Below are 128,295 nucleotides of genomic sequence, written 5' to 3'. Positions count from 1 at the left end.
ACCCATTTATCTTAAAACATATCTGGTTCAGTTTTGGCAAAGATATGGCTCAGTGAGCACTATCTCATCTGGATGTGAGGCAAAAGTGGCCCACATATGACATGGCAAATATTGCCCAAATAATTAATTACATTTTGGGCCACGTTTGGGAAATATATACGGCATATCAACGTGGCAAATATTCTTTGTGTTTCCCAAAAATTAAAACCTACTTGGTAAGTCCATTTCTGGATTGGATGCAACACTTCTGAAAATGGCTAATTTAGCTTAAAAGGGACAAAGTTTGAAACTGTAATGGCCTGAACATTTTTTTTTTTAATTTAACAACATTTAACAATACTTTTTTGGTATGGATGGAGCAGACACTTATGCCCCGTCCACACTACTGCATTTTCGTTTAAAAACGGAGAATTAAAACGAATACGATCTCCGTCCACACCAGCGTTTTAGCTGCGTATTTTAGAATTGGTCTCCGTCCACATTAAAACGACTGAAAACGCGGATCACGTGACCATTCACCAACACTGGGCATGCGCGTGCCGGTGTAAACACAACTTCATTGATAAAATGATCCCACCATACCAAGCGTTCTTCCCGGGTTAACCCAAAACCGACGCTCCATGTACGGTCGATGCCGCCGCTGCACAAGGGAATTGTCACAGATCGCTCGAATAATAGCTTGCCTCCGGCGCATGTAGGCAGTTATATCATTGTAAAATGCAGGATTTACTTGGACAACAGCTGCTAGCAAAGATATACGCCATGACTGACGACACCCAATCATAGAGCCGAGCATGAGCATCTACTACGTCATCGTTTCTAAAGTCCTCCGTTTTGACCCGTCCACACTAAAACACACTCCGGAGATTCAAAACGAAAAACGGGTCGGCAGCGTTTCTAAACTTCTCCGTTTTGGGTCTCCGTTTTTGCCGTTTTAGTGTGGACGGGAGGTGCAAACGGAGCAAAAGGTCTCCGTTTTTAAACGAAAACGCAGTAGTGTGGACGGGGCCTTAGGCTGGATGTGAGGCTACATGTACTTACATCTATGACATATATGCTATTGCTAACATATGTATTGTAGGTAGAGTGTCTAGAAAAGTTCAAGTGTCTAGGTTCAAAGTTATGAAGACTTTTTATGGTTTTGGGATGTGCAAGAAGATACTTTAGTTGCTGTTTGTGCAAAGCTTGGGGCACAATGATTTTGCCAAGTACATGCTCCTGTATCAATATATTTTGTTGTAACATACATGTAACATGTAACATTTTGTAGCAATAACATTCCTGTCCATAAAAATTGTCCTAACCCTAACCCTAAACCTACAATCAGAGGGTAATGATAATAACATTGATCTAAAAGCATGGTTGTAAGCCTAAACTTGACATAACTGCAAACTTCAAATCTAATTGGTCGAATGCTGTTCCAGGATCAACAAAGATGTTGAGCCAGGAACATGTTGTAGCCTACTCGGTGTAACCTTGCTTATCTTGCTAGCAGTGTCATCTAACTTCTAGAGCAGACCTGGACAAACTTCCACTGGGGCCTCAAGATGACTTAAAATTATGACAAAACTATTATTTGGCTATTTTTATAACAAATGTACAGGATTTGTTGTGGAGAATATAAGGGGACATTGAGGTTGTGATTCACTGTTCCTAGGTGTGTCAAAGTGACCCCACAAAGGGTAATATTTTAAACTCCCTTAAAATACTTAAATATGTAAAATATTTTATATATATCTTAATCTTCATTTAATTGTATTTCATTTTATATATATATATATATATATATATATATATATATATATATATATATATATAATATATATATCTTCATTTAATTGTATTTCATCACTTATAGTGTCAATTAGTATTATAATTTTTTAATATATATATATATATATATATATATATATATATATATATATATATATATAATATTTTATTCTAAATAAACCTTACATTTTTCTTACATTTCTGGCTAAATATAAATTTACATTTATACAACTGTCATCTTTAGGCTATAAACAATCTTTATTAAATATTAAAAAATGATAATACTAATTGACACTATAAGTGATGAAATACAATTAAATGAAGATGACAAATCAGCAGAACCTGCTATGAGAAAATATTATTTTGATATTTTTTCTTGAATACTTTTTCAAAGCCCTGTATTCATGACAAAATGTTCCCACTTTTTTGCTGATTAGAGATCTATTATGTTTAAATATAATATTTACTGCATTTGCAGTTGTCTGTGAAGAAAAAAAATCTAACGGACGATTTTCCAGTTCACGGCCCTTTAAATTTAAACGATGCCGGAAAGCGCGAAAAAGGCGCTCAAAACCAAAACGTCAGAGGATTGTCAGGAGGACGGATACCGGTACTGCAAAAAGTCAAGGTAAGACATAATAGATAAATGTTTCTTTTTGTTAGCGATTGCTTCGTTATATCAAGTTGGAGTCTGCATGTTGTGTTATATAGAGTCGATGGAATCATTTCTATTCGAAGTTACATTATTTTGGCAGTTCAACTCTAAGCTAGATTGGTTGTCACGAATGCGAAATGAACAAGTATCGATTGCTCGGCGCGCCATTAACGTTACATTTAGATTTGCTTATGTTGCTCCCTATCACTCTCCCAACCTTTAGTCAGTTCTGCACGGTTAAAGTATTATCTCGTGTCTTATTTTGGCACAACAATGACAAGATAAATATATATTATAGTGTAATTTGACATTCATGTTTATATACATTGGACATAATACTGCACTAGTTGTATTACTTTGTGACAGCAATGTTTCATTAACCCTAGGAATAATGCACAAATTAAAAAAAAACTACATGCTTTTTCTTACAATAAAAGCTTTTATGAGATGATTACAAAGTAACAATAATAGATGTTTTGGGTTCAGGTAGACTATTTAAAAGTTGGTTCAGGTATTAGGCTATTCCTCTATGTATTTCACATTTTTATTATACCCTAGTAGACTAATTATAAAATTAACGTTAGGTGGCTGCTTTATGTTTTTTTTTTTTTTTTTTTTTGTCATTTACTGTTTTGAGTCAGGATGTTTTCACCTTAATAACATGTGTCAATGTGATTTGCTACAGAAAACTGCTGGTGGGAATAAAATAGCCTACAGTTTAAAACACATCTAGTGCATTTGCTGCCAAAAAGCCCCTTTTTTTGTTTCATCTGACCATAGAATACGGTCCCTTTTGAAGTTCCAGTCATGTCTGACAACTGAATATGCTGGAGTTTAATTTTAGCGGAGCGAGGAGGATTTTTCTTGAAACCCTCCCAAACAACATGTGGGATGTAGGGGTTGTTTAATTTTTTTTTTTTTAGGCTTTCTGACCCCAAGACTCAACTAATCTCTGCAATTCTCCATCTGTGATCCTTGAAGAGTCTTTGGCCACTCAAACTCTCCTCCTCACCGTCCATTAAGACAATATAGACACACGTCCTCTTCCAGGCAGATTCGTAACATCATTAGTTGATTATAACTTCTTAATTATTGCCCTGATGGTAAAAATGGGGATTTTCAATTCTTTAGCTATTTTCTTAGAGGCACTTCTAGTCACCCTGGTGTGCTAAAAAAGATCAATATTAATGGGAATATACTTCTGAGATATTTTACTCGTAAACAAAATCTAGAGGTGCCAATAATTGTGGCCAATGTGTTTTGGAGATAAACATTTATTTCATAATGTGATTTCCATTTTTTGACGCAGTCCGATCTTCCTAGCAGGCATCAAACTTGTTCCTTTTGGACATCTGGAAGCAAAGAGTGTCCTTGGCCATGGCCAAAATGTTCTTTACATTGGCGCTGGCTAACTATGCATTAACTATGCGCTAATGCTTGTGTTACCTAATTGGTCCTAAGATTTTAAAAGTTGTGTAGTCCATCCTTGCATTTACAATGTTATATTTTTTTAGGAACTGTCAGAAACAACAGACTGACAGCTGCGGCCACCGATCAAGAGATCGAATCATTTATTAAAAAATGGCTTCATCTTGCAAGTGACCGAGACGGAGGGAGAAGAGAAAGAAAAACGGAGGAGGGTCCAAGACACCAGTAAGTCAGTTACATTGTGTTTTTGCTATTGTGTATAATACCATGGTCTGTCTGAATACTTTATTCTGATTGGCTGCAAGGTGTAGCCATTTGTAACACTTTACAAGTTAACATTAGTTAACTACTTTAGTTAACATGTGGCATGAACAATTCTTGTTCTATTTATTAGGGGTGGAACGGTACATGTATTCGTATTGAACCGAAACGGTACGGGCGTCATGGTTCGGTGCATGAATATACACGGAAAATACACGGTATTAAAAAAAAAAAAACTTGCGTGCAAATTAATTAATGTAATGCGGAACTACTGTTAGATACGCGGGTTCTTTAGGGACACCTAATCTGTAGCTCCGCCTTAGCTCTGAAGCTCTGTGTCTATAATGAACAGGCTGCGATGTCAAGATTGCAATGCTGGAATATGTTGTGTGCGTGCGTGTGTGAGAGAGAGATCGAGGTGTGGGCGCGATCGAACAGTGGAAACATAAAAACATACTCCATCATTTTGTTCATACAGGACATCATTCAAACTGCAAAGTGTTTACTTATATTTGTGTACACTCGCAATAAAACACAACATTGTGCTTTTGTCAAACTGTAAACTCTTGTCAAACTGTAACCTACAACTGTCACCCAACCAAAATCTCTCTCTCTCTCTCTCTCTCTCTCTCACACGCACACACACACTGTTTAAAAGCAAAAAATATTTATCCAACCCCATTTAAAAACAGTCTGTGGGTGCCATCTTTTGGACATTCATCATATTGCATTGGTTTTCATTTCTTGTCCTAAAAATAAACAGAGCAGTAATCTGTTTATTTTTAAGTTACACATTCTACATTGATTAAAAAAAGAAAATCAAATGTGTTTTTAATGGTAGTATTATTTTATACAGAAATAAATTATGTATAATTAACATGAGAATAAAGTTAGTGTTCATTAAAATTTTAAGGAAAACAAATATATTGATCTGAAATGTAGCAAATTTATTTTAAATTCATTCAGGTACAATTACAAAACACATCTCAAGTTCTTTTTGTCTTTTTATTAATTTAATTAATAAACTAATTATATAAAACTATTGTCAATGCACTACAAATAAACTGGTTCTATGCCTTTACTTTATTAATAAAACATTTTTAAAAAAATACAAGGCTTAAAGGAGAACTCCGGTAAATTTTAACATTGAGCTAATTTTTTTGTAAATTTGGAGTGCTGTCAGTACAGAGAACAACGACAAAAATCGGTGTTGCCTTCACCGTGTTATCCTCTTTAAAATTTGCACCCTGTTGACTTCAATGGGGCAAGTATTAAACCTGCTTTTAGCCTCTTAACATCCTTGATGTGTCATTACAAGTGCACAGAAAATGTGAGTGATTCCTTCAGAGTGAACGCGGTGAATCTGACTGCAGTAGATGAGAAAGATATGAATAAAAGTGATGTTAATTCAGCCAGCGCACATACCTGTATTTACATCCTGTTTTCGGTCGAAGTCCACAGTAGTCGATTGTCGAGTTCACACGCGTGATCATAGGTAACTAATAGGGCTGTCACTTTTGTGAAAAAATCCTGTTCGATTTTTGAGACATATGTGTTCATTGAATCGATTGTAAAATCGATTTTCCATGTCTAAAGACATTTCCATTTTAAACGCCAAATATGGGCAAATCCACGGACAACTAACAGGCATTAGGACGAACGTAAAGAGGGCGCTTGAGACGCACACAAGTCAGCAATATTCCTGTTGATTTATTGGCGTGAAGTTTCGTGCACAATGACAAACAGGAGTGCTACATTCTCGAAAAGCAATAAGCACAGTGGACTGCCATAACATCAATGAAAAACATTACTGTCTTCAACATGGCTGTGTTTACGGTTAGAAAAGTCAAACAAATGTTGCCTACGTGGCGATTGTTGACCGTAGCCTGAATCTGTATCTGTATGCATGAGACTGTCTGAATACCGGCAGAATTCACATTTTTGTAGTAAAAATAGAAACATTATGCAGAAGTATAATGTGTGTTTGTCAGAGTTGCTGTGTGACGCGCGTTCGCTGCGGGCGTATCGTGACGAGCTGGACGCGTTCCGAGAAAAGACCGTTAAAATCGATTCCCTATTCGTTTTCGAAACTTGTGTTGGTTGGTCCGATCGATTGTGCAATCGATTTTCGAACGTAAAGTGACAGCCCTAGTAACTAAGCAACAGTGGAGAATAAATTCACTCTGAATAAAATCACTCACATGGCTGGTGCACTTGTAATGACACATCAAGGATGTTAAGAGGCTAAAAGCAGGTTTAAAACTTGCCCCATTGAAGTCAACAGGGTGCAAATTTTAAAGAGGATAACACGGTGTAGGCAACACCGATTTTTGTCGTTGTTCTCTGTACTGACAGCACTCCAAATTTACAAAAAAATGAGCTCAATGTTAAAATTGACCGGAGTTCTCCTTTAAGACACTTATTTTCCTTTGGTGGTACAGCCTACAGACATGCACAAGAAAAAAAAATTGCTCTCTACATTTTTGTTTTGCTTTTCCCTCCATTGTACAGAACTCGTACCGAACCGTGATGTCCGAACCGAGGTATGAACCGAACCATGACTTCTGTGTACCGTTCCACCCCTAGTATTTATTAATCGTAATTAATGCTAATTGTGATGCTTACTAATGCATTACTAAAATCAAAAGTTGTATTTGTTAACATTAGTTAATGCACTGTGAACTAACATGATCAAACAATGATTGACTGTAACTTTAAGAAAGCTTAATACATAATGTAGCCTAGTTAATGTTAGTTAATACTAGTTAATACATTAACTAATGTTAACAAATAAGACCTTACAGTGTTACCAAACCGTTTAATGCACTGGTAGTTCCAGTCCATTTATTCACCATTCAGTATTAATGTGCTGCTTTGATTAAAGCACAGAGACAGACGTTTTTAAAGTTTTTAAAACTTGCAGCTTCACTATTAGTAAATAGACGGTGTATAGATGCAGGTAATTCCTGAACGCATCTCTCACTACAGTGCCTGCTTTTTTTGTTTTGTATTTATTTATTTTATTTTTTAATTATATTTTGTTTAGGGCTTTTTTATTTAATTTGGCTTCTAAGTAGTTGTGTGTGTGTTTGTTTTGTACTTCAACACTATTGTATTATCAGCGTTCTGTTACTGATTCAACAGTTTTTTTTTTTTTTCATTTGTGTATCCAATAAAGGCTTGCAAGATTGCCATGATGCAGATGGGCCCAGTCAAGGAGGTCAAATTCTATAATTTTGGATGGATCAATTTGCTAAATTTTTGTAGTGTGTTAACTTGTGTTGTCTGTTTTTTTTTTTTTTTTTTTTTTGGATGACCAAGGCTACTGGAAACATGTTTTGTTTTTATTTAGTTTTTACTATGCTTTCTATGCATATATTGTGTTTATTTATTGTTGGTGTTTTTTTTGTTTAGATTGCTTTCCAGTTTTGAAAATGTGGGTTGGGTTGTTCTTTGGCAATATTAATAAATGATGCAAATGTTTTCAGAAATGTGTTTGAATCATCTGTTGTAACTTATCTTAACATAAAGAGGGACCATTTTTACATTTCTCTTTTCTGTATGTTGGATATTGTTGATGCAGAGTTCACTTAGTGTCAGTGATATTCAGTCACTGAGTTTCCCAAAGTTTTAATGGCACAGCATGCACACACAAAAACACACATTTAAGGCTTATTTAGTTAATTCTTGGCTAATATGTGGCTGAACAAATGGCCTGCTTGTGGCCCAGATCTGTTAAACAGGAGTGGACCACCCAAGTGCTATCATTTCAGGTATACATACAAGGTGTCGAATCTGGGCCCGAATTAAAATGAACTGTGGCTCAGATTTGTGCCAGTTCTGCTTCATTTGTTTTGTTTATGGCTGACATGTGGCATTGCTATGGCTTAATTGTGGCCCAAATCTGGCAAACAGGAGCGGACCGCCCAAGTGCCATCATTTTCATCTGGCCCACATACCGCGTGGAATGATGGTACATGGGTGGTCCGCTCTTGTTTGCCAGATTTGGGCCACAATTAAGCCATAGCAATGCCACATGTCAGCCATAAACAAAACAAATGAAGCAGAACTGGCCCATATCTGGCCCAGACACCAAAGTTGCTGTGGCCCAGATCCGGCCCACACTTGACACTTTCATCTGGCCCACATACCGCGTGGAATGATGGCACTTGGGCGGTCCGCTCCTGTTTGCCAGATGTGGGCCACAATTAAGCCAAAGCAATGCCGCATGTCAGCCGTAAACAAAACAAATGAAGCAGAACTGGCCCATATCTGGCCCAGACACCAAAGTTGCTGTGGCCCAGATCCGGCCCACACTTGACACTTTCATCTGGCCCACATACCGCGTGGAATGATGGCACTTGGGCGGTCCGCTCCTGTTTGCCAGATGTGGGCCACAATTAAGCCATAGCAATGCCGCATGTCAGCCGTAAACAAAACAAATGAAGCAGAACTGGCCCATATCTGGCCCAGACACCAAAGTTGCTGTGGCCCAGATCCGGCCCACACTTGACACTTTCATCTGGCCCACATACCGCATGGAATGATGGCACTTGGGCGGTCCGCTCCTGTTTGCCAGATGTGGGCCACAATTAAGCCATAGCAATGCCGCATGTCAGCCGTAAACAAAACATATGAAGCAGAACTGGCCCATATCTGGCCCAGACACCAAAGTTGCTGTGGCCCAGATCTGGCCCACACTTGACACTTTCATCTGGCCCACATACCGCGTGGAATGATGGCACTTGGGCGGTCCGCTCCTGTTTGCCGGATCTGGGCCACAGCAACTTTGGTGTCTGGGCCAGATGTGGGCCAATTTGGCTTCATTTATTTTGTTTATGGCTGACATGCGGCATTGCTATGGCTTAATTGTGGCCCACATCTGGCAAACAGGAGCGGACCGCCCAAGTGCCATCATTCCACGCGGTATGTGGGCCAGATGAAAGTGTCAAGTGTGGGCCGGATCTGGGCCACAGCAACTGTAGTGTCTGGGCCAGATATGGGCCAGTTCTGCTTCATTTGTTTTGTTTATGGCTGACATGCGGCATTGTTATGGCTTAATTGTGGCCCAAATTTGGCAAACAGGAGCGGACCGCCCAAGTGCCATCATTCCACGCGGTATGTGGGCCAGATGAAAGTGTCAAGTGTGGGCCGGATCTGGGCCACACCAATTTTGCTATCTGGGAATGATTTGCTCTTATCATTCGATCGTGGTTGTTTCTCTCTATTAGTCTTACTGGATCTTAGTGCTGCATTTGACACCATTGACCACAACATTATTTTGAATAGACTCGAAAATTATGTTATATTAGTAAAATTGCATTAGCATGGTTCAAATCATACTTATCTGACAGTTAGCAGTTAGCAGTAAATTAAGAGATGTCATATCGATCAAAAGTTCATTATGGCGTACCACAAGGCTCAGTACTAGGACCGTTGCTGTTCACTCTGTACATGCTACCCTTGGGAGATAACATTAGGAAGCATGGGATTAGTTTTCACTGTTATGCCGATGATACTCAGCTCTATATTTCTTCACAACCTAACGAAACTTACCAATTCACAAAATTAACGGAATGCATAGCTGATATAAAAAATTGGATGACCCGTAATTTCCTACTACTTAAAAAACTACAGAGTTTCTAATTATTGGGCGAAAAACCTCTGCACCTATTGACCTAGAATTCTATCCAAAACTTGATGGCTGCTCTGTCAAGTTTTCGTCATCAGTTAGGAACCTGGGTGTGCCCTTTGATACCACTCTTTCATTTGAAAGTCACGTGTCTAGTATCTGTAAAACCGCATTCTTCCATCTTAAAAATATATCTAAATTACGACATATGTTTTCATTGACAAATGCGGAACAATTAGTTCATGCGTTCATGACCTCAAGGCTAGATTATTGTAATGCTCTACTGGGTGGTTGCCCTGCACGCTTAATAAACAAAGTCCAGTTGGTCCAAAACGCAGCAGCTCGAGTTCTTACTAGAACCAGGAAGTATGACCATATTAGCCCGGTTCTGTCAACACTGCACTGGCTCCCTATTAAACATCATACAAATTATAAAATATTACTGATTACTTACAAAGCACTAAATGGTTTAGCTCCGCAGTACTTGAGCGAGCTCTTAACGCATTATAGTCCTTCACGTCTATTGCGATCACAAAATTCTGGCCAGTTGATAAAACCTAGAATATCATAATCTACTGCAGGTTGTAGATCCTTTTTCTATTTGAAAACATCATCCTGCACTAACATAAATTAGAACGCCTTTTAAAGGTCCCATATTGTACAACTTTCTGAAGTTTTATTTTAGGTTTTGATGTCCTTGAGAATATATATTTGCGATATATGTACCAAAAACCATCTCAATATTTTTACAGCTCCTTTCTCAGGAGCTCTACCAAGAACAGGTAGATTTTGGCCTGTCTACTTAATATGCATGAGCCTTTCTTCTGATTGGCCTGTTGTTTTCTGAGTGACCCACCATTGGGGGATGGTGACTGAAGGCGGTGACTGAGTAGTTCTGACATCACATTATGGAAGTCACAACAGCTTGTGAAAAGGCACAGCTACTTTATGCAGGCTGTGTGGATTTGTCTGTGGATCGACTGTTTTGAAACGTATATGGTAGTTTCATAGCCCCTAGACCTCTGTTATCATGAAAAAGACAATATGGGACCTTTAAACTAGCTACGCATGACCACATTATAGAATTTATCACGCTCCATTGTATTTATTGTGGTAAATTTAGACTAACTTATTGTAGAATTTATAATATGTTATCAACCAACTTTGCATGTGTCATGGACCATTTTGCAAAAGACCATTTTGTAAAAATAAATAAATAAATAAATAAATAAATAAATAAACCTCACGAGGGAACTGTCAAAATAGATGGTTTGAAATTGCAACGATTGTTTTGAAAAAGTTCCAATTATTCATATAATTTCATAACTTGTGATAGGATATGAAGTAGGAATGAGAGTAGTGTCTGTCGTCTCAGCAACTAGTTGTACATCGTCCTCAGAAATGAGTAGGGTCTTTCTTGTGTCCTTCCTTCAGTTTTACAGAACACATACAAGCAAAGAAAAATTGGGTGTCGTAAACCGATCTGGCGCAACACCTGCCAATGTACACTAGGTGGCGGTCATGTTCCAAAGGAGTGAGCGGCCATTAAACACGAAGAAGAAGAAGAACCCAATCAGCGACTCTTCTCAGTTTGAATGCGAGCGGTTTATTATCATGGTGATTGGTACTGTTCATTGTTTCTGTAATCGAAGACTTTTTATTTTTTAACTATAAAGTTAAGTAGTCTCGAGAAGGGATCTGCATGTCGATAACACATCACGGTAAATTCATTTGTCAAAATAACGCTTTTCATTTTTAAAATATGCGCATTGGTTTCCTGTAAGTTATAACGTTAACTTACTGGTTTGTCCGTGTAAGTTAACGTTATTCAGTCGATTTCGTGTTACTTTTAGTGTTTTCGAGAATCGAGAACAGTGACAGTTTTCATGTTTATTGTCTAACGTTACTTGTTTTGGTTGTTAGCGTTTTTAATTTTTGTTTAATTTTTAAATATTAGTATACATGTCTATGTCAGGAGAATTTTGGAATAATAAGCAGATTCATATACATTTATCTAGGAAATGTACAATACAAATAAATCTAAAACATCTCTTGTAGTCAGTCAAATAATGCTACTTAGCCTACATTTTTATGAGATGTTAAATCATCTCCATCTGTAAAGTTTATTGTCCAGTAACATAAAAAATACAAGATGCAAATACAGATTTTTTTAGAGGTTGTGGACTGGGAAACTTAAACATTATTAATGAAGTGTTACAAATGAAACACTTTGTTGTCTTCACAAGAATACGTTCATTAGCATAGCAAAGGGGTTTCATTTAAAACCATGACCTTGCCGTTGCTATCATTTGCTCTACTGTTTGAGTTACAGGTTCAAAAAAGAGTTATGTTGCTTCTACATTCTTATATAATAATAATATTTGAATTCTACACTGTAGTAAAGATCCAAGATGAATGCAAGAGGAAAAAATGGGCCGGTGTTTATCAAGACATACAGTAAACGAATGCGAAAGGTGGAGCCTTGGTTTTCCCCTGACCTGAAGAAAGCAGCTTTCTCTTTTTCAAGCACTCCTTCATCAGATCAGTCCATACCAGAGGCCACACAGCCTAAAAAACGGTAAAACATGCTCACCCACTTTTCATTGCCATTTTATCGTAGGTTTGACTTTTTTTTTATAGTCAAGCTTTTATATTCCATGCCAGTTTCTCATTCCTTTCTCTGTTCTAAGGAAAAGAAGAGAAACAGCCTCTCGCCCTGCTAAGAGCAAAGGCATGACTGCCATAAAGGAGAACATGAGTGATGAGGAAAACTATGCACCAACCTCACCATTCAGGTCAGGACTGTGACAAAATGCCACACCAGAACACATTTTTCTCGCGTTGCGCGGAACATATTAAATGTCCTCACAGAGAATGTTATTTGACTGCAAAGTTTTGTCAACTTCCAATGATGTTTAATGAATCAGGCTAACATTAAAGAACTGCAAAATTCCATTATTTATTTATTTGTACCTTTCATTGAAACGTAGTTAATGTTCATTGAATTTTACCCCTAATCTTATTTGACTTATTTTGAAGATTCTAAAACCCATTAAAAATGGACCGAACAGTAATCTTTTCCTTCGCTGTTCTGTATGGCTGTGTTTCTGCAGAAAGAAGACAAATGCAAAACCAGTAAGGACTACAGCTGTGAGAAAAACTCGAACAAAAAACAAGGCTAAAATATATAAACAATTAATGCTCAGCAACAGCAGTGAAAATGATGATGAGTCCTTTACGATGAAGAAAGTCCATGCAAAAACGTCTGCTGATGAATGTGCTGGGTAAGTTTTATTATACATTTTGTAAAAAAATCTGAACGTCGTAACTGTTGCTTGAGTCCGTATGAGTGAAATGCTTTGTATCTCTGTAGTTCCAAGAAAGTGTTAGACCCTCCCCATTTGGGCAGGTTTGTCACACGTCGCAAAAGACCAGCACCACCCATCCAAACTAAGAAAATTGTAAGTAACAGTATTTATTGTTATTGTTGTTTTTTGTGTGTGTAACATGAGAAAATGTTGATGGATTGTCATTGTCAAAATCAGTGTTCTTACTTCTCCCCTTCTTCTCTTTTCACCTAGTCTGTTGTTCTTCACCGCACGCTAAATTCCTCAGATGACTTCCTCCCTTTGCTTTCCCAAAAGAAGCGCAAGAAGCCGTTCTACATGGAACACCATGACTCAAATAACCGTGCTGCTAACAAGAACCGTGCGGCTCTGGTTGAGGTCTCTTTCAATGATAGCGATGACCAGCAGCTTCCAAGTAAACGTCCCCTGCTGTCCAGCACCCCATCACTGGTCTGCAGAAAGCTCCAAAACTTACCAGAGCCCTCCATCAGTGAGATCTCCTCCCTCAGCTTTGATGAACTTCACCAACCTACTGAAAACAACAACAGCGCTCCTAGTTTGAGGAATGTTAAAGAGTGTGACCACACCCCACGAGAGAAGACAAGTCAGCAGCTCCCAAACCCAGACATCTCTTCTGGAGCGAGAGCGGAGGGTGAAGAGGATGCAGTTGTGGAAGAGAGAGCTGGGTATGGAGAGAGGGATCAGAGAAAAGAAGGATCTGAAGCGGAGGCCATGTCTGCACAGGCAAGCAGAGGTTTTGGATGCGTGTTAACACCGTCACCCCTAGAATCCTTAGCAGAGGACCTAAAGGAGAGGTGAGTAATGGCTGCTAATTTACAGAGAGAGAAAAGAAAAACCTATTGGTGATTTATGAATGTTTTTAGAGAGATCAAATTTTTTCATTACTAGTCAAAAGTTTTGAAACAATTTTTGAGTTTGTTTCTCAGCAATTTGTTATGTAACATTAAGCTGTCCCTAGTAGTAGTAATAATAACCTAATAATAAAGAATGAGTTGGTGTGTTCAAACCTTCGACTGCTAGTGTATGTAAAAATTGACACGTTTTTATTCGGATTAATTCAATTCATTTCTGTCTGTTTATGTTGATATAGATGTCGCACAGGGGATGTAGCCTTAGCACTCAAAAGAATAGATGTCTCAGACCAGCTGTCGGCGCAAAGCTGCAGCAGGAAACAGGAAGAGAAGGTTGCCTCAAACTGTTTGGAGTCCTCCGTGGCAACTAGACAGAACAGCCAAAACTATGTAACTGCATCATCCAGCTGCTCTTCACTATCCAAACTGTCCCTCTATATCTCCTCCTCTAAGTCCCTTAACACTTCTTCTTCAACTGAAGCAATTTGCTCAAATCTGTCCCTACTTGAGCGTCTTAAAGCTGAATGTCTGTTATCTTCCCTCACTGTCTGCATTCCCCGTCTTGACTTGGTTGCGGATCCTTTTGTCCACCAGAGGGCAACAAAAGCTTCCTGCGCTGACTCGCCATACACACTCCCCATCATTCGCAGGGAAATTGCCACCTCTCCACCTTTTAAGGGGACAGGGAATGATATCCAAAACAGTCCAATAAATCACAGGACTCCCAGTAATGCTGAAGCGGTTGTTCGACACTTGTCTGCATCATTCCAACCACCACCAGTCTCTCCACCTGCCTCTGCATCTCGTAGCAAAACACGACCGCCTGCTGTGCCTAAAGAACGCACAGGTGCTGGTACTGGGACCGGTCGTAAAGTTTGTGTGAGTGGACTGAATGTCAGCCGCTGGTCAAAGAGGGGTACTGGAGAGTTTAATGAAAAACGGAGGAAAAAGGAAGGACGAACAAAGACTGTGTCTGGAGACTACAGTTCTGGGTGCAGCATGTTATCTACTGGAGCAGATACTTATGCAGCGGTCAGTTATCATGGTCAAGAATACATTCATGCGCTTATTATTTTGCTATAATATTTACTTACAATATTAATTTTCTCACATTCTTTGAGAAGTAATTAAAACGGTTTGTTTATGTATCATTGTCTTTCACTGGAATGTAGTTCACACACAGCAATCCACTTTACAATTGAGTTATTTTTTCGTTTACTCAATATATTCTTGCGTCCCATCTGTAATTCAATTTGGAATTGCTTAATTAAAATCTTTATTACAAAATGTATGCATGATCAAGAGGAATGTATTTTTGGTATTCATTTTTTATTTATTCATAATGATTTAGTTATTTCATAAATATATTAATCACACTAAATTAACATGCTAAGCCTACAGACCCATATTCATTTTGTAACCGTATTTTTATCTTATCTTATGTTTATGAATATTTATATGGGCATTATTATTATTATTATTATAATACAATAAGCAAAATTTATTTATTTATCCCAGACCAACATCTGACTACCCAGAAAAATGCTCTACCTCTTTGAGATTCAGTGTTTTTATTAGTATGTAGAATGTAAAGTCACCCCTACACCACGGGGTGTGTGTTTACGGCCTCCTTTGGATATCTTCAGTTTGTATTTAGTAAATGAAATCTAAAGGTATTTTGACTTTCAATTCTGCAGGGTGTTATTTTTCAGGGGGAAGGAAACTACCATTGTTTTGCAGAAACAATTAATTGTAACCAAAAGTTTCAGCTCCTTGTCTTTTTTCTGTGCGTTCATGCAGGAAACAACATGTGGCTGGCTGCAGGGCACCAGTGGGATTGGTCTGGCTGTGACGCCTATCAGAATGTCGCAAATGAATCTCTCCTCCATCCTGGCCAACTTCACTCCTGACACACTCACGACACACTCCTGGGGACGACTAAAGGCAGCACTGTCCCTACATAAGAAGAAAACTGGTATGTGTTTACAGCAGACCAGATAAAGCCAGTAGACACAAACAAAATGTCTTTGATTCATATTCCAAACTGCCCAAAATTTGCATAATTGAGAATGGTACATGATGGTTGACTTTTAGTGCCAAATTTGTTCTGTTACCTCTCCCTTTAAAAAAACTTGAAAGCCTGTAAAATGGCCTTAAGTTCTTGTCACCTTTCCTAAAATGTTATGTATAAATGTGTGTACTGCAGCATTTCCGACCCCACGGCGCTTGGTACAGTCTCATCTGAAGTCCCCAGGCTCTGGTTTTCCAGCTGACACCACCAGTCTAGACCTGTTTGCTTCCCCTCTCTTCACACCATCCAGAGTCACACCTTTACGCATGCTCCGGTCCACCATGAACTCCCCCATGGTAAAGACACTCCTTAATAACTCTAGTGAACAGTTAGGCTATGTAAATAAAGGTCTCCTTTAATTCAAGAAACTGTATCCCTAATAAATACACAGTTTGCGTGGTTTATTCATATTTCAGAAATGCTGAAATAATTCGATTTCTTTTAGATTTGCATTTGTCTCAAAAGAGAATTGTGTTTGGTTCATAATGCATAGTTTTCCACTGTGGAAGCTTGTTTCCACCATGGAATAAAAAAAAGAATTACGAGATATAATCTTGCAATTCTAACAAAAAGTCAGTCACCTTTTTAATTTTTTTATTCTGTGGCAGAAACAAGCTTCCATACTCAACCTCTTTGAACCAATTTTTCTGTCTACGATGTATATACATTTACACACACAGAATGCATTTTGTTAATGTAATTGCGTGCTTGTGTATGTTAAAGGATTAGTTCACTTCAAAATGAAAATTGTCGTCATTTACTCACCCTCAAGTTGTTTCAAACCTGTATGAATTTCTTTCTTCTGTTGAACGCAAAAGAAGATATTTTTAAGAATGTCGGTAACCAAACATTGACCTCCATAGTATTTTTTTTTCCTATGGAAGTCAATGGGGTCCATCAACTGTCTGGTTACCGACATTCTTCAAAATATCTTCTTTTGTGTCCAGCAGAAGAAAGAAATTCATACAGCTTTGAAACAACTTGAGGGTGAGTGTTACAAGTCCTTTAAGTGTTACAAGTATAATAGAATAATGTATGGTCTACAATATAATATAATTGTTAATGCTTTTTTTTTTCAGTTACTTTCTCAGATAATTTATGTCTCTTTATTCCAGTTATCTCTCTGTTACAGCTAATCTCTATGATTACTATAATCTCTGTGTCTCTTTTCTCCCATTTTTTTTACTCTGCCTTTGTGTTCCAGACTTCATATGATGAGGATATCAGCGATGCAGAAAAAGTGTATCAGGAATGTCAGCAGAGCGGCCCAATTTCCTTTAGTGACTGTATCCCTCCAGCTCGCATGAAGCACTGTAACAAAATTGGCGAAGGGACATTTGGAGAGGTCTTCTCAACTATAAACGATTCCAATGAGACCGTCGCTCTCAAAGTATGTGCTCAATTTATCCATATACAATTTCATTGTAGAAGCATACTATTTACTGTCTTACACATCACAGGGTGACTTAAAGCAAACACATGATATTTAAAATACATTTTGAATTTATATGTATATCTATATATGTAAATATACGTTTAGTCACTGATTTGTAAGCAGAATTATTTCTTAAACATACAAAAATGACTGAAGAGATGTTTAAATGTTATTTCTATAGATCATCCCAGTAGAAGGCAGTCAGCAGGTCAACGGTGAACACCAGAAAACATTTTGTGAAATCCTCCATGAAATCATTATTTCCAAGTAGGATCTCTGGCATATCTCAACAAATATGTTATACATTTGAATGAATGGTGTGTAAATATTCAACACATCTTCAATGTTCCTACAGAGAGCTAAGCAGCCTTAACCTAAAGGAGATTAACAAGACAGATGGTTTCATTGGGCTCAACAAGTATGCTTCTATTTTTTTAAATATTTTTATAGCTTATGTAAGTGTAAAATGAGGTGATTGGAAGTTTGCATGTTATATTTCTAAGAATGCACACATAAAGAAGAATTTTTGTTGAAAGAAATAGTTTTTCTATAATTTTGCCTTTTTTGGTGAACGATTTGTTTACTTTTTAGTTTGCATTGTGTCCGTGGACGTTATCCTGAGTCTCTACTGAAAGCCTGGGACAAGTTTGACCGTCAGAAGGGATCAGAGAATGACAGACCTGGTAAGCTAAATGTGTAAACAATTTATGTCTTTAAGTAGTTTTATATTTAATGATCATTAATGTATTGCTTCTGTTGGCACAGATTTCTTTGATGACGAGCAGCTGTTTTTAATCCTGGAGTTTGAGTTTGGAGGGAGTGATCTAGAGAACATTAATGGAAAGGTACTCGCGCACAGGTTTCCATATTTATACAGGTTTGTCTATTCCAGGTATACTATAAAGCCTGAAGTCCACTGTACACCTTTGGGGTGAATTCAGGCTCCTTCACTTGTGACTGACCTCGCTGATTGCTTTTTTCATTATATGGTTTAACATGAATTGATTTGAGTTATTTCACCAAAAAAAATTACATTCTGTTACTCCTATAACTTGCTTTAATTTTCGAAAACACAAATGAAGATATTTTTTATGAAACCACTGAAAGTCCATTCCACCAAAAGTTCAAAAAGGATAATAAAAGTGAATAGTTTAATTTAATTTAAAACAAATCTTTGAAGAGACACAATAACTTTTGATCAACGCACATATGCAGAGCACATCAAATATGGTAAACTGAATCTTAACCTTATTTGCTTAAGATACAAGAACAAACCTCATTGGATCTTGCATAAACTTAAATGAGCTTGAGTGAGGCATGAAAACAAACCTCATTGGTTCTCGCACATCAGTAAAGCATAGTTCCTTTTGCCATATTTGATGTGTAAAGTCTTCATGTCTTTTCAGAGGACTTGCATTAAACCATTTGTTTAATTTGGATTTAGCTTACAATATCTTTATGAACTTTGTGTTCAAAAAAAAGTTTTGGTGGACTGGCATACAGTGCTGGGAAAGTTCACTTTCTGCATGAACTATTTCAAAGTTCGGTTCACAAATTTTAAAATGAACTAGTTCAGTTCATAGTTCATACTAAGTTCACAGTTCCAAAAATGAACCAGTTCATGTTCTTTTTTTCCATATGTTGCTGCGAGCTATTATTTTTCAAAATTATTGCCACAGCCCATATAGAACCACAGACAGCAATTATTTTATCAGTTTTAACACTGAAGCTATGCGTCAGATTTCATCCTCATATCCAATTTTGAATCCTTATCCAACCAGGGTTTACATTAGCGTTGAAGGGGACAGCATTTCCCCATTGTTGCTTTGATGCTTTGTTGCTGTCCGTTCAGTCCACACTAGTAGCAGCTGCAGCTTTCACCCCTACAGTATATTCTCAAAAACATGAGGAAAAACGTGCTGCTTGAATGGTCTTTATAAATGAGGATTTATTAAAAGAAAAACAGGACAGCCTTAGGGTGCAAATGTTTTTCAATTTGAATAATTTTCCATTTCAAATTCCATTTCAGTACATACTAAAAAGGAATACTGGAATCCTGGAAAAATAGACCAGGCAGCGGTTCAACAAGTGCGGATTTTCTTTTTGAAAGCCGGCGGGCAAAGTTTGCACAGATATGTAAGATTTTTCCCATCCTCACCGACCTTGTCATAAAACTCGTTTAAATGATCATACGACGCCTCCTTGTTGCTTTGCCGCGATGTCGCCTACATGCTGCTTTTTGTTTTGATTACGCATGCGGCGGTGCGACACTGGTGGCTGGTGTTGCCAGATTGGGTGTTTTTTTCCGCTACATTTTAAGGCCTGTTTACGGTGTGTTTTAGCCGGGTTTTCGCCTCGAAGGCTCTACAGAAATCTGGCATCCTATTGAACGAAGTTAAACTAAGAGAGCGTGCCGTTCACAGACACCAGAATGAACAAGTTCACAGTAACGTTAATCAGGCAGTAATACAGTACGGTCAGTTCACGTTCGCCCAAAATATGAACGAGTTCATGAACGCGTTCTTCAGGCACAACAGTGCTGGCATAAATCTCAGGTTTCATTTAAAAAAAAAAAATCTTAATTTGTGTTTTGAAGAACAACAAAAATCTTACGGTTTGGAATGACACAAGGATGAGTAAACGATAACAATTTTCATTTTTGGGTGAACTATCCCTTTAAGAATTCCTGTAATATTTAAACCTGTTAATTAGAAGTGATTGTCCATATACTTTAAGCTATATTGTATCATTATGACAACTTAAAAGTTTGTTTGTGTGTACCATTGCAGCTAACTTCCATGGCCCAGGCCAAGAGTGTTCTTCATCAAGTCACCGCAGCTTTGGCTGTAGCTGAGCAAGCCCTGTGCTTTGAACACAGGTAACAAGTTTGAAGCTGAAATTTAAATGTAGATGCATACACATTTCTGTGCTGTCAGTGTAAGCTGATGTAAGTGGTGTGTGCTGATGTTTCAGAGATCTTCATTGGGGGAACATCCTGGTCAAGAATGTTAAGCACAAGCACAATGAGTTCATTCTGAATGGAACAGCGCATTCCATAGAGACTCGAGGGGTTCATGTCAATATTATTGACTACTCACTCTCACGCCTGGAGATCGGTCAGTCCAATGCAGAACTTTCTCTAACTCCTTTTGGCACACATATTTTTCAGTCTCATAAATGTAGTTTTTAAGGTGATAGAGTTGCAAATCCCATGTTTATTAACTATTATCCAACCTTCAATTAATTTAGCATGTATCCCCCCTAGCCTTACTCTTAAAATGGTGACTTCAGAGGCCTTCCTTGATCTTCTCAACTGCAACTCATCAAACAATTAAAATCATACATTATTTTGAGATTCAATGAACAGTTTGAATCTTAAATGAGTCTTTAACTTTAAAAAAAAATTTTTTATAAATGTTGTTGATTTGCATTTGTAAAGCTAAACCATCCCAACCATTCCAAGAAAAATGATCAAAATAAACTTTCATTTCCCATAAATTAACTACAAATCAATATTTGTCCCAAACTAGCTAGCCGTTAGTAAAGGACAAATTCGACAATTTCATAACCAGCTTTGTACTGTTACAATGTTGGTACTGGTAGTATATTTAAATGAACAAAATGTACTTTTTCTTCATGTTACCTGCATGCCGGACTTTTGCCGACAAATAAACAATGTCTTGGTGACTGTAACATGGAGAGAGAGTACACATTTGTAGGATTATCCGTGAACGTACTACGGTCATTGTAACAATACAAAGCTGGTTGAAGATGTATGATTGTATCCTTTAAGAGAAAGTTTCATTTAGTCAAAATTAGCAACTTTTACTCTTGGTACAAGAGTTGAAAATGTTGTAAAACTGATACACATGAATTGGAAAATGTTCTAAATGCTTAAACACTTTTCTCTCGCTCAGATGGACTGACGGTGTCATGCGATATCTCTTCTGATGAAGAGTTGTTTATGGGACAGGGAGATTACCAGTTTGAAGTCTACCGCCTAATGAAGAAAGAAAACAAGTGTGTGCTTCAGCCTCAGACAGAAAGATATTTAAAATTCTTTCATTCTAAGTGAAGGATTGATTATTCTCATTGTTCTTTTTTCATTCTCTGTTTCTCAGTAACTGCTGGTCCATGTATAATCCCCATTCCAATGTGTTGTGGCTGCACTATCTGGTCGATAAGCTTTTGAGTATGAACTACAAGAACAAAGCCAAGTCCAACCAGCAGAGGACACTGAAGAGCGCCCTCAAATCTCTCCAGTCGGAGATCCTGAATTATCCATCAGCTACAGAAGCTCTTATGAACTGCACATTCTTTCAGTGAAACTTTTTTGTTTTAATTAACACAATATATAGACCTGTATATTTAGATTTACCAGTCCAGGGCAAGTAAAATGTTCTATAAAAAGGATATTAAAAATCAAATAAAGAAAATGGGCTATCATGCAATGTAAAAAATAAAAATATGTAATTTATTGATACTCATTAATTATCTTGAGATGGTTAGAGTTTTGGCATAGTATGGCGAAACCAGTAATACTTGCATTCTCTTTTTTGTTTAAGAAAAGTCTCAACATTCCACACCATATTTCCAGTAATCCAAACTTGGCAGTTCATTTTATTAATTAATAGAGGTCCATGTAGAATTTGGTGCAGAACTGTTCAGTTCTTTTTTTTTTTTTTTTAGACCTTGTATAATCATCCTTATGCTGGGAGAGACCACACGTGAAGCATCAATGGAGGAAGCCTCTATATAGGAACATTCTCTTCTTTCAGCTCTTTGATATGTCCACTCACTCTATGACCTTAGTGTCCTGTTGTCCTTCTTCGTTTATGACCGAATGCATAAATCTCTTTATTTTTGTAACAATTTAAGACATTGGGTCTGTGTGCTGCATTGAAAAGCTTATTTGGTGTTAGCTTGCAGTTGAGTGTAATTATGCAGAAAAGGAGACTTTGGTGATCCTGTTCTCAATATGTTGGGACAGATACAGCCAAATGTTCAGTAGGACCTCAAAAAGAGAAATATTTGGTGAACCACTCCTGTTTTTGAGGGTCTTGTCCATCAGGCCCTGTTTCAATAACTCTCTGCTCAGCAGGAGTCCTGAAACACAAGCACAAGATTAGAACCAGAAATGTAGATATAACATCTTCGGAGACAAAAAAAGACTTTTTAATACTGAACCAGGAAAAGGTTGTTTATGTCCATGGACTTTTTTATTTTTTTTATTTTATCATTAAGACTAGATTATAATGTATGCACCTAATTTTTTAACTTAGAGTATTTGGTAACACTTTACAATAAGGTTAATGTATTAACTAACAATGCAACAGATTTGTTACGGTTTATTATTCTAAAAATACAACAGTTGATGTCAGCTCAGGTCCATTAAATAACTGGATTTTAATTATAAATTTGTAAATGTTGAAATTAACATGATCTGGGATTAATAATTTCTTTACTAGCATTTTTTAATGTAAGTTCATGTTAACTAATGGAACCTTATTGTAACGTGTCACCAAGTATTCTTAGTGTCTGCTGTTGTGTACTGCACGTTTGCCAATATACTGTAATTAGCAATTCCATACTTTTGTTTTTTAATGGTTGGTAAGTTCACTTTTTTACCGTAGAAAAGTTCAATGCTGCTACTTGCACTGTACAAAAGGCATACAAATTAAATAATAGAGACTCTAAAATAGAAAGTGTTTGATTATTTTAGCATTATTTATATGTATAGTCTTATAGAGTATATTTATCTTACAAGTTTTAATTTTAGTGTACGGTTTGGTTACACTATTTTAGGTAATGTCACATTGTAAGTACTGAGTAATATTAATTAACTACATGTACTTACTAAAGAGTTACGCATAGGGTTTGTTTTAGTTACTTGAAATGATGCATAATCTACTATTACTACTATAGTAGTACATTACTACTATAGTACATTAAGTAACGTGTAACTACATCACCATTAAATAAAGTGTTACCCAAGTTTTAGTAACATTATGTGATTAGCTTTATTTTAATTGACAAAAATGATTTTTATAGTTTTAGTTTGAGTGGCAACCAGTCAGACCTGGCAACCCTGAATTACACCTAAAAAAAATATTTTTAATAATTATTACTTTGGATAAATGAGTCTACATAATTGCATATTATTCATCACATTTACGCATTTGGCATTTTCATGAAACGAAATAACCATTAATAATTCTCAATAAGAACAAACTTCATATGTTGAGATTTCTATTAATCTACCTAAAAAAGACAAAAGGTTTTTAAAAAGCAAAGGAGATTACGTTCAGGATTGGCTGGTTAGATCTAGGACTGCGGGTATGCGGGAGCTTACCTGATGTGCTGGTTGTAGTTCATTTTAATCTGGGGCTGATGCCGCACCTCTTGTGAAGGTGGGCGGTTGTGTCTGATAGAGGCTCTGTGTTCAGCATGAGGGGAGGTGGGGGTGTGTGTCCTTGTTAGGGGGGTCCCTCGCCCGCTCTGTTCCACACTGGGTAATCCACGCTCAATAACTGGTGAGCATTTGGGCTTGGGTGACCCCCCATCGTATGAGCAGAAGTTCGGGATGCTAGTTTCCTCAACCCCCTTTTTCTATATACAGAAGACAGATTGAATCCTGAGCTTCAATAAACACCCTCTCTCAGTTATTATATGATACTTGAATTGTTTTTGGAAATTCAGTGTTGTGTGGGGTTTGGAGCAGTGTGTATGTGTGCTACCTTCATAGTAGGTGTGAGGGTTCCTGCTTGTGTCCTGGAGTCATAAGGCTTCAATATTTCATCACTGCAGAGAGTTGGATGCTGGGATAGCTGGTGGAGATCCTCCTGAAATAGAAAGAGAAATTAATTCAAGAGAGATGAAGAGACACAAGAGTATGAGTAGTACCCTGTGTCTCCCATGTGTGCATGCGTCTCTAACCACTAGACTTTTGATGAGTTGGTCTCTCTCGCTTAGCTTGTCCTGTAGTTTAGCAATGGTGTGCAGGTCTTCTACTCTTCTCTTTCCTCTTTCTTCCCTTTCTCTCAACCTACAAACAGAAAATACAAGCACACAAAACAGACATACAAAGATTAAATAAATGCAACATTACTAAATGAAATATATGGCTTGAATACAATTGTGTTTTAGTAAAAAATATCAAAGAAAAAAAAAGATTTTGAGAAAAAAAATCTAAATGTTACAAGAATAATCTCAAAATAGGATTTACACAAGAATTATTCTACTTTATTCATGCAATATTACATATTTATTCCTCTCATTTTAAGAATATTCACAAAAATTATGTCTTTATTCTCATGTTAAGTTTATACTTAAAATCCTATTTTAGATTTTAATCTGGCAGTAAAACAGTCGTACTTACATAAAGACATAATATGACATTCTAATACAGATAATATTAATAATTTGAACAGAACCTTGTATTTGTATTAGTACTGTATTTGTACAAGTTATAGCAGCACTTTGTCACATCAGCAATAATGAGTATGTAATGTGATACAGTGTTAGGCGTGGTAAAATATAGTAAAATGTGTTAAATTGACAGGAACTACAATTTTATAGCTAAAATTATTATCAAATTAGCCATTATATTTAATAAATTAGCATTAAAGGGGCAGAGGACGTGTGAAACTTTGACAAACACTCCAATTCTGTAGAAATCTGTAGAAAATCCTAGTCGTGAGCCATCGTCATATATGGTCTTGCTTGGGGTAATTCTGTATGTAAGTGTGGTTTGCGTTTTGCATTATTGATGTGGGAGGAGTAGGTACTCTGTTTCCAGGGCAACTATGCGGGCCTGTAGTCGTGTTTGGGCAGTGCTGAAGTCTGATATTATGGTCTGGATCTCCATTCTGTGCTCTCTCTTCACACTCTCCATGTTATTCCTGTGATCTGACCCATCCGCTTCACCAGCTGCATCTCGTTCCTCTGGGAAACTGCAAGTCAGATACAAATACATCAACATCACACATTTTCTGCTTTGCACGCAGAGCTATATCAGATATTAGATTTACGCGCCCCTAAATATCACGAAAAAATGAAGTTGGTCATTTACGTTCAGGCATCTTTGTTCTATTTAAAAATCACTGTTCCACCAAAAACGTGCAGGTGTTTGTGGGTAGAGCAGGTGCTCAGCTGGCAGATCTGCAAACTCTCATAACTGGCTGAGCGAACAATGATGTAAGCGTTACTACAGTACATACCCTGCCAACAAACTTTATTTACAAGTCCTTCGAGTTCTGAAAACAGGTTTAAATCCAGGTAATTTAATTCAGCTTCTTTATGCCATCACAAGATGCTTTTGATGCAACAGCCAGTAGTTATTGAATATATTTCAAATGAAATTAATTTAAATCAATTCAACATGGCATTTAATTAAATAAAATCATGTTATTTTAGAACGCATATATAAGATAACGCATTGAAACTGCCCGGAGCCACTGTGCAAAGCGACGTACACATCAACAAGATCTACGGAATGCGCATCTTATCTATGCCAGTCTTGCCAGGCCAAGTTGTTATTGTTCAGAAAACATTACTTGATGAGGGCATTCATGTTAGTGTTTCCAGGTTTGACACCAGAAGGTTCAAAGGGATAGTTTACCCAACAATGAAAATTCTGTCATTATTTTGTTACATCATATAGTTAAAAACCCATAAAACTTTTGTTCATCTTTGAAACACAAGTTAAGATACTTTTAACAAAACCTGAGTGATTTCTGTCCCTCCATTTAATGTTTCAAAAATACATTGTTAAAGAAATCCATATGAATCGATAGTTTTAATCCAAGTCTTCTGAAGAGACTCAATCGCTTTATATGATGATCAGATTTAATGACGTCAGAACGTAGGCTCACTATTGGCCGACGCTGGTCATGTGTGTGATGACCCAGGAGCAAGCCAATAATGAGCCGTAGTACCCAGAAGCACTGCACTGTTTACAATGCATCAACAGACATGGAATGGAAGTGGAAGGAAGTGACATGGAAGTGAAGAGATTGTTGAATAAAGTCACTATTTTAAGGGTTTTTTTTAGCACAAAAAGTATTCTCATCACTTCATAACATTAAGGTTGAACTACTGTAGTCACATGGAGTATTTTAACTATGTCTTTAACACCTTTCTGGGCCTTGAAAGTTGCAATGACTGCTGTCTATGGAGGGACAGAAAGCTCTCAGATTTCATCAAAAAATATCTTCATTTGTGTTCCGAAGATGAAAGAAGGTCTTACGGGTTTGGAACGACATGAGGGTGAGGAATTAATGACAGAATTTAAATATTCGGGTGAACTATCCCTTTAAGGCTTTTATTCATATATGAACATTGATCAACGCACATACATGGTCAACGGAAGATGAACGGAAGTCTTATGAGTTTTTGAAGGACATGAGGGTGAGTAATTGATGACAGAATTTTTATCTTTAGCTGAACTTTGTGAAGAGCTGACTTTCCGTAGTGTAAAATGTATGGAATAGTTCCAAATCCATTTTCAGTGGAAATGGGAATAAATAAGCAGTTCTTCACCCGAATAAGTAGCAATGTGGACAAGATTTTTTGCAGAGAGGCAACAATCAGTTCTCATCACTGACTGCGGTGTGAGTATGCTTGTGGTCATCTTGTTATTGACCTCACGTCTGTGTGCGTGTTTGAGGTCATCTTTTTACTGACCTTCTGTGTGTGATTTTGCTTGTTGTCATCTTGGTACTGACCTCTTGTGTTTATGATTGTGGTCATCTTGTTCCTCTCTTTGTGCACTCATTGCACTTATCCGTTCTTTCAGATCTTCGTTCTCTCTCTTTAGCTCCTGAACCTCGCTGCTCTTCTCATCCAGCTGTCTCTCTAGTGACTGTAAGCGGTTTTGTTGCTTCAGATCCTGAGAAGGAGACAGGGAGAGAGAGAAGTGATTCACCCCTTGAGACAGTGTAATGGTATGTGTGTGTTTGTGTCTGTTTGGATTGTGTGTGTACCTGCTGCAGGGCCATCATTTGTGTGTGTGTGTGTATTTCGTTCTGAAGGTCTTCGATCTGCTGCATGTGTCTCTGGGTGACCTGTCTCACCCACTCTGTGTGCTGCTGGGTCAGCTCTGCCTTCTGCTTGTCTACACACACACACACACACACACACACACACACACACACACACACACACACACACACACACACACACACACACACACACACACACACACACACACACACACACACACACACACACACACACACACACACACACACACAGTCAATAGATACATTAGATCTGACATGCTTACAAAGGTGACCGTATGCGCTGTCTTAAAGGAGAACTCCGGTCAATTTTAACATTGAGCTCATTTTTTTGTACATTTGGAGTGCTGTCAATACAGAGAACAATGACAAAAATCGGTGTTGCCTACACCGTGTTATCCTCTTTTTAAAATTTGCACCCTGTTGACTTCAATGGGGCAAGTTTTAAACCTGCTTTTAGCCTCTTAACATCCTTGATGTGTCATTACAAGTGCACAGGTCATGTGAGTGATTCCTTCGGAGTGAACGCGGGTCAATCTGACTGCAGTAGATGTGAAAGATATGAATAAAAATGATATTTATTTAGCCAGCGCTCATACCTGTATTTACATCCTGTTTTCGGTCGAAGTCCATAGTAATCGATTGTCGAGTTCACGCGCATTGGTTTAGTACCTATGATCATGCGCGTGAACTCGACAATCGATTACTATGGACTTCGACCGACTTTCACACAACTTGTTTTATAAACCTTTCACATTATCATAGCAGTTTTGTTGTTGTTGTTTACAGGCACATCATTTTCTAATTAACATTCACATATACTCTGGTAAAGTGAGAGTGTAGAGCTATGGGAATATTCAGCATAATATGAATAAACCTTTTAACCGACCAAGATATCCTGCTTTTCTTTTCTGCCTGCACTTTCCATTTATCATGCTCCATTTTAGTCCTTTAATTAACATTCATTTTAATTTCATGTCCCTAATGATAGCAGATAAGGGTAAAGGATGAGTTAGATAATATCCATATAAAAAAGCCCCCAAAAAACCCTTTGATACAACAAAAATGTAAATTAAATGACACAAGTCAAAAGATTTGCCCTTGCCAAGCATTCAGATTTCAAGTTTATCATGGACTGACAAATCTTGACAAAAACTACACTGACAAAATTTACACATATGATAAATGATTGCACATATGTGCTTTTCTACATTGGTGAGCCATGCTAATTTAATTCTAATATGTTTCTGATCAGCTGTATGAAGTGGAAAATATTCAGTATCAGTCATTTTGTTCATGTGAGTTGTGTTAGACAATATGCTTTGCCTTAGGAGGCCAGTGGTCCTCAACCTTTTTGACTCCAAGGCCCCACAGTGTCAAAGATATTCAATATTTGAAGGCCCACAAAGATATTTCTGGTATTTCTGCTATAAAAACAGAGCTGCTCTCATTTTCATACTCCTATTCCACCACATCCCAAAGGTGCTCTATGGGATTGAGATCTGGTGACTGTGGAGGCCATTTGAGTATAGTGAATTCAGTGTCATGCTCAAAAAACCAGTTTGAGATGATTTGAGCTTTGTGACATGGCACAATATCCTGCTGGAAGTAGCCATCAGAAGATGGTACACTGTGGTCATACAGGGCTGGACATAGTCAGCAACAATACTCAGGTAGGCTGTGGCGTTTAAACGATGCTCAATTAATTCATTCAAATGAAAGCTTAACACTAAGGGGCCCAAAGTGTGGCAAAAACGTATCCCCTACATCATTACACCAGCAGCCTGAACCATTGATACAAGGCAGGATGGATCCCTACCATCTGAATGTTGCAGCAGGGATCAAGGCCCATCAGACCAGGCAACGTTTTTCCAATCTTCTCTTATCCAGTTTAGGGGAGTCAGTGCAAACTGTAGCATCAGTTTCCTGTTCTTAACTGACACGAGTGTCACCCGGTTTGGTCTTCTGCTACTGTAGCCCATCTGCTTCAAGGTTCGACATGTTCAGAGATACTGTTCTGCATTCCTCGGTTGTAATCGAGTGATTAAGTTACTGTTGCCTTTCTATCAGCTCAAACCAGTCTGGCCATTCTACTCTTGATCTCTGGCATCAACAAGGCATCTTCACCCACAGAACTGCCGCTCACTGGATATTTTCTCTTTTTCAGAACATTCTCTGTAAACTCTAGATATGGTTGTGCGTGAAGTTTCTGTAATACTGCCTGTACCAGCCTGTTTGGCACCAACAACCATGCCACAATCAAAGTCACATAGGCTATGTTCAGACTGTCAGTCCAAATATATATATATATATATATATATATATATATATATATATATATATATATATATATTCATACGTATCCGATTGAAATCAGATTTAGCTAGTGTGAACAGCAACAAAACAAGTAATAAAAACTCAGTGAGTGTTTTAGCGCAATTTTCTGACGTCATGGGATCACAACACTAAGAGATAGTAAATCTTTTCCTGGATTTTTTTTGTGCGTTCCCGAGATTAGACCTTCCTTAACATAATGCCGAAAACCCGAAGTCTCTAGGTGGTCTGGTTGAGGAGTAGATAGAAGTGCAAGATTGGTGCGCACAGACAGAACAGAAATCATGAGTTAACAATCGCAATTTTGTCCGGTGGAAAATTGCGCTAAAAAAAAGAAATGATTTTTTACAAATCCGTTTCAAGCTTTCAATCCATAATGTGGTTTGAAATCCTATTCAAATCGCATTTCTGGAAATCCGCTTCAGTCTGACTGATCTGATCGGATTTTGCGTGGTTTATGTGACTTTCTCACGCCACGTAAAATGTAAACGTCAGACGTTGTTATAGGAAACATGCTGAAATTCGCTGCCAAAACAATGCTGTGTTGTTGCAAAGTGCCGGACGAACATATAATGACAATATAATGGAGACATTAGCGGCGGTTACACATTGGCTGCGTCCAAAAACTGATAAATGCTGCCTTAGGAAGACGCATTCCAAGGTCTGAAGGCATCAAGGCTCCTGAGAAACCTTCATCTGATTGGTTTTTGAAGGCAGCATAGATGTATCCTTCACTGCCTTTGATATCCCACAATCCTGTGCTTTCCATTCTCATTCAGTCATTGCATGATAGGGTAGCGAGGCAACAAGTCAGCTGCCCAAGTTTTCGGACGCAGCCATTGTCATGTTTCCTACCAACGCAACGTCATTGCCACAGAAACCAATGCAGATATTCCAGAAAACAAAAAGGGCGGCATAGACACACAAATCGGATCTGAACAGTTGCGATACACCGTGTGAACGTCAATAATTTTAGATGAAATTCCAATCGGATATACAAATAATCGGATTTGGATGAACAGTCTGAACGTAGCCTGAACGTAGCCTTCATGTCTACTGAGATCGATCTGATCGAAGGCAGCATAGATGTATCCTTTACTGCCTTTTATATGCCATAATCGTGTGTTTTCCATTCTCTATTTTGCTGTAGATCATTAAACGGTTACGCTGCCTCAGAAATCTGTCCAAAATCAAATTTAGTGAGGCACCTTCATGCGCAAACGCTGCCTTACAAAGTTATTGCCTGATAAGGCAGAGAGGCAACAAATCCCTGCCAAAGTTTTCGGAATAAAACATTTAAATAAATAAAACATTTAAATGACTTAAGATTTAAAAAATTTTCAAGACTTTTCTACATCTAGAAATCAAAGTTCTTTTAAAAATCTCTCATACAGTATATCCAAGTTGTCCAAGATAATGAGAACCCTGGTTCTTAAATAAAAATGTCAGGTGTTAAGAGAACATTAAAATAAGAAATACGATTTCAGCTTACATCTAGATTTTTAGCTGTTTTTGCTTATTTTAAACTTTGTTTTGTCTTATTTTAAAGGGGTGATGAACTGAGAAATCAAATTTTCCTTGAGCTTTTGACATATAAGAGATCATCATACTATAATAATATCCTGTAAGTTTCAGAACTGAAAACTACCTTGTTAGTCCAATAAAAGCTTTTATAGACATCAGGCTCAGCAAACGACTCGTTTTTCAAAGTGGGGAACTATGACGTCAAAGAGGATAAAACACCTCCTCCACAAAAGAAGATCAACGCCTACTTCAACACGGCCTGTTTAGCCCCGCCCACCGATTCGCCCAAACATGCTAAATAACATAGGACGACATGATGATTGCTAAACCGGATCGAGCTACTTCCAAGCAATAAACATGCTGTTGACTAAATATTGTGCAGTGCCTGTTTGTGGAAGAAGACAGTCATAAGCTTCGGATTCCAGCATGGTTAAACTTTATTAAATCAGTCGATCACAATTTCCCGACACGGATCTGCCAGCAACATGTAAGTAACCATGTGTATTCTAATGCCTGATGTGCGATCAGTGATTTCTGATGTGTAATTATTCAAGTTCAGATATTTCTCTTAAAATCGTTCAATACTGTTTATGCATCAGTGACTAAACGATCAACTTCACATAATTTCTCGTAGTATTATGAAAATAATCTTTTTTAAACTGTTATTAAATTAACGTACAGAAAGCGATCAAAGAACGATCCCTTTCCATTCGCCCAAGCTGTCAATCAAACAGCACAGCGCGAGCCGCGAGAGCTTATCTGGACACCTACCAAACTCGTGATGAAATAATGACAGTGTTACACTACACAACGAAGCTCTTACTGTGTATTCACATCGTGTTTGCATTGTGATTTGGTGTAAGCATTTGTGAGAGTGCAAAAATTGCGTTGCAATGATAAGATCTTTATTCACGCGATCAACAGACTGTCTGTCATCCGCTCAGTCAGTGCTCATCATGCTGCAACCTTTCATGTGATGGAATAGATTTAAATATAATGCTCTAAACGATACTTTTCACGATTTGTTATCTCGATAGCTGTAATAGTAAAAACGAAGTAAAAGTTTTCGAGAGAGTTCATGTAATACTAGCTATTTCATATGCAAGCATGTCAGCCAATCACAGCAGTGGGCGATTGCACTGCAGTCTCACAGCAGACACGCCCCTTAAAACGGAGCGTTCAAACCTGAGGCTGAAATCAGGCTTGGAAAAATGGCTTTTATTTATAAATTATGACAATTTTTGATGTAAAAATCATACTAACATTATAAGGGCACCCCAGGCAACATTATAAAATAATAAAACAATCCAGTTCATGACCCCTTTAAATAATTTCAAGCCATCTTGCGGCCCCCTCTGTAGTGTGATAAGTGGGTACCAGCTCCCTGAATGAGAACCAGAACCAGAGCTTTAGGCCAATAGGCACTCGATATAAAAAAGATTGTTCTTGTCCCTTTGGTGTAATAGACTCTCTCTTAGTAAGTTTTATATCTAATTTTTACTTTGAGGTTTGCAAAACACATTCTGTATGAGGTGTGATGGTTACCCAGCTGTAGTTTGTGCTGAGTGAGTAAGCGTTGTCTCTCTGACTGAAGTTCTTCATTGGCTTGTGTTTCCAGGGCCTGAAGAGCACGCTGGTGATTTAACTTCTCCACACGCAACAACTCCTCCTCTCGTTCACGCCACCTCCACTTTTCCCTCTCCTCTTCCCTCTCTTCTGTAGCCTTTCCATCCTCCTCATCCTCATCTTCCTCTTTTACCACCTACAGTACACAGATACAAAGACAACACAAAATTAACAACATGAAGAGTTCTTTCCACAGTTGTGTGTGTGTTCTGTCATAATTCCAACTGTTTTTGTCCACACAATATCAGTCAATGGGGTCCAAAACATCATTGGACCCCATTTACTTTGATTATACAGAAGAAGAAAAAAAACCTAGGCATTTTTCAAAACATCATCTTTCGTGTTCCAATGAACGGAAACCCCTTTAACGTAAATCTCTGTTATAATAATGATGATAATTATATTATTACGGTAATCATGATAAATATTTAAATATCCTGACATCACTAGTGAATACGCACCTGTAACTGCTGCCTTATCAGTCTCTCTTTCTCCTGAATGGTGGAGTGAAGCTGAGATCTGAGTGAACTGTTCATATCTCTTGTCTTTTGGATCTCCTGCTTCATTCTTTCCATCTCTCCATTGGCGTAACGTCTCTCTCTCTCTCCTTCCAACTTCTCAGAGAGTGCTCTCCTCTCCTCCAACTACACACAGAGATGGAAAAAAATAATGTGTGTCTGACCGTCTGAGGAAACTAACATTGTGTGTTACCTGTGTCTGCAGTTCTTCTACTCTGTGTTGCCACTGTTGGTTCAGCTTTCTGATCTCTTCTTCTCTTTCTCTCTTCAGTTCCACGATCTGATCAGAGAACTGCTTCTCAAACTGTAGCCTACACACACACACACATTCTAGTAAATAAAACTACACCCTCTACCAGTGGTGTAGTCCTAACAAAAAAGTGGTTTCCTATATTTTGGAGGTCCTTGGCATCAAACAGTTTTAAAAACCACTGATCTGTAGACCGCGCGCTCTGTCTTTTTCTCCTGCTCTCTCTCCCACACACACCGAGACATTGAAGTCATTTTTACCTGGCATTGCTTAAGCGTGAGTGTCTCCACTCACTGACAAGCTTCCCTGACGCCTGTTAACTATGGTAAGTTGTTAAGGGTGGGGAAAGGTAGAATGATAGAAGTGATAATGCACCGATTACAACAAAGAATCGCGAGTTTCACAAAACATCATGGGATACAGTTAAAGGGGAAGCTACACAACCATAGACTATGGACTTCTGGAGCAGCTAAACAAGAGGGTATAGAGATACGTGCATATGGCTTCGACTACACCACTGCCCTTTTTACACAGTGATTTACACACAACGATACAGCCTTTCAAAAGTTTGGGGTCAGTAAGATTTTTTTTTTTTATGAAATTAATCTTTTATTTAGCAAATATGCATTAAATCGATCAAAAGTGAGAGTAAAGACTTTTTTGAAATTGTTACAAAAGATTTCTATTTCAAATAAATTCTGAAAAATGTATCACGGTTTTCATAAAAAATATAATCACACCGATGTGATGAGAACATTCTGTGTGTCACGTCATCGACCGCTAAATTCAAAGCTGCATTTGCTCTTTAGCAGGCGCTGAGCATGAGACAAATGCGTTTAGCGCTTGTCATACATCACAGCTGTTCAGTGTTTTCAACCATGTTTATTTTATGTTTCTGACATTTAAATACAAATAAGTACTAGCAAAAATATTCAGTTTCATTTGTAAAATAGGCCTATACACTGATGTCTGGAAGCGGCAATAATCCTTTCAAATAGCTATAATTTGACGAGGTGTTTTATTGATATCCGATATTCCGCACATTGCATAGGTAACTATAAAGTTTACTTAGAATATTGTTACAAAGTTGCAGAATTTCTTAGCTTTGATGCTATACGTCACATAGCCTAGGCAATTCGTGCAGAACGATCGATTTTTTGTGTGCAGGTGGTTGGGGGAATCCGTCCAAAATGTTACAAAATATAAACTTTTAGCCTTCTATTAAATTGACTTTTACTGATTGATAGACTTAAAGTGCTGTACAACACTGAGATGCAGTTGCAGAGGTGCAGTTTGCCTTGCGGTGTCAGTGCTTACACGCTTCAAATTCGTTTGTTTCACATAATAAAAATGTATCAATTAAATATTTGAATCGACTGAAATGATCTTGTCTCATTGTCGTTCAGACACACCTGATTCTCTCCTCTATACCATGATTGGACTGTTGTAGAATGTCTCTCTCTTGCTGTAGAGCAGAAATCTCGGCCTGTAACACGTCCTTCTGTGCAGCAAACTCCTCCTGTGGGACACATAAAAAGAAAGGAGGACAAGGATAGATGGATTCATGGATGGAAGGATTTAAGGGAGAAAAAGAAGTAGGCTGGTTGCTAGGTGAATGTTGATGTCTTTCTTTCCTTTGGGCGGCACAGATCTGCTGAGATCAGCAGAACCTAGTGCTGCCATAGGGGATTTGCAGATCTGTGTGTGCTTGTGAGAATGTGTGATAGAGCTGTGCAGTAATGGAAAGGGACATCACTGACACTCTGTCCTCATGTCAGATGGAAGTGTGTGTTAAGCAAACTGGAGCGAGAACCTGTATTTGCTGCATACTCCTGTGCATGTTTTCCAGTTCTTCTTTCACTCGTACACACTCCAGGCCATATGCCGACTGCCGCTCCACCTCGGCGCACTCCTTCTCTCTCTCTTTTGCCCTTTCCTCCTCATCTTCTTTTTCTTTCTCCAGCGTTTGAATCACCCCCTCCAATTTCGCCATCTGCAAGCCAAGAAAACTCAGATAAGGAAACATCCGTAAGAACCATATTAGCATGTGGAAACCACTCAGGGGTGAAATAAAATTCATGGGAGCCATACAAAGAAAAGTTAGAATAGAATAATACAATATTTATCTAGAGCAACATGAGGTTAGGAGTCTTTTACAAGAGAATAAAATGGGGATTGTTATAGGGTGTATTTCAATCTGACTTCTAGTTCAGTAGTTAGAGTAAATTGGTTTCCCACTACACTCAATTACCAGGAATGTTGTCACAAAAATACATTTATAAAGACATCTTTTTTTTCTGTGATTTGTAATTATCTTATTGGGGTCCATAAGATTTTCTCTCTTTTTTTTTTTTTAAGAAATATTTTTCTTATTCAGCAAGGATGTATGTAATTAATTGATGTTATAATGTATTTTTATATCAAATAAATGCTGTTCTTTTGACCTTGAAAGGACCCTGAAAACAGTTTCTGTGATAATAAAAAAAATAAAGTTTACTGAGCAGCAAATCAGCATATTAGAATGATTTCTGAAGGATCATGTGACACTGAAGACTGGCGTAATGATGCTAAAAATTCAGCTTTGCCATCTCTGGAATAAATTACATTTTAAAATAAATTTAAATAGAAAAGAGTTCATTTAAACTGTAAACATATTACACAATATTATTGTTTTTAGTGTATTTTGAACAAATAAACTTGTGGAAATAAGAGACTTCTTTCAAACATAAAACATAAAAAAATGTATTGACCCCAAACTTTTGAACGGTAGTGTACAAAACTAGTGTATTACAGTGAAAAAATCCTACAAATGTATTATATATGAATTGCAGTAGTAGTGTCTAAATGCCTAAGTGTGTAGTAAAAAAATGCAGGGCAAGCACATATTTCACTGTACAATGTAAAAGCTACAGCGAAGAAGCCCGTTCAGGGATGTTGTTGATAAATACCATTACCAACAAAATTTTTCTAAGCTCAATAAGGTGTCACAGGAAATTGAGTCATCTGTGTGTAGCAGTGATTCTCAGTTAGTGGGTCATGTCCCATTCTTGTCTCCATAGGGTTGTGGATTGCAGGTCCAACAAAAGAGAACCGCCAGTTAAACAAGCAATGTTGAAGCGATTAAAACAGGAGGACATAAATTGTTTGAATCACAGCAATGATAAATGCTAGTTCATTTCTAATAAAACAATTGCTCATGAGGATAATTTATTATCACATTAATGTCAGCAATTCAGCAGTACTGTCACACTGTGTGTTCTTCATTCTCAAAGTTTTGCCAAAGTGACAGCATGGTGCACAGCGTGAATCAGATTACCCGCTTTTCAGTCCTGTTAATTTGCTCACAAAGTTACCATTTGTGAAATTGCTTTCAGGATTCATAAATCACTTTGCAGGTGCTATTTAATCTGCATTGGTGCCAATGAAGTCTATGGCAGCCGTTGAACCATATGGTAAAATGTTTGGCACACAGATAGAGGACAGTCTGAACATTAACCAAAGCAATTTTGGAGTCTCTAACTCAATCCATCTAGCACCACCAACTGTCCAAATTTGCACTCGTGTATCTTTTGAACCGTAAGGGCTAGAAACAAAATGATTGTTTTCCTGATGATTTAATTGACCCTTCGCAGGGAGTTTTGATTGACAGGCGATCTGACCAATCATAATCCGCCATCCGCCGAATCCGCCATTTTTGTCCGACAAAGCAGTCAGGAGAGTTACTAGAGGATTTGAACTTGAAAAAGACTGACGTCTTTCCGCGGTTAAAACAACATTCCTTCTTATGTTCATTCATGACTATTTGATGCTATAAATTAACTAGAAGGAAGAGATGATCGGTTCACGAGCAGCTTTAACTGAGGTGCTACAGCGATCTGTCATGACACATTCAAGGGCCACAAAACGGTATTTATTGTTTCAATTTCTTTAAAAAATTACCAAATTTGAAAGATGAGACTTGAATTCCTTGAAAGATGAGACTTGAATTCCTTGAAAGATGAGACTTGAATTCTTGAATGAGACTTGAATTCCTGAATTCCAAACATGGAATTCTAGTTGATTAGGTCAAACTGTGTTTAAATAATTTGCAAACGAATTTTAGGAAGAGCACGCCAAAGTGAATGTGAGGCTATTTCTCTGAAACTTTGGCGTGCTCTTCCTAAAATTCAATTGCAAGTTATTGACAAATGGTTTTCTGATATATAGTAGAAACTTTGATGAGGCTTGCTTCTCTGCGACACAGCACTGAAACAACAGTATCATTCCCAAGCTATCACTTATTAAGCATACTACTTCGTTATCATAACCCAGTTCCAAGCCTGCTGGCAGAGTAGATGAAGCATTAGATGAAGCCCTCTGCCTTGGGCACTACAAATGTTCTTTTTGTTTTCTCATTTATCATGGTCATGTGGAGTGCTCTGGGCATCTTAGTCTGTCTCTGTGTATTTAAGCAGAAGGACTGAGCCTGTTCCCTTTGCCTGAGCCTCAAACCACTTTGAAAGAGCTTGAAATGTATATAGTTCAAGTTATTTGCGGTGACCTGATTCATTAGTAGGTCAGCAATGTTATGCAAACATATCTAAGACTGTTTTGGTTTTTGAGAGGATAAGAAAAGGACAAAAAAATGTTCTGTGTTATTCTTTGTAATAATTTACCTCTGTTTTGGACAGCTGTAGTTGGTTGCGTAGCTCTTCCCTCTCCGTCTCTAAACCCTTTCTCTCTTCTTCTTCGGTTTGCATCTGCTCCTCAGCCTGCACAAACCAACACAATAAAAAACTATTATCTCATTATTTCATAATTAACAAAAATATCAGATCATGCATCAGATATTTTAAATACTGCTTTTAGTAGTAACATGTTCTGTTTTAAAGGGGGCAAATAGTCCACATCTTTGTCTTCATCAAATTCTTTCCTTCCCTGAAGTCCACTTACCATGTTAGTCATTTACATTTATGCATTTGGTAGAAGCTTTCATCCAAAATGACTTCCAAGTTATACATTTTTCTCAGTTCATGCAATCCTTGGGAGCTGAACCCATGAACTTGGTGTTGCAACATTCATGCACTACTGCTTCGGCTAAAGAAACAAAACTTTATAGAACTTTATAGAAACACTTTCTTGTAACAAAACAAAATCATAATATAGAATTAATGAAATATTACATAACCATTTTCCACTTTCTCTAACTCTTAGAATTAGTTCTCCCAAAATGAACATTTATTTTATGTCATTTTAAACCTTCTTTCTTTCTTCGGTGGAACACATACGGAGATGTTTCTCTTTTCCAGAAAGTTGAATGTTGCGAAAGTTGCTCTTTTCCAAAAAATAAAAGTCAACTCTATGGCTTCAGATAGCTCAGAATATAGTGCATGAGTTTTATGGACTTTTGCCGTTTTTATTGTGCTATTTTTCTTTTCTTTTTGGAGCTTGAAAGTTACTTTTACATGAAACAGAGTAATGCGTTTCATGGAAGAAAATCAGTCATGTGGGAATGACATGATAGGGAATAAATGAAAGAAGTTTTATTTACGAGTCAACTAAACCTTTAAATATAAGCGTTTTTTATTTTCTGTACCTTTAAGAGTTTTTATGCAACTGACTTGTTGTGATATGATGGCTAATCTCTGTTCATAAGGATGGGCCAAGTTTTTGAATGCTGAATATGCGTCATATGTTAATGTGGTTCTGATTTTGAAATGACCCATTTTTGCAGCTTAGTTTACACAATTTGTCTAAATGGACTGGGTTTGGAGCTTTGCATTATGAATAATGATTTATGTCTTTATACACAGCAACAAAGGAAATTCTTTTTATGTCCCCTGTAACAGTAAAGACACTAGTATAGATGAGTAAAAAAACAGATTATGTTGGTTCTTAAGACATTCTTAAAATCCTATAGTCAATCTTTTAATCGCCTTTTTTATTGGAAAAATGAACGTAAATGGCCATTTAAATATAGCAAACAATATAATTGGCATTATAATGCCAATCAATATAAAATCAACATCAAATTGAGAATCAAATCAAGAGAGGAATCAAATCAGAAAGTCAGTACTGAAAGCCAGGCCTTCACACTAGCAGCAACAGGAGCAAATGGGAAGGTATGAAATTATTCGCAAAGCTAATGCATCAAGATTTCTGTCATGAAAAGTTTCCATGATAACAGCAGCTGAAACCTGTTGTTGTACCTGCTGTGTCTTCTTCTTCTCTGCATCCAGCATCGCGTGCGCATGCCGCAGCTCACTGGCATGTTTGCGTATCACTTCTTCCAGTGCTTTCCGAAGCTGTTCTTTAAGCCTTACTTTCTCTTCTTCCATCTTCTGCTGCACCTGTTTCTTCTCTTCCTCCAGCTCCTGTCTGTCATTCTTTCTTTCACTCTCCACCTCCTGCTGAAGGCGTCTGATCTCCTCAGTGTGAGCACGCTGCAGCTCCAGACGCATAGAGGATAGAGCATCTGCATGCTGAAACCCACACACAACGCTTAATGATATAAAACTGTAATCCTGTAGTTTCAAAAGAATGACAAAAAAAGAGGTGTCAGTTTTGATATTTTAAGATGTTCTGAGGGTTTGGATGTTTCTGTGCATACTAACTAATGCTTTTAAAACAACATTTTAAAGTGTGTTTGATGGAGAGCCAGTGGAGTAGTTTTCCAGTGTTTATACTGTTTTTATGTAATGTTTTAAATATAAGGTGGGGTTCTCTGTTTTATTTCCTATAAGGAAAGGCCTGTAAGGTAGCGCAAAACTGAAGGGGACTGCTCATTTGAACAATTTATGGAAATGTTTGTGTAAATTTATTTAATTCTTAAATAAATTTAAATTCTTTAAAGGTAAATGAATTTTTAAAGGGTTAGTTAACCCAAAAATGAAAATGATCCCATAATTTACTCACCCTCAAGCCATCCTAGGTGTATATGACTTTCTTCTTTCAGCCAAACACAATCAGAGTTACATTAAACATATATTTAAAAATATCCTGGCTCTTCAAGCTTTATAATGGGAGTGAATAGAGTTTTTGAAGCTCCAAAAAGTGCATCCATTCATCATAAAAGTAATCCATACGGCTCCAGGGGGTTAATAAAGGCCTTCTGAAATGAAGCGATATGTTTTCGTTAAGAAAAATGTCCATATTTATAACTTTATAAACTATATCCACTGGCTTCTAGTAACAGCTGTACGCGAGTCAAGTTTCGGCCGAAGAGTGACCGCTGACCCGACATATGACGTAGGATGTAAGAGTAGCGTAAGCTTAGGTGAGAGTAGATGCCTCTCGCGGTTCAAACAAATAAGGCAGGACAACAAACTCAAGCTTAAAGACTTCTAATTTGTGACCGGTGCTTTGTTTTGCTCTATCCTCTGTGCTTCCACATTCGTAAATACGCCATGCGTCGGGTCAGAGGTCACTCTTCCGCCGGAACTAGACTCACGTACGGCGGTTACCAAAATCCAGTGATTATAGTTTATAAAGTTACAAATATGGATACTCGCTTCGTTTCAGAAGGCCTTTATTAACCCCATGGAGCCATGTGGAGCACTTTTATGATGGATGGATGAGCTTTTTTGGGCTTCAAAAACTCAGGCACTACTCACTCCCATTATAAAACTTGGAAAAGCCAGGATATTTTTTAATATAACTCCGATTGTGTTTGGCTGAAAGAAGAAAGTAATTTACACCTAGGATGGCTAGGTGAAATCTCCTTTGTAAAAGCTTTACCTGGCACAAATAATCCTCCCTTTAGATGAGCTCACAAAAATAGTTAAAGGACAACTACTAAATGTTTTAGAACTACATGATGAATCACAGTAGGAATATGTGTTGATAAAGCATTAACACAATGCGTAGCTATTACTATATGTCTAAATAATAAGATGTATAAATGTACATTTAAATAGTTTATTAATCATTTACTTGCACTTTCTAAATGATCTTATGAACCACTGACAACTCCTAAATAACTGGTTTGTAAATAATGTAATAATTTATAAATGATAAATTGATCATTAATAAAGTATGAAAATACAATTATTAAACACTTTATAGATATGCTTATAAATCAAGAATAAAACATTTATAGCTGTATTTATAAACTGCTCATTAATGTCTACTAATGCTTTATAAATTATGAATTAACTATTGACTACTAATCCTTAACTAGTGATTCATAGCATGCAGTTAGTATAAAGTATTACCCTTTTAACTTTTTTATAAAACAATTTAGTTAGTATTTTTTTATATTTCTAATAAGCTTTAATTAATTTTTTATTTCAGTTTTAGTCATTTTAGTACTTCATCTTATTTAATTTAGTTTCCCAGGCAATATTTCAAATTTTTGCTAAAGTTTTTCATCTAATATTTATATATATTTTTTTCTATTACTGAAAATGATTAAGTCAAGTCAAGTCAAGTCACCTTCATTTATATAGAGCTTTTAACAATATGAATTGTTTCAAAGCAGCTTTACAGTGATAATAGGAATTTACAGTAACAGAGATTGTTTTGGCTTTACAACAGCTCTAGGATAAAGTTATTGTCCAGCTAAAAGTTAGTTCTGATTGATTGATTCACTTCCATTGCGAAGATCATTAGTTATTAACTTAGGGCAAACCTACGCAACCTCTGCGCAAACCTCTGTTTTGCAGTAACCTCTGCAAACCTTAAACAGTTTTAGTTTTAGTTAACATTATCAACATTGTGACACGCCCCCAAACTCAAAGAAAATCCTGAGTTTCCCCACTTGCAATTATGACACTTGGTGCCGTTCATGTGCATTCAACTCATAAATACAATCTTTCCAACGTGACTTGAATGCAACATTAAAAGCGTGTGGGCATGGCTTGCCTGTTTGAGCATGCGAGCGTGGTCATTAGATCGGCCACTGTTCTGGAGCTCCAGCTCTTTGTTTCGAATCTTGAGACGACTGAGTTGAGACCTCATCTCTTCCACTTCAGCAGAGACCCTCACCTGAGATGAACTCTGACTCATTAACTCCTCTGCAGAAATGAGAAAGATGATGATTAGATCAAAGGAAGCAGAACAATCAGTGAACAAGCTTGTAATCACAACAGTCATGTGACAAAGACAATAATTTCAACAGAGCTGAAAAAAAAAAAAATTCCACAATAGAACAATTAACATCAAACAGACTATAAACGATGAGTGCTGACAGTAGACTATCAGCTTATTTAATACTGAAATGCAGTATTTTTAGTACTTTAAATGCATTAGTGATTTTTACGATAATTAAGGCGGTTAAATTAATTAATTATATATAAAATAATGCATTAAACATTATGCATTTAATCATGCCATGTAATCCCATGTTTAATTTCTGTAAAAATGGATTACCCTACACTCAGAACAATTCAAGCTTGAAGTAGCACAATTATGCTTTTGCTTTGATTCGTGAGATGCAGACAGACGGAATGCATTGCAAATGGAATGGAACAGAATTCTCAGAACTAGAGACACATTTTTCATATTTGAACTTGACAGCGAAAACCACTGAAAAAAGGGATGTGACACAAACATGCAAAGAGGCCATCTGATACAAGTCTATAAAAACCAACATTTATAAAACAATAGCACTGACAAAACACTGAAAATGCTTCTTGTGTGAAGGTCACATAAGTTTACCTTAGACAGACTGACAAACTCGATTTCAAAATGAACGTCTGTGGACTGTAAACTTCTGTTTAATTATATGGAAATAAAACAAACCTATAGATATACTAACTTTGTAAAGCAACTTTTTATATACGGTAGACTATTTAATGATTTACTAGGCTGTCTTTAAAATATCTTTATTTAGCGGCAGTAAATACTGATTTAAGTAATTCATTTGATAATAATTCTTCAGCATATGCAAATAATTTGATCAATAATGATAAGAAAATAGATACACAACATGCCTTGCACTGTGCATGTGTACCTGACTTGCTCTGTAGCTCATTCTCTTGCAGTAATAAGCGTTCTTTGGCGACAGCTAACTCCTCCTCTGCTTTCTTTGCCACAACCTCAGCCTCAGCCACCCGGCGTCGCCCATCCTCCAACTGCTCCTCCATGTCCTGGAAGAGAAATGAATAACTATTACAATTGCTTATAATTAAGTTTAGAGAATGGGTTAGGGGAAATCCCTAACCCGAAGTATTAACTTTCAATGTATTACTTGTACTGTTTGTGATATGGACATGAATGACACTTCAAATCATGAGGCTCATTGAGGAAAAAATATATAACTTGCACTGAAGGAAGCACCAAAGCCATATGTAAGGGCCAGATTTAATAAACATTCTTAAGAATAAAATTATTATTAACTGCTATTTTCTCGTTTTTAACTTAAGAATAAAGTTAAGAATATTTTGTGCACCCAATTTCTTTAGAGTGTTCTTATCTTTATTCTTAAGATTTTCTTACACCCCAATGACACTTTGCAAGAATTATAGGAATAACAATCAGCGAAAGGTTCACTCTATGAATGCAACAAGCATTTTCAAAAACTAGGTACACTGAGATGACATTATTCTACTCACCCTTCAACCATCGAACATTAAAAGGAAATATTTAAAAGTGATTTCTGTCATTTTGACAGGTTTACCTGCCTAAGAAACATTCCAGTAAACACTGATAGGGATTAGAAGTGACAGGAGGAGACAATTATTTTTTCTTTGTTGTTTATGTACTGTATTTTATGTACCCTTATAGGGCTCGTTTCTGAAGTATGTTATTTTAGGGGTTTTGAGATATTTTGTAATAAACTTGATTCAGTCATACACATTTATATATTTGTTATTGTAATTTCATAATTAGTTTCTATTTCTTTCTTTGTTTAGTTGGAGGCTTTAAATAAGCCCTTTTGGGTTTTCTGCCTCTCCCTGCACAGTATATGGATTGTACTTTCTTGTTTTTATTGTATATATTTTATATTTGTGCAAAATAAATAAACTAAAAACTTCAGGATTTGGGGAGATTCTTAGTGCATGCCAGTGAATTATTGATGGGATATCGTAATTAAATCGGGAGAGCACACCACAAATGCGGAGTATATGTTGTCTTCATCCTGTTACAGCAGAATACAAATGGAAAAAAAGAAAATAATCATATGAAATACGATAATGAGCGTATGAAAAGAGCTTGCCATAGATATTCTCGTTTTACCATGTCACATTAATACCAAGTGTTACGTTATTCTCCTGACGTCTGAAAATAGAACATGAAGGAAATTTTACAGCTAATTCAGTCAAACTGACAGATAAGGATTATTTATAGAAATGTATAATTATTTATTATAAATCATAATTATTTATTATCTTAGAAATTTCTTAATTTTTTTCTTACTTCAGAAGAAATTTTTGTGAATCTGATCTCAGAATATCACTTCTGGGCAGGATCTTTTAACTAGGAGCAGTACTGATCCACAATCTGATTTCTGACTTGATGCAGCCTGAATCATAATAACACCATGTTCATTTGCTGGCCAGAGGAGAATTGGCCCCCTGACTGAGCCTGGTTTCTCCCAAGGTTTTTTTCTCCATTCTGTCACCTGATGGAGTTTTGGTTTCTTGCCACTGTCGCCTCTGGCTTGCTTAGTTGGGGACACTTAATATTCAACAGTATTATTGATCTGACTGTACTGACGCTGTTGTATGAGACCTGAACTGAGCTGGACGATGACATCACTGCTTTCCGCAAAGCTGCTTTATAGATTAAATGAACTAATTTAACAGTTGGTGATCTTTACAATGGAACTGAATGACACTATTTTCTTTTAGAGCTGCAGAACAGCCGAAATGAACTCTGTTTGCATCAGTGAATCATTTTTCTGTTATCACTGTAAAGCTGCTTTGAAACAATCTGTACTGTATAAAGCGCTTTATAAATAAAGGTGACTAGACTTGAGCAGTAAGCAACTACCCAGAACACCCTAGCAACCACAAAGCAACACATTAAAAACCATTCTGAACACCCTAACAACCACATGACAACCACCAAAACGCCACTCACATCTTCTTGATAAACTAAAGAAGTCTAGTTGTCCGTTATCCTGCTGGATCCTCTTATTGGATCACCTCATAGCAGAGATGAACAACCGAAACTGCATCATCTGTCAGGCCCATGAAGTCCAAGATGATTTTAAATTTGGCCAATTCTGACCACCTCATGAACACTTTGGCCAAATTCCAAACGGAAGTGAGCATCCCTATGCCCTACTCCCTTCGAAGGACAGAGCACTTGAAGTGGGGACTTTGGAGGGATCACAGCTCTTGCGTGCCATTATGTAGCCGTTTGGAACGCACTTGGTGAAGGGAGCAACGAAAGACAACGTACTGGTAATTTCCTCATTATCTTCACCTGGGATGTTCCCATGACAACGCAGCACGGTGTTCATCAGCTGAGTAGCTGTTTCTTACGACAGAAATGTCTTATTATTGCTGTTAACATAACTGTTACTCTCAACTTTAAACCTTGCCGTCTCATCTTTGGACCCTGCATTACCTAACACATTTCTTATCTATGAAACTTTAAAGGGCACCTATTATGCAAAATTCACTTTTACATGGTGTTTGAACATAAATGTGTGTTGGCAGTGTGTGAGCAAAACCACCCTAGAATGATAAAAATCCACCCAGTGTTTTTTTTACAATCTCAATAAATCATAAGCACTGTCTCAGAATGAGCTGTTCTCAGATTCGGCGCAATGTGACATAGAATTGAGCAGGCCCCTCCCACGACTGTTGAGTGACACTTCAGTTTGAGCCTAGACCCGCCCTGAGTGAGCTGGACACAGAGTCCGCCATTGTTCGACGCTTGAGCAGCTGTAGACAAGAATGTCTCCTAAGCGATTGAGGTGTGTTGTTGATGGATGTAAGAATGAACATAGCAGTCTTCATTTACTCCCGTTGTTACTCAAGGATGGATCTGTACTGTTTGTGATCAAGCTTACACTCTTCGGAGCAACAGGCCTAACGTGACTGGACACGGAAGAAATGAAAGTGCGAGCGCGCTCTTTATGACAGCTCTTCATTCCTCATCATTCGGACGGGTTTTGCTACAGCAGGCTTGTATTAGTGGATAAAAGCAGATGACAAATAAGTTATAACCATAATTAAACTAAACTATACCTGTTCTATGTCCATACAGCATATATTCTCTGGCTCTGTGGGCATTATTGTCCGACTCCGAGTCGAAATGAACACCGCAACTGAGAGTTTCTGTTCTGATATTATCAGATGAGATTGTCCTGACTCTGAGCGCGAGCTTGTGAGGCTCCGCCCCCTGTGCCGTGCAGCAGCAGTTAATTTGCATTTAAAGGGCACACACTAAAACAGCGCGTTTTTCTGAGCCCCAAAAAATTACAATTTAAACATGCTGTAAAAAATGATCTGAGCTAAAGATCACATACATACTCTGGGGACATCAGAGACTTATTTTACATCTTGTGAAAAGAGTCATAATAGGTGCCCTTTAAACATAACATAACAAAAATGTGTGAAAAACCACAAACAAAACAAAACAACTTGAATTGCTGTGTTTGTGAATTAACTCGAACTCTCCCGCCACCTAGGTTTAAAATGAACCACGAGTATTCGCTGGGTCACATGACCATAAATGATCAAATTACTTCCTTGTAGGGACCACCGCATGTACCCTTCGCTAACGGCCTTGTGGAAGGACCCTTCATGAAGGGGTCTCACTTTAGTTTGGAACACCCCCACAAATGCCGTCCCCTTCCCAAAGGGCCCTTTAAGGATGCAAAAATGCTGTGTGGAATTTGCCCTTTGAGCCTACGAATCTTTGATTTCATCAGCAGCTGCTCTGAGTTTGCAGATCTGAGGTTCCTCTGATTAATTTTCTCTGAAGGACGTCAAGCCAAAGCAGAGAAGAGAGGGTGTTACTCATCTCACTCTGGCATTTTTAGTCACGTCTAATGCGCATTAGCCGCAGTGTAAAAAGCTGCGTCAGAGATGGTGGTGTCAATGTTGCATGCCTGGCAACTCTTACTTATTTAATCACTTGGGTTTATCCTGCTCTAAATACAAAGTGTAATGACTTACTTTTGTGTCCCACATAAAAAAGCCTATGTTATTTTTATTTTCGCAGACTTCGCTGTAGAAAAACTGGCTGCAGATCTGTGGGGTATTGTCACAGACTGTTTAAGTCGGGTATGCCATCTGTTTCTGCACAGCTGTGTGTGTCTGAGTGACGGTAATTGTGGGTGTTTGTCTGATCCCTCTAATCTCTGTCTCAATTAGATTCGGAAGTGTCAGTCACAGCGGTAATTACTGCCCCCTTACAATGAGACGAACACCCCGCTGAAAGGTCAGTTACACATGGCCACTCAACTAAATTTATGCGAACTGGCTTGTAAAGCAATACTGATTTGTTTGTACACAATGATTTTTTTTTCCACTATGCATAAATAGGAAAATGTATATCCACCATATAAATATCCATGAATTACCAATTTCCAGTTTTTGATAAGGCTTGTTTTTGAAATATAAAAAGAAAACATGAAAATCTCACTAGACAGCAATAATACTCGACAGCCCTGATAAATTTAACAAACATAAAATACCATAACTAAAATTACTCTCAATTTCGGCTGGTCCCATCAGGGATCTCCACAGGTCGCAGCTCCATCACCGACATTTATTTGGCATATGTTTTACGCAGGAAAACTAAATAAAAAACCTAACTAAACCTATTTAAAAAACTAACACCCAAAAAAAACTGCAATACAAACTAATGGTCATATATTAAAAAATAACCAAAACTAAATTGGTTAAATTGGTTTTAAATTCATTAAAATAATCAATTAATTTTATTGAAAATTTTGATTATTGAAAACTATAATAACTGTGGCCAGCATTAGTACTTCAAAATAAAAGTTGACTAAAGAAAATAACTGTTATTCTTTAGTCTATTATGGGAGTAAAACACTTCCAATCTTAAGTAAAAAAACAATTTCTTGAAAAAAATACAATAAATAAAAATAATGCTTAATACCCCAAAATGAACACAAAGAAAGTAGAAAGGAAAACCATTCAAGATAAGAAATATTTAAGGGTGTTAGATTGTCTCAATTCACCTGGCATGGGCAGATGTGTCAAAAATTGAATTATGGACTCTGTGTTTGGGTATTCATGTGTACCTCTACTCTCTCCTGAAGTTTGCTGCAGTGTCTGTTGCTCTCATTCAACCTCTGTTCTCGAACCTCCAAGTCTGTCTCTGCTTTTCTCAGCCTCTGCTGAAGTGTTGCATTCTGGGACTTGCGGTTTTCTTGCTCTCTCTGGTGCCACTGGTTGATGTGTTCATTAAGGCTCTGTTGTAGTGTCTTCTTGGCTGCCTCCTGCTCCTCCCTCCTCTCTTCCTCCACGTCCTTCACTCTCTTCTTCCACTCCTCCAAATCTCTCTTCCATTCCTTCTCCGCTCTCTCCTTCTCCTCCCTCAGAACCTGTAGCTCCTTTCTCGCTGTTTTCAACCTTTCTTCACACTCATCCTCTACTCTTTTTCTCTCCCGTGACTCTCTATTCCGCTCTTCCGTTTCTCTGTTCCTCTCCTCGATCTCTCTCTTCCTCTCCTCCTCCACTCTATGCATCTTCTCCTCCTCCTCTCTCTTTTTCTCTTCATCTCTGGCTCTGCGTAGCTCTTGGCACTCGTTCTCTAAGCACTTGTTTTCTTCTTGAATTTGTTGCAGTAATTTGTGTTGGTTGTCTCTATCTGTCTGCAGATTCTGGTAGTCTCTGCGCAGATCAGATGTCTCTTGGGTTAGCACAGCTATGCGCTCCGCAAACTCTATTTCAGTCCTCTGTCCACGCTCCTCCACCTGAAATGGACACACATTCACACATCCTAAGATAATGAAGTGATTCAATCCAAGTTCTATTTAATATACTTATAACGAATCCATATACAGAAGATATGTGTATGTTTGACCACTTATGTTTTTACTTCCTCTACGGTGGCCTGAAGCTCTAGAAGGCGTGTCCTCAGGATAGATGCTGACTCCTCCTCTTCCTCATCCTGACCTGTGGTTGGCTGGAGGCTGCCCTGTGTCTCCGTGGCAACACGGCGTAACGATTGCAGAGTTGCCTCTTGTTCCTCATTCTTAGTGTTTAAAGAATATATGACCTATACAAAAACAAACACCCATAAATATAATTAAGATACAGTTATAATGGCAGGACAGCACAGAAAAAAATTTATCCACACTGTGGATTGCAGTGCCTGTATTCCAGCCAGGTGTACAGCACTAAGCTAACATTGTTCTTGCTGATGAAATCCTCCATCTCTCTGATCCAATCAGTTGTACACCCACAGTCTGCAGTTACTGAGCTGCAGTTTATCTAGTACATGAGTGTCTGTCAGGCACGGAGCCAGGATTCCAGTTTTGGATGGGCCAGACCAATTGTGGGTGGGCCTTAAATTAAAAACGTTATCAAATCACTGTTTAACCTAATAAAAATGCCTGACTAATATACTGTTATATTATCTGTGCTTACATAATAGAGATTTTAATAGCTTGCTTGATGCTCTTTAAATATTTTATTGCATTGTAAAAAGTTTCGGTGCACGGACCTATTCGCGATCGCTCTCCTTGGTTCTGACCAATGAAGAGCGCTTTGGCATCTCCATTAGCCATCATACCTGGCTGTGCTTTAGCGCATCTCTCTATAGACCTAAGGCCTATAGACTGTAAAAGTGGTCAGGAATCTAATATTTCCCCAAAACATAGTTTAGTTCTGCTCGTATAACTCGAATATTTCACAATTCTGTTTTCAACAATACAGATCAACAGCACTGCCCGACAGTTTCAATCAAATCCGGTCATAAGTGGCAATAGACGATTTCATACAACATTCATTTCTTTCGATTTCATTAACAACAGACTGAGCTTGGCTTATTATACAGAGAAGATGCATTAAAATGTAGCCTATAGGCTACTACAAGATAATAACTAATACAATAGGCTACCGCTAATTCATTTTTAAAATTGTTTTGAAAACTCGACTGGAGCTAGGTGACGTCACCTCGCCCCATTGGATCCACAACAAGCTGTATTTAGAGCTTGATTAAATAAATGCTTTGTTTATAATAGGGAGGACGTCTTAAGCTATGAAACTTTGAAAACTAAACATTTAGACTATTTTAGCACAAATTATGAGCTTATTTGCCGATTTTTAATAATTCTTGACAAAATTCAAATAATGTTAAATGTTTTTTTAGTTTGTTTTTAAGAAAAGTTTTGGGTGGGCCTGTTGAAAAGTGGGTGGTCCTAGACCCATAACGCCGTGCCTGGTGTCTGTTATAATGCGCATACGTCTGTTTTAACCTTGGTTGTGCTCAGCTGTTCGAATGTGTTTGGCACTTTGACATTGGTGTCCCATGGCATTTCCCAAGCATTATGAGGCACTAATCCCAAGTTTTTGTTGTGAGAATGTCTAGATATGTTAGATAAACTATTTTCATAATATAAAATTAAAACAACATGAAAAGTAGTAAGTTTTAAACACACAAGATCTCTGCATCACTCCCTTAAATTGAGGATTTTAAGATTTGATGAAATGATATTTAATCTATTGTAGTAAGAAACTACAATTCCCAATCCCACCCAGTCTCAAACTAACTCCCATATTTTGTGCACAACCACATGATTTTTTCTTCATTACAAAATTTCAACATTCCATTAAGTTGTGACACCCAAGAAGAAGCATCATTTGAACCCTTTCTACACTATGCTAATTTAATTACATTTACTATGTTTTTACAAATACAGTGTGATGACTTTATTCTTGAATCTAAATCGTTCAATCCGTTATTGTAAGAAAAACTATTCTTAAATATTTTTCTTTCATTTATGGAAAATAGAATTTTATCAATTACTACAAACAAAACAACATTTGGTCCCCAAACAGCTACTGAGTGGTCATTTCATTTAGACTAAATTTATAACCCTGTTTTCCATTCTGCATAGTTTTATTTTAGTTCAATTTAACTCTATTTAATGATTATTGTTGTAAAAACACAAAAAGTACACAAAATGTTTTGAATGGCATTATTTTTTATTCACGTTTGAAAAAACACCTCTTATAAAAATAAGCAGAAAAAAGTTAGTATTTAGTTACTCAGATACATTTTCTGAGGGTTAATCACCTCCTTTCACTGACTATTTATTTTTGACCAAAAAAAAACAACAAAAACTATTTTGTACCCTATTTGTGGAAAGTGCATTTGTATATTTGAGTCTGAATGTGTATGCAGCATATGAGAGAGGCCTAATATTATGTGTCACTTTGGCTCTTCATCAATGTGTCCTACCCACAAGTCCCCATGCCTGGGGTGTCAACAGATTCCAAACGTCTCACTCATCCCTCCAGCGGGTCGTGTGTTACCATGACGCCTCACTGTCTGTCATTAATCGCCACTGCAGCAGAGCTGGACATTCCGTATGATAAACTGCCAGGAAGTCACTCTCTCCTTTTCACTCGCCCGTCTGGCCGTCTCTCTCTCAATATCTCTTTTCCTGGCCCCCACAGTGTTTCTGTAAGCCAACCACCTTCTCTCTCGCTCTCTCTCTCTCCTGACTCCACTTTATAACTTCACCCTCTGTCTATTTCCTCCCTCTCTTTCTCTCTCAGTCCTTGAATATGAACTCTCATGTTTTACGGTGCACAGAATTAAAGGGAAATGTCATATATCTGTACGACTGAAATGTCTGCTAGCTTTATATATAGAGTGACAGCACTCATAACTTAACTTGCAGACTGGAATGGACTAGGAAAGAGGAAATTAGGATAAAGGGCAGATTGAAGGAGGAGAGTGAATGATTTTTGTGTACATAAATGACAATTTTACATAGAAAATGCTGAAATACCTGTCTCTCTCTATATATATTTGTCCCTGTTTTCATCCTCTGCAAATATGGCACCTTGCCAAACTAAGGTCCATGCTAATGAAACCTGATACACGCGGTCTTAATTTCCTTCTCCCTCCTTAACAGACACAAATGACAGAAGCACATGTGTTTCTCTATCCATTTGTCAGCATTTCAAAAACTTTATATTACAGCCATTTCTGGCCCAGCAAGTGAAATTAATGAGTCTATGCATGTGTGTGTCTGTGTGAGTGTAAAGGCCCGTTAACATCAAAACTGATAACTATAAAGAAAACTATAATAGCGTCCACCCTAATATTTTGTTTATTATAAGCGTGTGCTGCAGTTATGTCATCTGTTGTTTTAAATCCTCAAGCTCTTTAATGCAGAGTGGATTCTGATTGGCTATTAATGGTTTTATCAATCATCAGCCAGAAAAAAATTATGTTATCATTATATCTGTGGTGTGGACTTCCCTATTCTCATATAATTATTGTTATAGGCAAGTTATCATCATCATTGATGTGAATGAGTCTTAATGCTACTGAAAAGTCAAATAAACATGGCTGTGTACTGTTGCTAATATGTGACCCTGGATCACAAAACCAGTCACAAGTCGCATGGGTAAATATATGGCAATAGCCAAAAATACATTGTGGGTCAAAATTATAGATTTTTCTTTTATGCCAAAAATCATGAGGATATTAAGTAAAGATCATGTTCCATGAAGATATTTTGTAAATTTCCTACCGTAAATATATAAAACATTTATTTTTGTGAGTGAATGCAGCACAATCGCGAACATAAATGGACAACTTTAAAGGCGATTTTCTCAATGTTTCGATTTTTTTGCACCCTCAGATTCCAGAATAGTTGTCTCTCGGCCAAATATGCCCTATCCTAACAAACCATGCATCAATGGAAAGCTTATTTATTCAGCTTTCATATGATGTGTAAATCTCAATTTAGAAAAATTGAAGCATGTCTGCTGGTTTTGTGGTCCAGGGTCACATATGAGTAACCAGATTTTCTATGTCTAAGGTTTTCAGCTATCTTTGTTTGATTATGAGTGTGAGTTGCCTTGCCTAGCTAGACATGGGACAAATGGGGCCAAGAACTCTCCAAGAGGCTGTCTAATATGTAAAGTGACCAACCACAGTTTGTTTTAGTTCAGTTTATTTGATACAAATAATACCTATGAAATATTGTTTCCAGTCTTTTTTTCCTGAGGAAAAAAAGTCAGAATTACGAGATATAAACTCAGAATTGCGAGAAAAAAGTCTGAATTTCTTGAATTTTCAAGTTTAGAATGGCCGATTTAGAATTAACTTGCAATTGCGAGTTATAATGTCAGAATTGCGGGATATAAACTTGAATTTCTGACTTTTTTACTCGCAATTGTTTATATCTCGCAATTCTAAAATTGAAAATTCAAGAATTGTGAGATAAAAAGTCACAATTATCTTTTAAATTATTTTATTCCGTGGCGGAAACAAGTTTCAATAAATACCAAAATAACAGGCAAAACGGTGCGCAAAAAAGTCCCCAACCAATTCTAAATGTCTTTTAAAGATCTGAAGTAATATCACGGTTTTTGATCGTGGACGATTAAAGGTGCTCTTAGCGATGTCACGCGTTTTTTAGGCTGAAATTTTTAGCGCAATTTTCCACCGGACAAAATTGCGATTGTTAACTCATGATTTCTGTTCTGTCTGTGCGCACCAAACTTGTACTTCTATCTACTCCTCAACCAGACCACGTAGAGACTTCGGGTTTTCTGCATTATGTTAAGGAAGGTCTAATCTCGGGAACGCACAAAAAAAAATCCAGGAAAAGATTTACTATCTCTTACGCCGCCTTCACACTGGCAGTTGAAATCAGCTCCGTAATACGCAATACGCCCCCAGCGGACGTCGTACACAACGGTGAAAAGCGTCGGAAGCACTGATCTATATAGAATGACATATATATATATATATATATGTCATTATATAGATCAGTGGTCGGAAGCCTCGGAAGCGAGTATATTTAAATATTGAATTATTTAATTGTATTAACTGCCCTAATAACATTAAAACATCATGAAAATAAAAAAATGACATGACAACTACTCGTTATAAAATCATTATTTATTTTATTAAAAGTTAAGAATCCAGGTTTGTTTATCAGTACCATAGCAACGCTAACTTCCGTTGGGATTTTCGGATAGAAACCGTCCGTAGCCTTTCGCAAGAGTTCAATTTTTTGAACGCATCCGGATGGCCAACGGACACAATTTTTTTCGCACCGCACTCGTTCGGACCCGGATCGGACCCATTCGCATGCGGTCTGCGAATCTCCATAGGAAATTAATGACTTCCGGTCGTTTCGCTGCCGTATCGGAGCTGATTTCAACTGCCAGTGTGAAGGCGGCGTTTGTGTTGTGATCCCATGACGTCAGAAAATTGCGCTAAAACACTCACTGAGTTTTTATTACTTGTTTTTGTCACATACAGCAAACATCTCCTCACTATCCGCTAGCTGCCTGTCCCCTGAACACACTGTAAAAAAACACGGTCTCTGTAGATAGCCCAGGCTCCACAAACAGCAACAAAAACAAACTGGGCCAACCTGCACCACAAAACATAACAAACAGTGTTCCAGCCAATAACCAACAAGAATGATTTGGGGGTGGGGGTTGGGGGGTTAGTGCGGTGCACATGAATGGGGGTGTGGGGAGTGGAGGAGAAAAGCATGAAGAGGGAAGTTAGCTAGATGAGAGATGTCCAGTTCAAGTTTATTGTCATATGTATATTAGTACAGAGTACCACAGCAATGAGATACAATGTGCCTTGGCACTCTCTCAGCACCAGTCAAAAAATAACAAATATAATAACATTAAAATATCCAAGCACAGTAAATATAGTAACTACATTCAAACCGCAACCCACCTTCCTGTTGTACTATCATTCAGTAGCCTTATTACCTGAGGGTAAAAACTATTCCTGAAACGTGATGTGCGCGTTGGGATGCTCTGCAAACGTCTCCCTGATGGAAGGTGGGAGAAGAGATTATGTGCAGGATGACTAGAATCCTGCATAATACCTAGTGCCTTCTTAGTGCTGCGTTTCCAGTAAATGTTTTGGAGTGGTTCAAGTGGAACTCCAATAATTTTAGATGCAGTTTTGACCACCTTTGTCAGAAGATTAAGATGTCTTTGACAACGTCAACGACTAACGTTAGAATTAGGAGGAGAGAGGGTCGAGCTAGCCTCCGTTTTGATTGACAATACTTTGAACGTCAACAAGAAGTGACGTCACCCAACAGCGCTTAGAGCACCTTTAAAATGCCTCCACGACCTGCTTTTGAAGAAATATCGTAGTATCGTGCTACAGTGCATTCTATCAGTGCAGTTCTGGCGCCTCCATCTCAACATACTCAACGCGACGTACATTCACACATCATCACATGTTAACGCAGTGGTTACACTCACGGGACGGGACATTGCAGTTCATAAAAGTTCATTATTTGCCTGTGCATTAAAGCTTTGCCATTCATTTCATTCACGTGCTGTTGTGTGGTTCTAATTAACATGCGCTTAACACCCGAAGCACACACTAAAACGTCAAACAGTGCCTGGTTACTGGACTATGTTATTATTGCGCTAAAGTCAAACACACAAACACAGTTGGTTAACTTATGTCTAAAGTGAAAGCACAAATTTGAGAGAAACTAGGGTGCGTGTCATATGGGTGTCCATTAGATGCACCTGGAAAAAGTTTTTTAGAAAAATCCTGCCTACCCTGCCTTTAAAGTCATAGTAGCCCAATAGTAAACATGCTGCAGCTTGTCCTTGAAGGGATAGTTCACCCAAATATGAAAATTCTGTCATTATTTACTCTAATTTTGTTCCAAACCATTATTCATTTATTTTTTGTGCTGAAAAAAAGAAAAGAAAAAAAAAAGAATATATTTTGAAGAATATGGCTATCCAAACAGTTGCTGGTCCCCATTGACTTACATAGAAAAGAATATAGCCTACTATAGAAGTCACAGGGGACCAGCAACTGTTTGGTTACCCACATTCTTCAAAATAACTTTTATTTTCAACAGAAGAAAGAAACTTATTCAGGTTTAAAACAATAAATGTGTAAAAGAGTGTAAATGATGACAATTTTCATTTTACTTATTAATAAAACAACAAAACACAAAGAGAAAATCACTCATTGCTCTTGACTGAGAACTTTACAAGTAGCTTTAATAAGAATCAATGTATAATATATGTGTTGTCTTTAATTTCTTTCTTGAATGCTACTGTTAAATACACCTGCTGTAGCTGAAAAAATAAAGAACTATTTATTTCATCTGTATATTATGTTGTGTATATAGCCTATTTGAATTTGTGCCACTTTGGCCTAATTGTCTGATATTCTTTTTTTATTTCATATTTTGTTACCTTATAAGGCTTTGTTTTTAAAATAGGGAAACTAGTTTGGCTGTAATGCTCAGTCACTTGCAAAATAGTAAAACCAACATGAAAGAGAATCGTGATAAAATCGTGAATTGTGATTTTCCTGAAAAAAATCGTGATATGATAATTTTGCCATATCGCCCACCCCTAATATGAAGCAACAAACATCACAAACATTTTACAAATTAAGTGATTAGTTATTCCTCACAAATGTTCGTAATGTCAACCTGATACTTTTTAAACAATTTTGTTTCCTGGAAGAATTATAAAAAGCGACTAAATGTTAGGTTGCAGTCACTCAAAGCAAACAATGCTGTCACAATGCAGCATTGTTAACCAACTATGGTCGCAAATTCCAACATTACCAACATTGTTAAACGATTCTTGGTTTCCCAAAACCATAGTTCCAACACAACACAAACAGAAATGCAAATGTAGTTGAAGTTACAGCTCTCACCCTGTTAGAAGCATAATTTCTTGTTAGTATGACACATGAACTTAAACAGATCATATTCTTGAGCAAAATAAGCAATCTAACATGCAGTAAATTCCACATTTTTCAATTTAAATATACTTTTCAATTTATATTTTTTAACCCACAAACAATTAGCGGCCTTTTGAAGAGTGCGCAAGGGAATGCCATGATAAATTAAACATTAAAGAAGGCAAAATGACAGGAAACATGTTCTTCACAGCAGTGACTCGAAGAACTTATGTTGAGGAGAAAAACAGCTGTCTATTGTTCATCTCAATTAACAATAATAATCTCACATTAACAGCGACCTCGATTCAATTACTTAGCAATAGTTATTACTCCACCTCCTGCATGTGATGTCATTAATGACAGTCCCATTTAAACCAACATGGTTGAAATGATTGAGGTGTGATCATGCTGTTTTGGGAAACAGATGTGACTAGCTAGTTAATTTCTCCAACGATGCATCATAGTGTTTAAGCAGCAAGTTATGTCATTGTACAGGAAACGCACCCCATTCCCATCATGCTCATATATCCATATCAGACCAAAGTAGATCAAATCTCCTACACTCCTGATCGGTAAAAATAGTGTGCCTTGTTGTGTAGCATTACTAAGCGTCACAAATCTGAGCTGAATGTAGAGAGGGGTATGACTCAAACATCTGTTCTTATAGACAGACACACATGCACACACACAAAGCTAAAGATAACTAGTAGGAGTATGTTTACATGATGATAGCAAGCGGGATTCCACAGCTCACAGGCATACTCTCACATACACATGCATACATACACACTCACAACGTGGCAGGTTTGAATTTCGAGTCCTGGCCTATTTTGTTCAGTAACAGTGCTGCCATTCCGAGGTCTCTAACCTCAATGGACCTTAGTCACGGCAGACACCATTTTTTTTATTTGATAAGAATGAAAACAAGGCTTGAAGGACAGTCCGTTCAATAACTTGCACTGTTGTATACCTGGGTATAAAATATTACAAAAACTGCTTTCCAAAATCAATTCCAGAGGAAAACAGCCCATAGAATCGGCTTACATCCCTCACAGCCTTGTTTTCATTCTCAGTAAATATGGCATCTTTCCTGACTAAGGTCCATATTAATAAAACCTGATACACACTCTCTCACTTTCTTTCTCCCGCCTCAACAGACCCAAATGACTGTGTATGCATTAGCCATTAATAGTGTGTTGATATTACAGCCTTTAACCTGTATGTTTTCAAAGTTACACTTTATAATTGTCCAAGGGGATTCATTTTTCACACAATGACATATAGTTATGGCCATTGATTTTATCATACATCATCAAGGTGCAGTCTATACAAAAACGCATAATTCAAACTGAAACTCCAGTGTCGACAATAAAGTGTGTAAATGTGTTTGCTTCTATTAGGGAGTTTTGCTGATAAAATTAAATTTTGTGCTGATTTATATTTAATTTCATGTGTTGTGGATTGTGAAAAGCGGAGGCTAAACTTTAGGCTGTTTGGTCACTGGTATTGTAACATATGGTTTTAATCCACAGTGACAAACAGTATCATAAATATGTGCTTTATTCCAAGAGCATATAGAATATGAGCTTTTTAAGCCTTATTTTAAGAAATATTTCTTTTTCTTTTATAGTCCTATAGTTTAACCTCCTTATCATTATGGTTTCATAGTTATATACTTCATAGTTGGCCTTGTCATTTTTTACAGTGTCAGACATACAAAAAAAAGAAAGAAAAAGATTTGATTTTAATAGGCATATGCTAAAGAGTCTATGATTGGATCATTATTGCAATGCTTATTATGTTTCTAGCATGTTATATTTTAACCCTAATTGATGGAGCGTGTAGCTTTTCATTTCTTAAACAACCATATAGGAAGACACATCATGGCCATATTCCAGGATGACAATGTTAAGATTCATCAGGCTTAAATTGTGAAAGAATGGTTGGGAGGGGGGATAAAGAATAATTTTCACACATAAATTGGCACCTCTGAGCATTTTCACTGGCCCACAATCGATACCGTGGGGAAAAACAGCCATATATATTTTTTTATATTATCTCATAATTTGGCAGCAGGTATATTAGGCTGCTGTAACTTTAAGACCTGACACACGGATCCATTATACTGCCACACATGCGTTTTCTCTCTCAATCTCAACTGTTTACGTTCACTTAAAACATAACTGAATGTGTTTACGTGAATATTCACCAAGATCAGCATTTTGACATTTTGTGTGTATTTGACTGTTTAAGGTCAATAAGCACCAAAAAATAACTCAATTGAGCACAAAATCTGCAGGAATTAATACAATTATGCGCAATACGCGCATCCCACAACAAAATTTAAGCCCTTTAACACCAACAACATTCATCCAGAGCATATGAAACGAGTGAGTGAAGGGAGGTGGGTTTGTGTGTCAACTCGCTGATGGAGAGATAAGAGAATGAGAAAGATATTTTTCAGTTTATCGTTTCAGATATTTCAGTATCAATATGTATCGAAAAATGTTTGACAACACTACATTGCACTTAGTTTATTATTTCAGCTTCCTTTTTAAAAGACTACAATTGAAAAATGTATATACTACAGTATATACAAAATTCAACCAGCCAAAGTTGGACAGTATGACTGCGTTACACGCCACTGCTGAAATCCACCCGCATTTGGCGAGGTGGCGGGTGTTAAATGTCAAACCCTGGCCATGATGTGTCTTCCTACATGGTTGGTTAAGAAATGAAAAGCTACACACTTTATCAATTAGGGTTAGAAGAACTGTTGCCAAACATTCAACATGCTAGAAACATAATAATCACTGCAATAATGATTCAATCACTTAAGCATTTGCCTAAAATCCAAACAGCGACTTCTTTTGATCGTGTTTTTTTTTTTATTGATTTTATCATACATAACCTAGTTGCAGTTTAATCAAAAAATGCATAAATCACTGAAACTCCAGAGTTCGACAACCTGGCAAAGTATGTAGTTGTAATTTATTAATGTTCTTTTTTTTTTTTTTTTTTGGCTCATATATATTTAATTTCATGTGTTGTGAAAAGTGTTGCGTGGTCACTTGTTACGAGATGCATTTTATCCAAAGTGACAAACAGTGTTGCAATTGTATTTGTAAGAGCTTTATTTCAATGGCACAATGTGTAGGGCAGGAGGGGTATCCCAACAACTGTTCAGATTTTCCATATCAAGATTCAAACTAGCAACATGTGTTCACTTCACATTCACAACACCTTGGCTACCCTGCCACTAGAATGCATTTCTGGCCTGTCTAATAGAAACGTAATAAGCCTACATCAAAAAAAAATCTAATATTAACAACACTATTAACAGGATTAGTTCACCCAAATATTTAATTCTGTCAATTACTTAAAATAACTCATCAATTACCCTCATGCCATTTCATGCCATTTCAAACCTGTAGCCTATGACTTTCTTTCTTCTGAAGAACACAAAAGAAGACATTTAAAAAAAATGTTGGTAAACAAACTATTTTGGTACATTAAAATCAATTGTAAGGACCACTGAGACATTTCTCAAAGTATCTTCTTTTACATTCCCTCTACGACCTATTTATTAATCTAAATACATTTCCATAATGCATTCAGGTCCAATTGATATGAGTTATTTAAGCCTAAATGGTTCTATTACAGTCTTAGTAAAGATGGCCAAAAAGTACATCAAATTAAAAAAAAAGTACTTAGGTGCCACCAGATATATATTAACATCATAGGCAATTACAAAATATAGGCCTATATACAGTACTGAATGATTACAATATTAATGTAGGCTACTGTAAATTTTGATTATTTACTTGGCATATATGGTATAACAAACATTACCACTGTACGTCCTAACAAACATAATAATTCCAGCGTGCTTCTTTGCTTGTGGAACAAACAAAACTAACAAATGTGACTAAACTGAACCAGCCTACAAATCTGTATCAGAGAACTGTCTTTTGCCAGGCTGAACAAGTCTGTTACGTTTGCCTCAACCATATTACAAGCTTCTACGGGTCATAACAACTGGATGCTGCTTGTGAAGGGGTGGTTCCTAGTACACACACACACACACACACACACACACACACACACACAACCCTGATAATAGATAACCGCACATTTCTGTTGCCAGTGATCACCCACGGGTCAGATTATTTTAGATGAGCCATTCGTAGTGTGAACTTCAGTAGCCCCCTCTGAACTATATAAACTCAATGAAAGCGCGTTTGCTACCGTACAACATCTCAAACGTGATGTGTCTTATTATACCTTCTGCCTGGTTCTTCTGCATCACCTGTGATGGAAAGACAGTGATGCGACGCTGAGAGCATTAAAACCCTGTTGCATTCCAGTGCCAGTGGGTTAGGGAACATAAAATACTGATATGTGTCAATAATGTAGGCCTATATTTACACAATGTCGTCTGTCACGTAAAGGATGTAATGGTTAGCGTACAATTTGCGCAGTAGCAGAAAGGTGTATTAGCATACATATAAATACAATCATACAAACACACACCTCTGCGGCACGTTAAGTGAATGGATATCCAGGAAACAGTTTAGTAAATGAGTCCCGTTAGTTGAGTAGTAAAATTACGCGCTTACCTTTGTCAGCTGCGCTATTTTCTTGCACATTTTCGTGTGCATTTGATAATCATACATTTCCTTCTCTACAATCACATTGGGGATGTCCGCAATAGAGGTCCCGTTACATGCACAGCTGCCGCCGCCGGGGGACTGGTTCATTTTCCCAGAGCTGGAAGCCATAATAACCAGTTAGATCAAGCTGATCAATCACAAACTGGGCTGCGCAACACACTGGTCGCCTGTACGTGATCCTGAAGGTAGAGTTCTTACGACAGCCGAAAGCATTCTGCATGCTGCAACAGCGACCGGCGAACACCCTCCCGCTCCGCCGTGAAGCTGCCCCCGGTGAGAGCACTGCTCACGAGATAATGCCATCGGTACACGACTCACTGACAGTGTCACTGACACTGACGGCATGCGCCCCCAGCCCGCCCGGACACCTGTCTCTCACCCGGGGCGTGACTACAGTCTTACATTACAAGTCACGGGTACTGCAGTGTAATCTTGGCCCCTCCCATGAACACCAACACGCCCAAACAGCACCACAACATATGACAACAAGCATCAATTTCCTTGATAACTCGGTTACTCCCTTTTGATATGTTAGTGTTTAAAGATTTAAATCGTTTTGTATGAACAATTCTAAACAACAAACAAAACTGCAGGCAGGCTAAATAAATATAATTGATTTTTGTCCCCAAAATATAGAGAGCGTTAGAGGGCCAGGTAAATTCTAAAGGTACAAGTATTATATTATTAAAGGTGAAATCCCCTGAACCATATTTCGAAGTCTGAACCATGTTTCGTTATTATGTATGTCAATATTCATATGTCAATATTCTTAACGTTACTCGTCGTGCTAAATGCCGTTTTTGTACAAGACTTGAGATGAAATGTGGATAAAGGAGCTGATCTGACCTACTTGCTCAGGATGATCGGTCAGAAGTAACCAAGAAGAATAAAACCTAACCTACAACCCTAAAACAAAGCAAATATAGCGTGGGATCCTGAGAGGTTTTTTTTTTTTTTTTTTTTTTTTTTTCAGGACACTGGAAACGTGTGATCACGTCTCGGATTTGTCATTCATTCGAACCGCAAGAAATAGCATATATAAATATATATATATATATATATATATATATATATATATATATATATATATATATATATATATATATATGCTATTTCTTGCTATATATATATATATAGCTTAATCAATATCTGTATTTTTCACAGAGCTTAAATTTGGACCAATCAGAGCTGTTCGTGATTAATTAAAGCGTTTTATTGAATTATTGCAGGCCTATAGATATTTAAACGTATATGTCAGACTCCAAAACTTAAAATTAATAAAGTTAAACTAAACACGTCTTGAGATTTAAACTAAGGAGGTCCATATTCAAAACTGTAGTTACTAAGCCTCTCAGCGCCCCCTGACGGAAACCCCATAGTATTGTCCATAACAAGCATGATTGACAGCAAGGGACGGAAGGAGGCGGTTCTACGTTACTCTCGCGAGAGCAGAGAGTTTTGAAAAGTGGCGCTTTCACCGTTGTTCAAGAGATAGAAGCCTTCTCTAAAGGTACGTCGCGGATTAAAGTGTTTGTTTGTTTGTTGTTGTTTTTTTAAATCAAAAAATGAACATTTAAGCATATACACTCGCAAGGAAGAATGTTCTGGCAAATTTTTATTTGTTAAAATGATAATTATGAGTTCGTTCGTCATGTTTTGTGTTGTTGGTAACTGTCGGGGCTAACGTTAGCAGTTTATCGAGGCGGTGTCGTTCATTTTATACGTACAAACAAATAACGTTACCTGTTTTATTTAGGGAATTTGAATTGTAATCCAACCATTTAATCAGTGCTCTTCTTTCATGTGTTTGATTTGTTGTGGGATAACATACATCGTGCTGTGTCGTATATACTAGCTTATTTAACGAATAACTTTTTATTTAGATCGTTAAAAGTGTCCAATGGGTGGAGGAAAGATCAGGTAACTTAACGATTCTGTCGTGCTGGGTTAACGTTACCCGACATTTGTTGTGACTAATTATCTTTAACCTGTGAAGTGTGTTATTAACAGCTAACACTAAAACAACTAAAAAACAAAATACATGTTTAAGCGGATGTCCTCAAGACGCCGTGTTCCATGGGTCTTTTGGATTTGTAAACGTATATCAAATATCATTCATTGTTTTTGTTTTTTGTGTAATTTGTTTTTGTGTCTCAGCAACATCAACATGGCTGGAGACGCTGATCTGGAGATTGAAGAGGCTTTCCGTCGCGCACAGAAAGCTCATAATAATAAGGCGAAACTTGTTGCCAGTTTGAAGACTAGATATGATAAGGTGCAGCATAATTAGGCTACGTGAATTTTATAATGTACACTATCGTTCAAAAGTTTGGGGGCAGTATTTGACAAATGAATATTTTTATTCAGGAAAAAAACATTCATTTTATTAAAATAAGGTATATTTCAAATAAATGCTATTGTTTTTTTAACGTTACATTCATCAAAGAAACCTGAAAAAAAGGTATAGCTAATGGTTTCCTCATAAATATTGAGCAGCATAACGGTTTTCATCATGGTAATAATGTTTGACACCAAATCAGAATATTAGAATGTTTTCTGAAGGATCATGTGACACTGAAAACTGGAGTAATGGCTGCTAAAAAAAATCCACTTTCCCAGGAATAAATTACATTTTAAAATATACGAAAACAGAAAATTTTATTTTAAATTATAATAATGGTTCACATTACAACAGTTTTTACAGAATTTTTGGTCAAATAAATGCAATCTTGGTGGTTATAATTGACCTTTCAATAAAGGGATAGTTGCCCCAAACCCTCACCCTCATGTCGCTGCAAACCTGTAAGACTTTCGTTCATCTTCACAACAAAATTAAGATCTTTTTGATGAAATCTGAGAGCTTTCTGTCCCTTCATAGACGGCTACTCAACTGAAACTGACACTTCGAAGAGATCCATAAAACTAATCCATATGGATTGAGCGCTTTAGTCCAAATTTTCTGGTGAGACTTGTCTTGGTCGCTTTATATGATGAACAGATTGAATTTAGGCTTTTATTCACATATAAACATTGATCGGCAAACAATAGACAGAAGCTGAACCAAACCTGCTTGACCCGCGTGAACAAACCTTATGCAGAAGCTCAAATGTGCTGTGTAACACACGAGAATAAACCTCTTTGATTCTTGCACGTCAAGCAAACATGCTTAAGCTTCTGTTTACCACAACTTATGTGTGAGATGATGAATGTTTATTTGTGAATAAAAGTCTAAATTCAATCTGTTCATATAAAGCTATTGTGTCTTCTCAGCAAATTTTAACTAAACCGCTCAATTCATATGGATTAGTTTTATGACCTCTTTATGAACTTTTTGAAGCTTCAAAGTTTGTTGTGTACCTGTCAATGGAGGGACAGAAATGTCTGATTTTATTAAAAGTATCTTCATTTGTGTTCTGAAGATGAGCAAAAGTCTTCACATTTGGAACGGCATGAGGGTGAGTAATAATTAATGACAGAATTTTCATTTTTGAGAGAACAAATCCTATAACATTATAAAATCTTACCAACCCCAAACTTTTGAAAGGTAGTGTAGGTGCATGGGAATTTTTTCTAACATGTCTGACACATCAAACAATCTTCTAAATGAGGTCATTTTTAATTCTGTGTAGTTGGAAGATAAGTCCGAATTCCACGAGGAGTTCGTCCGATGCCTGAAGTATGTGATGATCATTTACACCCGAGAGCCTGCAGTGGAGAATGTCATTGATTTTGTCACTAAGTTTGCTGCGAGTTTCGAAACGCCTGTTAATGAGGAGACTGAAGAGGAGGAAGATGATGACACTGAGTTTTTGAACTTTCTGTTCAACTTCCTGTTGGAGGTAGTGTCACTCATGCAGACATTTGGGTTGGGGAAAAAGTCATACCTCAAAGTGTACCTTTGATTTCTTATCCATCTCTTTACCATCTTTTTCCCTCCCACAGTCTCACGGTGCAAGCAGCCATGCTGTGCGGTTTCGTGTTTGTCAGCTGGCGAATAAGTTGCTGGGCAGTCTGAGTGAGAATGCTCAGATAGATGATGATCTGTGTGATAGGATCCATGAAGCCATGCTGGTCAGAGTAACAGACAAATACCCTAATGTCAGGATTCAGGCAGCACTGGCCTTGGCCAGACTTCAGGACCCCAATGACTCAGACTGCCCCACTATTAAAGGTACTCTGAATGCTCATACTTTCACTCACAGACGTTGAGCTACAATCCCTTCTTAACATGTTAACAATCAAAATTGATCCATGAATTTCCAAGGAATGTAAATTTAATTAAGGTAAATGTGATTAATTCTGTGTGTTTGTAGCTTATATTCTGATTTTGGAAAATGACTCGAACCCGGAGGTTCGACGTGCTGTGCTGTCTTGCATCGCTCCCTCGGCTGCTACACTCACTAAAATCTACAAGCGCACCCGAGACGTCAAAGAGAAAGTCAGGAAACTTGCTTATCAGGTAAAAATGTCTAAGAAAATACCAAATTGACTAACCTGCAATGAAAGTTAAAGTCGGCATGAAATCAAATTTGACAAATCTTCTTTTTATATGTAATATTGTAGTGTTTATTATAAATGATTTATCTGTGCACTTCATTATTTTTTTAAAATTCATGTACCCTTATAATCTTTAATCAAATACATTACCCTTCCATCCCCCCTCGAAACGACCTCTCTTCTCTTTCGGTCACGTGCCATGGCGAAAGGGTACGGCCAGAGTCGATGAGGGTGCGGCTATCGAGATGCTCTCGAGGGTGAACTTGACTGATAACAGAGAATGTCTAATAAGGCTGATAACTTGATTTGACTCATCTTGGTTCGCGGGAATAATAAAATAAAATAAAAAATCCTTCATGGAAGGGTAACGGTGGGGAGTCCGGTGGAGAGAAATCCTCCACAACTGAATGTAAACTGGCATTCAAATCTGCCTTTATTTTGTTTGCAACGCCCAACCTCCAACGATCCAATCAATTCCCGAAGGACGAAATCAAGCCCCGCCCTACATTTTTTTCTAATTTCAGAAGCCGTTTCACTCGGATATACGTCACAACAAGGAAAAAATTACAATCTCAACTTCCGTTTCATGCCGACTTTAACAATTTGTAAATAGTGGTGTTTTTTATTTATTTATGTGAAAGTCTTTACTGTCAGTTTTGATCAATTTAATGAATCCTTGCTGAATAATAAAGGTATTAACTTTAGTTAATTAAGTTTTTAACGGTAGTGTATGCAATAAATATGATGCGCTTATGTATGTGCCTCAGGTACTGGCAGAGAAAGTGCATATTCGAGCTCTGAGCATCGCTCAGAGAGTGAGTCTATTGCATGAAGGCCTCAGTGACTCTGCAGGTAAGGACATTGTCATGTTTGTTGATCAAACTCTCCAACGCATGTATTAGAGTTCATGTGCATTGTCTCCTAATAAGGCTGCACGATTTGGGGAAAATGTCATATTGGGATTATTGAGGTCAATATTGCGATATAGGCTAATAAACAAATGGTTTCATGAGTCAGCTTGCTTGGTTCTCAAGGAAAATGCACAGACAGATTAGTGATAATGCTGAAATGTGTATTTCTCAACTCAAACTAGCAACAACTACTAAATGCACAGTGTTTTCAAATTAAAATATTTTTTACAAAATTAAATAATGATATCTTTGCATTACTGCAAACCTGTTATTGTCTCAATAGTACAATAGTTAAAATAAATAGATCAATAAATAAGAACATTTGTATGCTCATGAAAATAAGATATTTTGAACGTTCTGTCCAGACAAGCAGGGACATTTAAGTAGGATGTAACATATGCTTTGTCTAAACTCAGTTTGTGGATCATTTTTGGTGTAAGTGTATTGTGATTGTCAAAACATTTGGTAACTAAACAGAATTTTGTTAAGTTTAGTGATTACATGGTACAATGACTTACAAACAAACTACTGTTTTTATCATTTCTTGACAAGCTTCACGATTTCAATTCAAATCATCTATTTGGATAAATATTAGGTACAGTAATTTTTCTCAAGAAAAAAAAAATCTCGCCTAATGCTGTAAACATACTGAGAGCCCTGTCAGCTGATATTATTATTAAAGGTTAAAAATAACAATTTAAAAAATAAATTTAATGTGGTTTTTACTAGGCTATAATAACATTACAATATTTTAATAAGTAAAAATATAATATTTAATATAGTGCACATATTTAGCTAAATACTCCTCTCTATATAATTTGTCTACCCAGCTAACGTGCCATCATCAAATGGCTTTCCTGAGGTAAATGTAACGTTATGTGACTGTTCTCCAGCTGTTTTATTGACCTCTTTCCACGGTTGAAAAAAACCCCACTGATTGATCAATATTATGTATGAGGCCTAAACATTTTGGTAAGTTGTACTGTATCTTTCAACACACCATCTTTCTAGTAAAGAGTAGGCTAAGAGATGTTCGGTTCACGATCACGATCTGTCACTTCACATTTACAAGCGCCAAAACGCTATTGTTTGAATTTCTTAATAAAATCGACAGAATCTGAGAGCTGAGAATTAGTTTCATATCAAAAGTAACCTGCTCTGTCTAGTCTGTCGGTGTCAAGTGTCCTCTTTGCTTTGCGATTTTTCACTGCGTGAGAAAATGGATGTGGCGTGAGAGCATGTGAAAAGTGACAGTTGCGTGAGTCTCACGTTGAATGAGTGAGAGTTGGCAGCCCTGTTCTCTCTGCTCAGTGTCGGTTATCTTATAGCCAAAATATCGTCATATAACAGAGGTATAATTTTTTCTGGCCACCAGTTCAATGTCCGTCTGCTCGGCATCCATCTTCACCTGTTCTCCACGCTGCATACCGGAAAAAGTCATGACGTGACCATACGCGCCACACGTGCCACTGCCTAAACTGAAACTGACTGGTCTTCTTTTTATTAGCAGTGTAGAAAATGGGCAAACAGCTCTCAGAGAGAATGGGTTGTCATGTCCGCACATGCATTTATTTATTTCATAAAATCGCAGCATTTTGCGTCATATAATCGCATAGGCTTGACATCGCGATTGCGATATGATTAATTGTGCAGCCCTATCTCCTAACAACAAAGTCCTAGGCACAAACAAGTTGTTTTTTAGGTGACAACGGGGTCATTAAAGACTCAAACACAGGTTTCTACTATTAAGGAAAACACCTCATTCTGTTTGCCCTTTCAAATTATTTTTACTATCAAACATATCTTACTGAACTACATTGCCTAGATGATAATATCAGACAACAAACATGTTTATTAGAAATATTTGACAAAAAACATGTTTATTGGAAATATGTGGCAAAGTATCGCCTGAATGCATCTTATAATTTTTGTCTTGTATTAAGCTTATACTTGATTATCTTATAATTTTGTACATTGTATATATTATATTTACTGCTGACAGGGCAGTATAAGTCAATTAACAAATCATGTCCATTTCCCTTAGACTCAGTGAAGGAGGTCATCAAGACCCATTTGCTGCCTGCTTGGCTTCGCTTGCTGCAGGGAGATGTTTTGCAGTTGCTGCACAAACTGGATGTAGAGAACTGTGCAGAAACTGCAGTGACTACCTTACATGCCATCTTTTCCATGGCAACAGACCCTGATGAACTCCTGCAGAACGGTATCAGGCTGGATGAGAGGTCAGTTACTTGAATCTAAACACCAGAACAAGCATACTTCAGTCACTGCAGTTTTGCGGCTTAATTCAATTCACCAAAATTTAAAAACATGTACACATGCCCTGCCCTTTGTATGTCCATTTGACATCTTGGAAAAGGTTTATTGCAATTTTTTTATTATTATTATTTTCATTGTGCTTTGCTTTCAGCTATTAGTAGAAGCATAGTACTTTCAGCTACATTCTAGCAACAAGGTTTCCACGGAGCATTAAAAGTCATTAAATGGATTTTGCGAAAATTAAGGCCTTAAATTGCATTACATTTTAATCCTACAGGCATTAAAAATGTTGATATAGTTTTAAAGAACATTTTACTTTATCAATTTGAATATAGCCTTCATAATTAATGTACGTTAGTGTGATAAACGCAGAACCAGTTTGGCTTCCAGCCTGACTAAAATTGCCGTGATGCGGACATTTTGTACATTAGGAATAACAGGAATAAAACTAGACCAGAAAAATGGGAGTGCAAATTCCAGCAGAAGTGGCTGGAAGACAGTTTAATGCATTAAAATATTTAATGCAATTAACGCAGCATCCGTTAATTTTTGTCATCCTTTGGCTAGTTTTACATTATGATCCCGCTCTTATTCATGCAATTTCTTTTCAACCATTGAAGCGCGACAAGAGAAAATGTGAATGTCCTGTCTAAGTAACACACACAACGTACAGAAAGACGCGTGCTAGTATCCTGTACACAGACAGCTTGCCAGAATAGTTCTCTTTCGTGCTTGAACCTGGCTTGAACGAACAGTAACACACAATTATTTGAAGATACCTGCAGAAACCCTGAATCAAATGTTACCATAAATATTCTGCTAGTTTTTCCCATATTTGGCATAAGAAATTTGAAAAGTGTGAAGATCCATTGTGGGCCTGCCAGTAACTAATGGCAGAAGTAGTGGTAAACTGTACTGGAAATTAAAAACCCATATCAGATAAGCTTTTAGATATGTATTTTACTCTCTCTCTCTCTCTCTCTCTCTCTCTCTCTCTCTCTCTCTCTATATATATATATATATATATATATATATACTCATTTAACATTTATTAAAGGAAAAGTATAACCAAACAAAATATCCAAATAAATATTTACTATTTATTGACTAAAATGTCTGTAAACTTTGATTATTACATTTAATAATGTAATGTGCAGTTATTACATGCTTTATGCTTTATTATTTATGCCGTTATTTATGCTTTAAGTTACGAGTTACTACACACTGCCTGCTAGTATTTGTTTGGGCAATTTTCAACATTAATCTCATTTCTTAAATGTGTATGTGCCTCTGTTTAGGAAACTAATTACTGTGGACTCCCTAACATGTGAAAACGTCTTGTACTGGAGAGCATTGTGTGAGTTTGTCAAGAGTAAAGGAAATGAGGGTGAAGAATTACTGGAGAAGTTACTCCCTGAGGCGGCCATCTTTGCAGAGTATCTATACAGGTGAATATGCTCTACACTTTTGTTTCTTGTAACCCTTTTAATTGGGTTAATTATTCTTCCATGTTTAATTTTCTTTTTGAATTCAGTTAAACACTTAACATTTGCAAATGATAACCCAGCTAAAAAAAGATGTCTTTTTGTTTCAGTTATCTAAAGAGCATTACTCCGCTGTCTGAGGAGCAAAAAGCTGATATGACACAGCTTGAGATGGTGATGACCAAAGAGTTTGTTGGACAGCAGCTGATTCTTCTAGTCGGGTGTCTTGACACTTCTGAAGAAGGCGGCAGGTCTGAGTTCTCAGTACTCTGATCTCTTAATGATCAAATTAGATGAAACATATTAGACTATTATTATCTCAGTTTTTGCTAGTCCTTTTCCTCCCTTTATATCTGTATAACTTGTATAACACCCATAAAAGTCTGTTGTATTTATTAACTGCAAATGTAGATATTAAAGTTTTAATCTTCCTATGAACTTTTCTAGGAAACGCATGGTAGCAGTGCTCCAGGAGATACTTGTGATGCCCAACACACCCACTTCTCTGATTGGTTTGCTGGTGGAGAAACTGATTGGCATTCTACGAGATGAGGCACAGAAAATTCAGATGGTCAGTCCTTGTGAGAACATCATACTCATATTTAAAAAAAAAAAAAGAAAAATCTTGTGTTTGTGGCAGCCAGAGATTGTTTCAGTGTTAGATTTGTAACGTTATGAGACTTTCATGGTTTGAAAACTGTCTCAGAAAATTGTTAAACAATCAATTCTTAATTATCATCAGTTAAAAGGACAGTTGAATGAAAACAGGGGTTTTGGTAAAAAAAAAAAGCTTTACTATAACAAACTTGAAACCATTTGTTTGTTTTGTTTATTCATATTTGAATCATCAAAAACATGTATAATCTCAATTTAGTAATTGATTATTGACTGGAACAACTTTTTAAGAATGAAATGTATTTTATTCAGAAAATGTAATTCAAAAATATTACAAAAAACGGCGGTAATCAATTAGTGCGTAAAACTAAAAATTTAAAATGTAATCAAATGAAAAGTAGGCCTACTGCACAACAAAGATTTGATAAATTAAAACAAACATTAAGGAATATCATTTTTTTTGTCTAAATAAATTGTGCTGTTGTTGTTTATTATTATTATTTTGAGAAGTACATTCTATTCTACAATAGTAACATATTTCTTCATAGTACATACTAGTAATTTAAGGGATAGTGCACCCAAAAATGAAAATTAGCCCATGATTTACTCACCCTCAAGTCATCCTAGGTGTATATGACATTCTTCTTTCAGACAAATACAGTCAGAGTTATATTTAAAAATGTCCTGGCTCAGATTCCACTTAAGTCTTAAGTCACTTAAGTTTGGCCGGAAGCTAGTTATTTTACATTATAAAGTTTTAAATATGTATATTTTTCATACACAAACGCATTGCTATGCTTCAGAAGACCTTTATTAACCCCCCCCCCCGAAGCCGTGTGGAGCACTTTTATGATGGATAGATGCACTTGTATGGACTTTAAAACAGAAACGGCCATTCACTCCCATTATAAAGCTTGGAAGAGCCAGGACATTTTTTTATATAACTCCAATTGTATTTGTCTGAAAGAAGAATGTCATATACACCTAGGATGACTTGAGGGTGAGTAAATCATGGGCTAATTTTCATTTTTGGGTGAACTATCCCTTTCATTTATTTAAATGAAGTTAAACCGAAATTTTATTTTGATGGGTTTTAGTAAAGACCTTTTCAGAGCAAATTTGACTGTTTTTTCTCAAATAAAGATGGCAGATGCTGAAAACACTAGGGCTGGGTATCGATTCAGATGTTACAAATCGATTCGATTTCGATTCGCAAGCTCTCGATTCGATTTCGATTTGATTTCGATTCTCGATTCGATTTCGATTCTAATTTCGATTTCGACTCAATGAATATATATTTAATACAAATCCTATATTTATATTAAAAAAAAGTGAACATAAGTTTACAAGTGGTTAATTAATACAAAGAAATTAAGAGCTACAAACCTGTATATTAAACTATTTTTATTTTAGGTACACTTGTGTACATTAAAACAGAATCATATTTACCTGTGCCCTTCCTGTCTAACAGGGAGGACATAAATAGAAATGTAATAAAGTTATCAAACAGTCTGCGCTGCATTAATTATTAATTATATATACTCTAATCCTTATTAAAGTTACAAAAGTTCTTTAGTCAAGAGCAGTGAGTGTTTTTCTCTGTTCCCTTTGTTCTTTGATTAACTTTAACAACAGAGATAATTAGTGGCTACTGTGTCCTGTCCCTTTAAGACCAGCCGCTGTTGACAGAGACGCGGATCTCACACGCGCCTCATTCTCTCACGAGTCACAACTCTTCACGTTCATCATAAGATTGCTCTTATGTTATGAAGATACTCGACAAAAAGACATTTTGGCATAATTGTGTGTTATTGTTCGTTCAAGCGCGAAAGAGAACTGTATTCTGGGCTGTCTTGTGCGCACGCACGATATTAGCGCCAGTCTTTCTGTGTGTCACAGTCACGACATTCACAGGCAGCGAGCTCTTTTTTGTCTTGTCGCGAATAATGGTTTAAAAACATTTGCATGAATAAGAGAGGGATTATGTAACACTAGCCAAAGAATGACAAAAATTAACAGATGCTGCGTTAATTGCGTTAACAACCCAAATTTGTTTATTTAAAAAAATCGCAGCATTTTTTTGCGTCATATAACTGCTTAGGCTTGACAACGCGATTGCGATATGATTAAACGTGCAGCACTAGTTGAGGTTATTTTATGATTTAGATAAAATTAACATAAAATCTCACAGCATTAGCTATAAAATGGAGTTTGCAAGCCTATGAACAGTGGGGGAAAACTAATACTGGATTTTGGGTAATAGATAAATAAATATGGAAAAAAATCGATTCATGGCGTTTGAGAATCGATTTTGAATCGACCACATTTTAAAAAACGATTAATTGAAAAATCGATTTTTTTGCCCAGCCCTAGAAAACACCATGAGGTCTTCACGCATACTTGAGTATGTAGTAGACAAAACTGCGCAGTTCATTCACACAGAGACACACAGAACAACCAGATTATAGCAGTCTTTTTGCGCTTTAATATCCACAAACCATGTCGCGACTTCATTTATTGTACATCTCTACTTTTGATTTATTCATCCGTCCATCAATTCATGTGTTCTACGTGACATCTGCGTTATACTGTAAATTCCATTTTCACAACTGGATTAAGGGGTTTCCCTCTGCATTGTGGAAATCATACCACCTTAAGTTATTAATGGGACATGTTCGTGTTTCCTCTTTTTGCAGCCACTTGCATCCACCTTTTTTTCAAAATTGGATATCTATCCTCGAGGACAACCACACGTTTTTTTTTCTGTATTCAAACTTTTTCCGCACTGCAAATTTGAACTTCTTTTTCGACGGGGATAGAGATTAGAGAAGTCTCTGATATTTTTTCTGCCCTGATAGGTGGAGCAAGTTAGTCTAAGCAGTCAAGTGGAAAGAATTTGCTTATGTGCTGGTGAGATTCTCTGTTTAATCCCCCCCCACCCCCACCCCCCCAATACCGTAGATAAACAAATGGGCACGATATGATAACCATATAACGTGATATTATCGTCAAAATTACAAACCTAATCAGTGTAGTCCTCTCAGATGGAGAACATGCAACAAGAATTATCGGTGGCATTTTGCTGAAAAAATATAATTGGTTGACTATGTAAATGTGGCCTTTGAGATCTGCTGATTTATGCAGTCAAGTGTCTCTACAGCAATTCACTGAAGGTTTAATTTTGTATGTGTGCGGTTATTTTAATCAGGTTGCTGAAATAATCTCTGATGTGAGAGAGCCCATTTTTCCCATCTCTGAACCTGTGGATGAGAATGAGAAACGCAGAAAGCAAGTTAGAGTGAGTAAAACTTCATAAACCACTGATGCTTAATGGCATCAACATAATGCATGAGATTGGCATCATTCTAACATTTTTTTTTTTTTATAGTTAGCTGAGGTGCGAGTGCAGATAATGGAGGCCAAGCAGACTTTAGAAGATTGCATCAGCTGTCAGGACTTCAGTCGTGCAGCTGAGCTGAAAGACTCCATCTCTCAGCTGGAAGAGCTCAAGAACCAGCTTGCCCTGGAGGCTTCGCAGCCTGCTGAAAATATCAAGGAGCAGCGTGTGGAGAAGGTACTAATTTACAAAGACACTCACATACATAAAAAAAAATAAAAGAATACATTTATTCAGCAAGCATACATTTGAATAAAAAGTTATAGTAAATACATTTATAATGTTTCAAATAAATGTTCTTTTGAACTTTTTTTTATTCAAAGAATTCTGAATTGTTTCCACAATTTTTAGTTGCACATCTGTTTTCAACTGTTATTATTAAAGGGTTAGTTCACCCAAAAAAGAAAATTATCCCATGATTTATTCACCCTCAAGCCATCCTAGGTGTATATGACTTTCTTCTTTCAGATGAACACAATCGGAATTATAAAAAAAAAAAAAAATTCTCTTCCAAGCTTTATAATGGCGTTCCTGATTTTGAAGTCCAAAAAAGCGCATGCATTTATCATAAAAGTAATCCATACGACCCAGGAGGTTGATAAAGGCCTTCTGAAGCAAAGCATTGGATTTTTTTAAGAAAAACATCAATATTTAATACTTTAAAAACGAAAATAACTAGCTTCCAGCAGAAGGCCTACACAGGTCGACTTGCGCCAAAAGAGTAACCCTTGACGCAATGTAGGAGTAGCGCAAGCTTTGATGTCTCTCGCGGTTCAAACAAGTAGGGCTGGGCAACAAACTCAAGCTCATCTTCTCTTATATCGAAATCCTCTGACATTTCTCTTTAAAAATTCTTGTTTTAGACTTCTGATTCATGACCGGTGTTTTGTTTTGCTCTATCCTCTGCGCTTCTGCGATCGTCAATGCATCAGTTTAGGGGTTACTCTTTCACTGTAAATCGATGTGTATGGCCATCTGTCGGAAACTAGTTATTTTAGCTTTATAACATTTTAAATATGGACATTTTACTTGCACAAATGCATTGCTTTGCTTCAGAAGGCCATTATTAACCCCCGGAGCCATGCGGAGCACTTTTATGATGGATGTATGCGCTTTTTTGGAATTCAAAATCTGGTCCTTCATTCACTGCCATTTTAAAGCTTGGAAGAGCCAGGACATTTTTTAATATATCTCTGATTGTATTTGTCTGAAAGAAAAGTCAAGTCAAGTTGAGGGTGAGTAAATCATGGGCTAATTAAAATTTTTGGGTGAACTATCCCTTTAATAAGAATCTTATTTGAGCACCAATTCAGCATATTAGAATGATTTCTGAAGAGTCATGTAGGTACAGAAGAATAATGCTGCTGAAAATTCAGCTTTTCCATCACGGTAATAAATTATATTTTAAAATATAGGTCTTCCAACAAATATATGCTGATTAGATAATTGTCAATTTTAATTTTGTCCATCACTATGCTGTCAGTCACAGTATACATGATGAATTGGTCTTGGAATTATTTTTGTGGATAGTTGTTGTATTAAAATTTGTTCAACTTGTATCATATGAGCGTAAGTTAGTTAGTGAATTGCTCGATCAGTGTCATAAATTAACATATTACAAGACGAAGTGTGAGAACAAATGTCGTGTTAATGGCTTGAGTCTTGGTGTCACATTTTAGGTGAACACTATGGCATAGTTGACAACATTAACGTGCATGTACATATTAAGCCTTACATTAAGTGCTTAATTTTAATCTCACATAATGTAATCTCATGTCATGTGTGTATTTTCCCCAGAGTGATCCAGAGACTTTGTTGAAATGTCTGACGATGTGTGCCGAGTTGTTCAAGCAAATGAACATCAAGAGAGGAATCTGCCCTACCATGAATGCTCTGATAGAGTCACTGGTACTCATACTCATCCATAAAAGCACTCACATTAATAATCATTTCCTGCTTTTCTGCAGTATATGAAAAACTTGGGTCTGCATGGCGCTTTTATCACAAGCCACTTTGGTTACTGGACTCTGTACACAAATCAGTGTAGTGCTCAACTGGAGCTGCAGTTATGGGAATATAACTTCAAAGTGCTTTCTCATTCCTAGATACTGCCAAGTGTGTCTAACCCTAACCCTGCTGTGCGCAACATGGCTGTCATCTGTTTGGGAACTGCTGCTCTCCATAGTAAAGACCTCGCTAACACACACCTTGTGCTGCTCTTGCAGGTATTTAAACATTTGTGTTAAAGATGACCATTTTTTTGTAAATTTGGAGTGCTGTCAGTACAGAGAACAACGACAAAAATCGGTGTTGCCTACACCGTGTTATCCTCTTTTTAAAATTTGCACGGGTGAATCTGACTGCAGTAGATGTGCAAGATATGAATAAAAATGATGTTATTTCAGCCAGCGCACATACCTGTATTTACATCCTGTTTTCGGCTGAAGTCCACAGTAGTCGATTGTCGAGTTCGGGCGCATGATCGTACGTACTAAACCAATGCGCGTGAACTCGACAATCGACTACTGTGGACTTCAACCGAAAACAGGATGCAAATACAGGTATGTGCGCTGGCTGAATAAACATCATTTTTATTCATATCTTTCACATCTACTGCAGTCAGATTCACCCGCGTTCACTCTAAAGCAGTGGTTCTCAACTCCAGTCCTCGGGACCCACTGCTCTGCACATTTTGTATGTCTCCCTTATTTAACACACCTGAATCAGATCATCAGCTCGTTAAGAGAGACTCCATGAACTGAACTGAGTGTGTCAGATAAGAGAGACATACAAAATGTGCAGAGCAACGGGTCCCGAGGACTGGAGTTGAGAACCACTGCTCTAAAGGAATCACTCACATGGCTGGGCACTTGTAATGACACATCAAGGATGTTAAGAGGCTAAAAGCAGGTTTAAAACTTGCCCCATTGAAGTCAACAGGGTGCAAATTTTAAAAAGAGGATAACACGGTGTAGGCAACACTGATTTTTGTCGTTGTTCTCTGTACTGACAGCACTTCAAATTTACAAAAAAATGAGCTCAATGTTAAAATTGACCGGAGTTCTCCTTTAAGAGATGAGTCTTAGAGATGAGATTATTTTGTGTGTTTGTGTTTTAGATCACACAGCTAGATGAGCCTAAAATCAGGATCAGTGCTCTCCGAGCTCTCATTGACCAGCTCCTGCTCAATGGCCTTAACATCCTGCAAGACAAGTCTGCTCCTCCTACCTCCCAGGCACCTGACTCTCCAGACAATAACGGACAACCTGACCAACAAGTTGAAGAGGAGAGTACCGTCCAGGGAATTCTGAGGATGCTTTCAGAATTCCTTGATAGTGAGGTACTGCATATCCATCACTTTAGGCACTTTCACATGTTAAAGGTACACTACTGGAACTTAGGCCTCGCTGTCACTAGGGGTGTGCCATATCATACCGTCCACGATAATACCGGTATAATTTTTTTACATGATAAAAAAAGTGTCATATTGCAATATCAATGATATAGTGACGCGATGACGTATGGCGCATGTACGTTCTCTAGCGTGCACAACAACACCTGTCTGAGAGTAAGAGCAGCCTGTCAGCTTCTGATGACAAGTTAGCAGCTATGTAAAAAGGGAGCTACTTCAATAGAATGGAAGTGGTTTGGTTACCAGACCAACAAAGCACAATATTTTGCAAAATAGGCCTATGCAAAAAAAACTGTTACTGCTAAAGGTGGAAACACAAGCAAAAACACACCGTCGAGTACAACCAAACTTTCTCCGAAATGCAATTTCACAAACAGCTTGAGTGTTCAGCAGTGCTGCTGCGTCTTCTCTCTCTCGTCTCTCAAAATGTGTTGCACAAGGCAAGCGTCAAGCGCTGCAGGCGGTGATACCACACTCTCGCGTTTATTAGTCGGGACATGACTGAATTTTCACTTGCACAATCGGGCCATCAGTAACTAGTTTATCATTTTCACGTCTTATCAGTTTAAACCATAGACTGTAAAAAAAGATGGACGACGCCCCTTTGCTCTCTTCCATTGATGAGAACTGAAGCCGCCAGTGTCCCGATATGGCGCTGACATATTGGAACTTGAGTCTGCGCAGTAGCGATCTTGGGACCAGACCTGCGCAGTAGTGAGCAGGAAGTAAAGCCGCGAAATCAACGCTCCGCCCTCACTCTCGCCGAATGCACTCAGGGAGAGTGGATTCTGCACACTTTTTAAAAAATTGATTGCAGTACGACAAGAGGCTTGTTAAAATAAAGTAAATACAAACTCCTCAGTCCTCCGAAGATCCCGAAAAAAATGTCCGTTGGTGCTTCAGTGACTACTTCGCTCTGAGAACCTGTCAATCACAGCTGTCAATCATGACGTTATACCACCGCATCACGTAACTAACTAAAAACCAACTTATTTTTGAAACAGACACTTGAACTTACATCAGCGTGATAAAACGACAGCAAATGAAAGAAACCACCTTTGGAAAAAAGATATTTGAAGTGTAATTTAATTGTTTAGTTGGTCTCACGTCCTGTTGAATAACACGGGGAGGCGGGGCTTATGACCTATACTAGGACCAGTCACCGGGGGGCGATCGAGACGTTTTGGCTTCACTTTTCAGGGCTTGTGCGGCACGCTTGGTTTAAACATTCAAGCGATTTTAAACTATCCAGTAGGCAACTCGCGCACTCTCTGAGAGATAGCCCACACTGGTGTATGCGTCATCAGAGAAGAGAATGATGTTGTTTTTCTGAAGTGTTCAGAATTTTTTTTTATAATAAACACTGCTGCATTCCATTAAAAAACATGATTTCATGATGACTTGACATTGCTGTGAACAGCCTTTATTTGATAGAACTGTTAATGTTAGTTTCATTCACATGTTGAACCTATACAGTGATTTTCTGCCAACTCCTTAAGCTGGCAACTTGCTGGAGCTGATTGACAGGCATTTTGACAATGTGCCCTGTTTATGCATGATGACTAGATGGTGTAAATGTACTGCAAATGCTGTAGCAAAAAAAACCTATTTGAAATTTTTCAGATCTGTGAGCTCCGCACAGAGACGGCAGAGGGTCTGGCCAAGCTGATGTACTGTGGGAGAATCCTAAGCCCAAAGATGCTGTCCCGTCTGGTGCTATTGTGGTACAATCCTGTAACGGAGGATGACCAAAGACTACGGCATTGCCTGGGGGTATTCTTACAGTTATATGCCCGGGCCAGCAGGTATTAATGTAGGGAGATCTGCTTAAACTGAACAAAAATCATGTAAATGCTATGAGTAATTAAAGGGGTAGTTCACCCAAAAATGAAAATTGTTTTTTACTCACCCTCCTGTTTTTCTAAATCAATGTGACTTTCATCTTTGAAACACAAATGAACATTTTTAATAAAACCTGAGAGATTTTAGTCCCTCTATTGAAAATCCATTTCACCAAAACTTACATTTTTTTCAAAGGGTAATAAAGAGATTGTAAAAGTAATCCATATGAAGCAAGATGTTTAATACAAGTCTTCTGAGGAAACAGGATTGCTTTATATGGTGAATGGGTTTAATTTAGCCTTTTATTCACATATAAACATTAATCAAAACGCATACATAGAACACATCAAAAAATGAATTACAATAATGGTGCCATTAAAGTTAAAGACTGTTCTAACAACACAGCCAGATATTTACAGTTTTTCCTGTAATTGTTGTACACTAGAGCAAATCAAGAGTGTGTGGAGGAGAGTTTCCTGCCAACCATGAGAACTCTGTTCAATGCTCCCGTGACCTCTCCATTGTCTGAGGTAGACACATCCAACGTGGCTGAACTGTTTGTTGAACTAACACGACCCAGTGCTCTTGTGCAACCTGCTGCCGTACAGGTACACTTGAACTTGCATGCACGCTTACAGAAACAACAGTAATGGGTTATGTTTAAAGCACTTTAATATGTTGATATTATGTACAGGCTGTGTCTGTGCATGACTCCCTGGCAGTGCGTGTTTGTAATGAGATCTTGAGAGACGTTTCTGCTCCTGAGGTGCGTCTCTACTGTAAAACTCTCAGCTGGCTGGAGATTAACACTGAACCTGGACCTGCCAACAATGAATTGCAACTACTGTTAAAAGACATTTTACAGGTACTGCTGGAGTTAGGTCTCTTTTGTGAACATGTATATGTTGTCTTTTGCTTTTATCCTTAATCTCTCTAACCAGCTTAAGCAGAAATGGATTAGGAAATGAATGCCAATCTAACTGATGGGATATTTCATTAATGTATGCAATTATTTATGATCCATCAAGTGATCACTGTTTTTCCATCTTGTGTGTTACAGGAAGTGAAAGATAAGTACTGTACAAGGGTTATTGAAAAACTTCGTAACCAGCTTAATGGGGATCGTTCCAAATCAGGCAGTAACCAGGACACAACTTTGCTTAACTTGGATGACAATACTGGAGGTACTAGCAAAGCGAGCTAAGCATCCTGTCACTAGGTTAAAAAATGTATAATGGCTGAGTAAGAAAAAAAAGGTTTTTATTAGTATAATTTTATTATACTTTTTCTTAGTCCTATCTAGTTTCATTTATGTAAGGGTTGATTGTTGAGCTAATATTTGTTAATTTGATTCATTTAGTTGTAATTGTTCAGATTCATAATTTTCAGTTGATTCCGTTTAAATCTTTACAAGTACACTATGCAACTTCTTGCCCTCTAGCAGTTCAAAAAAACTGCATGCATTTTGAGGAAGAACATCGTATTGGTTGTGCTTCGGCTCTCCATGACTGCGGATAAACATGGTTCTGTCTCGTAACTAAAACAAGAGAGGGATTATCCCACTGCTGAAAAAAACATGGACAAAAAACTTCAACTAGAAAAATAAATAATACTTTACAGTGAACTCTGTTAGAGAGCTACATATGGCAATTGATCTGCTCAATAAAATACCTTATAAAAACTGAATTTTCCCCATCGCTTTTACAACATTTTAAATCCCTCAGTTCTAGCCATCTCTGAAAAGACAAGCCAATGTTGATTCATATTTAATTACTAGCTCTGTCATGTTTTCTTTTTGGCTGGAGACTTTTCCTTTATTCAATGTTTTTAAACAAATGGGTGATTCCCCAGAGGTTTGAGATTTAGGGCTCCATTAGGAGCCTTTAAAATAGCATAATTGGGGCACTTTAAACTTTTGCAATTAATCCGCGAATCACATGCGTTCTGAACTGGAACCAATCAACTACGATCCCTGTACTTGGCATCAGACATCTTGCGATGTGACTTTTGTGGGTGCGCACATCGTGATATTGATGCTACAACAATATATCATGCAGCCCTACCCACACCATACACGTGTCAAAGTAGCCAGAGAAACTTTTCTCTGTTTTCGGATGAGACGCACAGGCGAGTGGCTTATGTATGCAATTTCCTGTGAAAACGTTCCCGCCCAGTCTAAAATATAAATGCTTATAATGGGCTTACCATAGTGAATCAGGGTAAGACTAGAAGTATTGGTTTATTGACCATTTAATTTTGAACAAAAAAGTTACACTGTGTCCCTTTAAGTATTTACATTTGTTTTCATTTTTTATATATTTATGAAATTTATGATTTCATTTATATTATAACAAATATAGAATTTTTCAGTTGTTGTTTATTCTCGATTAATCGATTTGAAGTACTGTAAATGGACAGTACACTATATTTATATTGTAACGGTAAAAACGGCCTTTAAAATCCACTCCTGGTTGCAAATATTGACGTGATATGTTAATACCTGTAGTAAATAAAGTAGCTGTTGCATTAACAAACCTATCTTGGTATCTTTGCAGAGGTGGTGAACAAAGATGAGACTAAACCTAAACGTGCAAAACGAGGTACAGTCTAATTTCATTTGATTAAAATTGAACATTTTTTTTGTTTTTTTGGTGTAGCTTTTATGATGGTTGTGCTTAGCTAATCAAGTCTGTTTTTCAGGCCAGAAAAAAGCTTCCACTGCAAAAAATGGGAAGAAAACCAGTAAAGCTGAGTTGTCCTCTGATGAAAGGTTTGTTCCACATCTTGACATCTTTCAGGATGTCTTCACATCTTTTTTTTTTTTTTTTTTGGTTAATCTACAAAATTACATTTGAGATTGTTTGTTTATCTTTCAATTGTGTTTTGTTCTTATTCTTTCTATAGTGATGAAGAGAATGTTCCAGAAGTGCCTCCATCAGTGCGACCAAGTCGCCGTGCCAAGATGGCTTCTCTGGATAAAACCAAGCAGGATCTGACTGCCCTCATGAACCAGGAGGCCAATGGTTCATAGAGTGGATTAGTTATGATGAAAGTTGTCCTTCCTATAGAAATTACATACTGCTAAATTTCTATTATACTTTCTCAAGGAATCTTGACTCCTTACAGTCTCAACCTGGGTAGATGTCAAAATTGCCTTTGTTAGAATGCAGCATCTGCAGGACTTCTCAAGAGGTTGTCCTTGGGAAGGAGTCATGTTAACATTTATTTACTTGTTTGAGGCTGGTCAAATGCACAAAGTTGACCAAACTACCCCTTTCTTTTATAATTTACTATTAACAAAATGATCCTATTATGAACTAAATGTTGGAAATTTGGTGCATGTCAATAACAGCTAATATTTGAAAGTTGGTTGAGAAGCTGGCTCATATTTCCATATAAAATGTTTACTTGCATTTGTATGAATAAAAAAAAACCTGAATAAAATGTTTAAAACTGTAACACAATTACTCTGACAGGAGGACAAAATCTGTTTGCAAGAGATTTTATTGTTCTAGTGATTGAGACATCTTTAAAGGCAAGTATAAAAACACAAAGAGAAAATACAATGTGTACATATTTTGTATGTTTATGTACAACATCTAGCACCAGGTAACAAGTTTACAGTGGCCAAAACTTTTAAATGGCATATTTGAATATTGTAAGACTATATACAGAAGGCCTCCTGACGATTCCCATTACAAGCTCCTACTCCAGCATATGGTTGGCATAGGTATAGAGATATAATGCATAATTTTAACTCTGTTGTCTGCACTTTAGCCACAAGTTTTGAATGACTCCATTAGTTTGAATGGTTAGAGGCCCTTAAGTAGTAGATGGATGGATGTCTTATTTCAGCAGTTTCAGAGCAAATGCCTCTAGATGCATTTATGGATTAAATCCTGTAGCTTGAAATGGACATCTAGTTTATGCTATATGTAAAACCAAACCTTTCTCAAAGTACAAATCAAATTATCCATCTAAAGTGATCTCAGTGTTGCACTGACTAAACTTGTTGCAGAAATCCTAGCCAGTCTTGTTACAAGGAGCCTAAATGAATTCAGGTGACTCAAAACCTAAAACCACAGAAGGGCAACTTCTTTTTACATACTCAAGGGGCAGGGCTGCAGGCTGCTAACAAACAACAGATTTAAAGAGCTACCAAACAAAGTATTTAAATAACTAAACATACAGGCTGTATAACCAGTTAAAATGTTCTTGGTAGAGGCCTAGATTAATGACATTGTTACAACAATGGGTAATCAGATTAGGCTGCTACTACCATGCCTTACCAGTAGATTTCAGGAGGTAGGTGTCTCATACTGCTATAGATCACAATTTTTTATATTCAAGAAATGATATGTGGAGCATATTGCCTCTGGGTGATCTTAAAAGCTTTTAATTTAAAAGAAAGAAAAACAGAATCTTACATATTCCTCAGAGTAAAACATTGCACCAAAATACACTGTACATTATAACAATGGTTGTCAGAAATAAGAATACAAAATGGGTAGCAGTTGGGGTTTGGTAGTGCAACAAGAACATAAACCTGGATGTAAATTAATGCTTAAATGATTTTCCACAACTTGAAAAACAATGTAAATTCACAGAAGTTGTAAGAAAGGTTTCCATAAATACAGGGTAAAAGCACACTACATACACTTTGAGAATAAAAGAAGTGGAGACGCTACCATCACTTTCAAATTTCAGAATGCACCGAGTACACGTTTTGAGTGGGCTGTTTTTGTCACAAGTTTACTGAATAACAGCACATAAAAAGACTCAATCTGAAACATTTCTAACTTTAAAATATCTACATTGTTAAACAAACACACTTTTTGTGAAGTATCCCTTTTATGAAACAAAAGATTACAAATGTCAAGAAAAGTGAAATTAACTGATCTTCTCCAGAATTACATAAAAGTTAGCCTTAAAGTTTAACTCTGCTATGAGACTCCAAAATCATGGGTTGAGCAAACCAACCAACATACTGCCCATTTAACCTTTGATACTCCATGCAACTAGAAGACATTTACTTACTTCTCTAGGTCTGCACCAAAAGTAAAATTCAAAGGAGATTTCAAAAGAAAAATAATCATTTTACAAACATAAAAACAAAATAATATTAAATAGTGCAACAAGTGTCTTAAAGTTTGTTTTTTTCTTTGCTACATGATGCTTGCCGAGGTTGCGTGTCATAATGCTTTGTGATACTCATCCAGACCACTGTTGAAAGGCACCTTATGTTAAGAGTTCAAGAAAATGTCTTGCACAAAACTGGTCCCAAGTTATTTCAATGACCCTGTGAAGCACAAATTGGAGACATTGAGAATTGAGTTCTCGAAGAGAACCTCTAAGGTAAAAACCTTTACCTTATTAAATAAAAAATAAATAAAAAATTATATATACATACATAGAAAGCAGACAATCCACACTCCCAGGATCAACACAAAGTAAAAAAACTATAAAACTAATATCAAAACATTCTCTACAGAGGCCAGAAACAAACTTTATGCCAGTATGCAGATGAGAGCCTTTGGTCAACACGTAGGCTAGTGCGAACATATTTGATGTGATGTTGCACTGGTCTATTAAAACTCAGTACATACGAACGAGTTATTCAGTTGCAGCTGTAATCAAAATTATTCAACCCCCATTGCAAATAAGGTGTATTGGCATAACAGCAAAAGGGTGTTTTACCAAGTACTAAAGATGCTTGCCATGAAGGTGTAGAATAATTTTGAGACTGCAGAAGTCATTAAAAGTTGCATTTTAAGTTGAATTTGTGGAAACCTGATTTGCAATGGGGGTTGAATAATTTAGATTACAACTGTAATTATGACTTGTAATCTCACCCTAAATGCATTTAATTAAATTATACTACTATTTTTCACAGTAATTAAAGCAAGGAAAACTACACAGTACCTCAACAACGCGACATAATGGATGTACTCGTCTCTTCGTGGAGGTGGAAAAACAAGTTCTTTGTGACCCACAATATTTCTTGTAAAAAAGATTTAAATGCAAAAGAAAAGGTATGAGAGCGCGGTTTTTGTCAATTGTATGTTTTAATTTAAAATATGTTTGCGATGTTAACATAAGTAGGCCTACATGTTTAAATGTTTTGCCACTTGCTTGAGCAACTTAAAGGGATAGTTCACTTTGAAATAAAATTTTGGTATGTTTTAGCTTACCTCAAGGGCATCCAAGATGTAGGTGTCTTTGTTTCCGCAGTAGTTTCAATTTTGATATTTTTAGGTCAAACCGTTCTTGTCTGTCAGTTCTATAATGCAGGTCTATGGTCACCACCTCAAAGAGCATGCACAGAGAAGTCCAGATTTAACAACTCCCCATCGTAAGTACACACTGATGGCCTAAGACACGAAACGAGCGGTTTGTGTGAGAAAACGAACAGTATTTATATCGTTTTTACCTCTTGTACACTTTCCGGCGCTTGCGCAAACTAAGCCAGAACGCGCGCACACGTCACACACCAGGAAGCGCGCGCCCCCAGATCACTTGGACGTGGTTGTGTAGAGGTAAAAACGATATAAATACTGTTCGTTTTCTCACACAAACCGCTCGTTTCGTGTCTTAGGCCATCAATCAAAGGTGGTGACCATAGACCTGCATTATATGACTGACAGACAAGAACGGTTTGACTTAAAAATATCAAAATTGAAACTACTGCGAAAACAAAGACACCTACATCTTGAATGCCCTTGAGGTAAGCTAAAACATACTAAAATTTAAATTCAAAGTGAACTATCCCTTTAATATATAAATCTATATAGAAGTAATGCATTGAATAATACGTTGTTGTTTTTTTTAAGTGTATTGAGTTTAAACGTGAATACGTCTGTGAAAGAGTGTAGAGTGTAGATAGACTAGTGTGTACAAATAGAATCGCAATGCTGAAACTTTTTTACATTATTTTATAAAAGTCGCTGATAATAAAAATAGAGAATATATGTTGTGTTTGTTGTACAGCCGTAGATCAGTTGCGCACTGCAAACGCAGCATATGTGAAAGCACAATAGCGTGTGCTGCTCCTGCACCACAACATGGAGTATGTGTGAAACAGGCGTAAAACATTGCAGCTAGAACACACTATTGTTTGCATACTTGCATAAAGTATGTTTCAGGAGAAAAGAGAAATAATGCTTAAAGACTTACCGAGCACAAAGTCACACCATCTTGCTCCCAGAACACCCCTGCTGCTCCTTGATTGTCTGAGCATTTTTGTTGGGGGAGATAGACTTGTGCTGCAACTTTTCCTTTTGCCTCTTTTTCTTCCTCCCTTGCTCTGGCTTTTCGGGGATGAGGGCAGCTGCACTGGAGAGTTGAGTGTCTCTCCCACCATAACATCTTCATTCTCCTCTTGTTCCGAGACATCATAGAGCTTTACTGTGCAAATGTTACATTCCTCTGTCGTTGACTTTGTGTTTGGGGAGTTGATCTTTTTCAGAAACACCCTGCACTCCTTTAAAGACTCTGGACTCCAAGCTTTGGAGCAGATTCTGTTCTGCTTTGAAATTTTGGCAATCCCAATCATTTTCTGAGGAGTTTTGACTAGAAGCTTTAATGCATTTTGAACTTTCATGACTGGTCTTGATGTTTTGTCTACCAAGTTAGGCATTTCTTTCAATGATTCTAGAGTCTTAGCACCTGAAGTCATTGTCCTCATCTGCTCACGAAATACTTTTTGTGCCGTATCATCTAATGTTATCCTGGGCCTGGTTTTAAATTTTAGCCTTGCTCTAAGCAGAGCTGTTCTGTAGACAACCCATGCGCCACTAGATCTAGACATTTGCTGCCTAACGTCATGCCTCAGTTTAAGTGATGTGTGAAAAAGCTTTCTCTTGGCTTGTGACCTCATTGATTTGAACAGCAATTTCTGTGCTTGTTTGTGCATTGACGGACTCTTTGGGACAACCGTAGCAAATTTTTTGACATGTTTCCTGAGCCGCTCTGCTTGTGGACTTGGGCAAACATTCACTTTGCAGTTGGGTCTGCTGAGGTTGTAATGAAAGACGTCCTTGGGATTTCTTGCAGTGGCCTTCTTCACAATTGCAAGGGACTGAGTTTCTGTGGACTGCATAAACCAGGTACAGAGCTTCTCCATATTATAGTTTTTCTCAAAAAGCATTTTAATGGCAGAAGCAGGCTTCTTAGCAGAACCATTAAGCTTCTCACAAGTTTTTGGTTTAGGGTCAGTTTTAATCTCTCCTGACTTGGCCTCAAGGACATCTGATACCCAAGTATTGGATATCAGTCTGATCCTCCTAGCTAACTCTTCATTTAAGGTCTCAGGTGATGCTGAGGTGGGCCACCACCTGAAACCCTCATTTGATGAGAAAATGGAGTCCACTGAAACTGCAGAAAAACGACTGACACAACTGACATTCTTGGTCTTTATGGAAAGTGCATTGTTTGGGGGCTCCTCTTGTCTATTCTTTGTATGCTGGCTGGCCTCACAGCTAGCCTTATTCAACAGTAGTTTCCGTGACCTGCGAACCAATGCACAGGATCTGGCAGTCGCAACAGAATGGAGTAAATGAATGGAGGGTTTCCGCTCTCTAACAGAATGTCTCACTGGTATGAGCTGCCCTATGGTATTACGATTATTTTCTTTCGGTGGATCCACTCTATCCTTGTGAATGTCAGTAGGAATGCTGATTTTCTTCTGCTCTTTGGAAGGATGAAATTCAACAAGAAGAGTCCTTCTGAGCAGATGTGAATCTTTTGCGTCCCTTTTCATGTGTATCTTTCTTTGTCTTGGTGATCCTGTGGTGACGGTTACAGAGATCCCAGATATTTTAACTTTGGGAGGTCTTCCTGGTTTTCTTGACACAGCTGTATCACTCAGTCTTTGACATTTTATGTTGCTGCTAGAATGGACGCATTTCCTGTCTTCAATAGGCATAACGAAATTAAGATCTTTATGATGATCTTTGGCCATTTGATCACTACTTGTCTTTCCAGAACATTTACATTTACTGTACATGTCTCCATTACTTATTTCATAAACATGTTGCTGTGCTGGGAAATTACCCAAATCTTCAGAAACTACTCTCCTTGCCCTTCTTGATCTTCCATACACTATGGTGATTTTTAGATTTTTGTTTCCATCATCCTTACAAGACATTTCTGTTGTTCTATGATTCACTGCGTTGCAATTGGTTGCGTTACCTGTTGAAGAATTTAAGTCTGTTGGTTTGGATTTTGGAGGTCTACCAATGGGACGTTTCACAGACTTAACAATATGTGGTCCTATTTTTTTGGGGCGCCCAGGTCGCCTTTTTACTGGAATTGTATCATGTACAGTTGGTAGTGTTTCTTGGTTTTCACCTTTGTTGTCTGAACAACTGGGCAATAATGCATCAAGTGAAACCACTTTTGGTGAAGTGCACTTGTTCCCACTACACTCAACAGTTCTCCCTGGTGCAGATTCAAGGACTGAATCCTGGACATGTTCATCTATGGCACTGCCTGCCCATGAGGATTCCACACATGGATCAAACATCTCTCGATGTGAATTTGAGCCAGAGGCAGCTGCTTTGAGTGTATATTTTACACCATCTTTACCAGCCACAGAGGAGACAAACATGAGCTTTATCGGACTATCATATTTCAGTCCAGACGGGCTTGCTTTAGCCTGTTGTGCACTCTCAGTGGTAGTCAAGTTAGACATAGTTTCAGTAGGACTGTCTGAGTCAGTGTTTAGACTGTTGGTTCTATGGCGTTTAGATCTTTTTGATGGGGAGGTGGAATTCTGGTATGATTTCCTTTTTCTTGCACTCTCTTTATCAGGATTCCTTACATTACTCTTGTGCTCAAAGAGTGGCTCATTTTTGGGTAAAATCGCATATTTCTGTGAAGCTATGTTCTGTTGCACAACACAATCTTCTTGTTTATCCACAGTTTCAAATGGCTGATAGTCACATTTATCACTTGGCCAGGCAATTTCTTCTGTGAAGTCAAGTGCTGTTGAGGTACTGTCTTTAGGGGAATGCTTGGTGAATATACTCTCTGAAAAACAGGCTGCAAAATACATCTTTCGTGGCTCAGTGACATAGGAAGAGAAACGCTGTGGTGGTACAATATTTCGTCTGGACCTTCCAACTTGAACTGTCAGATTGTTCTCTTTATGGATTTTTGCTTTCACCTTCTGGTCACTGTCGGTTGTTTGTAATTGCACCGTTTCATCTGAAGGAAGTGGTTCCTCAAGACATACATGTTGGGGTTGAGCTTCTTGGATCTCTTGATTATTTGGTGTCTTTTCACTTTGTGAATGCGTTGTCAGATTTTCTATGGTATCTTTTACAGGCTCTGTGTAAACTTTGTCCAACTTTCTGCATGTGATCTGCGAAGGTTTAACAGTTTTTAAGCAGCTATCTCTATCAAAGCCTATATTCCTCTTAAAATATGATGGACTAAGTCTGGCCAGATCTCTTTTAATTTGTAGGCTTTGTCTTCTTGATGATGGAAGGTCAGGTGACTTGCTCATGGCAACTAAAGTTTCCAATCTCTTACGGGAACGTGTTTGAGGGGATTGCTGTTCTGTGGCCACATGCTGTTGCAAAAGCTCATTAAGGTTGTAATCTTTGTCACTACTGTTGTGTAGCACAGTTGTTATAATCTCAGTCAAATGAGAGTCATCTCTGGTCTCGGAGATTTGACTAACATGGGTAAGAAGATTTTGTTCCTTCTCTGAGGGTTGGATACTCTTGAGCTTTTCAGTGACTCTATCCATTAGCTCTCCTATAAAAGATCCACACTGGTGGTCACTCTCTTTCTCTGCATGTGTATGCAATGTTACAACCTCTTTGCAACATTCATCAGGAGATCCAACACATAGAGGAGTGTTAGAGTACAAAGCTGTATCTTCATCCTCGGTTCTGTGAGGTAGGAGAGAAGGAGGTGCCATGTTCAGGGCCTTGCAGTCCTGAATGTGCAAGACACTGGACTTGACAGCTATTTTACAGTCCAGGTCCACAGGTTTTGGTGAAAGTGGTGGAGGGGAGGGGCTCCGACTTCCTTTGCATCTATTATGAGAGTTACAATCACCCAGAGGGGTGATTAGGGCACCACTTGTATGAGAATTGTAGGTATGATCACGATGCTGCCATGTGGGTAGTTTTGAGTGAGTACAACAAACAGTGGTGTTAGAACAGATGACTTGGCCAACACATGTCATGGGTGTATTTTGGCAGCAATGGCCATTAATGTTCCTTATACAGATGGATAGAGGTGAAAATGCACATGTTGGAAGCCTACTAGCTGTTCTGCAACAAATGTCAGCAGTTACTGAGCAGTCACTTAATGAAAGTGTTGGGGCTTCATTAATCTTTTTTTTATCAGCATGGCAGCAAAGGGATCCGGCCTTAAACTGTCGACTGTGAGCATCCCGCATAGTTATAGAGATGTTGTAATCTTCCTGCACATCCTTTAAAATGTGATAGAGTAGCAGTCTATGACGGGAACAAAGCAAAGACAGGACCTTCTCCAACACAGTGACTCTCCAGACCTCTGGAGCTTTAGGATAATCTTCCTTCCCCAGCCTGGACTGGTCTTCCACACTTGGTCCTAAGGAACTACATAAATAAATTAAGTTAAGAATTACTCAAACACTGACATAATCAATTTTCATGAAAGTGACCTGAGCTAACCCTCTCACCTCGTTTAACTCTGTTGTGATGATTAATACATTTCGATTGGTTTAAAGGAATGATAAAATCCTACTAAAAATATACATTTCATAATTATAAAGCAGGCATAGCTATATTTAAAATCGTGTTAAAGGCACCGCATAACATTGCATTGTAAGGGTGTTATAACTATACATGCAGAATTACAAATGTGTAAAAGTCACAGGAAAAAAAAGTACTAGCAACTGTACATGGAACAGTTTTTTATTGGTAACTTGAAGGCAAAGGATGGCGATTGTAATAACGCTTACACTCAGGAAAACTATGTATATAGACAATTACTTTAATCAAACCTGAATAATTTTGTTTCCTGATTAATCAATGTGTCTTCTGACAAATACAATTACACAAACCAACAACATTTGCAGGCAATATGTTGTCTTTTGAAAGCAAAATACAACTACCCCAAAAGGTAACAGATTTGTTAAGGGGTGGAGAAACAGATTAGAGAATGTTTGAATTTTTTTATAAATTACACATTTTTTTTTTTTTTTTTTTAGGACATTTAAAAACACATTGGAGTAATATGCCTTCAGTATTCCATCTTATTACAATCAATTCAATTCTCGCTTTGATTAGCCTTATCCTAATCCTGAAATGTTAAAAAATAGACCACACCAAATATAAATATTTCAGACACAAATAAATGCTTAAAAGGACCAGTTTTCCCCCATTTTAAGTTGATCAAAAAGTCATAACGATTAAATGTATATTAACCTGCCTGGGGTAAAAACAAAAATGTTGAGTAACATTACAGGACAAGGGACTCAATTATGCATGCAAGTGCAGTAAAGCATTTCACATATCAATGTGCAAGAGCATCAAAGTGCTTCAACACAAAACCCAATGCTTCAACCCAAAACACAATGTTTAAACTTTATATTCCGATTACATCGAAAGAAATGACACACAATACAAATACAATTATAGATTAGAATTAGAGGGAATATTACAAAAATCAAATCTTAGTGCAGCAGATATATGCATAAATAACTAATTGCAAAATTATTAATATCCTGAACCCGTTATGAATATGAAATGACACATACTTAGAAAGGCCTAAACAGGGGTTAGGGTTAGGGGGGATATTTAAATTTATATTTTGCCTTTCTGATGAATAACCTCTGCTGAACATGCTGTCCCCGTAATATGGGAGAAAACAAATTGGCTTTGGATGAACCATATTTGGCTCTATAACAGAATCCTAAGGCCCCTTATTTTGATATAAAAGAACCGTTCTAACACAATCATGATGTTTTTTTAGGATTGTTGTTACCCTGAGAATACTAATGTAATGTTTTTGGACAAATTATACAGGACACTAATAGGATGTTAGAACAGCAATGTGAAATAATGGGGACCAACATTCTCCATTGGGAGCCGAAAAGTATCCCATATAGTGAAAATATGAGTGCAGCACTGACAATACATGTATATGATTTAAAGGAATCTGTATGATATGAACACTTACATGACCACCCTTTACATTAAAAGTGAAACTGTGCCAGCAACATATCTATCCCCGAGTAATAGAACAGAAAAATTTACAGTTACATTGGTAACGGTATATAAATCCACAAAACAGATTTTATATACGATCTCTATTTTTTTTTAAAGATTTGTTATGTAAAACGAATGTAAAAACTACTGGCCTACAGAATAACTGAGCCGTAGCTGTAAGAGCAGGCACTGTGTTAATTTTAAGAGCCCATGAAGAACATTCAGGGTGGTTCGATAAATGTTTCTAAATCAAAGGTAAATTTAAGAATATCAGTAAATCTGTTTTTTTTTTTGGGTGGAGGGGAGTTTAACTTCAAAGAACAACAAGAGGTAAACCATTTACAGAACACTCAACACAATAATAAACACATTAACATTGCATATGGAAATGTTCATATTTCCAAAGCTTCAATCACAAAATTCACATGCTTCAGCTACACTTTGCAAAGCACTACAAGTATACTTGTGAATCAGATATCAGAACTATGCTAAAAAAGATGCCATTGAAGGTCAGTATATGGCCATATCCTTCATCGCAGGTATGCAACAATAACCTGTATCACAAGTATGTGTGCATATTTTGTAAAGTGCAACTGAATCTTATATTCCAATTTTACAAGCTTCTAAACTCATTAAAAAAACAGGTCCATGCTATAAATAAGGACTCAGTTAAATTACCAGAATCATAAAGTGAAACAGTTGTATAATAGGTCATTAAAAGCTATAGTAATCATTAACATGAGAGAATAACAACCAATACAAAGCAAGAGCAGCATAACTATAGAAACTGAACATATAAACAAAGCTTTTCAGAGTAGCACTTGGATCAGCCTTCCGATTTCTGTCCCATGAGAAGTCCATCATGGAATATGGACAAGGAAAAATTCTGATCCAAGATCAGCAGCACCCTACTCTGAACTGCTTTGTTCATGGAGTGTGTAAGTGGAGTGGCAAAATGACCCTGAACTGTTTTGGTTACAGCAGACAGATAATGCTAGGATGTCTCTAGTGTGAGGAAAAACACAAGATTATAGAGTAGAATTCAAATCAGTAAGAGAATATGGAGTGAGGATTTTAGTAGTTCTGATTACTGGAAAAAGTAATAAATATTATTCTGTTATTCAGGGCAAAACAAACATTCACTGAGACTGTCATCAAGCTTCTTTTTTTTCCCCCTGTGCACTATTCTGACATGCATTACGTTGCATTTCCAACAAACCCCGTACAATTTGCTGAGCAGATAATGCAGGGAAAAATGGAATATTATATATATATACACACACACAATGTTGTGTGTATAGAATTCTAAGCATCTTAACTTACCAAAAATAAACAAAATAATAAAATCACTATCAGTGCAGGATGTGGGAAGTCTCATCCACAAAAAGCCTGAGATGGTCCAAGCTTTCACTCCAAAGATCTGACAACAGTCCTGATTAATGTACTTCATTAATACTTCATGAAACTGATATAATTACCTCTTTTATACAACAAAACGTACCAATAAGTATTAAGTCCAAAAATATTTACAGTGTTGTTCCTTTGCTGGAGTGGAAACTTGTACCTATATCTACCCATTGCATATATGGTTAGACATCTCCCACTGGTGAGTTAAATGAGATGGTCATGCTGTCACCAGATTTGCCACACAGACACCATAAAATACTGTTGATAGACATGAAATAAAATGACCAGTCGCTACAAAGACTAATCGGTGTGAAAGCTGCATACAACAATCATTAAGCTGAGATTAGCTTATGTATTAACGAAACCTGAATATTTCTTAGTTTTAAAACTGTAATTAACTTAAATTCAACAGTGCTTTACAATATTTTAAATATATATATATATATATATATTCACAGAGATATCCACAGTGAAAACCCTGAATAGATTTTTTAAAGGCATGTTTTGTGACTTGATAAAATGTACCATTTAACCTGTGGTTGAGGATTCAAGTGTATCTTCCAAGTCTGAATGAGGTCCTGACTGCATGTTGAAGTAAAAAAGAAAAAAGAAAAAAAGAAAAAACTTCTGTTGGCTGTAGTTTAAGCGATGTTTTAGTTAAAACCATCTCTAGGAAATAGTTGAGCTTTTGGTTTTGAGTTAAGACTGTTTGTAGGCAGTAGATGAGGCATTGGTTGTTGTCCCTGACTTTCCGGAGCCTGAGGTTGCTGCTTCAACAAGGCGGAGCTTCTTTTTTGGTGGGGTCTTGAGCATGCCTGTTCGCTCTTTGACTTTGTACTCAAGGGTGCTGTGTGGAACCCCATAGACACCCTGAGCTTTTGACACGCTCATCTTCCCACTAATCACCATGGCTATGGCCTCCTCCAGGATATCGTGGTCATATTGCCGATAACGGCCCCGCTTTTTCCGTGGCTGCTTGTCTCGACGGTCATCATCTCCAGTGTCAACCAGACTTCCAGTGATGCTACCTCCAACACTCCCATTCTTTATGTTCAGACACAATGGAGGCACGTCACCCTGGAGTAGACGTGACTCAAGGCCTGAGTGGCTTTCGACCAAGCCCTGTTTAGGGAGAATGGTCTTCAGCTTGTGGAAAGCAGTGGAGCCATCAGAGCCTTTGTTGGCCTGGTACACAACATCCACCAGGCCAGCCAGATCCAGCTGGGCTTTGGGCTGAGCACTAAAGCGTACCTGAGGGATTCGGATGTGCACAGCTGGCCCAATGGCGGGACTCTGAGGAGATGTGGCTGGCTCGGTGCTGGCGAGAGACCCGCCGTTCTGCTCCCGTAGCTGCGAGACCATCCTCTGCAAGGTTAAGTGGTGAAGGTATGACGAGGCAGTCACGGCTGCAGGGAATTTCAGCTCGGTGTGCTCTGGTGACGTAAATTTACATTTTCTTACTTCGGATTGCTCGGACTGCGAGCGAGCCCATGCTGCTACCTTCTGCAGGATGAGTCGAGTGTCGTTGGTTGGCCAAACCGACTCGGTCTTCGGCGATAAGGCCTCTGTCTGGAGCTGTAAGGTTTTCTGAGGTATCCCGTATAGTATGGCTGCTTTGTGAATGTCCAGTGATCCAGAACGAATATCTTTCAAGGCTTTAGAAAGCAAACCCTCTGCAAACTCAGAGCTGCGATCCAAATAGTCCGCTCTGATTGGTCTCCTAAGGGGAGGTGGGTGGGAGGATGAGAAACGAACGGGTGAGCGGACCAATGACAGGACGCACTCAGGGTCCACTCCTTTACTGCCTTGTCTTTTGGTAACATCACTCGCTTCTCAATTGTCTGTATAACACAAAGCCTTTGTAAACACTTTGTTTTTGGCCTTAGGTTGCAAACGATACTTCTTGGAAGGACAGTCTCGTCAATTGTGTGGAGAAAGACAAGCGTCTATGGGAGTACTTCCAGTATCTTTGCAATGCAGATGCATTTTGTAAGACTCAGGTATTTATTTCTCACGTGAAAATACTGCATAAATCAACGAATAGATAAATAAACAAATAAATAAATAAATACAGGCGGCACAAAGGAACAAGTAATGTCCCTGACTGCTGGCAAACGTGACGTTACCTTCCAACAAGTTAGAAAAGAGTCAACCCTTTGGCAGTGCAACAAAACAACCACTAAATTATACATTAAAAACATCAAATGTATGAGGAGTAAAATTTGTTCACACAAAATGATCAGATAGGATACATATGAAACAGACTCAAAAAATATTTTTTGAAATAAAAAGCAGCAATTTTTACTGGGTCAATTTTACCAGTTAAAAGACCATTTCGGAACCAAAATTGTTTTTGGCTTTGTTAGGACAAGGACAAACAGTCAAACACACCACTTGGTAGGAGGAAACAGGAGGAAAAGGAGAAGTACTCACCCTGAAACTTTACGTTGAGTGGTTTCATTTTCTGAAGATGTGTTTTTCTTAGAGAGGTCAAGTGCTCCATCTACTATGAGAAGTAATCCATGAAAATAGCAATTAATACATTTTGAGAACACATGCACAAAATCATCAAATATTTGCACACTCTGTAAATTCACAGTTGGGTTCCTTCCAGAGCTAGGCTTAATAAATAAAAGTCAATTGACGAGTTTCTCTGTCAAAATTCAGAATTATTTCCTTGCTTTCAGTGATCTAATATTGCAGAGCTACAAACTTTTGAATTTGTATGAACATGGCAGTGTGCTGTTCTCTTGAAGTGAAAACAGTTGTGATTTACATTACACCAGTATTTGATTACACAAGTAATGAGGATTCATTTTTGGTGCTTACCTTGCAAGGCCTGAGAATCTCGGCTGACGGTGAGGTCCAGGGGCCCATCAGTATCTGGATGTTTAGGGAGAAGCTCATTGTTGTCACTCAGGCCATTCAGGCCCTCATGAGCCTGGCTTTTACATGCATACTCTAAGGCAAACCGCTGAATCATCTTGCGCATCAACTCCTGCGCCGCCAATGGTATACTGGAATCGCAGCTCTGAGGGAATTCTGGGAAATTGATAACCACAGGACTAGTTGAAGATCTCATGCACTTGCAAAACATGTTCCTCATGTAAAAACATCAAAATGACATTCACTAAATATTTGTCTTAAAACATAACATTTCAAAGAATTCATACTTTTTTGCACCATGATTTTTTAGATTTGAAAGAAGAAAATCTGCAAAGATTCTCTTTTGAGTGTGATGCAACCAGATTTCATAATCATATACATTTTAAAACTCCTGTAGTCTGAGCCCAGCTTAAGTCAAATGTTCTTTTACCTTGCATAACATTGTTCATGGATTTTGACGATGGGGGTACATTAACCTGCCCGTGTTGGCATCAGCCTGCCTAGTTACTATTAAGTCACAATTTATAACACAATACTGCAGACAGAGTTTGAATTAATGCATGGCCACTGACATCAACATATGAAAAGTATTTTCTACTTCCTTTTAAATGTCAGGGGTCAACGCTAAGGATTTATACTAGCCCAGTCAGGCCAGTGTTTCAAATTTTCACTTACCCCACCATAAAAAAAAAGTTAAATAGGCCTATATATATATATATATATATATATATATATATATATATATATATATATATATATATATATATATATATATATATATATATATATAAAAATATAAAAATAGGCCTTGTTATTGTTTTCTTTGTGTTTTGTAGTTTGATTAACATTAAAAACACAGACAGCAGCAGGTATATTAGGCTGCTGTCACTTTAAGACCTAATTTTAAGCCTTTTCATTTTGTCATTTTACCTCTACAAGTTTATATGGATCATGGTTTATATTTTTGGATCTTTGTATCACCAAGAACCGGGCAATACAATGTATATCATGATACAGGGGTTACGATACAATATATTGCAATTCTGTAAGAAAGGAGATATATTGCGTTATTTCTTAGGAAGATCTAATTTATATAAAAAAAAACTCCACATCGCTATGATCAGATGCTTTCTTAATTGTGTTCTCACCGCAGTCCTTTTTGTTGTTATTGAGAGGAAAGCGTGCAGCACAACGCTCAGCAGCGCCTTAGATTCAATGCGTTGAATCTTCAATTAGATCTCCTTAGGGGTTTCATTATAGTGGAAGAAAAGGGAGTCTACACTTCAGCTCTGAACACCGCGGTGGGAGCTGGTATAATTCTATCATGTTGTTTGCTAATGCTAATGCTAGCGATGCACCCTTGTGCTTCTCCCCGTCACAGTTCACGTGTATAGATATTTCATTACCCTCATGTTGAAGACAATTGTAGTGCAATTGTACAGTATGGTGTCAAAATGATTTTGCTCTGTATGGATAATGGGAATAAAAATGTGTTTAACAGAGTTCAAAGGTACAGCACACACATCCAAAACAATAAAACTGGGTGCTGGGCAGACAAGTAGTTGCAAAGGTAAACAATGAGTCCGCACACCAGAAAATGCTCCTTAGCAATTTTAATGGTTGCTCACCACGTGGTGAGCAACCATTAAAATTGCTAAGGAGCATTTTCTGGTGTGCGGACTCATTGTTTACCTTAATAAAAATGTGTTTCTCACCCTTCTTTCGAAATACAGAATGGAGGAATCGGTCTGCTTGGCACTGGAGTTTATCAGAGGTGGACAGGCCCTGAGGTGGGGGGGTTTCAGCAGTGGGTGGCGACCCGGGAACGGCCACAGCAGGATGGTCCTATGTCAAAAAAAAGTGCAAAAAAAGACTAGAGTTACTGACACCTGTCACATCCATCCCAAAGTGTTGATTATAGTCTCACAGGCTTGAGTTGTGATCCATTAGAATGAATTACACTGTATGTGCTTCAACTTGTTTAACCATATATTATAAAGATTAAGACTGCATTAACAAAAACCCAAAACAACAACTGCTAAACACAGAGAACTATTCATTCTATACAAATGTCAAAACAAGCCTTTTCTTGCCAGCTAACACCGCATAATAAACATCTTTTTGTGGCTTTAGAGGGTTTACTTACATTCAGTTTCTCTAGCTGCAGCTTGCAAAAGGAGCAGTTTGCATCCATGGACCAATCATCCACAGCCTCTGGTTCACACTCTGAGGGAGAATCGGATGAATAACTGTCAGTAGCTGTTTCCATCCACCAATTTTTATGTGCATTTTGGGATATTGCATTAAAAAAAAAAACTGGATGGAAACGGATGGAAAATTCTAAAAATGCACATTAAAAAAAACGTATGCACTTAATTGAGGCAAATACATATTTGATCTGATAAGATGACGTACACAAACATACACATTTTTCACACTATGAAAATAGAGCACTTCTAATATGTAAGCAAATTTAAAAGCACTTGTTAAGTGATGGTCATATTCCCTTTATTCACTGTAAAGACAAGCTTCTGAGGTTTAAAATGACACCTATTTTGTGGTGGCTAAAGGGATAGTTCACCCAAAAATGAAAATTCTGTCATTAATTACTTACCCTCATGTCGTTCCAAACCCGTAAGACCTTCGTTCATCTTCGGAACACAAATTAAGATATTTCTGATGAAACCCGATGGCTCAGGGGGGGCTCCATTGACAGCTATTTAATTAACACTTTGAAGGTCCAGAAAGGTAGGAAAGACATCGTTAAATTGTCCATGTGACTACAGTGGTTCAACTTTCATTTTATGAAGCAACGAGAATGCTTTTTTCAAAATAATGACTTTATTCAACAATTTCTTCTCTTCCGTATCAGTCTCCGACACGCGTTCACGAGAGCAACCTGGCGGGAGCTGGCGTTTTGACATATGACCAGGATAATACAGTTTATAACTATGTCTGTAGATTTCGACAGAGGAGGAATTGCAAGATAGAGAGCAATGGAGAGATGGTGGTGTAGATGTCATCAGTGCTAAGCGATGCCTACTGAACAGGAGAGTGTGTGCTGCATCCATCGTGATATTATCATGCCACATCTTGAAAGTTTGGATAATTCAGATGGTTGAGACGACACATGTATGTGTCATCACCACACGCATGCGTCGTGGTGCTCTTGCGAACGTGCGTCGGAGACTGATACGGAAAAGAAATTGTTGAATAAAGTCATTATTTTGTTTTTTTGGCGCACAAAAAGCATTCTCGTCGCTTCATAAAATTAAGGTTGAACCACTGTAGTCACATGGACAATTTAATTATATCTTTCCTACCTTTCTGGACCTTCAAAGTGTTAATTAAATAGCTGTCAATGGAGCCCCCCCTGAGCCATCGGATTTCATCAAAAATATCTTAATTTGCGTTCCGAAGATGAACGAAGGTCTTACGGGTTTGAAACGACATGAGGGCGAGTAATTAATGACAGAATTTTCATTTTTGGGTGAACTATCCCTTTAAGCAAGTGGTTAAGTAACGTGATAACTTGGTAGCTTGGTTGTTTGCTCCAGGTGTTTGTGTGTCCACAGTGTGTGTGGTTGTTCACTGCTAGAAATGTACTTGAATGGGTTAAATACAAAGGACAAATATGGGTTACCATACTTGGCCTTCACGTCATGTCACTTTCACTAGATAAATATTATCTAACAAACACAAAACTCACCATCAAATATATTGAGGTCCTGCAACAGCCTTGGTCCATATATTCCCTCCAGTATACTTTCAAACCCTGCAAACAAACACAATGCCATCTTATCTGTATGAAATCCCAGAGTAAAAAGTGCTCTAGAAAAACACATTTTCATAAACCTACACAGATGTCACAACCTATCTGCCAGCAAGTCCTGTCTAATGTCTTTTTTTCAGAAGGCCTATGCTTTTTCACATCTTCAAATGTAAAGTTTTTTATTTTTTTATTTATAACATTGGCTAATATATAAATTGATTTTACATGCAATATATTATTCTATCAAACGCCCTAACAGCAAAAGGCAAATACTTGCTGCACACAAAATCACTAACTGCAAGACACAAGTACATGCCTATGTAATACAAAATGTCTGGTGTTTCTAATGCTATGATAAAAGGGTAGAATATTATTGTAGTTTATTTATATAAAGTTGGAAAAAAAAAGTTAGATAGAATTATAAGTTGGAAGATCTCATATTTGCAAATCTGTTGCACATCCTGTTAGTCATTGTCTGTACACTGATGCCCTTCACTGCATTTACATTATGTCAACATTCAAACAAAAGCTCACCCAAGAATTTCACATTCTGCAAAAACTTTGATGTTGCGTAACTTAAAAATAAAATAAAAAAAAGCATTAGATCCACAATTGCTATGTTTTATGCTGTAAGACCTTACTAGACATGTTTCAACAACTTTCAATTAACCTATCATGAAAAATAGTTCATTTTAAACCCCATCAAATGACTGTATTTTCCCTTAAAGGCCTTAACATTCTCGACTGTATACAACCCTTTAAAACCATACAACTTACAATCTGTTAAACTGGCATTCTATCGATCAATTCTACTCTACGCCAGTAAAATCTTCTTTATTTTAAATTCGATTATTTTATTCAGCACAAAGTTAATATATAGTTGTCCACATTTTGCTTGCAACCCTGTTACAACACGATTAGAGTATATAAGCTAGAAAAACGACTGCAAACGTATTTGATGGCAAATTATTATTGCAGATTACTATTATTATTATTATTATTATTATTATTAAGGGTTTCAAAACCTATTTCATACAATGTGTATTTTCTTATTTGTGGAAAGTACCGTTTACAGTATCAAATGCATGGCAATAGCTTCACATAATCGGAGGTTCTAGTGGTCAGTTTATCCAGCAAACAGTCATGTGAACGTGTGGATTTACGCTGATCACCGTAAACTCGGCCAAACATTTGTCAACACCTGTTTTCCCAATTTTTAAAAGAATAAATTGGGAATCTATTCACCTACCAACTTTCAAAACATCAACAATGCACAGTGAACGTTCAATATTTCATAAAAGACAAACATTCTCTGATGGTTTTTAAAACTGCACTACTTTTAGACATATCGTCAACAATGAAGGGCAATAGGGAAATTACCATGTATTTCACGAGAGAGATATTCAAAATCCGGACCGTACTGATTCTCTATTAATATAACACAATTACACCGTCATTTGTACATCGGTATTCGGTGCAGAAAAGGGTCAGTGAGTGCAAAGCTAACTCGGTTATCGGGGAATCAAGAAGTAGGGACAAAGAAAATGGAGCCGGTGTTGGCCGTTTTTTCTGTTAGCTACAAAAGCTACCCAGGGCTCGCGCGGACAACGACTCTACGCTAATGATATTTTTGAACTTGACACACGCTCGCTTAGCAACTCCATGAGCTAACAGCGGCTGGGGGAGGGAGCTTCGCGAGACCCAGGCAAGAAAGAAACCGAGCGCGAGACTGCGCGAATGGTTGCCCGAGAGTGATACGTCCGCTTATGGAACCACACAAATATGGCTTTTCCGAGTACGAAGTGTTTTGATCTTACCGACACAGTGGATGAGTTTGTGTCGCCACGAGTCGAGTTCCCGCCGGAATCCTTTTCTTTCGACCGTGCATTTGGAGCTCCGGCACTGGGTCGCCATTCTGTCCGTCCACCTTCCCCCCGGCTCTGAGTGTGTGACGTCACCGCACGTCATCCATATCACGGTTCCGATTGATTGACACGTGTCAAAACAGGCTAGGGGCGGGGCTTAGCGATGTAAACAACCTCCCCCCCGGCCCATAATATGTGCATTTATTCAGTAATATTGCTAGATAAATACCCAACTGTGTGTATCCAGTGTTTAACTAGTACAAAAAAAATGCTTTAAAGCTAAGATGACATGTCTGCACCTGTCATCTAAATAACTCTTGTAACATTACCTGTAACAACCCAGCAAGCAATAGCCATCATTTCACTGTCTAGGCTATGTAGCCTAACCAAGTTCAAGGTTATTTTGGCTAGAGGTTACTCATAGCGGACTATAGGTAGGCTACTACCTATAGTCTGCTATGAGTAACCTCTAGCCAAAATAACCTTGAACTTGGTTAGGCTACATATCATTTTTGCCAAAAGAACTTGTGAGATGTATGATATTCCATTATGTAAGCAAAGTCAACTGTGATTAGGTGGTGTTCTGTTTCATTTCTTTGACATGTTCTATGCGTAACCTGTGCGTCTATTCTTGGGCTGTGGTTAGACGACTATTACATTTTCCCTGACAGCCCAAATGTTGCCTTGTTTAGATGTCAGGGCTGTGATTTGGGCTGCTATTTGACGTCTTTTAAACGCAAAGTTGCTTGCTGGGAATCATCAGTCACACAGTTGTTTAGATCTTTACAATGGGTTCATAAACTATCAGCTCTTATATAACAGGTTGTAGGCTACTCTTTAATCATCAACCAGAACCTGATTGTGATAATTCACTTGGAGTCCCATAATAGTCCCACAAAAGCAGCTTTACCATTCAGGAGAATCAACCAGATATCACATTGTGTCAACTAAATTCTAAAAGCTAAAAATTACACTACATTATTTTCCTCACTTAATTACGCTCTAGCATATAACCACAGCGAATTAGGAATTATAAATATAATACATACATGTTCTTTTGTCTTTACATTTCCGTAATTTAACATCAAAAACAATGTGGGCCCCTCCCCCCATGTCACTAGTGACACACACACGTGTCTGTCTAATTCAGATGCACATGCACTGATTTTATATTCTCGTTCTCCATTTTGGATCAATATACAGGTCATATATTAAAGCATTGATCAACGTGTTCATTTTGATTTTACAAAGTGTCTATGTGTGTAAAATCCATGCTGACATCAGTGTAATCTGAGGTCATTTTGAACTCATTTTAATTTCTTGGATTTCTGTAAAACAGCCTTCAAATTGCATGTGTTCAATCCCACTTGATGCTCTCAGCTCGAATTTCAAATCTCAACAAGAATCATTGAATTTTGTCAGTTCTTTAAACTATGATAGACAAACAAATGGAAAAAAGGAAATCTCAGATTTACGAATAAAAAATCTCTCTCCATTGTCTTTGTTTGCTCTTGGTAATATTAACCACTAACTCCTTGGTTCTCTAAGAGTTTTAATAAACTCTGTCTGAGAACAACAAATAAAGTAATCAAATGCGTTTGAGGAGGAAGTTTAGTGTGTTTTCTTTTCCATCTTGATCTTTTTTTTTATTATTCTGTATTGGAAAGACATTAAAGTATATTCCAAGACCTAATAATTTTGAGCTTTGCCATTTGAGAATAACAACCTTGTTAGAATGACTAATTGTATGTATTCAGGCCTGTTTTAAATGACAGAAAGCCATTTTATTTAACAGTAAAACAAATAGTGCATACTTTAAAAATAAACTGATTTATAGTACACACTTATTTTGTTAATGAGAACATTTAGACATGTGCCCCTGCATTGTGTATTCATTGTGTATTCCATCCATTCTTGAAGTCTCTCTTAGGAGGTCTGACAATAACTGTGCTTGCTTTAAAGAAGTCAGAAAAAATAATCTTATTCATCTAAGTCTTGTTAAACACACTGCTGACTCTCTGCAACAACATTCTCTAATTGCTCATATGAGTCCCTGAGGCAAAGAGCTCTTTAGGGTGGTGGCAATCATGCCCCTCATCCATAGCAACCATGGCTAAAGGTCTATGTGTGTGCATGTGAGGGGGAGGTAAGGACAGCTTCATTGTTCCACTGACAGGAGGCACATTCATTATCATAAAGGAATGTGTCTATGTAACCTTCACTTGTTGAATAGTCCAAAAATAAGATTGCAACAACCATACAGTCCAATATGCAATATACACACAGCCCAACCTGATCTCATGAGAAAACGTATAACTATTTTACATAGTGGAGATTTAATAAGAATTTGAACAGAAATGTAAGGTTTTTAGAAAAAACCCAAGCATGAAGGTCCACCTAGCCCTACCCCTGAACCTAACCATCAGTGGGGCGTAAGCAGATTGTACAAAACGTATGAATGAGCTCAGGACTCAATCCTCCCTGTCTTTCAACTTGTTTCATTCTGCTCTATTTAATCACTGTCACCCAGTGTCCAAAATACTAATATAAATATAACCAAACAAAATAAAATATAATGCCAACAATAAACATAAATGGCTCCTACACTGTCCCTTAAATAGAAAGGCAAAAAGCCCAGAAATTACATTACGGAAAAAAAAAGAAAAAAAAAAGAATAACCAGTTAGGGCATAATGAGGATTTTGATGTTAATTTTGTTCAACAGAAGTTTGCATCATGAGCAGAGAAGTTTAACTGGTGATGGTTCCTGATTCCTGTCATAAGCTGGCTTGATGGTCGACGTACAGTGATGTTGAGGTTGACTGATGTGTTTGCTGGGATTACAAGATGCTCTCTCTCCTGAATGTGGTGTTTTTGCACCCAGTTCGAGATGCCTGCAAGGCAGAGATTATTGATTATTGATTATTACCAGGCTGGAAAAAAGCCATGCACCTTCATGACTTTGCACAATGAGGTCTAGATATAATAGTCTAGGAAAACTTTCATCAGTCTCCATGAGAAGAGAGAAAAGGAGGACAGTTGACAGTGTCTGATAGTCTCACTCTCCGCTTTTTCAGTGAAAAAGTGGCAAGGTCATCAGCAGTGAGAGAGGTGGTGAGAGACTGAGAGGAGGTGGAGGAGGAGAGAGAAGAATGTTGTGAATAGTGTTGCTGATCTTGTTGCAATAGAAAGTGACCTTGGCAGCAAGAGAGGAGAGGAAAGATTGATACTTGCACATCTGTTGACTTCTTCTCAGTAGCCCTGAGTTGGGTGTGGTGGTCATGAAGATTATCAGACTAGAATTGTTCAAGTGAGGAGAGGTGGGTAGTGGAGGTGTCACGTGTTAGTGTATGTTTGGACTTTTAGTTTGTGTTTTGATTTGTTCCTGTTTTCCTTTGATCTTTTCCTGCCACTTCTTCGTTTCCATGGTTACTGTCATTATCAGATCAATTGTATCACCTGTTTAGTCATCATCGTCATTTGTATCACCTTTGTTCTGTTAATCAGTGTAATCCGTCTGTTCAGTCAGTCTTCTTCTGATTTCCATTATATTTAGTGTGTGTTGCTACCTGGGGCCTATACCATAAAGCCGGTTTAGCCGGCTAGCCAGCTATGTTTCAGTTTAGTTTCCGCCAACCCTGGGTTTTAGGTACTATGAAAGTAGCTTGGCTTTAATCGGTGTTCGTTGCCATGGTATCTTACGCTGCAAAAGCAAGCGAAAAGTAAGAGAAAAGCAAGTTAAATTTGGTACAGTACAAAACACTGTTAAAGGAGAACTCCGGTCAATTTTAACATTGAGCTCATTTTTTTGTACATTTGGAGTGCTGTCAGTACAGAGAACAACGACAAAAATCGGTGTTGCCTACACCGTGTTATCCTCTTTTTAAAATTTGCACCCTGTTGACTTCAATGGGGCAAGTACTAAACCTGCTTTTAGACTCTTAACATCCTTGATGTGTCATTACAAGTGCACAGAAAATGTGAGTGATTCCTTCAGAGTGAACACGAGTGCAAAGGATGAAAAATGAAATGCAAGAAATGTATAAAAATGATGTTATTTAAGCCAGCGCAAATACCTTTGTTTACATCCTGTTTTCGGGTGAAGTCCAAAGTAGTCGATTGCCGAGTTCACGCGCGTGATCATAGGTACTAAACCTATGCGCGTGAACTCGGCAATCGACTACTTTGGACTTCACCCGAAAACAGGATGTAAACAAAGGTATTTGCGCTGGCTTAAATAACATCATTTTTATACATTTCTTTCACATCTACTGCAGACAGATTCACTCGTGTTCACTCAGAAGGAATCACTCACATGACCTGTGCACTTGTAATGACACATCAAGGATGTTAAGAGGCTAAAAGCAGGTTTAGTACTTGCCCCATTGAAGTCAACAGGGTGCAAATTTTAAAAAGAGGATAACACGGTGTAGGCAACACCGATTTTTGTCGTTGTTCTCTGTATTGACAGCACTCCAAATGTACAAAAAAATGAGCTCAATGTTAAAATTGACCGGAGTTCTCCTTTAATTTGAACTGAGATAGAAAAACCTACACAATAACCCCCTATCCTGACCCTCAGACAGGGCCACAGCACCGCTTCAATGTGGCCCTCAGTAAAACCAGAGTGAAGATAGAGATGACCTTTGGCATCCTAAAGGCACATTTCAACTGTATTCGGCGCTTAAGAGTCACCAGAGCGGGCATCACAGAGAGTGGCTGCATGTGCCATTCTGCACAATATAGCCACCAGTAGAAAGGAGCGAGAAACACCACAAAACCAGCTTCTCCCCGATGAAACTGACCCGATCACACTTGACCACCCAGCTGGTGCAGATGTAGATGCAATCACCATACAATATTACACTTAATAAAAGCACATTGAAACTGCAGATATAGGTCTCAAACTGTTTTATTGGTTTTGTGGGATGAGGGGGAGAAAGAGAGCAAGAGAAAGTTGCATTAATAAATATTCATACTAAAATGTTACTTGGTTAAATAAGTTCACATACTGAGATCAGTTTTATCCAGCTGTTTGATCTCCAAATTTTTTTTTTGGAGCCTCCTCAGCTCACAGTCCAGCAGCTCCTTTAGTGAACAGTCTAGTTCAAGACTCCTTTAGTGTGCAGTCTAGTTCAAGTCTCCTTTAGTGAACAGTCTAGTTCAAGACTCCTTTAGTGTGCAGTCTAGTTCAAGTCTCCTTTAGTGAACAGTCTAGTTCAAGTCTCCTTTAGTGTGCAGTCTAGTTTAAGACTCCTTTTGTACAGGGCCCTGACTGAGTCTGTTTCCACCCGAAACATAATTCCACCACAAACATGATCATTACAAGTTTTCTGGAGGCTCATCAAATCACAAAAAAGTTCATTGACTTCCTACAAACACAGGACTGACTGTAATTTATGTCAAGGGTTTTAAATCCTTACCTTGTTCACTTTTCTTCTGAAGCCCATTGAGGTAGAGGCCTCAGTTTCTAGGGCAGGTTGTGAAAAGTTGTGGGCCAGTGTTTTCTGAATTTAACTCTTTATTTCTGTTTGCTGCAAACAAGTGTTTGTGATAAAATGTTCACAAAAATAATAAAAGGTTGGGGTAAATACTCACCACTTTGAATTATATTTTTATATTTTGTCTTTATCTGCTGCCAAGAACATTTGGAGTTGGGGTTGCATCTAAAAAAAAATCAATGAATATTAATCTTTCTTAGTACATACATGCAAATTTTTTATACATTATAAAAATAGGCTATATTACACATAGGCTACACATACATATATACATAATTTTACATAAATATAGAACGTATTTTTTAACTTACACATTAACAATCAGCAATCTTTCTCCAACAGTCTTCTCTTGCTTTGCCAGCAGAGACCGTATTGTTTCGAGCTTGAAATACATATTTAAATTCATCGTAATTCTAAATGATTATCTCTTGCTCCTCCGCGGAAAAATATATCGCTCTCACTCTACCCGCGATTGGTTGTTCAGTGTCGACGTCACTCTTATATGTGCACGCGCGCGTGGAGTAATCATAGCTTAAAGGGACTGTAAGTAGGAATTTCTCCCATCTAGTGGTGAAATTATATTTTGCATTCAAACGAATAATGCTCTCCAGCGCCTCACTTTTTCAAATGCGCGTTGCGTGTACGGTAGCCGTTATGTACCAAAAAGCTATGACAGGATGTCTTATAATAGCACTTCGAGTTTTTCTTCGGGTGAACAGGTTTGTTATTTAAAACAAACTGAAACTTGAAACAACGAAAAAAGAATGTTACAGTATGAATTACTGACTGTGAAAAACATTAAATAAGGTAGTAATAAAGCCTTCTTTACTCGTTATATTTTTTGAAGTACTTGCATTGTTAGATATCATCATCATCAGAGCCTTTCTCTAATGTTACTTTACCCAATAGCTGCTATTCATCAAAGAGCCTGTTTAACTTTTACTATAAATGTTCTTCTGTCTGTATGATAAAGTACTTCTCAATATAATAAAAAACTTATATAGTTTTTTTTCTGTCTATATAATAAAAAACTTCTCTAATGTTACTTTACTCAATAGCTGCTATTCATCAAAGAGCCTGTTTAACTTTTACTATAAATGTTCTTCTGTCTATATAATAAAGTATACAACCAAGCAATGAAAAAAAAGCTTGTAATTAAGAACGTAACATTGACTTACCTGTCGAGAAGAAAGCAGGCAACTTCAGCATCTCTTTTGAAAGCTTTCTCCTGCATTAGCTATCCTGACATTAACCCTTGTTTTTGTAATCTCCGGTCACGTTTCCTTTTACGGTCTATTTTGGACTTTTTCGACGACGAGGACTCCTTATCCTGTGACTCATATGTATGTATGAATGAACGGTGTATAAATAACCGTGCAGTGCAGCCTTTTAAACTTGCCGCGGCAGTGACAAGCGCCTCTCTGCTCTGCTCCTCCGCTTCTGCTGGCTTCAGTCACGTGACGCTGGTTCTAAACGAAACGCGTTGTGGAAACGCGATGGCCTAGTACTTTTTGTCCCTCTCTGCTATTATAGTTTTTCAAGATGGCGGAACTACATGGAAGCAGGGGGGCATGGATTTCTATTATTTTGAAGGTACCCCCGGGCGCCGCCATTGGCTAGCGGACCCCCACCTGCTGTTAGCATCCCATTGACTCCCATTCATTTTGGCGTCACTTTGACAGCGAATAACTTCACATCTGAGGCGTTTAAAGACTCCATTTGTCCATTATTTATTTCTAAAGAAACACGAAAATGTATAAAAGGCTTCATTACCTTGTAGCTTACGTTATGGCCCCGTAGAAGCAATTTTTGTAAAAAATAGGCTAACGATTGCGTCATAGCCACACGACTCTCTGTCGCACAGTAGAAAATTACCGTATGGACAGGAGGAGAAGCTCGCGGGCAATCGGGAGGACGTGGAGGCAAAATGACAAAGTAATTAATCAAAACACCTACTAAAAGTTTCTCCTGCTCCTAGCTCATGGACAGCTCCTACTCACACTCACCGTCTCTGCAAGTCTCGGAAGGGAATGATTCAGATTGATCTTGGCACAGCTACTAGAAGACAGACGGTTTGCTCACGTCACATCTACGTCGTCAAGCTCAGTTTGAGTCTGCGCAGTACGCTCGACCCCCAGGAAGCAAGAGTTTCTAATTGGCTTCACTTTGTCTCCGTTGAATCCAATGGGGTCGCTGTGTCCATTTCTTTTACTGTCTATGCATGGAAGCCTCCGTGGACTTACCCGTCCCATGTATATAAAGATAATAAATTCTTCGTTTCCGAGGATTAGTCTGATCATTGGCATAGGTATTTGTACATCATTGAGGGCATATTTATTAATAAAAATATTGATTTTAGATAATAAAATACCTAAAAAGTTACACACAGTCCCTTTAAGGATCAAAGCCTGAGTTGACAGAGAAAGTTGATGAGCTGCATCATGGTACCAATAAAGCCTGATTGCATCGGTTTGGTTTTGACAACTCAAAACCAATCCTGTAACCCCGAGTTTGTTCAGCTACCTTCATGGTACAGGCCCCTGTTCTGCTGTCCTGTTTAACATTAAACCTTCGTTTTTGAAAACACATCCTTGTCTCCGTCTGCCTTCCTGCAACCACCCATGACAGGGGGGAAGGGGCTGGGGAAGGTCATTCTAAGAGCTAGTAGTGCTTGTGTGATATGAATAACCAACTCAAATTCGGTTAATTTTGTTGAGTCAAGATAATTTACACTCTCAGAAAAAAGGTACAAAAGCTGTCACTGGGACAGTACCCTTCAAAAGGGTTCTAATACCATTTAGGTACTAATATGTACATGTTTGGTACCAATATGTCCATGTTTGGTACCAATATGTACCTATGTGGGACTTTAGGTAAAATTTTAGATACACTCTTTAGGTACAAAGGTGTACCTTTTGAAAAGGTACTGCCACAGTGACAACTTTTGTACCTTTTTTTCTGAGAGTGTACCATAGAAATGAAAAAATGAAAAACTAAATGGATACAAAATAAAATTTTGTATTTTCTTAGTTTCTCTTGTGTAATGACATTTTATTTGATTCATTGACAAAAAAGGACATCCTTCATGCTGTTTTTTAGTATTTAGTCATTTAATTTATGCAAAGATGTTGGATGTTATTTTGTCATTTAATCGGAAACACAGGTTCATTGACTTGACCTTGAACAGGGCAGAGAAAGGGAGGTTGTATCCCTTTATAATTTATATTGTATTGTACATTTTATGGATGACATGGATGTGATATGTATGAGCTTTTTCTTTGTGTCAGTGTGTGCATGCATATGCATATTCTCATTTAATTCAGTAAGTGACTGACTCATAAAAAAACAATAAATATATAAATTTCAATGCTTTTTGCACTATTTAAAATGTGGATCAACAACAAATCATTTACCCTGCCAAGAGAAGGGTACAGGTGGACAAAAAGAAATAGACATTTGCACTGTGCAAGGAAGGATGAGTGTTATAACATGCAATAATTCAAAATCAAATACAGAGTAAACGGGAGTGAGGGGAGCAATGGAAGAGATACTATGCCATTACCTTGCATGCATTCTTTTATGCATTAATTCTTTCTTTCAATCTCTACATCCACTAACTCTCTGTGGCATTCATATAGAGCCCCACGGTTTGTCTGATATCTTCACTAAAAACAGATTGTCCCTCTGGACGGGTTATTTTGATCTCCAGTGCCTTATCTCCTTGGAAACCACATCTGCAGCAATTAAAATGTCTCCATCTTACAGTTGCCCTAGTGTGGTTTACAATAAACTGCCCCTATTATGCCATTTTAAAGGCTCCTAATTTAGTTTTGGAGGTCTCATATAACAGGTTTACATGCATCAAATGTCAAAAAAAATCATTTTCTCATAATATACATTACACATCACAACGGACTCGATGGATGAATCAGAGGCTGTTTACACGATACCGTTTCCAACTAAAAACGTAAAACTTTTTATGCATTTTGGCAATTCAATTACACGACAACAGCGTTTTGGGAGCCTGAAAACGCAAACTGAAAACGGTCTCCATGTAAACAACAAAAACGGGAATTTCTGAAAACAATGAAGTCATGCACATGCATATTACGTGTTCAATCTATAGGGTTTCTTCACCATCTAATGGCTTGACAGCAGAATACAATGTTTTTAGTTGTTTTCGCGGATCTGTGTGAATGGGGATTTTGACAATGGTTCGGATAATTTTGATGTTTTGACAATGGTGTCGCCTGTACGTGGAAAACTCAAGGGAAAATCGTTTCCGTTTTAAGCATAACGTTGACGTGTAAACATACCTCAGTCTCTCTAAATCCTTCTTTTCCAAAGGGCCTACTCTGCTTTGATTGGCCAGACGGCCCAGTCTGTTGTGATTGGTCTACCGCGTACAGCATGTGGCTGAAGCTAAATGCTATTACCATAACTGAATTTCAGCTACGGAGGCTTCCTAAAGCTCAGCGACTAAACACACTGTAAGGACAGTAAGGACAGTGTCAATTTTACCATATCAATCTGAGCGCGGGCCCGGTGATGAAACATTGGAAGAACTAGTTATTCAACCCAGACCTCCGTTGCAAGGAAGACTTGAGCAGGACGTTTCACAGTGATACGCTACACAGTTTGAGGTACATCGAGATATTGCAATTGTAATTCCTCACAATCAACATTAACAAGAGTGTTCATCAACAAACTGATGTGTATATTTCTAATTTATTGCGGTGCACATTCGTGAACTGTATCAATAACTGTGCATACATTAGCCGAGCACTAACATGAATGACTGATGTAACAAATCTTGCTCAATCCTTTCTCTTTACTCAAATTAGTAAGAACGACAGACAATCTACATTGATAGACACAGATCAGCAGTGATTGGAGGACACACCCACACTAATAATACACACAACACAACAATCACACGAGACAAGGAAAAGGCAGTGAATTCATGAACCGTGACAGCCAGAAACGTACACAATATAAAACACAAAACTACTTATTTTGAACACCTGGTAGAAAATATACACATCAATAATTATTCATACTTACAGATTGTGATTCTCAGGAGCAAGCTGGTCCAAATAAACTGGGTACTGACCCATCTTTCAAGAGCAAGCATTTTACTAATCCCGCTTTGAACTCCGAGATTTGAGAAGCAGCCGTCAGTAAAATTATGTTTGTGGGTTCGCAGGCGGACAACGTACAACATAGGCGGGCATTATGAAAAACTATTATGGACTTTACAAGTTTGCAGTATGTTTACATTCACAAACAGCAATATTACACACTGTATGAAAGGGAATATTTGAAAAACCATAACAGGGGCACTTTAAGATTACTGGGGAATGCAAAAAGTGGGCTAGATATTCCAACCAGTCATTTTCTTGATGCACTTAAGAAGAAAGATGGGATGATACAAGAGAAAAGGGACAAGTTTGGTATGAAACAATCCTTTCTGAGGAATTTGTGAAATGACTCTCTCTTGTTCTGATTGCACTCAAATTAGCTGATGATCTGTATTCCTACTGTTGAGTTTTAATACTAGTACCTGAACCATAACTGTAATGACAATCTGAAGTAGTTATATGCCAAATTATACAGACAGACCCTTTTGTCTGTAATCATGCAATATTCATGTGACTTGTCAAGTCAAGTCATCTTCATTTATATAGCGATTTTAACAATGTAGATTGTTTCAAAGCAGCTTTACAGAGATAAATGTATAATTTAAGTAAATAGAGATTGTTTAGGCTTTATAGTGGTTCTTTAATAAAGTTATTTTCCAGCTAAAGTTAGTTTTGATTGATTCGCTTCTGTCGCAATGATCATTTGTTATTAAATTAGGGGCAGCTAAGACGACACCATTCTCTCTACACAGACTTTAAACGTGAACCCGTGATAAACGCTGATGGCGTTCACATGCGCATTAAGAATTGGTTCTATAGTTATGTGTGTTTGAATATATGTGCACAGGTTTGTAATTTCCGACAAACCAAGCCTAAACAAAGTACTGGTCTTTTCTTAAAATAAAATAAAATTCTGTATCAAAATTTATGTCACTTCGGGGTAGGTACCCGAAACGAATTTTCCCGACGACGCTTTATCTGTAGAGTGGTAAAGGGATCCTCCATAGGGAGAGACTAGTTGGCACTTCAGCACTGCGTTGACATCGGGTCCAGGCGAAGGTCCTTTGTCAGATCTGGATACGGCTTGGATCCGGCAGGCTGCGGGAAAACCTTGGGATAAACACACTAAAAAAAGACACTAAAATTAGCGTACAGTGAGGAAAATAAGTATTTGAACACCCTGCTATTTTGCAAGTTCTCCCACTTGGAAACCATGGAGGGATCTGAAATTGTCATCGTAGGTGCATGTCCACTGTGAGAGACATAATCTAAAAATAAATAAAAAAATCCAGAAATCACAATATATGATTTTTTTAACTATTTATTTGTATGATACAGCTGCAAATAAGTATTTGAACACCTGTCTATCAGCTAGAATTCTGACCCTCAAAGACCTGTTAGTCTGCCTTTAAAATGTCCACCTCCACTCCATTTATTATCCTAAATTAGATGCACCTGTTTGAGGTCGTTAGCTGCATAAAGACACCTGTCCACCCCATACAATCAGTAAGAATCCAACTACTAACATGGCCAAGACCAAAGAGCTGTCCAAAGACACTAGAGACAAAATTGTACACCTCCACAAGGCTGGAAAGGGTTACGGGGAAATTGCCAAGCAGCTTGGTGAAAAAAGGTCCACTGTTGGAGCAATCATTAGAAAATGGAAGAAGCTAAACATGACTGTCAATCTCCCTCGGACTGGGGCTCCATGCAAGATCTCACCTCGTGGGGTCTCAATGATCCTAAGAAAGGTGAGAAATCAGCCCAGAACTACACGGGAGGAGCTGGTCAATGACCTGAAAAGAGCTGGGACCACCGTTTCCAAGGTTACTGTTGGTAATACACTAAGACGTCATGGTTTGAAATCATGCATGGCACGGAAGGTTCCCCTGCTTAAACCAGCACATGTCAAGGCCCGTCTTAAGTTTGCCAATGACCATTTGGATGATCCAGAGGAGTCATGGGAGAAAGTCATGTGGTCAGATGAGACCAAAATAGAACTTTTTGGTCATAATTCCACTAAACGTGTTTGGAGGAAGAAGAATGATGAGTACCATCCCAAGAACACCATCCCTACTGTGAAGCATGGGGGTGGTAGCATCATGCTTTGGGGGTGTTTTTCTGCACATGTGACAGGGCGACTGCACTGTATTAAGGATAGGATGACCGGGGCCATGTATTGCGAGATTTTGGGGAACAACCTCCTTCCCTCAGTTAGAGCATTGAAGATGGGTCGAGGCTGGGTCTTCCAACATGACAATGACCCGAAGCACACAGCCAGGATAACCAAGGAGTGGCTCTGTAAGAAGCATATCAAGGTTCTGGCGTGGCCTAGCCAGTCTCCAGACCTAAACCCAATAGAGAATCTTTGGAGGGAGCTCAAACTCCGTGTTTCTCAGCGACAGCCCAGAAACCTGACTGATCTAGAGAAGATCTGTGTGGAGGAGTGGGCCAAAATCCCTCCTGCAGTGTGTGCAAACCTGGTGAAAAACTACAGGAAACGTTTGACCTCTGTAATTGCAAACAAAGGCTACTGTACCAAATATTAACATTGATTTTCTCAGGTGTTCAAATACTTATTTGCAGCTGTATCATACAAATAAATAGTTAAAAAATCATACATTGTGATTTCTGGATTTTTTTTTTTAGATTATGTCTCTCACAGTGGACATGCACCTACGATGACAATTTCAGACCCCTCCATGATTTCCAAGTGGGAGAACTTGCAAAATAGCAGGGTGTTCAAATACTTATTTTCCTCACTGTAGATGCCATTCTTCTTATGATGTAACGAGTAAATCAGGATTTATGGGAAGTGTTCCCGGTTCCGGCTGACCTGATATATGCAGCCTAACATTGAATTATACAGTAGAAGTCTATAATGTATTATGTGATTGCTAGGTCAAAGAGATGTGTCTTTAATCTAGCTTTGAACTGACAGAGTGTGTCTGCTTCCCGGACAATGTTAGGAAGACTGTTCCAAAGTTTTGGTGCTAAATAGGAAAAGGATCTACCGCCAGCAGTCGATTTTGATATTCTAGGTATTATTAACTGGCCGGAATTTTGAGATCGCAATAGACGTGAAGGACTATAATGCGTTAAGAGCTAGCTTAAGTACTGCGGAGCTAAACCATTTAGTGCTTTGTAAGTAATCAGCAATATTTAAAAATGTATGCAATGTTTAATAGGCAACCAATGCAGTGTTGACAGAACCGGGCTAATATGGTCATACTTCCTGGTTCTGGTAAGAACTCGAGCTGCTGTGTTTTGAACTAGCTGTAGTTTGTTTATTAAGCGTGCAGGGCAACCACCCAGTAGAGCATTACAATAATCTAGCCTTGAGGTCATGAACGCATGAACTAATTGTTCCGCATTTGTCAATGAGAGCATATGGTGTAATTTAGATATATTTTTAAGATGGAAAAATGCGGTTTTACAGATACTAGACACGTGACTTTCAAATGAAAGATTGGTATCAAAGAGCACACCCAGGTTCCTAACCGTCGACGAAGACATAACAGAGCAGCCTGTGCTAGACAGTATTCTAGGTTATTACGTGTGGAAGTTTTTTGGCCAATAATTAGAATCTCTGTTTTTTTCAGAATTTAGAAGTAGGAAATTACTAGTCATCCAGTATTTTATATCAGCTATGCATTCCGTTAGTTTTGTGAATTGGTAAGTTTCGTTATGTTTTGAAGAAATATACAGCTGAGTATCGTCAGCATAACAGTGAAAGCTAATTCCATGTTTCCTAATGATATCTCCTAAGGGTAGCATGTACAGAGTGAACAGCAACGGTCCTAGTACTGAGCCTTGTGGTACGCCATACTGAACTTGTGATCGATGAGACATCTCTTCATTTACTGCTACAAACTGATAACGGTCAGATAAGTATGATTTAGACCACGCAAGTGCAATTCCACTAGTGCCAACATAGTTTTCTAGTCCATTTAAAAGAATGTTGTGATCAATGGTGTCAAATGCAGCACTAAGATCAAGTAACACTAATAGAGCGATACAACCACGATCGGATGATAAGAGCAAATCATTTGTGACTCTAACGAGAGCTGTCTCGGTACTATGGTACGGTCTAAATCCGGACTGAAAATCCTCGCAGATATCATTTCTTTCAAGAAAGGAACACAGTTGTGAGGATACCGCCTTTTCTAGTATCTTTGACAGAAAGGGTAGATTCGAGATCGGCCTGTAATTGACTAATTCTGTAGGATCAAGTTGCGTTTTTTTAACAAGCGGTTTAATCATAGCCAGCTTAAAGGTTTTTGGTACGTATCCTAGTGACAAAGACGAATTAATGATATTAAGAACAGGATCTATGACCTCTGGGAGCATCTCTTTCAGTAGCTTAGTCGGTATAGGGTCTAACACAGTGGTTCCTAAAGTGGGGGTCCTGGAGCAGGGGTCGGAAGATGATTTCTATAAAAAAAAGTGGAAAAAATATATAGGCCCTATATATTTTTGTTGCAATTAATTTAACCCTTTCGCACGTATCACACCGGGTAGATTTTCCGTTTGGCGAGTAAATCTCAAAAGGCTATCCGCCACACTGGCGGGTGAATGTTCATACCAAAATATGAAATTTGCAGCGCGCACATGCTCTTCTGCCTCTAAAGAACGAGCAGAGAGAGAGAGAGAGAGCGCCCCGGCCGCGCGCGCGCACTCACTATTCAGAGCGGCCAGGCGTCAAGCTTCCCCGTACTTTTTGACAAGCGTCCTTGACAGGACGGCCAGAGCTTCTTTGCAGCTCAAGTCGGCGGCGGTGTGTTCGTACAGTTAACGCTCTATCTGTTGACGGCGCTGAGGAAAAAGCTCCCGCTACTGGAAGAAGAGGTACCCATCTAAGCCGTGTAGAACGTCTTCAGCACTCGCGGATCGTGCATACTCCGGCGCTGGCCAGGCTGCTTCTGCTTTACACACCATGGCCGTTCTTTTCTCGAGAAAAGGAGTTTTCCCATAGCGTTTGCAACGCAATACTCGTTCCCTTATTTCTCAGGGAACCGAGGTTACCTTCTGCCTTCCCTTTTCCACATGAGTATGGCGGCATAATAATGTCAATAATCGCGAGAGGAAATGAGATCCTCGCGAGAGGAAATGAGATCCTCGCGAGAGGAAATGAGATCTGCGCGCGCACATTACTTTTGCGCGCAGAATTTCTCTGCTCGCGCGAGCAGGATTGTAACCCGCGAGGAGAAAACTGTGCTTTGAGTGCGCGCAGAATCCCATGCACATCTCATCCAGATCTCATCCCATCATCCATCTCTGCTGCGCGCGAAACTTTAACCTTGCTCGCTCGCTCGCGGTTAATCTTTTTGGCAGTAGGTGGGCGGATCCAGTCGGCATCATTTCACTACACATGATTGGTTACAGTTCCTGTCCTCTGTGATTGGCTGTACCATTTCGCTGTGTGCCAACCGCCAATAAAATCTCATGAAGAAGAGCGGCGGCGGGAATAGCAGTAGAGCCAGGACAGGCGCATGGCTGACCATCATGTCTGTATAACAGGCACAGTTACAAAACGCTGCCAGGCGGGTGGTAGCCCTGTTAAGGAGTGCCCTGGATAATAATGAAGTTGAACCATCTTCACAAAACCGTAAGTGTGCTGTTAACATTGTTTAAGATTATTTAGCTGTGTGTCATTCCTTAAAATACCGTTTTATTGTTTATAATGGCTGCACAGTAAGTAACAACAAAACATAATATCAACGTGACCACTGAAACCTTTACAAACCTTATTATTTTCAGGTCATGTGACTATTTATCATGTTCAGACGTAATTTTAACTTATTAAAAATTACAAGTATTTTTTTAAACTGAGTTTTCCCCCTTGCTATTAAAATAAACTGCCCACATAATAATACCTCAAAAAAACAATTGAATGCATGGTCCAAATACACTTTACAAGATGAAACACAGAAGACCTGATGGTCATTGTAAAAACACTTCAATTAACTTCAGGGTCTTCTTGAATTGGACCCTAAGATGTATTAAAATTAATGTTATTTAAGCGCTTCTTAAATACCCTGTTTTTCTTACACATTTCCGTTAACTTCTCAGTCTCCCAGGCCTATTCAAATGTGGAAAAGACTTCAGGATGGACCAGGGAGACAGATGCAAACAGCGAACGAGCTTGAGAGAGATTGAGAAACAGGAGAGGACTGTCATTTGCCTACTGGACAGGCCCATCACCTCAACAGGGAGATGGATTTATGCTTCAAATTGAATTTGACCATCATTGTGGAGTGCACTATGGTAGCAACATCACGTGCATCATTTCTGTGTTTTCAAGATTAGAATACTCCGGTGCTCAAAGTGAGAAATGGAAATAAAAAGAAATGAAATCTACACAATGTCAGTTTCTTATTCTAATATGTTGAATAGTAAACCACAAAGAAAAGACACTTTCTGACAAACTTGAGAAGCTTTAATATTTCCCTTTCATGCAATTATATCAATACACTCCACTGCATCTTATAATAATCATGTATACACAACATATCTTCAGATGTTGATTTTGAATGTTTGTGAATGAAGGATGAAGTGTTCCCTTTATGGTTTGAGAAAATTCTTACTCCTACTTAAAAAAAATTACGCACTCTCAGATAAACAACATGTTCCCCAAGCTCATGAAAAGTTGGCTTTGTAGAGATACATGGTTCTCAAAGGACAGTGATATTAAGAACAAGATCTTTTTCAATATGATGCATTGCTGTAGATTAAACTACCCAACAGTATGAGCTCAAACATCTACAGCAGTAAAATGCAACATACACATCAATGCAGCAGTCTTCTTAAAGGAGAACTTGGCAACTTTTTTAACTTAATAAAACTGTCTATAATTCATTTGGATGGTTAAACAACCTGTTCTGGTGATATTGGTGACTTTCCCCGCTCCCCCCAGCGTTCCCAGGCGGAGGAAGCGAGAACGAGAACGAGCGCGAAATACGAATTGCTTTACGGCAATTCGACATAAACACACACGCATGTATGATGTATTACCAGATTACCCACCTCGGTAGACATAGCTCCACACGATACAGTTGGCTTGCTCCGATCATAACAAACGCACATGAGCAGCGGTAGAGAGGGGGAGGAGGCCGCCGCAAGTGAGTTTTTTACGACCGTGTTGTGAAATATACACCCCCCCACAGTTGTAGGGGGAGTTCGTGGGAAAAACATGCGACAACAAAAGGAAAAATCAGCGAAGAAGTGACTAGAGTTCGCTAGAGTTGCCGAGTTCTCCTTTAAACCAGAATCATCAGATGTAATGGTTTCACACTAGCTATGTTTCCATCCACACGTTTTTATCCGCATTTAGTCATATCAAATGAAAAAATGCCTTATGGAAACAGTAAAATTCGATTGAATTTCATGAATATCGACTCAAATGAAATACGGTTGGTCTCATCAGATTTTATCTTGATCGATATACGGCTTATGCGATAAACGCTGATGGAAACGTTATTATTATTATGAAATTATTAACGTCGTTATTATTATGAAATTATTATTATTATCCATTTTGCCTAGCAAAACTTAGTTCGCAAATGTTTGCTTGAATGTTGTGCAATTCGGTGAGACTATGAATGGAAACACCTTAAAATGTCTCAAATCAATTCGATATACCAATTTGATCGCAAAACAGCATGTGACGTCATTACGCACAGGTTTTTAATTCGCTTTAAAGCCGTTTGATGGAAACACACTTTTCACCAGCTTTATTCGCATGAGGTTTTTTACCGAACTTCAGATAATTCGATTGACAAGTGGATGGAAACTTGACTAGTGACTGACAGGGAACATTTTACTGTACAATGAGTTTTTACACATCTATTTCTACTTCATACTCAATACTTGCATTCATGTTTTTTAATTTTACAGTGTGATATTACTTTTACTTAAGTAAATTATCTGAATAGTTCTGCCAATGATTACAGCTCATGGAAATCAAAACTCTATATCTCAGAATATTAGAATAAAGAATGTATAATACAGAAATATCAACCAGGGAAGAGCCTTTAATCTCTCAGTCTGGTTCAGTACACAAAACCACAATCATGGGGAAGACTTCTGACTTGACAGTTGTCCAGAAGACAGTCATTGACACAGAATCCACATAAGCTCATTGCTGAAAGGGCTGGCTGTTCAGAGTGCTGTATCAAAGCATATTCATAGTAAGTTGACTGGAAGGTTAAAGGGATAGTTCACCCAAAAATGAAAATTCTATCATCGTTTACTCACCCTCAAGTTGTTCCAAACCTGTATGAGTTTCTTTGTTCTGCTGAACACAAAGGAAGATATTTGGAAGAATGTTTGTAACCAAACAGATCTCGGTACCCATTAACTACCATAGTATATTTTTTCCTACTATGGAAGTCAATGGGGACCGAAATCTGTTTGATTACAAACATTCTTCCAAATATCTTCCTTTGTGTTCAGCAGAACAAAGAAACTCATACAGGTTTGGAACAACTTGAGGGTGAGTACATGATGACAGAATTTTCATTTTTGGGTGAACTATCCCTTTAAAGTGTGGAAGGAAAAGGTGCACAAGCAACAGAGACGACCGCAGCCTTAAGAGGATTGTCAAAAAAAGCAGATTCAAGAACTTGGGGAGCTTTACAAGGAGTGGACTGAGTCTGGAGTCAGTGCATCAAGAGCCACCAGGCACAGAGGGGTAGGGTTGAGTACCGAAACCCGGTTCCAATAGGGAACCGGTTCCGACGTAAACGGTAGTAACCAGACCGAATAAGAACGAAACTTTCGGTGCCTGATTTCGGTGCCTGATGTTTTTTACCGCCCCCTATAAAACATCTCGCGGCACGAATGATCCAATAATAAAACATCTCCAGTTAACCAGCAGAGCATTCATTTAGTTCGTTTGTTAAATAAGAGACGATCTAGCGCTGAAATGTGTTTTTTAAATCAAGTGATCAAAGTGCTCGTTGCCGCTGCGATCAGTGGCGCGGATACAGTGTTTTCTCTTGGCTCCCACACTGTCTTCACTCGGACGCGCGCTTCAATACGTTGCGGAGATCGATCTATTTATGAGGCGCCGTCTATATGATTATGTGCGCGGAGAGTTTGTGTGTGCGTGCTCGCGTCTCAGATGAGTATGTGCGCGGAGAGTTCCGCGCGTCTCGTGTGTGTAGAGTTTGCGTATGTGTGCGTGAGCATTGTGCATTTCATATGTATTAGTTTGAGCACTCAGCAGTATACATGTATGTGTGACTACCTAGTATATGTGTATGCAAGGGTTTCATATGTGCGTGAATGAAGTTTGATTTAAGCCCTATAGACGGCGCCTCATATCTATTCGTTCTGGTGAAATCTCAAAATATAATGGACACAAAGTGTCCCTGCTTGATATACAACCACTGATGAGCATAATAAATAAAATAAACTTAATTAAAAAAATTAAAAAAATAAATAAAAAAATAAATAAAAAAACTACGAATGCGGATTAGAACCCAAAACCTCTGACACGCTTGACTAAAGTTCAAGTTCAGCTGCCAGTGTTCCTCTTCGGGTAAGTCTAGTATTTTAATGCCAACTGCAAATCTTGCATATCAAGTATGAAGTATATCAATATCAAGTATATTTATATGAGGCTATACTGTGTGTGTTAAATATTTCTGCTCAGTGTCAGATATTTCTCTGTTTTGTAAAAGTCATAATATGAGAAGACAAAATTTTTATCTTAACTCAAGTGTTTTGTGCTACATCAGTAGCCTTTTAAAGGGCACAATTTTTCATTTAATCAGAAATCAGAAAATCTTTTTCAGAAAATCACACACACACACACACACACACACACACACACACACACACAGAGGTATTATTTTTTTGATAAAGTGTGTGCGGTTTAGTTTTCTTAAGTACCGTTTCAAGAACCGTTTAAGCACCGGAACCGTTTGAAAAATACCGAGTAGGTACTGGTATCGGATAAAACCCAACCAATACCCAACCCTACAGAGGGGTCCAGGAAATGAGCTACAAGTGTTGCATTCCTAGTGTCAAGCCACTCCTGAACCAGAGACAACGTCAAGCACCTTACCTGGGCTAAGGAGAAAAAGAACTGGACCATTTCTAAGTGGTCCAAAGTCTGATTTTTTTTCCCCCAGCAGGACTGGGAACCTGCCCACAGTGCCAAAATTAGTAGTAACTGGATGGCTGACCATGGTATTACTGACCTAAACCCTATAAAGAATCTTTGGGGTATTGTCTAGAGGAAAATGAGAGACACCAGGACCAACAATACAGATGAGCTGAAGGCTGCTATCAAAGCAACAGGGACTTCTATAACACCTCAGCAGTGCCACAGGCTTACTGTCTCCATGCCTCCTTTTTAAGAGCCACATCTTGCCGCTACATACTCACGGCAAAGAAGGTAAAGTTCCTTGACTGGAGTGTCAGAGTCAGTTTGCTCAAATATTGACTGAAGTTCAGTTAGGTCCTCTGGAATCAAAGGGCAATCAAACTCAGGGACAACAATCCCTGCATCCTCGTCCTCTCCATCATAGTCTGCAACCATTTCCCAGTCAACATAGGGCTCCTGAAAAATATGTTTTTTTTTTTTTTGAATGTCTACTGTCCCTCCATGTTGGAGGAGACACTGGCTACTACATGAGCTTAAGAAGTGAAATAAATTCATGTTTTATTACTGGAAATTATAAAGTCACAGTTGAACAGTAATATAAAGTTTTTCCATGTTTGAATCATTTTAATATCCAACGCTGTATACAGAACATTTTTACTTTCTTCCAATTTGGTAGCCTGTAACTACTGGAAACCGTGTTTCATATATTCTGTGCAAAGCCTCTGTACAGTAAAAGTAACACATGATTTTGATATAATTGCACCTTTATAAAAGTAAAGTTTTTTATTACTAAATTCAGTGACAATCATAAGCAAAGTTGTGTTGCTAAACATACCAGTTATGAAACATACAATCAGTACCTCTGGAATGTCAGGCTGATCAACATTTGTGTTCATCAGTCCAATCTGCCACATCTGCTCTGGACTCCGGTTTCCTTCAGTTCTGAGTGGATGATGGTTCCAGCCTTCAGTAAATATCCCCAAGTCTGTCTGAAGTCTGGGAAGAATGATGTAGTGCACACAGAACAGGTCGTCCGTTGATGAGATGTCCAGCAGTCCATCCGTCTCCAGGGAGTGTAGCAACTCATAGTACTTGTTGGTAACTATGACTCGGACATCTCGCCACAGGCGTTCAATCCTACGGATGTAATTATAGTGTTAAGGGAAATACCAGCTTTGTAGTTTGCTGCTGAGACATGTGGTATTGGGGTTTTATATTCAGACATACAGCATGCGCACTATGTGCACAAAATATCTTTTTGCTTCACCTCTGCTGCTACAACTCCATCCTAGGGGAAACACTAGGGGAAACACTGAGTAGATTAATGAAAATGTTGCACTTACCTCTGATTATGAACGCTTTTACCAGAGATGAAGCTTCCTCGGTCGGTGCCACGAACAGAAAACATGAATCTCGCAATCTGTACATTTTCCACTCCCTGATCACCTCTGACTCTGAAATTGACTAAATTGATTGTTTTCGGTTTTAAAACCAAAATGGAAAAACAGATAAAACAGAAAACAAAAAAACAAAACAGAAAAACATTGATTTTTATATTTAACGTGTCCAATTTGTGTAGCTTTGTGTGTTACACTTGATGAACCTGCAGCAGATACACTTGGCGATAGCGGTGCCTGATTAAATGTAATTAAGTGGAACTTGAACATAGTTGGGTTTTTAGTTAGAAAAACAGTAGGCTCAACGTTCAGTTTGTACCTCACTATAGAAAATAGGAATAAATGGCAAAAATAGCATATGGTTTGAGACCCCCTCAAAATATCACGAATGATTTTTTTAGGGGAGCTCATGTCTTATTAAGAGGAGCCAAGCAGTTTATCAAGAGGAGCTCTTGATTAACATATTAGAGTACTGTCTTAGATCGCTCAGGTAACCAGTTGCTGAACAGATTTTTGATATTCGCTACCGTTCCCGAGATATTTGTCTCCAAAGTTGACCTAGCCTGTGTTTGTTGTCTTATGCTAGTTAGCTTAGCATACTGATTGGTTAGCATGGTAACTCATTTCCATTCTTTCTAATGTGGGTCTTCAGCTATCAAGTTAACCATAAGCTACATTAGCATAGCATGCTAATCAGGTTAACATGTCATGGAACTTTTTGTGAACTCTTTCTCACACTGAAACCTCTCCTCAGCAGGCTGGAGAACATGCATGAGTGATTAGCTCAACGTGTTACACCACGGATCCCAATGCTTAACGTCGTGGGTTCGCCACTCAGTGTGACACGTGCCCAGACCGCATGAGGTACTGTGGCAGGAAAAGATGCAGAAGTTCATACATGATTTCAATTAATTAGTGTTGTATTACATATTTATTAAATGTTTAATTTAGTTTTTCCACTGAAATAGTATATAAACTGATAAAGTTTATAGACTGATTTATCTAGCAAGAGTCTCCTTTCCTGCCAGACCTGTTTTCTCTATTGTGTTTTAAATAAGTCAGATCACTTGATTCTCACCTTTCGGAGCCCAGACGTTGAATCGTTAGGTTGATTGACTTTCACCTTTTCTCTTCAATGGCTCTGGGATGGCTCTTGGAATTGGAGTTCCTGGCCAGTATCAGCATGTGAATAGTTATGCTGATTCAATTGGACTCAGAGTAGGGTGTGTTCCCACTTCATTTGCATGCTTTATTCAGAGTTCCCGCCTCTATGTAATCCCTCCCCCTTGGAATGTATATAGCTACAATGTATAATGTTTTAGTTAGATTTTGGTGACTGCAGCTACCGACAGCTCGTGTTTTCAATAAACAATCCTGCTGAAGAAACAACCAAGTCTCCTGGTCTTCGATTCTGAGTTTACAACAACTTGGTGCCTTGGAAAGCCATTATTTGTTGTCACAGAGAATTTGTTTTGGCAATAGCTTCAGAACAGTCTAAACGCAACTCAGAGCTGGAGAAACAGAAAAATGAGCTCCGTGCTAGAATATCTTCTTTGACTAAGAAATTACACCGCAACAAAGATGCAAAAAAAAAAACTGATGAGGGAGAATTTAGTCAGCCAGATAACATTTATCCTGACTTAAAAGCTTTCTTTGAAACAGATGTAGCCATCCAATCAGTAACTGATAAGCCAGTAGATTCAGTGAAGGTGTGTGGGGCAAGGAGAAGATCTCAGGGAATTGAGGAAACTGAAAGTGTTCCTGCCAACTCTTCTGTTGTCCAAATACAAGCTGTTGCCAAAGCGCTAGGACCCAAAGATATCGAGAGACTATCCCAGAGTTTACCCTCAGCACGCACAGAATTTTCTGAATTTAGAAGAGCATTGATCAGTAAAATGCGTCTTTACGACATGTCGTTGCCAGAAGTTACACAGCTGATGTCACAAATTCTAACTGAATCTGAATTCAACAGTTTTGAGTCTGCTGTTACTTCCGAACTGCAACATGCCAGTAAAGGCGATTTGAGAGAAGGTGTTTTGAAAATCCTAAAGAATCTCTTAGGACCCAAAATAGACTGGTCGAAAGTTACTAGATGTGTACAAAAGAAAGGAGAGACTATAAGTGAATACACTGAAAGATTTTTTCAGGCAGCGGCAACTTACAGTGGAATAGTGGAGGATTCTGAAAGTGTACTAGAGGATAGAGGAGCTCTAATCCGTATTTGGGCAGATGGTCTTATAGCTGAGTACAGATCAGCCTTGCCATTCCTACATGTTACATGGGCTAACGGAACTCTCAGAAGTAACCTAGACAGGTTAGCTACATGGGAAAGAGATGCTGATGT

The 128,295-nt window shown here is 37.9% G+C and overlaps 4 protein-coding genes across 7 annotated transcripts; 2 read left to right on the top strand and 2 right to left on the bottom strand.

The window, feature by feature from the left end:
• The first annotated feature begins 11,342 nt into the window (after positions 1–11,342).
• On the top strand, positions 11,343–22,269 carry haspin (histone H3 associated protein kinase). Of its 2 annotated transcripts, XM_079848584.1 has the most exons (19): positions 11,358–11,470; positions 12,149–12,327; positions 12,440–12,544; positions 12,863–13,033; positions 13,123–13,210; positions 13,331–13,911; positions 14,208–14,358; positions 14,563–15,000; positions 15,769–15,943; positions 16,175–16,335; positions 17,244–17,429; positions 17,656–17,741; positions 17,830–17,892; positions 18,066–18,157; positions 18,240–18,319; positions 20,264–20,352; positions 20,448–20,590; positions 21,392–21,494; positions 21,596–22,269. In XM_079848584.1, the coding sequence occupies exons 2-19, from the start codon at positions 12,161–12,163 to the stop codon at positions 21,798–21,800; spliced, it is 3,084 nt and encodes a 1,027-aa protein (XP_079704710.1). In that variant the 5' UTR covers positions 11,358–11,470; positions 12,149–12,160; the 3' UTR covers positions 21,801–22,269. The 2 variants fall into 2 exon arrangements, with proteins under 2 accessions (XP_079704709.1, XP_079704710.1); XM_079848583.1 differs by having other exon boundaries at positions 11,343–11,470; positions 14,208–15,000.
• fam184b (family with sequence similarity 184 member B) lies at positions 21,923–62,649 on the bottom strand. Its single transcript, XM_079848569.1, has 19 exons — positions 62,173–62,649; positions 49,697–49,876; positions 48,897–49,571; positions 43,677–43,812; positions 42,587–42,738; positions 39,934–40,206; positions 38,401–38,496; positions 35,559–35,738; positions 35,158–35,264; positions 33,689–33,806; positions 33,439–33,621; positions 32,897–33,113; positions 27,458–27,588; positions 27,200–27,363; positions 25,262–25,426; positions 24,411–24,519; positions 24,212–24,316; positions 23,827–24,083; positions 21,923–22,580 (listed from the first exon to the last, which is right to left on the bottom strand). The coding sequence occupies exons 1-19, from the start codon at positions 62,332–62,334 to the stop codon at positions 22,490–22,492; spliced, it is 3,501 nt and encodes a 1,166-aa protein (XP_079704695.1). The 5' UTR covers positions 62,335–62,649; the 3' UTR covers positions 21,923–22,489.
• Positions 62,650–63,660: 1,011 nt separating this feature from the next.
• ncapg (non-SMC condensin I complex, subunit G) lies at positions 63,661–85,041 on the top strand. The gene is made up of 22 exons (XM_079863982.1): positions 63,661–63,736; positions 64,384–64,501; positions 65,856–66,065; positions 66,169–66,397; positions 66,540–66,685; positions 67,491–67,575; positions 69,679–69,874; positions 71,210–71,359; positions 71,506–71,646; positions 71,843–71,966; positions 75,219–75,308; positions 75,399–75,584; positions 77,205–77,315; positions 77,513–77,632; positions 78,526–78,747; positions 80,443–80,624; positions 81,107–81,269; positions 81,356–81,526; positions 81,722–81,845; positions 83,217–83,261; positions 83,362–83,431; positions 83,566–85,041. Exons 2-22 carry the CDS (start codon positions 64,394–64,396, stop codon positions 83,690–83,692), a joined length of 3,000 nt encoding a protein of 999 aa, XP_079720108.1. The 5' UTR covers positions 63,661–63,736; positions 64,384–64,393; the 3' UTR covers positions 83,693–85,041.
• Positions 84,928–103,891, bottom strand: lcorl (ligand dependent nuclear receptor corepressor-like). Of its 3 annotated transcripts, none has more exons than XM_079863979.1 (8): positions 103,752–103,891; positions 101,872–101,937; positions 100,309–100,388; positions 99,878–100,007; positions 98,106–98,318; positions 97,710–97,782; positions 87,835–92,255; positions 84,928–85,960 (listed from the first exon to the last, which is right to left on the bottom strand). In XM_079863979.1, exons 1-8 carry the CDS (start codon positions 103,846–103,848, stop codon positions 85,947–85,949), a joined length of 5,094 nt encoding a protein of 1,697 aa, XP_079720105.1. In that variant the 5' UTR covers positions 103,849–103,891; the 3' UTR covers positions 84,928–85,946. The 3 variants fall into 3 exon arrangements, with proteins under 3 accessions (XP_079720105.1, XP_079720106.1, XP_079720107.1); XM_079863980.1 differs by having other exon boundaries at positions 97,710–97,779; XM_079863981.1 differs by lacking the exons at positions 84,928–85,960; positions 87,835–92,255 and adding an exon at positions 94,957–96,996.
• Positions 103,892–128,295: the final 24,404 nt, after the last annotated feature.

The sequence above is a fragment of the Squalius cephalus genome (genome assembly GCF_949319135.1).
Source record: "Squalius cephalus genome assembly, chromosome: 2".
NCBI classification, from domain to species: Eukaryota; Metazoa; Chordata; class Actinopteri; order Cypriniformes; family Leuciscidae; genus Squalius; species Squalius cephalus.
This window is presented reverse-complemented; position numbering and strand designations above follow the sequence as displayed.

Coding starts and splice junctions, on each gene's coding strand:
- fam184b (XM_079848569.1), bottom strand. CDS start 62,334: ATGGCTTCCAGCTCTGGGAAAATGAACCAGTCCCCCGGCGGCGGCAGC. Junction 43,813..48,896: donor AACTTCAGGAGAGAGTAGAG/GTACACATGAAT, acceptor TTTCTCTTCCAG/GACATGGAGGAGCAGTTGGA. Junction 35,265..35,558: donor GGAGTATGCAGCAAATACAG/GTTCTCGCTCCA, acceptor TGTGTCCCACAG/GAGGAGTTTGCTGCACAGAA.
- haspin (XM_079848583.1), top strand. CDS start 12,161: ATGAATGCAAGAGGAAAAAATGGGCCGGTGTTTATCAAGACATACAGT. Junction 12,328..12,439: donor GCCACACAGCCTAAAAAACG/GTAAAACATGCT, acceptor CTCTGTTCTAAG/GAAAAGAAGAGAAACAGCCT. Junction 20,591..21,391: donor ACTCTCACGCCTGGAGATCG/GTCAGTCCAATG, acceptor TCTCTCGCTCAG/ATGGACTGACGGTGTCATGC.
- ncapg (XM_079863982.1), top strand. CDS start 64,394: ATGGCTGGAGACGCTGATCTGGAGATTGAAGAGGCTTTCCGTCGCGCA. Junction 66,686..67,490: donor TCAGGAAACTTGCTTATCAG/GTAAAAATGTCT, acceptor TATGTGCCTCAG/GTACTGGCAGAGAAAGTGCA. Junction 80,625..81,106: donor TTATATGCCCGGGCCAGCAG/GTATTAATGTAG, acceptor GTTGTACACTAG/AGCAAATCAAGAGTGTGTGG.
- lcorl (XM_079863979.1), bottom strand. CDS start 103,848: ATGGCGACCCAGTGCCGGAGCTCCAAATGCACGGTCGAAAGAAAAGGA. Junction 101,938..103,751: donor CAAACTCATCCACTGTGTCG/GTAAGATCAAAA, acceptor GTTTGTTTGCAG/GGTTTGAAAGTATACTGGAG. Junction 100,008..100,308: donor TGCAGCTAGAGAAACTGAAT/GTAAGTAAACCC, acceptor TTTTTGACATAG/GACCATCCTGCTGTGGCCGT.